The sequence below is a fragment of the Macaca nemestrina genome (genome assembly GCF_043159975.1).
Source record: "Macaca nemestrina isolate mMacNem1 chromosome Y unlocalized genomic scaffold, mMacNem.hap1 SUPER_Y_unloc_1, whole genome shotgun sequence".
Classification (NCBI taxonomy): Eukaryota; Metazoa; Chordata; class Mammalia; order Primates; family Cercopithecidae; genus Macaca; species Macaca nemestrina.
The window spans coordinates 250,635-394,813 of NW_027257582.1; the positions used below are offsets into that span (position 1 = coordinate 250,635).

General features: G+C 38.6%; 1 protein-coding gene and 2 pseudogenes across 3 annotated transcripts; 1 reads left to right on the top strand and 2 right to left on the bottom strand.

Annotated features, from left to right (window-relative positions):
• Positions 1–4,504: 4,504 nt before the first annotated feature.
• On the bottom strand, positions 4,505–59,738 carry LOC139361196 (centriole and centriolar satellite protein OFD1-like; annotated as a pseudogene).
• Positions 59,739–59,822: 84 nt separating this feature from the next.
• LOC139361197 (testis-specific chromodomain protein Y 1-like) lies at positions 59,823–63,316 on the bottom strand (annotated as a pseudogene).
• A 35,371-nt stretch (positions 63,317–98,687) lies between these two features.
• Positions 98,688–116,803, top strand: LOC139361193 (heat shock transcription factor, Y-linked-like). Of its 3 annotated transcripts, XM_071089705.1 has the most exons (3): positions 98,688–99,314; positions 105,247–105,289; positions 116,463–116,803. In XM_071089705.1, exons 1-2 carry the CDS (start codon positions 98,802–98,804, stop codon positions 105,265–105,267), a joined length of 534 nt encoding a protein of 177 aa, XP_070945806.1. In that variant the 5' UTR covers positions 98,688–98,801; the 3' UTR covers positions 105,268–105,289; positions 116,463–116,803. The 3 variants fall into 3 exon arrangements, with proteins under 3 accessions (XP_070945806.1, XP_070945805.1, XP_070945804.1); XM_071089704.1 differs by lacking the exon at positions 105,247–105,289; XM_071089703.1 differs by lacking the exons at positions 105,247–105,289; positions 116,463–116,803 and adding an exon at positions 99,799–100,623 and having other exon boundaries at positions 98,689–99,314.
• Positions 116,804–144,179: the final 27,376 nt, after the last annotated feature.

Here is a 144,179-nt window from a genome sequence, read left to right on the forward strand (position 1 = left end):
TCAGCCCAAAATTTCCTTAAGCTGATAAGCAACATCAACAAAGTCTCAGGATACAAAATTAATGTGCAAAAATCACAAGCATTCTTATACACCAGTAACAGACAAACACAGAGCCAAATCATGAAAGAACTTCCATTCACAATTGCTTCAAAGAGAATAAAATACCTGGGAATCCAACTTACAAGAGATGTAAAGGACCTCTTCAAGGATAACTACAAACCACTGCTAAGTGAAATAAAAGAGGACATAAACAAATGGAAGAACATACCATGCTCATGGACAGGAATAATCAATATCTGAAAATGGCCATATTGCCCAAGGTAATTTATAGATTCAATGCCATCCCCATCAAGCTACCAATGAGTTTCTTCACAGAATTGGAAAAAACTGCTTTAAAGTTCATATGGAACCAAAAAAGAGCCCACATCTCCAAGACAATCCTAAGTCAAAAGAACAAAGCTGGAGGTATCACGCTACCTGACTTCAAACTATACTACAAGGCTACAGTAACCAAAACAGCATGGTACTGGTACCAAAACAGAGATATAGACCAATGGAACAGAACAGAGTCCTCAGAAATAATACCACACATCTACAGCCATCTGATCTTTGACAAACCTGACACAAACAAGAAATGGGGAAAGGATTCCCTATTTAATAAATGGTGTTGGGAAAATTGGCTAGCCATAAGTAGAAAGCTGAAACTGGATCCTTTCCTTACTCCTTATACGAAAATTAATTCAAGATGGATTAGAGACTTAAATGTTAGACCTAATACCATAAAAACCCTAGAGGAAAACCTAGGTAGTACCATTCAGGACATAGGCATCGGCAAAGACTTCATGTCCAAAACACCAAAAGCAACAGCAGCAAAAGCCAAAATTGACAAATGGGATCTGATTAAACTAAAGAGCTTCTGCACAGCAAAAGAAACTACCATCAGAGTGAACAGGCAACCTACAGAATGGGAGAAAATTTTTGCTATCTACTCATCTGACAAAGGGCTAATATCCAGAACCTACAAAGAACTCAAACAAATTTACAAGAAAAAAACAAACAACCCCATGAAAAAGTGGGCAAAGGATAGGAACAGACATTTCTCAAAAGAAGACATTCATACAGCCAACAGACACATGAAAAAATGCTCATCATCACTGGCCATCAGAGAAACGCAAATCAAAACCACAATCAGATACCATCTCACACCAGTTAGAATGGCGACCATTAAAAAGTCAGGAAACAACAGGTGCTGGAGAGGATGTGGAGAAATAGGAAGAGTTTTACACTGTTGGTGGGATTGTAAACTAGTTCAACCATTATGGAAAACAGTATGGCAATTCCTCAAGGATCTAGAACTAGATGTACCATATGACCCAGCCATCCCATTACTGGGTATATACCCAAAGGATTATAAATTATGCTGCTATAAAGACACATGGACACGTATGTTTATTGCGGCACTATTCACAATAGCAAGGACTTGGAATCAACCCAAATGTCCATCAGTGACAGATTGGATTAAGAAAATGTGGCACATATACACCATGGAATACTATGCAGCCATAAAAAAGGATAAGTTTGTGTCCTTTGTAGGGACATGGATGCAGCTGGAAACCATCATTCTTAGCAAACTATCACAAGAACAGAAAACCAAACACCGCATGTTCTCACTCATAGGTGGGCACTGAACAATGAGATCACTTGGACTCAGGAAGGGGAACATCACACACCGGGGCCTATCATGGGGAGGGGGTAAGGGGGAGGGATGGCATTGGGAGTTATACCTGATGTAAATGACGAGTTGATGGGTGCAGCACACCAACATGGCACAAGTATACATATGTAACAAACCTGCACGTTATGCACATGTACCCCAGAACTTAAAGTATAATAATAATAAATAAATTTAAAAAAAAAAAAAAAAGAAAGAAATCATCCTGGCTAACACGGTAAATTCCTGTGTCTACTAAAAAGACAGGAAATTAGCTGGATGTGATGGCAGGTGTCTGCAGTCCCTGCTACTGGAGAGGCTGAGGCCACAGAATGGCATGATCCCAGGAGACGGATCTTGCAGTAAGCCCAGATCGCACCAATGCACTCTGACCTGGATTACACAGCGAGTCTTCTCCCCCTGCCCCCCCAAAAAAAAAATTATAAAAAGATACGGAAAAAAAAAAAAAAAAAGAAAAAGAAAACATTTTCTTTTCTTTTTCTTTTTTTTTTTTTTTTTTTTTTTTGAGACTCTGTCGCCCAAGCTGGAGTGCTGTGGCGCAATCTCGGCTCACTGCAAGCTCCGCCTCCCGGGTTCCCGCCATTCTCCTGCCTCCGCCTCCCGAGTAGCTGGGACTACAGGCGCCCGCCACTGCGCCCTGCTAATTTTTTCTATTTTTAGTAGAGACGGGGTTTCACCATGGTCTCGACCTCCTGACCTTGTGATCCGCCCGCCTCGGCCTTCCAAAGTGCTGGGATTACAGGCGTGAGCCACCGCGCCCGGCCAAAAAAAACATTTTCAATCAGTGCCAAGGACTTCCCAAAGTAATAATCAACTGTTACAAAAAATATTTGTAGATAATAGTCAATAGTTATGCATGCTTACTTTAAAGACCTTTTTAGATGCAAATAGCTGAGGATGTATTAAGACTAATGAAATAAAATTATAGCTTCATTTACTTGCCTTTTTACCATATACAAATCCTATCTTTCTATGTCCTCAGCATGGTGTCACTTCTGAATAATGTGCCTAGTAAAGATTTCACATTGTTATAAAGTTCAAGTCTGTGAATGCTACTTGTTTTGTTTCTGGCCAAAATCTCTTCTGCAATTTAAGAAAATATTATAATCCACTGGTGCTGTATTGGACATAAAATTACCACTAGCACTTCGCAGCTCTCTGTATAAAGTTATAAGTTTTCTGACTTGTTTTGCAACAAATAAAATCCATCTACCTATAAGATAAACAAGGCTTAAACTTGGGCAAAGTACAACAATAAGGACTGCTGTGTGGTTGGTTATTTTTTCAAATCAATGGTACAAAAGTCTGTGAAAATATTTACTCAGGAATACAAAGAAAACTAGTTCTAACAGTTACTCTCTAGAGTAGCAGAGCTAAATATCTTACTAAGGATTTTGTTTAGTAATCTGTTTGAACTCCTTATCTGTCACTGTGATTCTAAATGTGGAATCTCTGCATCTGACGTTTCTTAGTGAGTGCTAGTCTTTGTCACTGTTGACACATGACCATTCCTAATTGAGGTGCTGACACTGGATCATCCCCCTTCATTCATGCATGGCAAGAGAAGAGTCTGCAGTTCAATCGTTGTGCTATTTGTCACACTACTTATTACCTTCTCTTTAGCATGTGGTGCAATTATTTAATTCACACAAATCAACATAGGAAACTGTAAATAATAGCTAAGATCACCAGCGGTCTCTAAATTGTCAAAAGTGATCTTGCTACACAATCTAGGACCCTCTTTAAGTTTGAGTGTAATTGTTTTTTAATCCAGGTCTGCCTTGTAAAACTTGATTTTTAAGGGATGAAAATTAAGGCCATTATAGGGGAGGTATCTTGTATTTATAAATTAATGAAATACCTGAAGCCCATTCATGAAGTAGGAGAACCAAAGTTTCCACAGTACAGATGCTATCTCACTATGTCCCTGCTGATGTAATTACACAATACCTTAGACTCGTTACGTTATCAAACCAGAAATGTCTTTCTTACAGTTTTAGAGGCTGGAAAGTCCAAGATCAAGGCTCTGTCGGGTTTGATGTCTGATGAAAGCCTGATCTCTACTTATAAGATTGCACCTTGTTGCTGTGTTTTCCAGAGAGCGCAAATACAGTTTTCTCAAATGGTTGAAGAGCAAAGGACCTAGTTAGTTCCATTAAGCCCTTTTATAGGGTTGCTAATTACACTCTTAATTGCCCCCAAAAGCTCCCACCTTTTAATTCGATCGCACTGAAGGGTTTAAATTCCAACATATGAATTCTGGAGGGACACAAACATTCACACCATAGATATCAAATGTAAAGACCATTGGCAATATCGTACTATTAATAATGCTTAGGAAAATCTGTGTTTTTATGTTGGTGAGAAAACAGAAAAGTGCTGGGAAGAAATGACCTCCTGTTTCACAGAGGGCATTCTTTCACAGGAGAGGAAAGAAAATAGCTTAACCTTCAAATAGTAGGACTTCAGTTGAACAATATGACAGGTTATACTCATTTAAAAATTTAGGAAAAAATAATAAGGTTAAAAAAATCTCTTTTTACTGTAATGATTATTAAATTCTGTGATTAGAGGAGGTGTCTAACATGGCTAGATTATTCTTGGTTCATACACTATAGTACAAAATAAAATTATGGAAAAAATCACATTGGATTGCACACAGATTTTTTGTTGAGAGTTTTATCTTATGACAGAGAAACATTTACAGAGGAGCTAATGTTACGTAACTTCTCATCACAGGTAGTAAATCTCATCACAGGGCAGTAAATGTGGTTACCAAGAGTCATCTGATTCTTCATGAGAAAAACCTGTGGAATTATTAAGGGAAAGACCACAGATATAGTATTAAAAAATTAAAAATGTGTTCAAGGTTTATTTGGTATCTTCATAATGTTCTCAATTTCTTCCCTGGGGAGTTTCTGCCTTAGCATACAGGTTATACTAAGATCAATTTCACAAGTTTAAAAAACTCAGTTATTTTATAGTCAGCAATTCTTAATGATTCCATAATTTCTTTCCAGCAAATTTATAATCATTTCTCTCGACTGACAAAATGAATGATTAACAGTTTCTTTAGGGGACATAGTATGTTGGGAAAACAGGTGCGTTTTGACTCTGTTACTAGATTGAAGCATGTCCATAGGGAGACTTCTTGGAGCGTCCTTCTTGAGCTGTGATTACATGAGGGAAAGGGAAGAATTTTGAAATTAGGTATGCATTAATTTTATAAAATACTGTGATTTAAGAACCATTATTGTAACATATATGTAATTTAAGAGCCTAAAAATTGTGGTGACTTATAAAAATGAAATTTAGCAAGCACATCAAAATAAACCATCAGGTATGCGTTTAACCCCAGGATACTTCAGACTTACATAAAATATTAATGTCAGTACTCATGTATTTGTTATATGATGATAGATCTTTTCTTTCTTATTCCTAAAAAATGAGCCATCCCAACTGATACAAACTTTGACAAATCAAAATCTCTTATGTATTTTACCTTAAACAAAAAGCTATAGATTTTTCTTAAAAGAGTGAAATGTTTTAAAGACTCAATGATTTATATAAACTTTGGATTTCTAATGCTTTTTACCTTCTTGTCTTCAATTGTGAATAACAATTCCCATTCCAAGAAGTTAAAATAAACCACAGAAGGTCTGGGTGTCTTCTACCCACAGATTCCCCTGTCCGTGGGCATTGGCAACTTATCTCCTGACTCCTGGTCTTGTTTCCACTGGATAATTTTTATATATTTCTCTAAAGGATTTTCACTGTGAGCAGATTTGTCTTTTATTTCTTCATTATGCATTCTTAATTTTTTTAAATCTAATTCATTTTTATTCAATCTTCACTGATTCCTGAATCAGCCTCTTTAAAACAGATGGGCAAAAAAGCAGAAAATACACAAATACATTTATAAAACATTTTAAGTGTTTAAAAATGCAGTTATAGAATCCCATTTCTTCAATTACAGCATGTACGCCAGATAAATAATTTTTAAAATTGAAGTCATTGTTATCATCAGTGCAAGACAAATAGGTCATCTCAATGAAGGAAGTGATTAATTTCCCTCAAGTGTCCTGTGCTTTTGATTTGAATTAACCAGGAATCTAGGGAACATGCATCTGGTGCTGTAATTCAAGCAAGGCTTAGCAGGTGTGTTAATTGGACAGAGAAATTTGTCTGCTAGACCAGACTCAGAGCACAGAAGGGAAGCAGAGAACCAGAGGAAGGATGGAGGCAGTGTAAGCCCCTAGAAGCAAATTTGGACTGGCAGCCACCTCTGCCCTTGGGTTCTTCTACTGCCAGCTAACTGACGTTGACAGCCTCTTATTTAGGCACTGTTTCTTGTTTATTTGTTTTTGTTTTTCTTTTTTTGTTTCTTTGTTTTTTGTTGTGTTTTGTTTGGAAACAGAGTTCTGCAAATTGATGGCAGCCCTTCCTAGGGTTTTAGAGAATACTCAGATGTGGATCCTTTCCATATCTTTTACTCTACTGATCTCTACACCTAGCCTCACATCCACATTTCTGATAGTTTATTTCCATACACATGTAGAAACTCCACAGCAGCAACTTCAACCCAGGCATGATCATTCCAGTTCTTCGATTACGCTCTATCTTCCACCCACCCAGTAACCAGCACTGGCACATTTGAACTCCCTGCCCTGTGGCTACAAGAGAGGTCTTCCTCACCATCTCCTGGAATACTGAAAAACCCTGTGAAGGCTCTCCGTGAGTACAGACTCTGCCTTCCAGAAACCTTTCGTCATCTGCACCAAGCATTCCCTGAGTGGAAGATGTGTATCTCATGTGTAGTGTCTCTGCTCTGGTAGAGTCCACTGCCATGGTATTCTGGGCTCCGATAATTTGCCTTTTTCTTTCCAGACTACTTTCCTTTAACACCACCAACATTGTACTACAAATGTTCCACCTGTACCAACCCACTTGCTGGGGTCTAGCTGCATCTGTATCTTCCTTGTTTGACATTTGCCTTCACTGTCTCCTCAGTCTGTGGCACTCCCATTCCATCAAAAAGGCTGATATGCTGTTGGAAACCCAACCAAAATTCCATCTCCTCCTTATTTCTGACGTGAAAAGTAACAACTCCAGCACCTTACTTGAACAATGTTTTGTACCTGTTTCTTGAAAACATACACATACTTGTTTCTCCTGCTTATATTTTGTTCAAGGCAAGGCTCATATTTCAACAAGTTGTCTGTTGCCTCTGTATTTTGGCATCTGTCCCTATATCTCAAATGTTTAAATAGACCTGATTCTCAGAGACAATTATGCTGACCTTTCTCTTCCAGTTCTCAGCCATAACCTGTTTTTGTTTGTTTGTTTGTTTTATAAGTTAGCAATGCAAATAAGCAGAAAATTTTATAGGTTCACCAGAGGACTCTGAAGCTTTGGTGTCGTGTTCTAAAGTTATCATCAGGGACTTAGTTCCAAAAATAGGAGAAAATCAACACAGTTTTCTTTCTATCTCCAACCGCCATCTCTTCTCAATCCTTCTCAAGAAATTAAAATATCTGAAGAGACAGTTGAGCATTTCTGAAGGGAGAAATGAAATTTCATCTGTACGAGAAGAAGAAGAAAAAAGTTACTGGTAAATGAGATTGCTTTCTTATATGGAATAGTAATTTCAATATAGCAATTTTGTTTAAGTACCTCTTTATTATGAAAGAAAGAGGAAGAAAAACTACTTCTCTGCTCTGGTGTATATTTAGTACCTTCATGGTGGAACACTGAAACCTCTTAGGGCACAACAGAATGAAATGAAGTTGTCCATTAGGCACCTTATATCAGAGGCAGAAAATTTCAGCTGTTTCAATTTCCTTTGAGCCCAGATGAAAAAGTGAAATGATGAATATAAAAATTTCTCAATAACACCAATTTTACTCATATGCTGCTTAATAATTTAATGTTATTATTGTTGTTGTTGTTGTTGTTGTTGTTGAGATGGAATGTCACTCTGTTGCCCAGACTGGAGTGCAGTCGAGCAGTCAGCTCAATGCAACCTCTGCCTCCCAGGTTCAAATGATTCTCCTGCCTCAACTCTCCTGCCCAAATAGCTGTCACTAGAGGCACATGTCACCACACCTGGCTAATTTTGGTATTTTTAGTAGAAATGTTTTCACCATGTTAGCCAGGATGGTCTTGATCTACTGACATTGTGATCCACACATCACAGCCTCCCAAATTGCTGGGATTGCAGACATGAGCGGCTGCACCTGGTCAATAATTTTTAAAGTCAGTATTATAATCTACATTCCTTCTCAGAGGCAGAACACCAAGTTATTCAGTTGAATTCTCTTATCTTTTTATATTATTTTTACTCCCTTTCCCAGGTGTGTGACAAATGGCCGCCTGTCATAAACTCCCTCTTGTGGCCATGACCGCTACTCATCTGCTTCAGCCCTTCCCTGCGGCTGTCCTGGGTAATGGCTTGCTGACCATCTGCCTCAGTGACTAGAATTTCAGAATGATACGAACTTCGTTTAATTCACTGTTGTATGATCAGCCAGAAGGAAACTGCCCAGGCTCTAGATTGTGTTTTACAGACTGCTTTCCAAAGTACATTTACTCTGGAATTAGCAAAATCAAACTTCCCAAAATTCCTTGCCTCTAAGTAATTGTGTATGTTCCTGAAGGCCATGAGTATAACCAAGAAACTGCTAACCAGACATTTTGGAAATGTTTTTAAGATGATGTATTTCCAATGTCTGGGAGGGACCAAGACGTGGCCTTACTTGAGAAAATTTATTTCATGTTTGAGGATTAAACACTATGGTCCCAAAAGAAGAAGGTCTGGCTGTTTGTTCATCCCTAGAACAAAAGACAAAGCTCCCACTTTTGTGGGAATAAAGGGATTGGAGAGACCAATGGGTGGAACGGAGGAGTTTATGGGGTGTGCCTTGACTTAGTGGAATAATATTTAAAGGCTGAGCACTGAACCAACACAAGATTTGAATTTTATACATGCTACTGAAGAGTATTGGCCAACTAGTGGCATGAAATCTGCAGGATGGGCAAACAAGCTTACAGAATCAGAAAAAAGGCAGTTTTTTAAAAAGTGACAGGTGTTGTAACTCAGTATGTCTCCTGATCTTTGCAATAATACATGGATTGGAAAACAGGAACTTAAAAAATTTTTGTGAACTTCCAGATGTAGTTATAAAAATATCTGTGAGAGCAGAATAAAGAATAATAGTATGGGGCGAGAGTTCTAAAAGGTGAAACTGATAAGAAGAACTTGTTTTTCTCATTTCTGCTTCTAGAAACCATTATTTGCAATCCCTGTCTGTGCTGCTCATGCCATCAGAGTCCCATCAGGGTCTGACTTATTGCTGGGTTTTGGATTGAGTCAGCTCACCTTTTTTTTCTTTTTTAACATTCTCTGCTTCTTTGCCACCTTCAATGCTTTTTATAAATGAGATTTACCAGAGAGTGTCATCTCAATTTAATTCTTCAAGCAGGGGATAGTTCCATATTTGGCAGGGGTTGATATTTAGTTAGAACCATTAGTTGAGTGGTCGTGTGTTTGTTCACAAGAGCCTCTATGGCAGCTTGAATCTTTTTTTCAAGAAGGGTAAGAAACAAGGGAGAACAAGGCAAAGTGCTAGTATGGCTAGAACTAGTTTTACTAAAGTCTTACTTTCCTCATGGGATGAAAACCAGTCCCCTAAGAGAAACGCTTCCCATACATACGCTTTCCATGTATGGGCTTTAACATGGGCCAATTTTGGGATTTTGGCAGTTACATTCTGATGACCTTTCAGTTGGTATTAGTTTCTAAGTAGCAGTTACATTGAATTCTCTGCTTACTCTCCTTCCTGGACTAGGAGGTAGTTTTTAAAACCAGGCTATTTTAAGGAGTAGCATTCTTCATTTTTGTGACTTCTTGGGCCAGCAGATGTAGGGCATTTGCAGTATTATTAGTAATTATTTTTGGCACTGCCTGTAACCTTACGATTTGGTAGAGCATGTAAATAGGAGTGCATTATCCCCAAATTCCATTTTCTACCTAGGTGACTGGGCCATTATTTTCACCCCAACACATAGTTTTTCCTAGCGTTTTATTGTAAAATTGTTGTTCTAGGCAAGTTGACTTTCTTACTGGGTGTGTAAAGGATTTTCCCCACTGAGCAATGCAGAATTTTTTTATAATGGAGATCTTTAAGAACCAGGTGCTCTAGCTTGTGGACACAGGTTCAGGTGAAGAGACAGTAAGAGTCAAGTTATCTTGGGGCATTAGCTTTCTTGCCTCCCATGACCATTTGTGCCCCATGTTTGTCCCCAACAGACATTGAATGAGGAGATATGTAGGCTGCTGCTATGCTTTCAGCCAGTTGAGCAAAGAGGATTCTGGTTAAGGGAGATGGCCCAAAGAGTTTCTGGTTGATATTTTTACAGAATGATTTAAAAACTCAGAGTTTTTGGATGGAATGGGTATGAGCTTTCTTGATAATATATAAATAGATTTTTAGTCTGTTTTCTGCCCACTAACTTGTTTTCCTAGTGGAGCCTTTAAACCTGTAGTCCATATGGGCAGATCCAGTTTTAAGGTGGTGAGATTTACAAGATTGCAAGTGCTTGTCTCACGGTTTGTTTTTGCTGGTATTTTGGTAATATGACTAGCCCCAGGGGTTGTAGGTTATAGGACTGAATTATGCAGTTCCATCAAGTTGTTCTCTGAGAAACTGCAAAGCAAGCAAGGAGTGCACATATATATTTGTGGCAACTATTATAGTATTCTTCTGAATTGGAGATTACAGGAAAGGTTGATCCCATGAATGTTAACTGGCACATATTAAAGGATAAGGAGATAACTCCCCCGTGGGAGGGTGAGACCTTGGTTTGTTGTAGCAGGTTTCCTTGTTTTGACACATGAATTTTAAAAGAGGTCGCAGGTAGTAATCTGGGGCTATAATATTCATAACACTGGTCATTTCCTGGGTCACAGACTGTGTGGGGCTATTGACTCCTCAAATTTTAGCTAATCATAGACTGGTCAGCTTTTTGAGTGACCAGAGCAGGGCTGCCATCATTTCTCATGGCAACTTGGCCCTGTTTTAGGATTATTTGGCTCAGATGGTCTGGGTCATGTTGGCTGGTCCACATGTCTTGAGCTGCCACTTTTAGTCACCTTTGGTGGATCCAACACAGAATTTCTGCAACTTTAGCAGAAGTGGAGGTGGACAATGTTACAGTATGGGGCCCATCCCATATGCGTCCTAGAGTGGTTGGATTTTATTTCTGACATACACAGAGTCCCTGGGTCTAAAGTGGTGTGCTGGGTTTGTTAGGTTTATGGGCAACCTTTCCCATACCCAGTCATGTACCTCTTGCATGGCTGTCTTTAAGACCTGCATTTGCCTTCTTAAAGAAAATTTCCCTACTTCTCAAAGGTCATGTGTAATTTGAGCTATGATTTGGGATGGCTGGTGGAAGCCCTCTTAGGACTCTGATACCTTACCTTCTTTTAACTTGTTTGTCTCTCTTAGCTGAGATAGCCAGGCAGACTTCATTTTTGTTTCTTCACTTGCAGCCCCCTTATCCACCCACGTCCATACCTATCTAGTGCAAGGTAACTCCAAGCTCATCCAGGAATGCACTTACTGATAAGATATTGAGACCAGCTGAATCAGCAGTTTCTGGGGATGCACTCGGGGGATGGTACCCAAGCCTCTGCATTTTCTCTTTGTGATAATTTGAACCCCTGTGCCTGGAACTGTTTACTTTTCTGTAACTGTTACCAATTAGTCTTTCTTAATTGGTTTGCTTGTTCTGATTCTCCAAAAATTGCTTTAGCTATACCCCCACTCCCCTATTTAGACCAGAGTATAAAAAGAAATCTAACACCTTCTGGGGGACGAGAGAATTTTGAGCCCTAGCCGTCTCTCAGTAGGCAGCAATAAAAGGGCTACTGAATTAGTCTCAGAGTGTGGCATTTCTCTATAACTTGCTCAGGTACAATAGGACAAATATCCAGTTTATTTTGTGGAGATTTTTACATAAGAGCCCCGGTACTGAGTCATTCTCAGATTTGATAACTAATGGTACCCTGTCTAATCTATTAAAGTTAGAACTGACTGACAAACCCGATGGTCAGTTGTTGTCTTTGAGTCAGTCTTTTAGCTTCTTGTTTCAATAGGGCAGTGGCAGCTAGTGCCCTAAGACAAGGAGGCCACCCTAGCACCACGGAGTTCACTTATATGGATATGTACATCACCAGGTGATGTCACGATTTCATGACTCGAGTCAGGACCACTATAACCAATCCCTTTCATTCTTGGACCTATAGAAAGAAAGGCTTACTTATATTGGCAGTTCTATGGCTGGGGCCTGAGTTAAGGCTTCTTTGGTTCATTTAAACACCTGCCTCTCCTGGAGAGCCTCGACAAGGAGGGGTCCCCTTCCTCTGCTCTTTGTGCCTTTTTATAAAGGCTTGGCCATTAATAAGAAATTTGGGATCCTGATATGGCAGGACCCTGCTTTCCCCAAGAATTTTCTTATTTGGCACTGGGTGGTTTGGGTTGCGAGTGCATAAACATATTGCTTTTGCTCACTGCTGAGCCAGTGTTCCCCCTGGCTTACTATGAAACCTAGATATATGATGTTCTCTTGGCAAATTTGGGCCTTTGTGAATTACCTTATAACTAGTTTTCCATAAAGATGGTGGAGGAAGTCTTGGCTTCCTTGATAGAAGTGCCCGGGGTTAGGGCTGCCAGGAGAAGGTGGTTTATATATTGTAGCAAGGAGCAGTTGTCTTTTGGTGGGGTGTAGGCCTGAGGTCTGATGCCAGTGTGTCTCCAAAGATTGCGGGAGTGTTTTTGAATATTTGTTGAAGTCTAGTTCATGTGAGCTTCTCCTCCGTGCCTGTGACTGAATTGTCCCATTGAAATGCAAAGATGGGATGACTAACTGATACCAGGTGAAGAGAGAACAAATTATTCTTTAAGTCAGGGAAGTAAATTAGGCAGCACTTGCCAGAATGAGTCCTATTAGCGTGTATGGTTCGGTACCACTGTGTGGATGGTTGCAGTTGCCTGGCTCATGTCATGTAACTTTTGCACTGGCTTATATGTACTAGACCCTGGATTTTGTATTGGTAGGAGTGGAATGTTCCAGGGTGACTGGCACCAAACTAAGATTCGCTTTAAATGTTTGTGAATACCCCTTTTGTCTTCACAGGGAAATGTGTATTGGTGAACTTGAACTGGAGTTGTTCCCGGTTTTAGCTATAATTCTGGTGCCTGATTTACAGCCAGCCCCAGTGGGATATTCTTAGACCATACTCCAAAATTTTTACTAAGTAGCCGAATCAGTTTCTCCAGCCCTGGCCAATGGGACAGTTCCAGTGACTGTTTTTGTATATTCTTTATTCCTCAGCCTGTGGAATGATGAGGGTTAACACCATCACCTTTGGATGAGTTAGGCTTAAAGTTATATCCTCATGTGGACCAAAACAATCTGCGCTTGCAGTTTCTGGAGGAATTATCTTCCAAGTAGGGAAACTGGGTAATTTGGGAGGTATTCATGTTGGACTTGTTGTCCCCCTGTGACACACTTCCTTGGCTGGTGAAATGGATTCTTTTCTGGGACCCCTGTTGCCCCAATAATAGCTGTGTCATGTTTAGATAGTGGCCCTATGGGCTGTGTTTAGCGCTGGTGTTAAGCGTAAAGTCTATCTGTTGCTCCTCTACTTCTACTGTGATCGTGGGCTTCTGGGGGCCTTGGGAGATGGAAACTGGTCTTGCAAAATCTGCATATTTTTCAGTCCTCACCAGCCTGATCAAGTTGACACCTAGCTGCCTCAGGGTGTGGTGGTCCTTCGCTGGCCATTTTATAGTTTTATGTCCTCTGCTATTTATTTTACTGCCCTCTAAATACTTATTTTTCCAGCGTCACCTTTTTTTTTGCATTGCCCACATTGATCCCTATCTAGACTCTACTGACTTTTGGGTCTCTCCCCTGCTTCGTCATTCCACAACTGCCTCTGCATCTGCATTCACTTGCCATGATGACTTCTCTTTCCATAAGGGCTGCCACTAGCAAATTGGCCTTCTTCCTGAGTCTCCAATCATCCACCCTTTGTGCCTCCTGGTCACGGTTTACATACAACTTGGTGGCCACTTGTAAAAGCTGGGTAGCATTCATGCCTGAAAAACCATCTAGCTTTTTCAGTTTTCACCTGATGTCTCCCTGGGCTTGCCCTACAAATGTTGCTTTTGCCATCTGCTGATTCTTAGTATCCTCAAGATCAAATGGTGTGTAAAGCCAGAACACCTCACAGAGTTTCTGATAAAACTTGCTAGGGCCCTCATCCATTTCTTGAAGCACTTTTGAGCTTTTACCTATATTGATTGCTGGTTTTCTGCCTTTCTTTAGTCTTTGCAGGAGGGCTTTTCATTACTTCTGCAGATGCTGAAATTGGGTCAAATCACATGGGTTCCAGTGGGAGTCTGCTTCTGGGAACTGGACCTGAGTGTATGCCTGGAAATGTGCCTTCTGGCACATTGGGTTCTAGCCAGTGGAAGGCTGACTGAGCCATCTTTCAGTGCTCTTTGATGTTAAACAGCATCAGGAGAAGCTGTTTACTATTTGGCCAAGTTGGACTATGTGTCTGGATACTGGACTGCACCAGATCTACGAGGGCCTGGGGTTTCTCCATGTGTGACAGAATACGGTGTTTCAAGTTTAGGGGCTCAGTAATTGAAATAGGCTGGTAGGCAAAGGTCCATTGCCCCCCTTGAATATGGCCATGTTCATTATAGTAGGGGGTCCCCAAGTCTCCTTGAGAGGTATTTGCAAAAGCAGGGCATGGCCAGACCAGAGGCAGATCACTTGATTTTTCCAACACTCTTCCTTGACTTCCTGGGGCAGGGCTCTCATTTTTCCCTTTGGGGTGAAACCAAAGATGTGTCATTATCTGGCTTTACTCCTCATGGGCCATTGGTCTTGGAACAGCGGGAAGATTTGAGTATAGGGAGGAAGGATTTCTGTCTCCTCTGGTGGTTTCTGTTAAGCGAGTTTTTCTTTCCCTTCTTGTGGCTTTCCCTTTCCCCCCATAGCTGCTGGTGAAGCTGCTTCCTCTTTTATTTTAGGCTCCGCTTGAGCCACAAGTGTTTGGCAATAAACCATCAGGAAGGACTGTAGCCATGATGGTCGAGGTTGGATGATATTTAGTCATGAGTCAATGTAAGAAAATTGGTCTGGATGTCCTGGCTGTCCTCCAACCCCGGTCACCACTCGATGTACATGGTCAATTGTCTCCCTATCTATTTTTCTTTCAACTGGCCACCTGACACTAAAACAGGGCCCATCTATTTCACAAAGTCTTTTACCTCTGGGGAGTCAACTTGATCCTACAATTCCCAGTATAACCTTTCTTAAAATTTTTAACATACATTATAATGGGGTGTGTTTTGTCAACTTCCCTCCCATTTCCTCCCAGTTATGGCTCTATACACTTATTCTTTTACTTTTGTTTCAGACTGATTAGACAGCCTCCCTTGCAGGAATATTTCAGATGCTGCATAGCTTTAATGGTGGGTTTGTACAAACCCTGAATCCAGACCCCCACAATCATTAAATTATGGGGTGCCTCACTAAGCCATATGTGGTAGTTCTGGAGTATGTTTGCCAGTAGTCCCACATTTCACTCAGGATGTATGACCTATGCTAAGAGGGCTGCAGCACCACACACATCACCCCACTCTTGCACACGCATTCACACACTTTCCCACTCCAAGTTCCTCTTCATAGGTTGGGGTGTAGGTTTTATCTGAATTAGTGAGCAAATTGTGCATCCTGGATCGGATAACTAGATACACCATGGGAGGTGATCAGCCTCCCCTTCTGTCTTTATGGGATGGATCCTTCCTTGGGACCCAAAAATTCCCATGGTTCAGCAAGATGCTGTCCCTGGAATCATCCTGTTGCTTCTTACACTCCATTGTGTTCTCAGGGGGTGTACAAGGTCACTGGACAGCTGATTTCTCTTTTGGGTTGAAGTTCTCAAAATGGTGCATCCAGGGTCATGGGTCTTTCCTAGCCTGGGGCTCCAGTCCAACAGGCAAAAGAGACAGCAAACTTGTGGTCTCCAATCCCAGATGAGCTTCCAAAATGTTGCAGGAATTAAGGAACAGTAGAGACCAGTGGTTGGAAATTAAGATTGTATTGTGTGCACCCTGATTGAGCAGATTAACATTTAAACATTCAGCCCCGATCAAAGACTGGGCTTGACTTTTGAGTAGCTTGGCTATTCCTTCTGGAAGTGTTTTTTGGATTTTTGTGTGGGTAGGTTATCCTTTCCTGGTACTTTGACTGGGAGATAACAGGATTTCCTTGAAGCCCTTTTTATCCTTCCCTATTGGAGATTCTCTATTGGAAGCTTCTACAGTCCATCATCTGAGATACACGGAAGACCTAAACAAACAAACAAACAAAACAGTAAATTTATTATACCATCACTCTCTAAGTCGTGAAGTCCCTAAAGAAACTGTCTTTCTCTTTCTATGTTACAGTCTGTCTTTGTTTTCTGATGTTATGTCAGAAACTTTGGCATGTTGCATTGTAACTGGAAATTCTAAAAAGTAGAAGTTATAGACAGGCTTTTAAGGTACCATGCAAAGCAAATCTCATAATGTGAAACATGGAAATATATTATTATGTAGAATGACATGATTTGATTTCCCTACAATAAAGTGATTGTATCAAATAAAGTCTTGACCAAAATTAAATAATTTCAAAGAAGTCTTTATAATATATGTGAAATAGCAAATTATTTATAGCGTACAAATAATAGAGGTCTATGAAGACAAGATACAATATGTGCCATACACTTGGAGAAATAATATAGTTGGCAATGCTTCCAGAAAATATAAACAAAAATATGCCTTGCCTTAGTTGTATAAGGGATATAATAATAAAACCTTTCTCAGAGGTTGTATTTGTTAAGTAACAAGTGATTTAATGGAAATCAAGCACTTATTTCTAGCTCTTTGGAGCAAACGGAAAATTTGCCAAAGCAAGTCTTATAAAAGCCAGAGATTATTTAAGTGTAAGACAATTTTTTTTTAAAAAAATCAAAGTCCTATCAAGAAAGAAATCATTTCTGAGGTTTGGACACCAATAACATTAGTTTGAGATCAACTTTGGTTGTTTGTTGAAATAGTCAATTGAGGAGTAAAGTTGGCTGTATTCCCTGGAAAGGGACAATTTCTTTGTTCAGTGGGGCTGGACTCCATGCCTAAATAATTGGTGAAAGTAGGTGTTGTTCAGACAATTTAGTAGAAACATTTGAGTCAATACCGAAGACCATGCCCACAGGTACTAGGATCTGACACAACATGAGGCTTTTATTCAAAGACGTGAGAGAAAAGATTCATATTTCAACCTCTATCCTGTGTGATATTCTAGACTGAGGAGAGGATTTTTGTATTACCTAAAAGATGTAACTACCTCAAAATCAGAAACCACTATAAAATATTAGCTTGACCTGTTAAGTTCTTAAAAACCTGGAAATATCAACAAGAAACTGCTGGCCCCCCAAGAAAAACTTTACCTTGAAGAACTTAAGATTGCTTTACCACTTCAAAGACAACTTTGCTAATTCAATGGTGGATGTTCCATGCCCTAAGAGATACTCAAGAAAGACATTTAGGGGTGACACTCAAAAATAAAAGTTCACTCAAAACAGTCTTCATAATAAGTAAGCTTAGGTGTTGTTTGAGATGAAGAAATGGACACTAAAGGCAAAAATTGGTGGGTAGCGGGGCACAAATAAATTTTTTAAATAGACACTTACTCATCATTGAAAAATGAAGCATACACAAAAGGAAGTCAAATAATTTTTTGTTTGTTTCTTATACAATAGATTCAGCATAAATATAGCAAGAATAAGTAATTTTCTCAGTAGATCTGAAAGAATGGTTGCCATATGTAGGGTGAAAATACACAAATTTAAATGTCACATTTTAATTTGATATTTGACAATTTATTGAGAAAAAATAATCATTTTTTCCTATAATTCAAATTTGAGGGTATTACTAAATTGCAAGAAGATTGAGAATTATAGTAAAATGTTGTTTGATGTTTATTTAAATTGAAAAGGTAACTGGGAATCTTTCACTTGATAACCATATATGAAATAGAACTTATGAAACTTCAGCTCAGAGTAGGAAGATTTCATGTACATTTATAAAAAAACACAGAACAAATATGTGCAGAAAGGGCAACAGGCAGAATACAAATATAGTCTTGACACAGAATATTATTCCACATACTTTATTGCTACTTAAAAATACATTTTCTAACTTACAATGATTATGCAAATATCAAAGACTTATCAAAAGACCAAGGAAAAGAAGAAAAATTCCTTCTTTCTATTTTTAGCAAGAAAAATAAATCTCCAAAAGAAAGAGGTATTACGAGAATTTTTTTAAATGGGGCTAATAAATGTCTTACTTTGTTAGAAAAAAAAGTCATCTAACTGGGTCCTACTGATTAACTACAGAAAGTGCAGAAATACCGTGATTAATGTCAAAAGCAGGAAAAGAAATAAATATGAGCAAGAAAATTAAGTCAACACAATTGGGAAAACAGGTGGCATGTGGGGAGAGGGAGAGAAGAACTAAGGCAGATAGAAAGGAGGCAAAGGCAGAGACAAAGAAAATCCTGGGTAGAACAACTGTCTAATCAGATATTAGTTATGTAGTTAAGAGAGTAACTGTATTAGATGTAAACTGTTTAAATTTTTGTGTTAAAATATAAAATACCACAACATTAGATGAGAAAAAATTGTTTTTACCTAGAAATAATCACACTGAAATATTGAAAATATAGGTTTAGAGAAAATTAACAAGGATTTATCAAAAAAGTAAGGTCACTGACATCATATGAGAAGAGGAGAGTTTTCAGAAAAATGCAAGCACTGAGGAATATTAATATATAACTTATAAGGTGAAAGACAAAAAATAAGAAATATCAAAATATGAAAAAAAATTAAAGATAGTATAAGAGTCACAAATTTAAATACCTCAGTAGCATTGTCTCAATATATACCTGAGGCAAATTTTATGACTATTTATGTAGAAAAATCCAATTGTAGTGAGAGGTGTTTAATATATTACTCACCTAGATTGATGAGTATAGACATTTAATAGTTAATAGAAATACTTTACAATGTTTTTGTATTGACTATTCTTCAGTTTTTTCATACGAAGCCAAGTAGTAGAGCACATATTCAGGATTTGGCAGCTCTGATAGTATAGTGAATAGGAATACAGAATAATCGTAGTCCCCTATTTCGTAAAGCCCATCTAATCTAACTAGTACCTAGCTTTGCCTTCTCACATGCTCACTAGACATCATACTCACCCTTCTCTTCCAGATATACTTTCTCATGATACTGTCTTCTAACTGGGCTTACTTGGATGCCAGCAAAATGCAGGCTTACCAGGATATCAAAGCAAAGAAAGAACAGGAACTGCAAGATACCCAGTTTCAGTAAAAGGAGTAGCTCAATTCTTACACATAAATGCTTGCAGGAGTGTTTCATTCAACGCATTTATACTCTGACAAATTATCAGACACCTGCTCTGTGTTACAGATGCATATCCCAGTAAACTAATGTAAATGTTCAAACATCTGACTTTCTGTCTCAAGCTGCTGGGATGTAGCCCCTGGAATACCTTCCAGCAAGTAAATCTTTTTCTATAGAACAAATATTGGAGGTAATACGTTAGCCATTTTGAAAGACAACACTTTGACAAAATGACCTTACACTCTTTGGAAATTTATGGTACGTTCACATTTACTGCTAGAACATTTCTCTCAAGACACTCAGTGAAATATGTGATACTCTTTGATACAGACCTGTGACATGCCAGCATCAAAAGATGAGACCATAACTTCACATATATGCCATCTATTCTCAAATGAGTGTTATCTACATAGGAAATTAAGTGGAACTTCAATTCTGACAGCTGACGTTCATTAAACTTTGGCTCAAAGGTAATGTGATTCATCTGCTTTGAATCACATTTTAAAAGGAAGACTTTTAAAATTAGTTTTCTCTCCCAAGTCCATGTCACTTTAATTTCCTCAATTAATAAGAAAATATTTTTTGATAATGCTAAAATTAGTCACAATTGTGCTCAGTCTAATATTTAAAAAACTGGATTTGTATGAATGTCTTCTTTTGAGAAATGTCTGTTTATATCCTTTGCCCACTTTTTGATGGGGTTGTTTGTTTTTTTCTTGTAAATTTGTTTGAGTTCTTTGTAGGTTCTGGATATTAGCCCTTTGTCAGATGAGTAGATTGCAAAAATTTTCTCCCATTCTGTAGGTTGCCTGTTCACTCTGATGGTAGTTTCTTTTGCTGTGCAGAAGCTCTTTAGTTTACTGAGATCCCATTTGTCAATTTTGGCTTTTGCTGCCGATGCTTTTGGTGTTTTAGACATGAAGTCCTTGCCGATGCCTATGTCCTGAATGGTACTACCTAGGTTTTCCTCTAGAGTTTTTATGGTATTAGGTTTAACATTTAAGTCTCTAATCCATCTTGAATTAATTTTCGTATAAGGAGTAAGGAAAGGATCCAGTTTCAGCTTTCTACTTATGGCTAGCCAGTTTTCCCAACACCATTTATTAAATAGGGAATCCTTTCCCCATTTCTTGTTTGTGTCAGGTTTGTCAAAGATCAGATAGCTGTAGATGTGTGGTATTATTTCTGAGGACTCTGTTCTGTTCCATTGGTCTATATCTCTGTTTTGGTACCAGTACCATGCTGTTTTGGTTACTGTAGCTTTGTAGTATAGTTTGAAGTCAGGTAGCATGATGCCTCCAGCTTTGTTCTTTTGACTTAGGATTGTCTCGGAGATGTGGGCTCTTTTTTGGTTCCATATGAACTTTAAAGCAGATTTTTCCAATTCTGTGAAGAAACTCGTTGGTAGCTTGATGGGGATGGCATTGAATCTGTAAATAACCTTGGGCAGTATGGCCATTTTCATGATATTGATTCTTCCTATCCATGCGCATGGTATGTTCTTCCATTTGTTTGTGTCCTCTTTTATTTCACTTAGCAGTGGTTTGTAGTTCTCTTTGAAGAGGCCCTTTACATCTCTTGTAAGTTGGATTCCTAGGTATTTTATTCTCTTTGAAGAAATTGTGAATGGAAGTTCATTCCTGATTTGGCTCTCTGTTTGTCTGTTACTGGTGTATACGAATGCTTGTGATTTTTGCACATTAATTTTGTATCCTGAGACTTTGTTGAAGTTGCTTATCAGCTTAAAGAGATTTTGGGCTGAGACAATAGGGTTTTCTAAATATACAATCATGTCATCTGCAAAGAGGGACAATGTGACTTCTTCTTTTCCTAACTGAATACCCTTGATTTCTTTCTCTTGCCTGATTGCCCTAGCCAGAACTTCCAACACTATGTTGAATAGGAGTGGTGAGAGAGGGCATCCCTGTCTTGTGCCAGTTTTCAAAGGGAATTTTTCCAGTTTTTGCCCATTCAGTATGATATTGGCTATGGGTTTGTCATAAATAGCTCTTATTATTTTGAGGTATGTTCCATCAATACCGAATTTATTGAGCGTTTTTAGCATGAAGGGCTGTTGAATTTTGTCAAAAGCCTTTTCTACATCTATTGAGATAATCATGTGGTTCTTGTCTTTGGTTCTGTTTATATGCTGGATTATGTTTATTGATTTGCAAATGTTGAACCAGCCTTGCATCCCAGGGATGAAGCCCACTTGATCATGGTGGATAAGCTTTTTGATGTGCTGCTGAATCCGGTTTGCCAGTATTTTATTGAGGATTTTTGCATCGATGTTCATCAGGGATATTGGTCTAAAATTCTCTTTTTTTGTTGTGTCTCTGCCAGGCTTTGGTATCAGGATGATGTTGGCCTCATAAAATGAGTTAGGGAGGATTCCCTCTTTTTCTATTGATTGGACTAGTTTCAGAAGGAATGGTACCAGCTCCTCCTTGTACCTCTGGTAGAATTCAGTTGTGAATCCATCTGGTCCTGGACTTTTTTTGGTTGGTAGGCTATTAATTATTGCCTCAATTTCAGAGCCTGCTATTGTTCTATTCAGGGATTCAACTTCTTCCTGGTTTAGTCTTGGAAGACTGTAAGTGTCCAGGAAATTATCCATTTCTTCTAGATTTTCCAGTTTATTTGCGTAGAGGTGTTTATAGTATTCTCTGATGGCAGTTTGTATTTCTGTGGGGTCGGTGGTGATATCCCCTTTATCATTTATTATTGCGTCGATTTGATTCTTCTCTCTTTTCTTCTTTATTAGTCTTGCTAGCGGTCTGTCAATTTTGTTGATCTTTTCAAAAAACCAACTCCTGGATTCATTGATTTTTTGGAGGTTTTTTTGTGTCTCTATCTCCTTCAGTTCTGCTCTGATCTTAGTTATTTCTTGCCTTCTGCTAGCTTTTGAATGCGTTTGCTCTTGCTTCTCTAGTTCTTTTAATTGTGATGTTAGAGTGTCAATTTTAGATCTTTCCTGCTTTCTCTTGTGGGCATTTAGTGCTATAAATTTCCCTCTACACACTGCTTTAAATGTGTCCCAGAGATTCTGGTATGTTATATCTTTGTTCTCATTGTTTTCAAACAACATCTTTATTTCTGCCTTCATTTCGTTATGTACCCAGTAGTCATTCAGGAGCAGGTTGTTCAGTTTCCATGTAGTTGAGCAGTTTTGATTGAGTATCTTAGTCCTGAGTTCTAGTTTGATTGCGCTGTGGTCTGAGAGACAGTTTGTTACAATTTCTGTTCTTGTACATTTGCTGAGGAGTGCTTTACTTCCAATTATGTGGTCAATTTTGGAATAAGTGCAATGTGGTGCTGAGAAGAATACAGCCAACAGACACATGAAAAAATGCTCATGATCACTGGCCATCAGAGAAATGCAAATCAAAACCACAATGAGATACCATCTCACACCAGTTAGAATGGCGATCATTCAAAAGTCAGGAAACAACAGGTGCTGGAGAGGATGTGGAGAAATAGGAACACTTTTACACTGTTGGTGGGATTGTAAACTAGTTCAACCATTATGGAAAACAGTATGGCGATTCCTCAAGGATCTAGAACTAGATGTACCATATAACCCAGCCATCCCATTCCTGGGTATATACCCAAAGGATTGTAAATCATGCTGGTATAAAGACACATGCACACGTATGTTTATTGTGGCACTATTCACAATAGCAAAGACTTGAAATCAACCCAAATGTCCATCAGTGACAGACTGGATTAAGAAAATGTGGCACATATACACCATGGAATACTATGCAGCCATAAAAACGGATGAGTTTGTGTCCTTTGTAGGGACATGGATGCAGCTGTAAACCATCATTCTTAGCAAACTGTCACAAGAACAGAAAACCAAACACCGCATGTTCTCACTTATAGGTGGGAACTGAACAATGAGATCACTTGGACTCGGGAAGGGGAACATCACATACTGGAGCCTATCATGGGGAGGGGGGAGAGGGGAGGGATTGCAATGGGAGTTATACCTGATGTAAAGGACGAGTTGATGGGTGCTGACGAGTTGATGGGTGCAGCACAACAACATGGCACAAGTATTCATATGTAACGAACCTGCACGTTATGCACATGTACCCTAGAACTTAAAGTATAATAAAAATAAAAAATAAAAATAATAAAAATAAAAATAAAATAATAATAATAAAATAAATAAATAAATAAACTGGATTTGGACTCATTAACAAGAATTACAGAAGCACTCTTATAGTAGGTTTTATTTCAACAAAATAGTGCTCCAGTTTTTATTTCCTTGAGAAATAAATGTCAGCTCTGCCTTAAGGAGTATTTGGTATACATTGCTCAGATTTTATAACATAACCAAACAGCCAAATATCTTTCACAGGATTTTGTGCTATATATGTTTTTTAAAATTAAGAATTTTACCTTACCAAAACGACCACCAGTTTAAACCATTTTTCCATGGTCTGGGTAATCAGTTTCATATTAACTATCTAAAACCTAGTTTCAAATTTTCTGCAGACTTATAACCTCCTACTTTTATAGACTTGAAGATGTAAGTAATTTAAGTTTGGGTTGGTATTTCGTTTTTTTCTTATTTCAATCTTAATTGCTTGGAATAAAAAAATTTGATGTTCCGCAAGAAAACTGCTTGAGCTTAAGCCACTTTTAAGAGAAGTTTGCCTTCTGCATTATTGTGCTCCAGACAATAAGTTACTATAGGTGCTTGGCGTTAGCAATTGTAAACTCTGTGCAGTTCTTTATGAAATAGTCTATATCACTGTGCATCAGTGCTATTCTATTGGGCTGCTTAATTTAGGATCCACTATGTATATTCACGTTAAAAGTTTACTTGTGATTTAGCTGTTTCCTGGATTTTAGAATACCATATGTGCAGAAACATATTCCAAATTAGGAGAGGAAGTACAGTTTTAACTGGATGTGATTAAATTTGAACATCAAGTATCATATATCAAATTTTCCTTTTTTTGGTTAACCCATAAAAATGCCTGTTTGGGATTTATTTTTTTAACTGGGAGAAGCTCTCTTCTGTAAAGAATGACTATTCAAAAACAGCTATGTGTTGTGTTTTCCTGTTGCATGACAGATTTAACCATTTTTTTCCCAGCAATGGTGGTGCATTCAAAGTCCAGTATTCCGGAAGAGGTAGTGTCTCAAGCCTATTTTTACCTTTCTAATTCTGGTACCTATTATCAGAAACTTTTGGAAGTTTTGTTTATGTTGCCTAATATTTTTTATTAAAAGATAGTTAAATTTTACTATATATATAGTTTTTTTGTAACCTAACAGTTAATTGATATTTTCAATCACTGTTAAGAGTTTTTAATTTTATTTTTATTATTATTATTATACTTTAATTTCTAGGGTACATGTGCATAATGTGCAGGTTTGTTACATATGTATACTTGTGCCATGTTGCTGTGCTGCACCCATCAACTCGTCAGCACCCATCAACTCGTCCTTTACATCAGGTATAACTCCCAATGCAATCCCTCTCCCCTCCCCCCTCCCCATGATAGGCTCCAGTATGTGATGTTCCCCTTCCCGAGTCCAAGTGATCTCATTGTTCAGTTCCCACCTATGAGTGAGAACATGCGGTGTTTGGTTTTCTGTTCTTGTGATAGTTTGCTAAGAATGATGGTTTCCAGCTGCATCCATGTCCCTACAAAGGACACAAACTTAAAATATAATAATAATAAAAAATAAATAAATAAATAAATAATTTTAAAAAATACTAAAAAAAAAAAAAAAAAAAAAGAAAGACTGTGGAAAGAACTACACAGTGGAATATTACTCAGCCTTTAGACAAGGAGGAAATTCTGTCATTTGCAATAGCATGGCTGAACCTAGAGGACATTCTGCCAGGTAAAATAAGCCAGGCACAGAAAGATATATACCACACAGTATCACTTCTATGTGAAATCTAAAAAAGTCAAGTTCGTGGAAGTAGAGAGTAGAACGGTGGTTACCACAGGCAGGAGAAGAGAGGAAGAGAATTGCCGGGGGAAAAGGGAGATATATTTGTCAAAGGGTACAGAGAATCGGTCAGAAAGGAGGAACAGGGCCTGGTGACCAGTTGCATAGCATGATAACTACAGTTTGTGTCTTGTATATGTTAAAATAGCAAAAAGAGTGGATTTAAAGTGTTCTCACAACAAAGACATAAGAAACATGTGAGGTGGTAGGTATGTTAATTACCCTGATTTGATCATTTTATGATGTATACGTGTACTGAAACATCAGAGTGTACCTCATATTATGTACAATTATTATTTATCAATTTAAAATAAAAGAAAGCTTAAAAAGAAAAAAGAAAAAAAGAAAAAAAAAAAAAGAGTTTCCTATAGTTCTATTCCAGGGTCAAAATAAATATTTGTACATAATAGTCAATACTTGTGTATGCTTATTTTAAAGACCTATATTGGTGAAAATAGTTGTGGATGTATTAAGAGAAATGAAATAAAAATATGGCTTCATTTACTTTCCTTTTTACCATATATAAATCCTATCTTTATTTGTCCTCACTCTGGTGTTACTTCAGAATAGTGTGCATAGTAAACATTTCACATTGGTATGGAAATCAAGTCCGTGAGTACTCTTGGTTAATTTCAGACAAAAATCTCTTCAGGAGTTTTAAGAAATCATTATAATCTACTGGGCTGTATTGGACATAAAAGTGCCACTAGCACTTCTGTAGTTTTCCGTATAAAGTAAGAACTCTTCTGACTAGTTTTAAAACAAATAAAGGCCACCTACCTATAAGATTAGCAAGGTTTAAACTTGTGCAAATTACAAATGATCAGGGCCCATGTGTACTTGTTTATTTTTCAAATCCAAGGTACAAAAATTCAAAGATTTACTCAGAAATATGTAGAAACTCAGTTCTAACAATTACTTGCTAGAGTTGCAGAGCTAAATATGTTACTCAGAAATTCATTATGTAATCTCTTTGAACTCATTATCTGTCAACGTAATTCTGAATTTGGGCTCTCCCTATCTGACCTTTCTTAGTGAGGCCAAGCCTTTGTCACTATTGACACATGGCCACTCCTAATTGAGGTGCTGACTCTGGATCATCACCCTTTATTCATGTATGACAGAAAACCCATCAGCAGTTCAGTTAGTGTGCTATTTGTCACAATCCTTACTGCCTACTGTTTAAGTAGAGCTTTGTGCAATTATTAAAGTCACATGAATAGACAGAGAAATCTTTCAATAATACATAGTTGAGATCACAAGCAGCCTCTAAATTATCCGCATTGATTCTGTCACAAAACCTAGGACACTCAACAGATTTGAATAGGTTTTTTTTTCCCCCAGTTCTATGTTGTAAAACTTGATTTTTGAAAAAGAAAAATGAAGTCAATTGTAAAGGAGGAACCCTGTGTTTAAGAACTAATGAAATACTTGAAGCCCATTCAGAAACTATAAAGACCAAAGGTTCCACAATAAAGATGCTATTTCAGTATGTTCCTGCTGCTATAACACAATACCTTGGACTCGATAACTTATGAAATCAGAAATAAATTTCTTAAAGTTTTAAATACTGGTAAGTCCAACATCAAGGCACTGAGAGGTTCAATGTCTGATGAAGTCCTGGTCGCTGTATCCAGAATGGCATCTTGTTTCTGTGTTCTTCACAAGGGACTAATACAGTGTCCTCTAATGGCAGAAGGGCTAAAAAGCCTAGTTAGTTCCATTCAGTTTTTTTTAAATGGTTGCTAATTGCACTCTTAATCACCTCCCAAAATCTCCACTTTTTAGGTCTATCACACTGGGGCATTTACATTCCAACATATAAATTTATATGTTGGATTTATAATCCAACATACAAATTCAACATATAAATTCTATATGAAGCAACAGGCATCATATAGAAAGCAGAGAGGCAATGTTGTACTATTTCCAATGCCAGAAAAATCTGTATTTTAATGTTCAGGTGGAAATCAGAAATGTGCTCGGAAAATAACCTCTTCTTTTACAGATGGCAGCCCAACTCTTCAGACGAAAGAAAACAGCTTCACCTTCCAAAATGTAGGCCTAGATTTTACCAGTGAGATAGGTTAGACATATCTAAAAATTTAAGACAAAAATAAGAAGTGTTTTTAAAAAGGACAGCTCCTTTTAGTGTAATGAATTTTATGAATGGAAAAGAGGATTCATTTGATTCAATTTTTTCTTGGTTCATACATTATAGTACCAAATATAATCAGGAAAAAACAAATACCCTGGATTACACACTGCTTTCTATTGAGAGTTTTGACCAATAACAGATAAATGTTTACAAAGGAGTAAATGTTATGTAACTTCTCATCACATTTGAATTAACAGCTCAGGAGCAAACTTGGTTAACAAAAGTCATCTGGTTCTCCATGAATAAACTCTGTTAAATTACCAAAGGCAAGACAAAAGTTAAAATATAAAAATGTTGAAAATTTGTGTCTGATTTATTTGGTATCTTCATAATGTTCTCAATTTATTTCCTGGGGAGTTTCTGGCCTAGCTTATAAATAATATTAAGATCAATTTCACAAGTTAAAAACCTCAAACCATTATTTTTATAATCACTAATTCTTTCTAATTCAGTAATTTCTTACAGGCAACCTCAAATTTCCAACCATTTCTTTTGGCTGACAGCATGAGCACTTAACTGTTCACATATAAAACACAGTGTGTGGGGAAATCAAGTCCGTTTCAACTTTGTCACTAGATTGAAGCATGTCTACAGGGAGCCTTTCTGAACCATCTTTCTTGAGCTCTCATTACATGGGGGAAAGGAAAGAATTTTGAAATTAGGTATGCATTAATTTTATGAAATACTTTTCTCTAAGAACAATTTTTGAAAAATACATGTAATTTAAAAGACTAAATAAGCAGTGACTTACACAAATAAAATTTAGCAAGTGCATCAAAATAAACCATCAGGTATATTTAGCACCATGATAGTTCAGACTTATATTAAATATTAATGTCAGTACTGATGTACTTGTGATGTGATAATAAATTTTTTCTTGCTCCTAAAACAATAAACCACCCTACATTTTCAAACTTTGACAAACCAAAATCTTTAAAATATTTTATCTTAAGAAAACAACAGATAAATTTTCATCAAAAGAGTAATACTTCTAAAAGAGACTCAAGGTTCTGTATGAACTTTGGATTTTGTATGCTTTTCACCTTTTGTCTTTAGTGGAGAAGAAAGATTAATCGGATGTGGATTCCTGTTCCAAGAAGTTAAAATGAACCACAGAAGCCCCGTGTTGTTCCTCCCGCCCACAGAGTATATGCCAGTGAACTATTTTTTTATAATGGAAGTCATTGCTATTATCAATGAAAAACAAATAGGTCATCTCAATGAAGGAAGTGATTAATTTCCCTCAAGTGTCCTGTGCTTTACACTTGAATTAACGAAGAATCCAGGGAGCATTCATATGTTACAGTAATTCAAGCAAGACATAACAAGTGTGTTAAGTAGACAGAGTAATCTATGTGATAGGACAAGAATCAGAACATAGAAGGGCAGAAGAAAACCTCAGGAAAAAGGGAGGCAGGATATGCCACTGGAAGCAAACTGGACTAGCAGCCGTCTCCACCCTTGTGTTCTTCTAGTGTCGGTTAGCCGACATTGACAGCCTCTTCTTTCAACTCTGATTTCAAAGCATCATTCGGAAGCAAAGCACAGGTTACTTTTTTGACAGTCTTATTTAAGGATCAGATAAGAATGCACAAAAATTAACTTCAAAAACAATCATTTACTACTAAACTCCTAAGCTGCATATTCTATGCAGCCTTTCTCACTACTTCTAAGACAAGAAGAAGACAGGGATGCTGTTTAGGGCCCCTGCCACTCCTCTGGATTTCAGACACTAGTTGACTCCCTTCACTCACCCCAATGTACCTATGAAAGGTATACAATTCAGCAACTTGCACAGAGAATTAAGTCATCTTATTACCCTTTCTTGATCCAGTTTTTCTAGTTTCCTTTGTTGCCTTTCTAAAATGTAGGTGACTATGCCTTTTTTCTTCTCTCTGCCTTCGTTCTTTCACTTGCTGTTTCCATATTTTTTTTCTTCTTCCTTTTGTTCTTCAACGTGTTCCTGATCTACACCTAATAGGACAGAAAATAAAGAGTTGCTGCCCATATCAGATTCTTCAAATGAATGTGAGACAAGTCTGCAGGAGTCCTGGCAAAACCCAGGGGAGACCCTGCTTGGCGTTTGCTTGACATCTGACCTGCTTCAAGTTGCTGTTCCATGTTCATTGACTTCAAGCCCCCAATCCGCTCCTTGACACTGCATCCCACTTCACTTGGTTGAGATAAATACAGGTCAGCCTCATCACGACCAACTCCAACTGACATATCCTCCCTCCATGTCGCAGGTTCTCGTCTTTTGCACAGATCTCCTTTCTCTTTTCAAAAACAAAGTCTACATTTCTGCCTCTGCTTTTGATTATGATCCCTCTCTTTAGGACTGTGACCGATCCACCAATCCCTATTTATGTGCAGAGAAGTTTCATAACTCTTACTCACATAAAGATGCTCAAGTCTATTCTGCCCTGAAAAAACAGAACAGACATCACACCCCTTCACTCCCCCAGCTATTCGAGCCATCTCACTGTTCATTTCCTATTTCCTCTGAGTGGATGGCAATCCTTTCTGGGGTTTTTGTGATTACTCGGATGTGGATTTTTTCCATGACTTTACCTCTACTCCTGGTCTCTCTACCTACCCTCCCATCCACAGTTCTGACAGTTTCCTGCCATACACATGTGAAAACTCCACAGCACCAGCTTCCACCCAGACGTGATCATCCCAGCTTTTTTGATCATGCGCTTTCTATCCTCCGTCATCCCAGGAACAAGCTCGGGCACATTCACATTCCCTGTCCTTCAGCTACAGCAGAGGCCTTCCTCACCACCTCCCTGGAATACTTAAACAGCCCAGTCAGGACTCTCCCTGAAGTCAGTCTCTGCCTTCCAGTAACTTGTGGTCATTTGCACCAGGAATTTCCCAAGGGCAAGGTGTGGATCTGCTGTGCAATGTTTCTGCTCTGGTAAAGTTCAACATCATGGTAGTCTGGGCTCCAATACTCTGCCTTTATATTTCCATATTGAGTTCCTGTTACACCACCAACTTTGTACTAGCAATATTTTGTCTGTGTCAATCCACTAACTGGGGCCTGGCTGTGGCTGTGTCTTCCTTGCTTGGCATTTGCCTTTACTGTCTCCTCAGCCTGCAGCACTCCTGCACTGTCATGAAGCCTGATAGGCTATTCAAAACTCAACTGAAATGTCATCTCTTCTTTATTTCTGAAGTGACAGATAACCAAACCACTCCAGCACCTTACTTGCATAATATCTTGCACCTGCTTCTTGAAATCCTACACAGACTTGTTTTGTCCACTTCTATTTTTTCCAGGGAAGGCCCGTATTTTAATAAATTGTCCCTTACCTCTGCATCTTGGCACAGATATCTACATCTCAAATGTTTAATTAGAACTCATTCACAGAAAGAATTATGCTGACCTTTCTGTTCCAATTCTGAACCATAACCTATTTTTTAAAGCTAGTAATGCTAATAAGAAAAAAAATTCATAGGTTTACCGGAGGACTCAGAACCTTTTTGCTCTGCCTTGTTTTAAAGTCATTAGCAGGGACTGAGTTAGTTTCAAGAACAAGACAGAAGCAATACAGTTTTTCCTCTCTCTCCACCCACCATCTCTTCCCAATCCTTTTCATGAAATTAAAATACCAAAAGAGACACTTGATCATTTATGCAGGCAGATATGTAACTTTCTTCTTGTTAGAAGAAACAAAGGTTACTTTAAAATGAGATTGCTTTCTTATGTGGAATAGTAATCTCAAAATGTCAATGTTGTTTAAGCACCTCTATATTGAGAAACAAAGAGGAAGAATAAACTATTTTTCTGCTCAGATATGTATTTTGTATCTGCATGGTGGAATACAGAAACCTCTTTGGAAACAAAGGCAAAGAAATAAAGTGTGTTTATTGTGCACCTCGTATCAGAGACAACAAATTTCAGGCTTTTCAATGCCGTTTGTGCCCAGATGAACAGGTGAAATGAGAAATATAAAAATTTCTTAATAGCTACAATGTTACTCACTATGCTGCTTAATAATTTTAAAGCCAGTATTATAACATACTTTCTCTCTCAGAGGCAGAACACCTCATTACTCAGTTGATTTTCTTTATTATATCACCTTATTTTATTCCCTTGCTCAGGTCTGTGACAAATGGCTGCCTGTCAGAAACTCCCTTTTGTGGCCATGTCCCCTACTCGTCAGCTGCAGCTCATTTCTTCTGCTGTCCTGGGTAATGGCTTGCTGACCATCTGCCTCAGTAACTAGAAATTCAGGAAGACAAGGGCTCGGTTGGTTCACTGTTGTATGTTCAGCCCCAAGGAAAGTGTCCAGCAGAGACAGACTCTATACCAAGTTTCACTGAATGATTTTCAAAGCAGATTTATTCTGCAATCAGCAAAGTCCAACTTCTCAAAATTCCTTGCCCGTTAAGTAATTCTATATGTTCCTGAGTGACATGACTATAAGCAAGAAACTGCTAACAAGAGGTTTTGGAAATGTTTTAAAGATGATGTATTTCCAGTGTTTGGGGGGAACTAAGAGGTGTCTGAACTTGAGAACCTTTCTTTCATATTTGAGGATTAAACAATTTGATCCCAAAAGAAAAGAGCGTGGATGTTTGCTCAGCCCTGGAACAAAGTGAAAAGCTCCTACAGCACTCTTCCCATCTCCCTCCACTTCCAGCAAGTAAAGTAGGTAATCTGAAAGAAGACTGGAGTGAGGAAGTGTGCCAGACAAGAGAAATCTGATGGCCAAGTTTTTCTCCAGTGTTAACTCACTGTCACAGCTTTTCCAGAACTTGAAATACAAAGTGTTTTTCCCTAATTTCTTAAGACATGAAGGAAGCATATAGATAGAAAAAGAAATAATATTTAAATATTTGAATCACATTACAGTTATATAATGGGATTTAACTTTTATTTCAGTGTTTCCTCATGATTTCTCAAGATGATAAGGCCTGCATGAAATAGTTTTTGTAGGAGAGTTTTAAGGAGAAGTCCACATAGTATGCTGGACACTGAATAGTTAATGGAAACACTTTTAAGCAACTGACATGGGAAGCCTAAATAAGAAGTCCTTCATTGCAATGTTTCCTTTCCTCATCAGGGTCTTTACATGTTAACATAGAAATTACTTCAGAAATGTTATTAACCGCATAATGACACTATAACCCCCATGCCAATACTTTGACTAATTTACACCTGCAAAAAGGCTGTCAGTGATACATGAAGTAATTCACAGAGTACACAGATGTGACCCTGTTGACTGTTAGCTATAATAAAGAAGTTACTTGCCTGCTGATATGAGATGGGCACAGCAGCTGCAGCAGCGTCCACATGAGGCATATCTCTACATATGCGCCCACATGAGGCATAATTCCAGAAGTGAACTCATCTGTTTCAATAAGCCAGGCACATTTTCTGCATCTGCATGAGCCAAAAATGGTTTTCCCATGAGCTCGTCCTTAACAATAACAACAAGATAAAGGAGAGCAGGGTCATGTGGGGGCAACTGCCTGAAGCAGGGGAACTGCAGCCAAAGTAGCTAGGTGCCCTTTTTCCTAAGAGGATTTTGTGAAGTTCCAAACACAACTCATTGCCAATGTATTTGCTTGTCAGAGTGTTCTTGTACTTGAAAGAATTAACTTTGTTTACAAAACTGGATTTCCCAACAGGAAAGTCAACTCAGTGACAGTGAAGAATTCAAATGACTTGTTGATAATCATTTGAACTCTATTGAAATGTCAATGATTTAACACAAAGACTTTAACAAACATTCACAAAATCTACTAAGCCCTCTCATTTAACTTTTCAAAATACTATACTTCCTGATTTGAAGATGACTTTTACAAGACTAGCCAATGGGTTACATACAAATATAAAAATTTCTCAAGCTGGAAAGAACATTAGAGATGATAAGCTCTACATACTTATTTTACACTTACAAAGTGACTACAAAGTGAGACAGTCTAGGGCAAGGCCATATTCAGGACATCAGTTTCTGGATTCTTAATATTCTTTTATCTCCACTCTTTCCCTAAAAATGAACTTTTCTAGAACTGAGAAAATAGATATAATCAGTAAATTAAAAGAAAAATAAGATCCTTGTATTCCGTATAAAGGAAGAAATACATTTTTAAAAATCACTTGTTTTAAATCTGATAAGTTAATGATTTATTTATGAGCTTAGCTTAAATTCTGAAATTAGTCATGCAGAAATTTTTAAAATGAAACAGATACAACCATAAAAAGCTTCATGAAAGGAAAAGGAAGTGATATAGCTCTACTTGTAGTTTTATCATAGAATAAAAATATTTCAGTTTGTAACTGCTATATATATATGTATGATATATATGATATATTTATATATATGTATATATCAATAGACATGTTACACCTGAACTAAGCTTTCTAGACCTTCAATTTAAGAAAACTGGTACTTATGTTGAAACTTACATTCAAAAGATGAGTCAGATTACTTACTATCTGTAAAAGTTAGCTTGTCCATATCTGAAAATTCCCTTTTGTCTTGAAGTTCAGTCTATCTCTGGTAAAGACTAGATGGGAAGAATAAAATTCATGAATATGAAGTTTTAATAGTAGAAAACCCAAGAGCATCACATGGCAAAAAAAAAAAAAAAAAAAAAAAAAAAAAAAAAAAGCCTCTGTTACTCAGTAAAATGCTCTGAAATATTCCTTTTCTGTTTTTCTTGCAAAGATTAGCTCCACCTTACCAAGACCATGGGACATTGTTCACAGCAATTAATACCTGTTAACACAGTTACTCCTTGTAACTATGATAGGCTGTGAAGTAGGTAATACAGTTGTTAAAGAAGAATAGTGTTGGACTCTGAATGCTATTCCTGAGTTTAATTTTTCAACAATAATAAAACATTTCCAGAAATATATGCATATTACAGCATGAATCAGACAAACAGGCAATAGCACAAACTTGAGTGAGCAGAGTGCCCTACACAGGATATGTGTGTCTTATCCTTTCTTTTTGCTTATCATAGTTACAAAAAAAAAAAAAAAAAAGACAAACCTGGTCATGTGTGGTGGATCACACCTGTAATCCTAGCATTTTGGGAGGCTGAGGCTGGCAGATCACAAAGTCAGGAGCTTGCGACCATCCTGGCCAACACAGTGAAAACCCATCTCTACTAAAAATATAAAAATTAGCTGAGCATGGTGTTGCATGTCTGTAGTTCCAGCTATTCAGGAGGCTGAGGCAGGAGAATTGTTTGAACCCAGGAGGCAGAGGCTGCAGTAAGGTGAGACTGAACTCCAGCTTGGGCAACAGAGTGAGACTCTGTCTCAAAAAAAGAAAAAAGCATTGGGAACATAACTGGTGTTGCAGGAAACAGAGGATCAGAGAAGCTGATATGAGGAAACAGGAGGATTTATTTAGGTGCACCAGCTCAGTGAACTTATGTCCAAAAAGTTGAGTATTGAGTAAAGACTGAGCAGAGTTTTTATAAGCAAACTTACAGAAGCAGAAGTAAAGCAGCTAATTATACTATGAAGGTTATGTAATTTATAGCATAACTGTTCACTTAGCATAACTTCTTGCCTTGCATAGCTGGGGTTTGCAGCTGTGTTGAAAGAAAAACAAGAACCTACAAATTTTTACTACATACAAGCGTTGGTAAACATAGTCATAATTTATGCTTCAGAGAAGGAGAGAGAGTAAAGTAATTCACTTTCCTTTTCAACTTTACTCGAGTAGGGGGTATTTGCAACCCAATTCCTTGGTCTCAGCTTTTTAGACTGTTATTTTATAGCTCTCCTTGGAGTGAGCTAGCTACACAGAGAAAATTTTACCCCTTGTCTTGCCACATGTTTCTCTCTCTCTCTCTTTTTTTTTTTTGGATGTCTTTTATAGGAGAAATTTAATAGAAGGCATTAGTATTATTTTATTCTTTATGGGAAAACATGTTTTCTTCTTTGGGCAATGGTTGATGTTTAGTTAGAGCTATTACCTGAGTAGCAGTGTGTCTGGTTATATTGTTTTTGGACTATGTAGTATGTGTAAAGGGTTGGCTTCCTTTTGTGGGTAAAGCATTCTTTAACATTAGGACTGTAAATCAGGGAACACTTGCTGGAATGAGATTTATTAAAATATGTGCATTTTGTACCACTGGGAGGATGGTCACTGTGGCCTGGTTTATGGTGCACAAGTCCTGCACTAGCCTATGCTTACTAGAGTCTGGGCCTGACAATGGTTTTCATACTGGCAAAAATGGAGTGTTCTAGAGAGACTGGCATCCAACTAAGATTTCCTGCTGGTAAAGCCAGTTGAAATGCTTACAGACACCTTAAATAGCTTCTTGGGGGACTGGGTACTAATGAACCCAAATCAGAGTTTCTTTTGGTTTTAACATGACTACCACCTGTGCTTGATTTACAGCTAAACCAGATGAATTGTCTTTGGCTCATACTGCAGGAATATTATTAACTAACTGAAAGAATAGCTTTTTTTTTTTTTTTTCATTCCACCTACAAGTCTAATCTGCTGCTTGCACTTTCTTTGTATCAAGTTTCCATTTCTTAGCCTACAGGATGATAAGGGTTAACACCATGGTTTTGGGGTGAATTAGATTTAAAGTTATATATATATATATATATATATATATATATATATATATATATAGCAGCTGAAATGGGTAATTTGTGCTTTCAGTTTTGGGAGTAAATTTTTTATCTTAACAGGGTACTGGACATATTGGCAGGTATAGAAATTTGTGTTTCACTTCTTGTTCTTTTACAATGGACTCCATGACTGATAGAACAGCTTTTTCTCTGAGACTTCCATGGCTTTCATAATAGTTTTGTAGGTTTTGGATAATGGTCCTAAGGGTAGAGTCACTACCGAATGTGTGGCCCTCCTATTTATCATAAGGTCCATTAGCTGGCCTTCAGCTTTTAATGTGACCAAGGGCTCATAGAGATGTAATAAGAAGGAGCCTGCTCTGTCCTAATTCCCACATCCTTTAGTGCTAGCCAGCCTGGTTTCCCACAGTGAGGCAGCCTTTAGCTGTTGAGTTTTTTATACCAAAGTCCTTATTATATTTTTTATTACCTTCTGGACATTTATTTTTTCAGTATTTTTCTTTCCCATCCCACACACTGTTCTCTCTCCAGCCTTGGCTGACTTTTAAATTTTTGACTAATTTGAACTCTTTTACAAGCACATGGACACCCACATCCTTGTATATTGCTAGTCACTTTTTTCCAAGGATGGCTGCTGTGAAGACATTGGCCTCTTCTTCAAGCCTCTCATTATTTTTTCTTTCTTTTTTTTTTTTTTTGATTTTTGGTAACAGTTAACATACATTTTGGTGGCCATTGCTATAAACTGGGTTGTATTCATGCCTTTTAACCAAAACCCTGTAGCTTTGGCAGCTTCTGCTTGATGTCACGCTGGGCCTGTCTTATACATACTGTATTTACTATGCATTGATTTTCAGTAGCCTCAGTGTCATATGAAGTGTAAAGCCAGGATATTTTACAGAGTTTTTATAAAACTGGCTTTGGTTTTTGGTTTTTGTTATCTTTCTGAAGCATTTTGAATTTTTTTTATATTAATTGCTTTTTTTTCCAAACCTTTATCTCTCCCAAGTGTGCCTCCAGGTTCCTCGCAGGTGCTGCTGCTGGCTTGCATTATCTGGATCTCAGTTGGGTCCTGCTTCTTGAAACTTGCCCTGAGTATGTGCCTTAGCATTTTTCTGTGTTTGATGGTGCATGGGCTTTTCTCCAATGAAGGCCTGCCTGAGCTATCCTCTGGCACTCCTCTACGTTAAACAATGTTAAGAGAAGTCACCTGCAATTTAGCCAGGTTGGGTTGTGTGTTAGAAAGTTGGACTGCATTAGATTGATGAGAGTTTGGGGCTTTTCCGTGTAGGAGGTAGATGTGGCACTGGCCATTATAATTGTTGAACCCTTTCATTTCCCTGAGAGGCAATTGCGTAGCTTGAACATGACCAGATTTGAGACAGCCTGACTGCCTATCCTGACTTCCTTCCCTGGCCTCTGAAAGCTCTGATTCTTCCCTCTAAGGTGAAACTTGGGGTGTGCTGGCAATGGAACCTGGCTCCTAGGGGGCTGCTGGCCTCAGCAAAGGGAGCTAGACTGTGATATATGGAGGAGAAAGTTTTTTCTCCTGTGGTTTTGGTAAAACTGGTTTTCCTTGCTGTCCTTGGGACTTTTCCTTTAACTCAGTGTTTGCTAGTAAAGCTGCTTGTATTTTCACATTTGGCTCAGCCTGCACTACAAGTGTTTTGCAGTAAGCTGCTAAACAGGGCTGGATTCACGCTGTTCTTGTCTGTGTTATATTGAATTATGACTTAATTAAAGAAATTGCTCTGGTGCCCTAGCTGTCCTCAGACCCCTGTCATTACCGCAAACCCATAGTCAATTGTTTCCCTGTGTATAGTTTCTTTGGTCATCTATTTAAAACCAGAAGAGGGTCATTTTAGTTTACAGAGAGTTTTTCACCTTTGGGGAGTTAGCTTAATTTTATAGATCCCTGTACAACTTTTCTTAAAGTGTTTTTTTTTTTTTTTTTTTTTAACATGTATTTGAATGGTGTAGGTTTTGATGACTCTTTTCCCATTTCCTCCCAATTATGATGCAGTACACTCAGGCTCACTTTTAATTTCTGTTACAGACCAGCTAGATCATCCCCTCTAATAGGGGTTTTTAGATACTACTTTGTTTTGGAGAGTTTATTAAGCCCACCACATTTTCTGAAGTTGCGAGGTAGCTTCTATTAGCCATATGTGGATTGCCACTAGTCTTGGTTGGCCCCACACTGGACTTGGAGCACAGTCACGGCTAAGAGAATTGTGGTTCCTCACATCATGGCTGATTTGCCTATTTAGGCCTCTCCATTCACACACTTTCACACATCACCCCACTATCAGTTCCTGCATTCCTAGTTGAGGTGGTGAGCCACTTTCACCACCTCCAGGTTCCTTCTGAGCTGAGGTAGCAAGCCACTCTCACATGCTGTGTTGGTTGGGGTGTAAGTTTCTTCTGAACTGGTGAGCCACTCTCACCACCTGCATCCCCTCTCAGTCAGATTACCAATTACATCCTAGGAGTTGATTAGGCTGCCTTTCAGTCCTTATGGGATGTGTCCTGCTTTGAGTCCCAATATGTTACTATGGTTTCTGAAGTGAGTTGTTCCTGGTATCATCCTGTAGCCCCTTAGGTACAATTGTACTGCTAGGTAGGGGCACTGGGTTGCGAAGGCCCTGACCTCTCCTCCAGGCTGAAATTCTCCTGATGATGCTCTTGGGGTCACAGGAATCCTGTGTTCCAGGGCTTAAGTCCCTAAAGGTGAAGGAGACAGTAAATCTGTCATCTCCACTCCTGGCTGGCTGGACAGTAATGTTGTGAGAAGCAGAGGACCAGAGACACTGATATGGGGAAAAAACAGGATTTATTTAGGTGCCCTGGCTCAGTGGAGCTATATCCAAAAAGGCTGAGTATTGAACAAAGACTGAGCAGGGTATTTATAAGTGAAATTACAAAAGCAGAACAAAAGCAACTGAATACACAATGACAGATTACCTGATTTATAGCATAACTGATGACTTAGCATAACTTACATCCTTGCATAACTTGTAGCCTTGCAGCTGCATTGAGAGAAAAAATAGTAACCTTCAAAGCATACTAAATACAAGCATTGGGAAACACAGTCACAATTAATGGTTCAGAGAAGGAGATACAGTGTAGGTCTTCATTTTTCTTTTAAACTTTGCTCTGGAGTTGTGTGTTTGCAACCTTTCCTTTGGCCTCAACTTTCCAAAAGTGTTATCTTATAACCATCCTTGGAGTAAGCTGAATAAGCAGAGGACAACTTGTTTTTCTTTTCTATTTAACCCTAGTCTTGCCACACTGGCACTTGTGGAAGAGAAATATATTAAACGTGCAGACACTGAAGCTCACACCTGGAACTTTGGAATCAGTTCTGTCTGCTGTGGGACCCAGGTATGGGTAGAAGTCTGCTCAAGACTCAAATCACAGCCTGGGTAACCCCATGGTCTAGTTTCTAAAAACATTCACTCATTACTCTTTAAACAATCAGGCTCTAGAGTCCAATGCCACGTATGAATTTATTGCAATGACATGGAATTGAGAACCTTATCCAGGCCAGACACTGTGGCTCGTATCTATAATTTCAGCACTTTAGGAGGCAGAGGTGGGCAGATTAACTGAAATTAGAAGTTTGAGATCAGCCTGGCCAAGAGAGTGAAGCCCCATTTCTACTAAATATACAAAAATTAGCCAAGTGTGGTGGTCCACACCTGTAGTCCAGGCTACGTGGGAGGCTGAGGCAGGAAAAACACTTGAGCTTGGGAGGCAGAGGTTACAGTGAGTAGAGATCATGCCACTGCACTCCAGCCAGGATGGCAGAGTAAGACTCTGCCTTCACTCACCAAAAAGCAAAAACAAAATCTTATCTGTTTATATTTCCATTCCAAAATATTTTTAAATGACATTTTAATGATCTGTATAATTGTTCCAACTTTAGAAATAACCTCCATTTATTTGCTTTCACAGATTTTGTACATTTTTATCTTAATAAATTGATTCTATTCACAGAATAATGAAGATCCTTATTAATGCCATATTGCATGGTCTATGTGTTCATTTTAGCAGATATGCATTATCTACTTATTTGCTAAAAGCCATCCTTTTTTCATCCTCCTAATTTAGATGATTCTGAAAGATGACACATCCTTTTTCAATCTGATTCTAACTTCCATACTGCCATATGGTCTGCAAAATTTATCTCAAAAAAAAAAAAAAAAAAAGAGTAAAATGAGTGAAGGGTGACAGAGCAAGTAACATGATTCATCTGAAGCCAGTCAATCAGAAAGTTGCATTGACAAGAACTTCTGGTCTGGAGGGATGGAGAGGCTGTGCCTTGACTCAGTGGGTGATTGCTGGGCCATTCCTTCAGAACAAAAAATGGGGGAAGCACCATGTGATCTGCCCAGGCCTAAGGTTCAGAAGGAACCAAAGCAAGAATATTACCAATTCCATGAACATACCAAGAGATTTCTAAAGAGCTCTATTGGTTCAAAAATAAATTATCATCATTGCAAATAGCAAAGTACGATGCATAAGATCCACAAAAGTAATGATTCAAGCACCCAAGTTAATTGCAGTGGCAATCATAAAATGTTTAAAAGCAACAGGCAGCAAAGGAAAAGCAACTATTAGTATGTAAACACTAGGACTAGTGATAACACTAGTTATCACTCGCTAATCTGTCCCACTGACCCTCAAAGCAACCCTGTATCATAGGTGGGAACACAGGAGGGTAGCTACCCAACTCCAGTGCAGCACACAAGGCTTTGTCTAGGTGGTAACCTTCTAGATACATTTTACTTTCAAGGCTGCTTTTTGCTTTTGGAAAGGGTATGGAGAAGAGTTATATGGAGGAACTGCCCCTGTGTAGCCTCGAGACTGCACTGCCTGTGGGTGCTTCCAAGGTTCCATTCCTTTATTCTTTAAGTGTTTTCACTTGAGGCGGCTCAGAGACAACTCTGTCCTCTGCAAATATATGTCTTTCTGAAGAACCGGGCGTAATGGAAGTAATGTGTTTGAAAGCTTTCAGCAAGTGCAGAGGTGGTGAGCTCTTTGCAGGTAGTGGGTTTTTGGCAGTGATGTTAATGACTGTCTGATGGCAACTTCTGAGAGTCGTTTCCAAGTGTCTGGCCTCTTGCTTAAGCTCTTTGACTCTCGCTTAAATTTTTTGACCCTTGCTTAGAATTAACCACAAACTCAAGGCCAGACCTCAAAAAACTATCTTCCACACCTCCATTTGGATAGTTTGGGATCCTTGATGTAACCATCCTTCTAGAACACTTTTCTGTTTAAAAGACTTGTTCAAGAAATCCTGATGTATAGCACCATTACAAGGCACCATATTGCCACTTATTAATCCACTGACAGAATGATCGATCAGAGACTGTTTTGGATTGCAGGACAATTTGTTCTCTAGGACTGCACAGTACAAAAAGCTAATTTCAGAAGTGAGTGCACAAGGAAGACTAAAAAATTCATATGCTTGAGAATATTATTTTTTTAAAAATTGAAGACAGCAATAATAAGGACAAACTTGCACATTAAGCAGTTTCTGAAGCCATGGTAGTAATAACCAATAATATTTATTGTGGGCTTATTGTACCAGCTACAGCTTCATATGTATTTTGTTACATGGTACAATTTCAGAATCCATTATGCACAAATTTCACATCCCAAAAGCTCTGAAAAACAAAATTTTATTCCTAAGTTATTTGGTGGAAAAGCCTAGCCAGACTCGAACTCATTTGGTTAAATAGTTTGACTTGAACTGATGTGAACCCATATATTGTCTTTATTTACCCAAGCATGAATATTCATACAGCTGCCAGGAAAATAATGAATGCATTTAACTACAATAGGAGCTTCAGAACTCACGTGCTGTGAATTTCATATGCTGTGACATCCATGGCATATGGCATGAGTTTCAGGCAAGGAAGTAAGAACCTGCATTCATAACAACGCTGTGGTCAAGGAACTATCACAGCTCCCATTTTATAGATGGAGGACTAAAGCTTACTGAGGCTGGATCACACAGTTAGCAGGTCCAAGACCTACTGGACTTCCCTAAGACAAAGTCAGTACATGTGTGCCACTCTCCTGCAATGCCTTCCTACAATGCTGTCAGAAAGAAGCTTGCCCTCAGCAATGCATGCTCTTGCAAAAGTTATATTCTCATTCAATTATTTGTATTAACATAAGACTGTGGTTTCAGTTGTGAGAAGTTTCACAGACAGAACTGAAAAAAATATGAAGAACATAAATAAGTAGAAATGAATAAAGGTATAACAATAAGTCAAGTGTTGGTAGAAGGGAGCAAGGGACTGATAGGGAAAATGTGAAAATGGGAACGAGGAAGGCCCAGAGCAAGTATGAGAAACCAGTTGAACTGGTAACATGTACACACTTTCTTTGAGCTTGAAGGCAACTGAAGAAGAAAGCACCAAAGCTTTCCTCATGGCTCAATAAGTATTAGTTTCCCCATTACAAATGAGGAAACTGAGGCCCAATGAAGTTATGGTAACCTGTCCAAGATCAAACAAGTAACTTTGGAACTGGGATCGAAAAGAAGAGCAGCTCTCTGATTCTGAGGACAATGTACTCTTTGCTAAATCACCCTGCTTCTCCTGTGTATGCATATATCTGTCCATCAAGGAATCCATAAAAGTACTGAACTGGTGTTAACAGTGGGGTAACAAATAGAAAATGAAATTCTAAGATAGATTTGGAGACTTCTCTGTCACCACCATGCCTTTCCCATTTGGGACATGAGGCTCTCCCAAGCCATGAGACACCTATGAAGCAAGTCACTTTTGCTGATTATCCAGATGGTATTACCAAAGTGGATAAGGAGTTTTACTTCTAAGATGACACATATTTCTGTGGCATTTACTCTAACATAATAATTACTTAATATTCAATAAATTAGGATCATTACATTTTCACAAGCTTCAGTTGTAATTTTAAATTGGCCACTTGAATAGTTAACTTTTTTGCCGAAGCTTTCTAATCTAGTATCTGGGCCTTCAGCCATGCAGAATGCTCAATCTGAAAAGATTCAGCAATAGGAAAAGAAATTATTGTAAAACAAATCACAGCTTGCTTCAAAAGGGAAACTTTTCTTATCCTGTTTGTATTCTTTCAGTCAAGAAGATTTATGCCGGTAAACAACAGGGCCCTTATTTTAAAAATGACAAACAGAACAAAAGCAAGATGTGTTTCACAGATTTCCCCATCTTTTTCAGTCACGTCAAAAAATTATGGGGCATGCAGACAGGAGGCAGAGTGAACGTTTTTAATCCTCAGGTTGAGAATAAAAGATAACAGTGAATACAATCAGGCACTCTGAAAATTTATATTTAGGTGTGTTTGCTTTCTTCTCCATGTTATTACTATTATTAATATAAGATTATGTTACCACTAGATACTTTTTGTAGATGACAAATTTTGCAGCATACTTTTATTATATTTGAGGGAGTAATGTTTGATGTTAAAATCAATCTGATTTACACAGGTGTGACTTGGGCCAAGTTTACTTATTGACAAAATATACTGGTATCCATACTGGAACTGGCAAAAAACACAATACTCATTTCATCTTGCAATTGTTTTGCAGAGCTGGCCTCCGTTTTTTGAACTCCTTATGCTCAGCTTTGATAGCATTTCATTTTTTCCACAGTTCTTTCTAAAATAGAACAATTTCATGAGCCAACTGAGCTAGACCGAAGAACATCAAAAGAAATCCTATTCATTATCAATCTTAAGTTTTCTTATTTCATTTAACAAAAATATTTATAGGAGATTTACATAGTTGTTTCTTTTCTTGGTACTCATGCAATAAATATAATATTAATTCTATTTAATGAGCTCAAATTAACCCTGACACTCAAATTTCAGAACAAAAGAATTTAGTGCATTTTAATGCAAATGGTATTGCTCTTGGAGTCCTACTCCAAGTAAAAGAACTGTTTCAAATTCTCAGATTAACCTAAAAGGCTGTTTCTCTCCTCTACCATGCACAGAAGGAGCTCTCTTATCTGATCTACCTGTTGATGACATACCCAAGATCCAATATAATCTGTGCATCTGTCAGCAGCAGTTGGGATTCAGGCAGAAAGCATATGGCTTCCACAGTCAAAGTCATTTAAGGATCCTCTAATAAAGAGGGACTTATGCAGCATGCCCACAAATGATGGTGAAGTTCCCTGAGATAGTAACAGGCCCATTCTGTTAGCACGCTTTGTGCCTGGAGTATCAGAGTAGGGAGATATTCTCAGCACTGGAGACAGAGAGAAGGCACAGAGCACTGGGAAGAAGTCATCACGGGCACTATGACCTGACTTGACTGTGAGGTACAATGACCAGTCTTGGGCCACTGTATGTGGAAGCTGGTATCCTTACTGGACAAACCCAATCAGTTAGCAGAGGGCAAGAGATGCCTTGACACCACCTAGTGCCATGATTGCAGAGTTTAATTCAAGGATCTTAATTTTATAAATCTTTCCAATTTAACCCTCCCCTTACAAGTAGAAATCATAGTTTTAAAATACTGTCTTAATGTAAATTACTAAAACACGGAAATCCAGGAAAAAGATATATGGTTTAGGAAATGCAATTTTTCATTTCTACTCTCTTTTAATTAGTCAATAATCACTCTTCTCTTCAACCTTTTCATTCAGCACAAGGTTTTGTTTTGTTATTGGCCAGACTGGGCTCTGACACACTCTAACTCAAACTAAAATTTAAAAAGGAATGTTTACATTGAGTAATGACTTTACAGTGCTGCAAAACTAAAATCTGGCATGCTCCTGTAGGCATAGTGTCACAATTATTTAAGGTCACTAAAGAGATGTGTGAATCTCTGCAATAAGGCCCAAACTACACTAAAAAAATTATCTTCTGCCCTGGAGTTGAGGAAGAAAGCTTATAGACGATATCCCATGAAGCATATCCTTCTAAGACTATCACACCATTTTCCAGAAACAAGCAAGGATGCAACAACAATCACACATTATAGCAATGTGTATTTTTTCAATATAAAAAGGTAAGGTAAAAATGGCCAGGCATGGTGGCCAATGCCTGTAATCCCAGTGATTTCAGAGTCTGAACTGGGAGAACTGGCTGACTCCAGGAGTTTAGATGAGCCTGGGCAACATGGCAAAGCTGTCTACTCAAAGACAGTCGGGCATGGTGGCTCGTACCTGTAATCCCTGCACTTTGAGAGGCTGAGGCACACAAATCACTTGAGGTCAGAAATTCGAGAGCATCTTGGACAACATGGTGAAATACCATCTCTACTAAAAGTACAAAAATTAGTTGAGCATGCTTCCAGGCACCTGTGGTCTCAGCTACTTGGGAGGCTGAATCAGGAGAATCACTTGAAATCAAGAAGCGGAGTTTGCAGTGAGCTGAGACCAGGACATTACACTCCAGCCTGGGTGACACAATGAGACTTCATCTCTGGGAGGGTGGAGGCAGGAATACAAAAATTACCTGGTGTGGTGACACACTATTGTAATCCACGCTACTTGGGAGAGTGAGGCACAAGAATCACTTGAAGCCAGGATGTGGAGGTTGTAGTGAGTTGAGATCATGCTGGTACACCCTAGCCTGGGTGACAGAATAACACTCTACCTTGTAAGAGAGAAACAAATATTTTGAACATGTGAAATGCCTCCATTTTCTTAATATACCATATCTCATATTTGATTATGAAAGTCTACAAAGTTCTCTCATAAACCAAAGAAGCAAAGATAAATTTTATATGTAAAATATGTTGTAAGTACTTAAAGTTTTAATTTCCAACAACAAGCACATGAATGAAGAGAAGAGCTGCTGATGGAAAGAGTGAACAGACTGAGGTAAGAAATAATAGTGTTGGCCACCTACTATGAATGATGCATGTCAGTTAGCTCACTAAATTCCCTCAACAACCCTATAATGTAGAAAACTTCCTAGACTTACAGTTCAGGAACATGCACTCGCAAACATGCCCCAAAGCACACAAGCAGTTAGACACACAGATAGGTTTGAAGCAGGACTTCAGGACCCAAGCGCTATCTCCATTTTTCTGTGTGACCTTAATTGAAAATAAGTATTACTAAATTTATGTCAGTCATCATCCTCTTAACCATAGAAATAGAAACACAAACGTCTCTAGGGGATGACTTAGAATAAATATTTTATCTCTAAAATTTCATATATTGCTTAAAATCTATTTCAAAAAGCAATAATTAATTCTTCCTTTGCTTTCACCTTCAATTAGTTGATTAGTACTAATGAAGTAGTTATCTTTTAATTCAAGTTGTTACCTGAGAATCAAAATGACTTTCTCAGTTTTCTTTCTAGAGAGCCCATTATCAATGTGGGGACTTTATAAAGCTCAAAAACATAAAATGGACAGTCATGTTATCACAAGGTTAGTGAAATAATCACTTTTCAGTTGGTCTCAATGGACACAAAGAGCAAGAAGAAAATCAAATTTACACAGCATACAATAGACTCAATCGCGAATGATAATTAGATAGTTATTTCCAACCCTCCGTACTATCAGCCCACCCACAACCAACTTAAGAATTTTTGTGCCAAGCGACTAAGAACAATCCTGAGAGGCAAGTGCCAAGAGCATTATATCTGAATTAGCAATACCCAAAGACACATTTTTGCAGTTTCATTTCTCTTTCCAAGACATTACAAACTTTCCTTTTTGTTCCAAAAGGGAAAAGAAACACTCTTGTGGTGAACAGCCTCCAAACTCCAACACTTGCCAAAATCATATGAAGATTCTGCAAGCCAGACAGTCACCATTCAGCCTGTGGAAGATGTCACAACAGAACCAAATAGTTCACTAGCTCCAAAACTATGTAAAATTAACCCACATACTTTATTTATTTCTAAATATTTAGCATCTACAGTAACTTCCATGTCCATTGTTCTAGTATAGGAATCAACATAGAAGATGTGGGTAAAATACATCATTTAAAAATTGATGAAAAAAAAAGCTCTTGTATGTTTTTAAATAGAATTTGTTTAAAGAACAACCTCAAGAAATCTTTGCACCTACTATGTAATGAAGTATCAATGTCAAATCATGAGGAATGCAATAAAAAGAGGCCAAATAAACACCCAAAGGACCCGAGTTGAGTCACTTCCTCATGTACATTTACAAAAAATATTAACTGGGCACTTTTCATGTGCCAGTTCATTTTTCCACCCACTGAAATGTTACCACATGGGCACAATGTCTTAGCCTTGTGACATTTTCCATGGTACAAAACAGTGTACAGAAAAGCCAAAGTAACTGTAGTTGCCCTAATTTTCCTTTCCTTATAACACATTTGCCTCACATAGTTAATTTTAGCTCTTTTCTTTTCATTCCTGCTTTGCAGAATTGTGAAGGAGTAAAAGGCACACGCTCACTGACAAATACTGTGACCACTAATATAATTTCTATATTGTTAGGTATCACCATCTTTGTGGCAGTATGAATGGGGTAGAGGAAAAAACACTAAGTGATTATAATTCCAATTTTACAGCTTATCAACTAGGCCAGCTGAGCAAGTAACAAGGTGCCCTGAAAATTAAAGTAACTGACTGCCCTCAATAAATGTTAGAGAATCCATGCATAAGAAAAGCAGAGGATTTGCATCTCTGCACCTTATGTTTTAAAGCTAACCTAACTCAAATGCAGTAAATTATTGGCTATTGATGAAAATAAGTATTTTTTTCAAACACTACAGTTTGCATAGGATGTGAATCACAGACTACTTCCTCAGTTTTCATTATATTTACATTAACTTAATTTAAACATATTACTTCTTCAAAAGTGTCAAAATTTACATTAGCAGTTCATTTCTAAGATTTTGGTCATAGGTCTCCTCAAGATTCTTTATATTCTGCTCCTGTCTTCTAAGTGCCCGTGTCAATGGTGTTATGTTTTTCTTCCTGAAACTTCTGCTTTCTGAAAATAGCAAAGGGATAAAAAGTAAACAAACTGCAATAGCTGAGGTAACACATTTAGAAAATAAAATGGGTCATTTTTGATTCAACTGACTAAAACTGCTACATGACTATTACTACTGGGAAGCAGATGAAAAGAGTAGAAGAACTCATTGTAGTTTATGAACTGATCTAGTTGCAGTGTATTGAAACTAGCAGAGACAAGACTGTGGTATCTGACTGAGGGGGGTAAGTATGAGCGTCTCAAAAGGGAAGTGATTTCCCATGCAGACCAATTAAAACTTAAACAATAGTTACAGGTGCAAAATGGCCAAAGTAAATTGTGGGATGAAAGAGTGATCCTATTAGTTACAAAGAGACAAATGGGGATTTTTGTATTTGAATTTTATAATGCTGTTTCTAACTGTGAGCTTTAATTAATTATCCCATAGATATTTAAGGTAAAATATTAATTTTTGTCATTTAATAATCTATCAGCGGTAACCAACTGTGGTTGCCAGCACCTATAATCCCAGCTTTTCAGAAGGATGAGGGAGGAGGGTCACTTGAGCCCAAGAGCTTGAGACCAGCCTGGACAACATAGCAAGGCCCTGTGTCTTAAAACAAAGCAAAACAAAACAAGCAAACAACTAAAACCTAGAAAAAACAAAACAAAAAAACTGTTGATTAAATAAGGAAAAAGTACCCAAAGAGAAAGCCAAAGTTGGATGAACCAGTATGGGCTTTCAAATACTTAAGAATAGAATGCTCCTTATAGTAATACTTCAGATCAACCATAACACCAATTTGCAAACCAGGGAGGTGGGTTCACAGGTGCTGAGATCCAGGCATTCTGAGAAGTACTACAAAACACTGACTAGTCTAAGGAAAGTTAAATGCTCTAGGTAATAGATCTCTTTGATGGTATTCTGGAATGCCATCTAGAGGTGAAAACTACATTTATTTTTTTTATACGTGGAGAAAGAGGAAACAGGGTAGAGAAAACTGAGGTAGGGAAGTGATAAACTCTCTCTGACAAAATGTTGTTCTTTATTTTTTTATCTCTCTTGACTAATTTACCTTTTCATTATTGCCAAAAGCAGAGTAAGGTAGGCAGATGTTGGAATCAAACAAATCAAATCTATAGAAGTGAGAAAATAACATTAAAGAAGATGGAGGCACATTCTTTAATGCACTAAGATCCCTGGAGTATCTGCGTGCATTAATTAACAAAACATTCCCAGGTGAAAATAAGACTTATTGCACAAACTATAGACAGATGAGCTGGCTGTTAATCCCAGGAAAGATCTGAAGAATGAAATATTTGTAAGCACTTAGAGAAAGTGAATAACGCAAGAAAAATCGTTTCACCCAGTGCAAGTAAAGTCAGACTGCCATGTGTTCTTCATTGAGCACAGAGCTGGTAAAGCTGCAAGTGTAGAAATATGGAACTCAGTTCTTGTACATAAACACACACAACTATCAGACCTGAAGGACTGAAGTTAACTGCAAAACATATGAACTGTTCAAATATTAATAGTCTCTCCAAAATTTCTGTCTGGTCACCCATGTAAGCTGGTGATAGCATCTCATTCTCTTTTCCATCTTAATGTTTAATATTTCAAAAGCAAAACCCTAGTGTTCATTCCTCTTAATTTGTCCTTTCTAACTCACCTTTATAAGCAACAACTATACTTGGCAGTAAACATTAGAATATTTCGACATATATTTAGTAATTATTTTACTCTCATAATTCTGAATATCAAAAAAAAAAAAGATGTGCATACCTACAATTCAACAGATTCAACCTCTAATTTAGTTCTGCTTCTCTTCCTCTTAGCAAATCCATGGCTTTTACTTAAAGTTGCCTTTGGTCAGAAATTTCTTATTTCCATCTACATAACAGATAATTAATTTTTAGCAAGAAAACTGATGAAAGCCAAACCGCTGTAAATGAATATACTGTTTCCTAAATTCCACAAAGCAAAGTACAGACATTGAGGATAACAATTTCACTTTCAAAAGAGTCCAACTTGGCTGGTCACTGTGGCTCACAACTGTAATCTTAGCACTTTGGAAGTCCATTGTGGTCAAATCACCGGAGATCAGGAGTTTGAGGCCAGCTTGGCTAACACTGCAAAACCACATCTTTAGCAAGATGCAAAAATTAGCCAGGCATCGTGGTAGGAACCTGTAGTTTCTGCTACTTGGTAGGCTGAAGCAGGAGAATCACCTGAACAGGGGAGGCTAAGGTTGCAGTGAGCTGACAATTACCACAGCACTCTAGCCTAGATGACAGAGTGAGACTCCATCTCAAAAACAAACAAACAAACAAAACTCCAGCCTTGAGTTCAAATCTTTTCAATCTGTTGGAAAGCAAAGTTTCAAACTTATTCAACTAGATATTCTAGCTGCAAACAAATTGACTCTCCTAATTACTCTTAAACTATATTTTCATATATTCCTAGTATCCCTTATGTAATATATGCTACTTAGTGCTTTACCATTTCTCAGTCGTTTATCTAAAGTAATTTTTTTTTTTTTGATAGGGTGCTGCCCTATTGCCTAGGTTGTAGTGCACTGGTGAGGTCTCGACTCACTGCAACCTCTGCCTCCTGGGCTGAAGGGATCCTCCTATCTCTCCAATGTAGCTAGGACTACAAGCACACACCACCAAGTCTGGCTAATTTTTTTGTATTTTTTGTAGAGATGGGGTTTTATCATGATGCCCAGACTGCTCTGGAACCTCTGGGTTCCAGTGATATGCCCACCTTGGCCTCTCAAAGTGCTATGATTACAGGCATAAGTCACCATATCTGGCCCCATTAACTAAAATTTGATAAGTTCTTCAGGAAGAACCATTGAACAAAATGTGCATTCAGCAATAAAACTCCAAAAGAATATAATCCCACAGTTTAGTGTTTGTGCTGTCTGAATGTTTCAGTTCATGGGTCATTCTGACTCACAGTTAGCAAGCTCATACGAACTTCCGTTCCCCTGGACTTGCCTTTTAAACACTTATTCTGTTTCTTTCTAACTCCTTGGTCTCCCCCAGACTCAGGGTATCCTCTGGGTGGTGTGGGGCTGGTTTCCCAACAGTCTTTTAAAGTCTTAATGTTAGGTATATAAAACAAATCTAGACATTTTAATAAAAATTGGAGACTCTCTTATTGTGCACACTGTTTTTGTTTCTGTTGACATTTGTTTATGCCTTTTGAGTAACTCCTACAAATACAGTGAGTGAGATAAAACTAAAGATGAAATAAATGTAATATATTTTGCAGTACAGCAGCACTATTTGCAATACGATCTTCCCAGGTTAGCAGCTCTAGCCTTTCAGATCATTTAGTGCCTTGCCTGGGGCAGGGCTTCTTATTAGGTTTAAATTTATTAATCTGGTGATGTGTCATAACATAGCCATGGTCTAATAGTGTCGGAAGATTGAAATGTTCTTCCACTGATTGCATGAATAGACACTTTTGGTTCATTATGTGCAGGGACATAAAACATACAACTTTGTTTATCACAATTTAAACATCCTGGTGCCAGGCCCACACAGATGGGAGGAAAGCAATAACCGATGGAAACATTCATTGACATTCCCTCCTCTTCTGGAAGAGTAGGACCTTGGTTATTTGTTGGTCCAGGCATCCAGGTGCTATCATTAACATAAACCTCCACTGGGGTGTCTAAACATGTAACAGGCTTAATCAGGGGTGGGAATGGAATAGACTCAATAAGTGTAATTTTGATCTGCCTCTCTCTTAATAGGTCTAATTGCTACCTGACATTCTGAATTAGCATTTCATAAGAAAGCAGCAGAACGGTCAATTTCCTGGCATGAGAATCTGAAACAGCCTTTTGATTCGCTTCTTGCAAATGGATGATAAAATCTGGATAAGTCTCCCTTGGACCCTTTCAAACTGAGTTAAAAGAAGGATAAGTAGTACCAGGGTTCTGATTTTTTTTTTTTTAGGCTCCTAGGCATATAGTTCTGAGCTGATCAATAGCCTCATCACCATTACCATCTGTTGATTTACAGTAACCCATGCATGTCTGATTCCAAGCAATTGATCAGATATTAATGGGAGTTTGAACTTGAGCATTTCTGGTGTGCCTGATACTTTGCTTCATCCATCCACCAGGTTATAAATTGGAAAATTGAGAGATGGACAGGGTGGATCGGCCTATTGACTCCTAATCCATGGGTATTAAATGCCAGTTATAAGCCACAGATCGTAACAAGTAATGAACATAAGGCAAATTTGGCCCATATTGTCCAATTGCTTGCTTTAGGTGTTTTAATATTTTAAAAGGAAATGGCTCGCAGCTTGCCTCAGCATGTTCTCTGGGCTCCTCAGCTGGCAAAATCATTACCAGCAACTGCCAAGCATCCAAATTCCCAATCTCTTGTGCATGGTAAATGGATTTCTGAATTGTCTCTGCACCATAATTTGCATGTGGGCTGGCTCGCAGCATTCCTTTACTATCATTAACAGGTGGACAAACCTAGATCATTCCCTCACCGTAGTTGGCTGGTGGGCAAGCCTGAAGCTTCCCTTCACCATAGTTAATGGCAGGGCATGCAACAATGGGAGTGGCAAGCTGAATCTCAGGCTTCTGTATCATGAATTCACAAGGCTGAGGAGCAGGTGGCTGTTTCAGACCTTCCCCTAAATGTGCAGTAGTTGGCACTGTTTCTGCAGTGGGTGGAACTCTTTCTTTCATAAGTTTTTTGGAATTAACATATATACCTTCCTGTTTCTCCCCCTTTTTAAACTAGACTGTGAAGTCTCACTTTGCTGATCATCAGACACCAGATTATTAAAGGTTTCTATGTCATCCTGAAACTCCTCCTCCTCATCCTCAGTGTGGAAGGTCTCAAGTGAAGTTTTAATAGCCAAACACACAGACCAGGTGGAGAAGGGAATATTGTGGACCTCTTGTTGTGCTCGTTTTAAGTCTGATCTGTCCTTATCCCAATCTTTTATGTTCATGGTTCCATGTTCTGGGAACCAAGAAGAAAATTTTTCTATGAGATGGAACGAAGATGAGAGATTTGGGGTACTCACAATTACCCCTCTGCAGCAGAAAAACTGCCGCACCAGGCTTAAGTAACTACCAAACTTACTTTCAGCCTTACCCATATTTTCCTGAGTTTATCCTGGAATTCTCTGAGTGCCCTGCTTACCCTTAGAGCTTGAAGTGAAAACGTACTCGGGTGTCCTCCACTTTCCATCCTCTGGCATTTCTTCACCAGTTTAATTGTAGAGATTGCGGGGAGCACCGTGTTGGGCATCAGATGTGGGGGAAAGCAGCCCAACACCACCCAATGGGTATCCTGAGTCCGGCAGAGACAAAGGAGTTAGAAGGAAAGAGAATAAGTATTTAAAAGGCTTGTCCAGGGGACGGGAGCATCAGAGGCTTGCTCACCAACTACAGTTCTCAGCCTCCACCCAATTCATTGGTTTACAAGCTCTTTGTCCTTAGGGCAGATGCCTGGGGTGGGGGTAGGGAGGGATGAGGAAAAGGACTAATCAGTGCAGGAGAACCCATGAGTCATTCAACAAGACGTATAACAGCAGTAGTTTCTGTGAAATTCCTTGAGCAAAGGACTGTGTCTAAACTACTTAAGATGTTTAATGTGTGGGGACTGAAACAGGTGGGAGCTGGTTCCAGGAGGGGCCAAGATGTTTGATTATACTCCTCTGGGTCAAGGGAATGTTACCTCTCTGAGCAACCTGTGGAATGCCACTGAGTGTTTATGCTCTTGAGGCATAAAGACATGAAGGCAATAAGGAGATTTTTCTCCTCAAACTACGCCCATGGCTGCCCATGGATTTACCACACGGGGAGACCAAATCAACTGGCACCACAGAAACTCTCTTTCCCACAGAAGTCAAACAAAATATCTCATTCATATTTTTTATATTTAATATATGTTGAAATAATATTTTCACAGCATTGGATTAAATATATTATTTAAGCTGATTTTACCTATTTCTTTTAACTGTTTTCAGTGTGGCTGCTAGAAAACTAAGCATTATGTATATGGCTCACCTATTGGACAGTACTGCTTTGATAATTTTCAAGTAATATGTTGCTAATAGAATTAAACCTACATTCAATTAAAGGTGTAATCATATACTACAAATATCCAATTTATCTTCTAAGTTGCTACTATTACTGTTTAAGAATAAGGAAGGTCAAAATATCCATTAAGTACATCATGTTACTCTACTGAGCACAAAAATGAAGGGCAGAATGGCATTGTTGACCGGCTGTATAGTACAAAAAGCTCTAGATCTTGGATGTGAGAATTTGGACTTTACTAATTGCTCTTATGCAGACTAAATGTTTTCAATTTGCTCTCTTTCTGAGGATTTCCATTTCCTAAACTATAAAATGAAGCAATGAGCCAATGACTTCGCTAGTTTTCTGCAAAACTAATAGTCTGTAATATTCTACCTTGGTGGCTGTAAATTTAAGACAAGTCACAAGGAAGGACCTCCCAGTTAAGAGAGGTAAAACTCAAGAAACAGGGATGATTCTGGGCCTTTGAATCCCTGCAGCCTTTGGTCAATGTAGCACTGGCATGCATGACGCCAGGAAATGACATTGGAGAACTCTTCCTGGGCCCACAGAATGATTCCAGAAAAAAGGAATTTCCCTTGTTGCCTGCAGGTTGCATCTATCTAGTTCGAGAAGCAACCACACAATATAGTAAAACAGGTAACTTCATTCAAAATGAAAACAACAGAATTGAAATTAAGAAAGAAGACTATAATTACCTAGAGAATCTCTGACAAATGTTGAAGTTGTCTGCATTTCCATGTTACAAACCTTTTTAGCTTGATGATATTCTGCCAATTCTTTTAATAAATGCATACAAAAACCTAAAAAACACAATGCATACAATTGTTTTCAGAGCTTTCAGTCCCTGCTCAGTCACTGTTTACACAATCTTATTTTTATGATAATATCATTTTATACATCATGTATCTTTCTTTTTTATAGAGGCAGAGACTTCTTCTGTCACAAAGGCTGGAGTGCAGAAGTGTAATCATGGCTCACTAAAGCCTCAAAATTCTGGACTGAAGCAATCCTTGCACCCATTAGAAACTGGGTCCACCCAAACATGGCTTCCTGCCCTCTTCTCCTTGATCTTGCCCCTACACACACTGCATCTGCATATTAAAAGTCAAGGGTGGGAGAGCCAGTTTTTTAGGGGTTACGTGGGTGACATGCCAGGTCAAAGCAATCCCTCAAGCCTATGCAAACCAGGAACCACCTCCTCCACCCTCCTCATGTAACTGTCTGGTTTCTGCCTCCCTTGGGATTTTCTCTCTAGGCTTTGGAGCTCCTCCTTCCCTCTCTCTCCATATAGAGAAGCTTTTTCCTTCTTTCTTCTTCCTTCTTTCTTTCCTATTAAACTCTCTGCTCCTTAAACCACTCCACATGTGTCTATGTTGTTCACACAATTAGCAGAATGCAAAAGCCCTAGTGTTTCTCCACACATCAGAGCTGAATCATTTTGGTACAGTGCCTGAGAATCCAAGGTAGAGTCTTTGTCTGAATGGTGAGTATGCAAGCAAGCTTAAAACCTGTTTTATCATTGTGAGGTGCTCTTAGCCTCTATATCAAAATAATTCCAACAAATCAATAGGAATCCATCATCCTACTACATATGGTTAGTGTTGACTGCCATAATAAAAGCATGGATGTAAGGCTTGCTGGGGAGAACATGGAGAATGCCACATTACACGTGGCTATTGAATTTCTGGCCAGGGCACACCTGGGCGTGTTTCACAGGCCTGTGGTCTGAACACAGCCTCCAACAGTCCATTCAGGGTGTTTGCAGAGAATCCATAACTATCCTTTTGTAAAACTCTTCCTCTCCATCTCCAGCCTCTTACTCCTTCTCTGCATGAAACGGTCAGGGATAGTTACAGTCTAGGAACAGAATTTTCTCCTTTTTTCTCTGTGGTGAGATTACTTGCTACCACTTCTCTGGTGAGCATGTAGCATTTCTAAGCCAGCACCACCACCTATTGAGAAAGGAAATCCTCTAAGAAGCATACATTGTTCCTCTTTTTTCAGTACAACCCCAAAGATTTATTTTACACTGTTAGAAATCAGACTCTAGGTGTCTTCTTGGATGGGCAGTTTCTGCCTGTAGCAATTAGGAGTAAAATATTTTCTGTAGCCAGATTTTAGTCTATAGTGTCCCACTAGCAGGTAAATAATCTGCCTTTTGGTTCCTATAATACTTTAAAGCATCCTTTATCTCTCCCGTTAAGACAATACTAAATTAGTAAGAGGAATTTAAGTCCAGAAGTTAATGGGAATCATTTCAGTATGGGTAAATGCTTTAGTATCTGCCGTAATAGTAGAATATAGAGTTCAATCTAACAGACACTTCAATTAAAGGAGTCTTGCCTAATTGCATGGTTATTCCTGAAATATTTTCTTTAAGAAAGGCATACAGGTCCCACAATCTAAGAAATAAAAGAAAAATAAAAGACAGAGGAATAAGACTGCTTGTGAAGCCATAATTAAGAACCAAAAGTTTAGTTTCTCTGGTGTCATGTTTAAATTAGTGTCAAAATTCAGGGGCAAAGAAAAAAAATATAGTTACAGAGTGCCCTAAGCCAAACCCTAACTTCAGCTAAAACAGGCAGCACTGCAAGGAAAATAAAATTGTGGAGATGAGCAATATTTTTTCCATAGTAGGCTAAAAGGGAAAAGAGAAAATAGGGTAGACAAAGAAATAGGGGAAATACACTTCCCAATAGGAAATGGGGCAACACTTCTTGAAAATCGTAATTTGAACCACTTTGTATAGTGTTTTTCCTTTTTTCAAGATTTAAAATAGCTTCGATCTCTTTTATAATGTTCGTCCAACGGGGGAAATGTTTACTTTCCAAACTTTAAAATGCTTGGCTTAGAGTTGAACTGGAGGAAAGGAAACTTAGAAACGTGATATGCTGGCAAAACGGTAAAAATTTCTTACCACTTGGGCTTTTGACTTCTCTATCCCTACACAAACAGGTAAAAAAGCAAATAAATATTATTTTTATATTCTATGTAAATTTATAAATAAGGAAAAAAGATTTGTGAGGTAGGTCTTAAGTTGTAGACAATTTGTCTGCTTTATGTGTCCTTCTGTATGTTTCTGTCAACAGAAGTGTATCTTAAGTCAGGGTGAAGACCCAGGACCCTATATGCCTGATGTTTAACCCAGAGCAACCAAATGGTGAGTAACAAAGTGAGCTACTGTCCTACATGTTGTTCCTTGTCTTTGGGAAAATAATGTGTAACCATGTGTCAATACTTTGTTTTAGTCTCTGCCACTTTACAAAGGTGACTTTCATCTTCTGTAAGTCAGTTCATGGGTGATGGCCACAAAATCTGATAAGCCAGTTATTCATTCTGGGCGATCCTAGCTGACAAAATCTCTTAAACACTGATCTTGAGACCAGTTTAGGGAAGGTCAAAATCTTGTAGCCTCCAACTCCCTGGCACCTAATCCTAGCTCCTTGCTCTGGTTTCCAGAAAAGAGGAAAGTCTAACTTGGAAGCAGCTGTTACCATCTTTGTTTTAGACTGCAGATTCTAAATCAGGCTCCTCCTATAAAGTTGGTTCAGTCTAAACCGAGCAATAAGCAAAGACAGGTTGGGGGTAGAAAATGAAATAGATTTGTTTACGTCAATTATCTTTCACTGTCTCTCACAATTTTGCAGTGAAAGATTCAAAAGCTGACTAGCATTCCTCTCAAATTACTTGGATACTCACAGTTAAGTCATAACCTAGATTGGTTTTATCTGTGAGGTTTCATTTTGTGAAGTTCAAAACCAAAAGTCTTACCTTGTTGGCATGGCTAAAGTCAGGTAATAAAAAATTTTTAAAGAATTTCCTTAAAAAGTGTTCAATTTAATTACAAGTAGATATTCAAGTGATCAGTATATTTATTTATTTTTTTTCTGGAAAAAAAGCTGCTTTTTTTTTTGCAGTCAAGTGATGTATCTTTCTCCATTTTTTGTCTTAACACTCTTAATGCATGCCTGAGAGGCCCTAAGATAACTTCTGATAATATGGGACTCCTGGGGAAAAATGGAGTAGGTGCCAAATTCCCCATATGAGGAAACACACACACGAACATAACACAAAACAAAACACAAATATTTTCCTCATGATACCCCGAAAATTGAAAGCAGATTGTTCCCTCCCAAAACCAAAGGCTCTGTACTGATGTGTACTGTGTTACTTACCCTTCTAAGTCTTCGGATATCAAGTTATTTCACATTAGAAGAGAGCTTTGGTGTGTAATAACTAGTTAGAAAATTCATTGTATGAAATCGCTAATAGTAGTTATAAATCACATAAGCATGCTCTTGTCTACATAACACACAGAGAAACATCATCACCTCCACAACCACCAGTAGAAACAAGACTCCCAAGGGGGATAGGATAATTGCCTTCAGCTGGGTCTGCTTATTAGTCCCTAAAAATGCATGATAATAACCCTGTTCCTCCAAAGGCTACAACCTGAAGGCAGTAATCCAATTAAGAAACTGGCGTATAAAAATCTTTGAATCTTCTGTTTGTGTTGCTATATATGTGATGTGTGTAGTGTCTATAAAAACAGGCTCTAATTAATTGTCTCAAAGAAAAGTAACAACTTAAATATGTTTTAATTAATGTGAGTTTAAGAAATACATTCTTAAGGATTATTGGTAAAATGCAGCTGTCATCAAAATGGAAATAGGTCATCTAAATCACAAAACTTAGACACGCAGCTTGCTAAAAGTTCCAGGGTTGTTTCCTGCTTGATTTACAGGTTGGTAAAACCTGGAATATGTGGAGATAGATGCTGAAAACTCTGCCTGTATCTGCACTTCTGTCTGAGTTCTATGATCAACACCTTGTATATAAGTAAAATCTCTTATTCGCCAGTGTGTTCACCAAAAATGAAAGTTGCTAAATGTCAACAGTGAACATTAACTAAACTCAAGAGGTATGGTATGGTCTTTTTCTAACTTGAGTATTGAAATAAAAGCACACGAATGAGGTCTTAAGAAACTAATCTGCCCCTTAGTAAAAGGGTTTTAAAAGGTTTGTAAATATTTCAACTCATGGTCAGATTGGTTGAGACTAAATAAAGAGATCTATAAGGTTTCCTTTGAACAAACTGGGGTTAACATTAACAAAGTAATGCAAGGGTAAAGTTATTAACCCTAACATACTCTAAGGTAACATAAATCTGCATATTACAAACATTAGAACATGGATATTTCCACTAAAATGATTCTATAATTCACTAATAGGATGCAACAAGTTTTACTTTGGAGAGATAAACTTTTCTTGTGTTAACTGGGTAAGAACTAGACATTCATAAACGAAAAGAAAATCAAGTTATATCTCAACATAAATTCTAATCATATGTTCAGTTTAGGAGAATGATGATCAGTGAATTTTGTGTCAGAAATATTTATTCTAAAAGATAAGTCTTTTAATTCATAATTTTGTGTCTCTGAAGTTTTTGTGCCACTCTAAAGTCAAGGGCACCATCTCCAATAGTTCTATGTCTGTCTTTGTGGGAGGGAAGCTGGGGCTGCCTCATGCCCCAGTGGACTCTATATTCTAGGATATAAAAATAAGAAAAATAAAAAATTATTATGGAATTCTCTGTCATCCACATCTAATAAAACACAATTCTGGTCTTAAATGTAGTAGTAGCCATAGATACAATTTAGAGCTTGCAAGAACAGTCTAGTACTCACCTGTCTGCTTTTATATTTGGGCTCATCTGTGCATAAAATAATCATATTTGGGCAAAGAATCGTTTTATTAATTATTTTAAAGCCACAATGCTTAAAAATGCCATAATAATTTAAATGCATAGTTTGGACATTTCCAGTTCTGTTTCCAAGCCTTCGCTATGGGTGAAATTGTTTTGGGCTATGAAGATGGATAGGGCATTTTGAAACTCATGATGTATCTGGTTCACCTTAGTTCTTCGGTCCTGAACAGACAGCCTGACAATCAAAAATAAGTCATCAATTTTATTTTCAGCATATTTTAACATGGATTCTCTCCCTTGGGCTGAGCCCCAGATCTTCCTCAGCACCTCACATTCTCTCTCATTGGCCCTTTCCAACTCAGTCTTAATATTACAGCAAACAAGGGCTTTACATTCTTCCAGCACAATTCGATTATATGAGGCAAGCTCCTTAATTTGAATCATAACCTCTTGGTGAAAGTTCCAGTCAAAAACACCTGAGAGACCAGGCCTTTGGCACATGACTCCCGTGCTGTCTGCTTTCGCCCAGTAATTAACATTTCATTGGCAGAGGCTTCACCCATCATTTTCAGAAATGTAACAGTAGAACATCCATCTGGACTCTGTCTAAAGGTCATATAAGGGGTTTGGAATCCAGCTTTTTGAGTATCCTACACGAGATCACAAAGAGGCAATATGGAAGCACCGAGTCGAATGGCAGGGCCATTGACTGATAAAACAATAGGCTTTTTAAATTGAAGAAAAGTATTCACAAGGTTCGTGCTGGTGTCCACCATTTCTAGACTTGCTTGCTTTCTGTCATTCCTTCAATGCTTCACAAAGAACCCAAATCAAGACCACAACAAACGACACTTCCAGCTGCACTGAACAGCACAAGCTTGCTGTCATCTGCAGCACCCTAATTCAGAGCATTCGCCATTTCTTTAATTACTAATGTATTCCTGCATTTTTTTTCGGTCAATCTAGTTGATAGCAATATCTGGGTGAATCCATCCTCTTTCCTCACTACAATGTCTCTGTATGTGCTGGCACTCTCTGTTAACCTTATGGTGAAGTATATCTTCTTGATTAAAGACTGTCTTCAGCCATTGTCAGTATCATTTCTTCACCCAACTTTCATTCTTGGAACTGATGTATGTGTGTCTGTTGTTCCAGTGGCTGCTAATGGGTCTATTAATACCATTATAGCTTTTTGGGCAGCTGAGCCCGTGGCCAAGGAAGCAGTAACTGAGCCAGACATCTGAGACATTAGTGGCTATATCAGGGTCCTGTTCTCTATTCCAGCCTGTTCTGCACTGGGACCTGAGAAAGCATCCCTGACTGGTTTCCCTTCTGTCACCTTGAAAACCACTGTGTCCTGCTGATCTGCTGTAATGGGGTCCAGTTTCTACAGTACCTGAAATCCACTCACAGTTTTCTTGCTGTTAACAGGACTGTGAGGTGCAAGTGTCTTGATAGGTGAATTTACTAGCTCCACATTCTTTTTTTGGGAGAGAAGTGAAGCTGCTTTTCTCCTAACGTTCTTGCTGTCAGCAAATAACTGCCTAGTTTTGGATCTGTCGTGTTTTCCACTCACTAGCATTTTAGGAGAGCTCTTAGAATAATTAGCCTTGGCCGGGCGCGGTGGCTCAAGCCTGTAATCCCAGCACTTTGGGAGGCTGAGACAGGTGGATCACGAGGTCAGGAGATCGAGACCATCCTGGCTAACCCGGTGAAATACCGTCTCTATTAAAAATACAAAAAACTAGCCAGGCGAGATGGCGGGCGTGTGTAGTCCCAGCTACTCAGGAGGCTGAGGAAGGAAAATCGTGTGAACCTGGGAGGTGGAGCTTGCAGTGAGCTGAGATCTGGCCACTGCACTCCAGCATGGGCGACAGAGCGAGATTCTGTCTCAAAAAAAAAAAAAAAAAAAAAAAAAAGAATAATTAGCCTTGGTAGATCTGGAAGTTCTTCCTCTGGCATTGTTTGAAAAATTCTACTTGTTCTAGTCCATGCAAGTTTTTTTTCTTTTTTTTTCAGTCTTCCATCTATTAAAATCATGTATATGTTTTTCACAGTTCATGAAGTGTTGCTGTGGTTCCCAAGTGTTATCCTGTTTGTCGAAACCATTCCACCGAAACAAATACACTGTATTTCCATTTTTGTCTTGTCATTTGTTGACAATAATTTCAACCTCAAACTCCGGAAGCCATGAATTGGAGCAGTTGCTGTGCCAACTTTGTTTTAGTTGTGTCTCCACATAGCCACATCTTTCTGCCTCCAGTGCTTTACCTTAGTTTTCTGCCTCCAGTGCATCCATCGCCCTAGTTTTCTTGGTCATGAGGCAAAAAGCTCTGTGTGACACCTCACAATTAGAGATTGCTACATTCTGGTGCACTAATGAGACTGCAATGTTTGAAGTCTGGGAATTGAGCTCTGGGAGGCATCAGCCTTGTAAGACCTACTAACAAATTGGCACCACACTGTGATATACACCCATGGGGGCAGTCAACCACATAGTGGTCACCAACACAGGCTAGAAAGGTTCAAGGTACCTTTACACAGTCTAGAAACCTGAGGGACACCATCAAGCAGCCACACTTATGCATTTGCACATTCAAAGGAAGCGACAAAGAATCACGGAGACAATTAAACAAAATACTCATAAGGAATGCAACAATTTAAGACAATAACTAAGCACGCAAGAAGTTCAACAAATTCCAAGTAACAGAAACTCAAAGAAAAAATATCAAACTTACCTGATAATTAAACTGTCAAAAAAGAAAAAATACAGAGAGAATTTTGAGGATTTTCAAGGGAAGCAAGAGAATTAAATAATCATGTAAATGGGACCCTCAAAAATAACCAGTGGATATCTTATCTGAATAACCACTGAATAACCAGTGGATTTCTTATTTGAAAACTAAGATGATAGAAAGCACTAGACTAATATATTTCAAGTGATGTCAGAAAAAAACTGTAAAACCTAAAACTTATAAGCAAACAAATTGTTCATCTAATGTGAGAGACGAATTATGACATTCCCAGATAAAAACTGGCACCTTTTACCAGTAGACTACCCTTTAAGAAACGTCTTATGGAGTACTTCATCAGGGTAGAATTAACAGACACTCAAAAGCAGTATGAACAAAGACTAAGGTAAAGATAAATACATGAAAAAAATATAAAAGATAAAAAATTAACAACGTGAACCTCCAAAATTTGTTCTTCACATAACTTAAAACAGTAATACATTTAATTAAAAAACTACCATTAATTTTTGATATACAATGCATAAAGGTATAATTTAGAGAACTCAGTAAGTGAAATAATGGAGTTAAGTAACACAGGAGTAAAGGTTTTGTATGTTACTTAAGGTAAGCTAGTGGAACATTCAAAATGTTATAACAGTGGAATTTTTGAAGCAAAACATTGGAACATTGAAGCAAAACATTTAAGAGTGAAAGTAAAAAACTCTACACAGTGGAAGTGGAATGCCTACTTTGAGGTTTACCTACTGTGGTTTACTTACTGTGAGGCTGAGATTTATGGTTTCTAAAGGCAGAGAAGTAAATGAATGTGCTTAGTGGTGTTTGAGTAAGCATTATTCGGCTTGATCCTGAACCTTGGACTTGGGTTCATCTGGAGCTGAAGTGATGATTTATAGAAGCTGCTAAGCTCAGCCTTGCCACTTGGCCCTGGACCAAGAAGGAACTGAAGTGACAGCTTTGCCTGATAACTTGACCTGGGTCCAATCACAGGCTGAAGTAATGTCTCATGGCCACAATAATTAAGGAGGCTGGATGATGCAAAGTTCAAGTTCAGGTAGGAAGAAAAGGTTAATAAACAAGAGAAGAAAGCTCTCCACAGTAGAGGGGATTTGTGAGAGTTTCCAACTATACAGCTGGGTCAGGGCTTTTTATGAACTGGAACGAATGAAATATTCTGAAGTGTCTGTGGGCTGTCTTGAAGAAAGCACTACTCAGCTAGGTTCAGTACCTGGCCTGGGAAAAATGACAAGCTAAAGTAAAAGCTTTGTCTGGAACACTGGGCTGAGCAAAATCAGAATCTGAAGGGATCATTCATGAATGCTTGGCTCGCATTCGAAAGCATGTCCAAAATAGAAAAGAAAAATATTACATCAGACCTCTATAAAGCAGAAGCAACAGTCGATGAACAAGTCCTTGTGAGATTTGGAGGATAGGGTTCTTTTTGTTTATCATGGCTCTTGTAAGCTGCTCTGGATATACTTGCAAGGCAGCATCCCACAGTTTTGGTTAATAAAGAATAAGTAGCTGCTGTTGATCTGTGCTATATATAATTGATAAACTTTAATTTATGTTTACTCTACAAATCTTTTTAGAAGCTGTAAACCTTCAGATAGACTCTGGAATTCTATAGTAATTGCCTCATACTAATCCTGCCACAGCCCCTATTGTATAGTTGAAGAGGCAGGTATACAGTGCTCTGTAGTACATTGCAGCACTTTCCCAGAATCTACTGTCATTTTGCTTTGGTGTATTTGTCTTTGAACCTAAAGTATGCCTTGAATAGAAGTCACAGAAGTGACTCCTTCGTTGAAAGGTAGATTTGCACCAGTGTATGCCTTTTTAAGCCAGAGCTCACATTTAAAGTTGTTATAAGTACAATATTACATATTCTGGCATTGACATATTTGTTTTCCATAGATTCTTCCTCTGACTTGGTCTTCAATTTCATTTTTGAACATTTAAAATATTTGGTTTTTTTTTAAACTTTTGTTATTTTTTTATATCACAATGAGGTATATTTGAGACTTCAATTATTATTGAAAACTTAAAATAGCCTACTATGAACAATACTAACTTGGGTGAATAATCTAATGTTTAAGGTCATCAATATAAAAATATGCAGCTCTTATAGTTTTCAATCCTTCTCAATTTGTATTATTATCTCTCACTATATCTGTTCACACAGAGTGTTCCCTAATAGTTATGTTTGCCAGGGTTGTAATAGTTATAGCATTTTTCTTTTAGAGAAGCATTAGTCACAATTTCCTTTAGCTTTTCTTTATCTAGATATTTTTGCTTGAGTATCATTTTACCAGTCATAAATTTCAGGTTTGATAGCATTTTTTTCTATTAAAACTTGGATATCTCAGCACCTTCTGACATCTGTGGTTTCTGCTGAACAGTCACCTGTTAATTTTAATCAAGATTTTCTTATACATAACAAGTTCCTGTTCCCTTTCTGTTTCTACAACTTTCTTTGTATCGGCTCTTGACTGACTGATATTTTCTGATGTGGCTATCATTGACTATTGTGGCTAAAGATATTTGTTCTCTTTCAACTTTTAGGTTCAGATTTTTAAGTTCAGGAAATGTTCAGCAATTTTTGCCTTAAATTTTTTTGGTCTCTATTTTTTCTTCATTTATAAGATGCCCATATTGCATGTACTGGTGTACTTCATGGTGTTCTGTTTACTCTTTAATTTCTTTTTTTCACATATTTTCTTTTTAATTTTTCTTCTCAGACTGGGTTATTTCAGCTTTTATTCCTTCAGATGGACTGAATATTTACCTGCTCAAATCTGCTATAAAACTTCTTTATTGTAGAATTTACTTCAATCTTTATCTCAATTTTTTACAGTTTTCTTTTATAATTTGTCTCACTGATGCTCTCATTTTGTTCATTCATCATTTACCGGTCATTTTTCTTTAGCCATACTTAAAACTGTCTTTTACAGTTCTTTGTATATGAAATTTGGGACATTTTTAGTTCCTGCATTTACTTTACATTGGCCAGAATTTTCTCTTGTTTTTGTGTTCTTGCTTTTCAGAAAACTAAATTGTCATAATGTGCTAACACTGAATGCTAACTGTGTATTTGAAATGTCATAATGTGTTAACTCTGAATGCTTTTCTTTATTTCTGAAACGCAATGTGTTTTCTTAGTTCTTAAAAGCTTAGCCTGCATTGCAGTAGCACTTTGAATAAGAGCAATATAAAAACTATCACTTTTAAAAACTGAATATGTAGTAACACTCTCCTTTAACTCTGAAGGGATTGTTTATAATTCTGTTTTAACCTTCACTTTCTTCTCACCTTGAAGCTATAGATAAACTTGAGGGTTAATGCATATTGTTTTACATTTTTTTAGAATATTTCCATTGTAAGCATATGCATGACTTTGTAAGTGTCTCAGTAATTTAAACGGCATTTGAATATTCAGATTTTTGCAAATGCAAATCTCTCCAACTTTTGCTCTTGTGTATAGTTTGCCTATTGTATAAAATTGTGTAATTTTTGTTTTCAGCTCAGCAACTTAAACATTTGTGACTAATTGTTGGCATTTCCATCTGAGAGTGACTTCTGAGTTAGGCAAAAGAGAAAGAAATGTTTATTTTATTGTGCTTCTTTGCTTTATCCAGAAGCAGAACTCAGGTTCTCACTTTGACAATGTGGATTTCAATTCTGAAGGTTTCATCTGTGACTAGAAGGTGATATGGCAATGCACAAAGGAAACAAACATACAAACAAAAAACTTTACCATTTTATAATTGTCTTTCTTGATTAAATGCTTACTTGGTTGATATAAACTACAGGCTGCAGGAGACTGTAGAAGGCGAAAAATTATAGAGGATGAGCTCATATGGCTCATGTGATTGTCTAGCGTTTTTATAGGTCAGTAGATTTTACTTTAGATTTCACTCTAAGCCTGGTTCATGACTGAAAGTGGAATTCATAAGGTTGTTACTAGTGTCTATTGCTGAGAGGTTAGAAATGCTCCTAAATATCCTAAAATCTTGAGTCTCAGGCACCTTTGAGAAATTAACAGTGTTGAACCATCTCTCAAGAAAATTATTTTAAAAAACACAGACTTAGAACTCTTTGGTATTATGTTTTGAAGAATTTCTTAACTCCAACTTTGGTTTCCATAAAGCAGAAAGATTTGAAAAAGCTTATGTAGGTTCAATTGATTCAACTTAGGGTAAGCATTAGTAAAGTAAGATCGGTTCAGTTAATCAATGATTAGAAACAAAACCATATGTTTTCTGTTTCTCTTCTTTTCATTCCCATTACTTTTTAAATATTTTTAATATTTTTGTAAAACATTAATGGCAAAAAGTAAAACCCTTTTCAGCCACTGTTTTGGAAGTACAAAGGAAGAAAACTCAATCAATGGCATTTCAGAATAAGCTACTGTCGACTACAATTGAAAGGCATATGGATGGCCGGGCGCGGTGGCTCAAGCCTGTAATCCCAGCACTTTGGGAGGCCGAGACGGGCGGATCACGAGGTCAGGAGATAGAGACCATCCTGGCTAAGGTGGTGAAACCCCGTCTCTACTAAAAAAAAAAATACAAAAACTAGCCGGGCGCGGTGGCGGGCGCCTGTAGTCCCAGCTACTCCAGAGGCTGAGGCAGGAGAATGGCGTAAACCTGAGAGGCGGAGCTTGCAGTGAGCTGAGATCCGGCCACTGCACTCCAGCCTGGGCGACAGAGCCAGACTCCATCTCAAAAAAAAAAAAAAAGAAAAAAGAAAGGCATGTGAATAATAGACATGCACACATGTGCACTGGCACACCATATTATGGGTACACATCATGCATTCAGAAAGTCTTATGACACCAGTGATCCTAGGATATTACAATAAGTGAGCCAAATGAAAACCAAGTTTTCAAGGGTTGTAGGCTGAGTTAGAGGATTTTCAATTTTGCTAAATTTGTTTAGTAGAAGTAATGCTCAAGTATCTTCTACTTTTTAAAAAACTGTTTGATAGAAGTTTGCATATTGGTCATCTGTGATCAGAATTATTTGTGCTCTGCCTTGTTCCAACATAACAAAAATTGCATTCACAAACATGCATATTAGATAATAAGGGAAAATAAACATCAGCGAATGAGGAAATTGATGTAATAGGAAAAATATATGAAAATGTTAATATGAATTAAAAAGGAGGTGAATTTCTACAATACAAAATCATTTTCATTTGAATCAAAAATTTGTTTCAGAACATTCGCAAATAGCAGCAACATGGTAGTTATACACGTTTAAACTGCTTCTTTAGTTCCCACTTAGCCCCTGAGCTGTGGGCTCTGTTCTTGATGTTACAGCCTTCAGCACAAGGCAGAAGTCGTACCCATATAGGGCTTGCTTTTTGCCAAGATTAATAAAATGCTATTCAACACCTAAAATGAAAAGACAAGTTTTTTTGTTTGTTTGTTTGTTTTGTTTTGTTTTTGTTTTTGTTTTTGTTTTTGTTTTTGCTTTAAGGGAGAGCTCTGCTGTTTAGACACATTCTTGGAACAACGCAGAGAGTGTGAAATCGAGGCATTGGCAGATATTAGTTGTGTACAGAAGCTGGTTTTCTTTGTAGAAGCAAAGTTGTTCAGGTCAAGCTTGTAGTGAAGGAGAAATATTTATTGAAGTCTGTGCCTGATCTCCTGATTTTTCAAAGTGCTGGCACTGTTTTAGTATTATTACTATTACTATTATTACTTGCAAAAGCTTTTTCACTGAGGTAATTAGGCTTTATAGATGACTTAAATTTAAACCTGATTTTAATGGCTACATTTAAACATGAATACAGAATCAATATTTACTAAATCTTTCTGAAATTTAAATTGTCATTTTCTAAGAAGACGTAATACACCTTGCTTTTTAAATAAACGAAGAGAATTTACTAATTGTAACAGTTATTAAGTAACTCCTTTGCTACAGTTTCTAGAGCCTTGCAGTAAGTAAATAGAAAAATAAGTACTTTGAAAGTGTGTTTTTTGCACACATGCATATGGATGACTGAAACACATACACACATGTATATACCCATATATAGGGAATATTTGTGTGTAAATAGTTTACGATATCACCATCAAAAAAGCTGACTTATTAAAAGGTTTACACTTTCAGTATTTATTCAAAGAATGCTTTTTGAGAATACTTACAAAGTGTTTAATTTGCCACCAGTTTATATGTTTATATATACACATATACGTGTATGTATGTCTGTATATATATACACATATACATACATATATACATATATACACATACATATACATATGTACACACACACACACATATATATATATGTAGGGGAGGTTATAATTACTTATGTACATGATCACAATAGGCTGCCTGCAAACTGAGGAAGAAGGAGAGCAAGTCTGAGACCCAAAACTGAAGAACTTGGAATCCGATGCCAGGGAGCAAGAAAGCAAGAAGTATGCAGCATAGGAGACAGATATATGCTTTGGAAACTAGGCCCATCTTGCTTTTTCATGTGTTTCTGTCTCCTTGATATTTGCTAGAAACTTATTAGATTGTGCTCACTGGATTAATGTAGATCTTCCAATTGACTCATATATTAATATTTTTTTGGGAAACCCTCAAGAAACATATCCAGGATTAATATTCTGTATCCCTCAATCCAATGAATTAGACACTCAGTAGTAACGATCAGAAGTCCACCCCTTTTCCACTTGAATCAATAGACACCTCCTTATATAAAACATAATCTTCAAATACACACTAAAATGAGGTCATAATTACACCTAACATAGTACACTCACCCTCTTACAAACAGGAATGCAATAATCCCCAATCCAAACACTATTTAATCAAGTTTACAATACGCAAATGTTGATAAGAACTCAATAAATATTATGTAACATGATAAAGGAAAATTTAAAAAGATATTTTCTTAGTACATGTGTATATGTGCACAAACTTTTTTTTTTTTTTTAACAAAAGGAGGAAATACTTAGAACAATTAACGTCTTCATTTCTGTAGCTGGTCAGGTGTTTATAGCAGATATGGATGACTAACTTCTTCTACTACAAATTATCTGTTCCCTTTGCCCACAATAAGCACTTCAACAGGTTGTGGTTTTTATTGTTTTGTTGTTTTTATTATCCTGGAGAGTGACCCAAACCTGACTACCTGAATGGTCTGATCCAACTGCAGTCCTCTCAGGATTGGGCTGTTGTAGTTTCCCATTGACCTTAATCATATGTCATAGTAATACTAAAACACGTCCTAATGCATCTTCTGTTTTTTATGCTTAGTCTTCCTTCCCTCCATTGTGGAGTAGTAGACTGATTTCACCTTGATAGTTCAGATTAATCACCCCAGTCAACACTGTAACTGCCTTCTTAGAATATTGACATAAGGTAGAAGGAGGCCAAAGTGTTCAGGTGGTAATCTTAAATTCTGGTTTAATGAAATCATTATTGTTTCTTCCAGTGGCAGCATTTTTCCCGGGGGAACAAAGTCCTCTAGGCCAGCAAAGCATAATGTCATAAAAAACCAGAAACAAAAATGTTGATAGAGGAACACCAGGAATGATACTGAGTGGTGAAATGTCTACTTCTGTCACTTGATTCCTGGACCCAAGAATTTTGGCTATGGAGGAAACAATACCATATAGTGGATGCTGATTCAGAGAATACATGATCTTGTGGAGAACTTTGCCACAGACCTGCAAAGTATGGTTACATAGTTGGAATTGCAATTATAATATCAAAAGGCCACGTCACCATTCTATTATTTAACTGCTTCAGGAAAATGAAAAACATGGTAAGACCAGTAGATTTAATTAGTGGGAGCCCACTGCCACATTTTGTTTGCAGTAAAGTGAGTGCACTGGTCAGAGGCAATATTGTGTTCAACACTATATTGGTGATTAGGCATTTTGAGAGTCTGTGAATTGGAAACAAACAAACACTTTGTTCATGAACCCATTGGGCTATGAAGGGGTGACTGAGGCAAGAGGCAGAGTAGTGCCCCAGGACCAGTGTTTCTATCTACTTGATTATTAAACTCTTTATCCACTGAGGTCTCTTGTTGGTGAGCACTCACATGGAATACATATGTTTTCACAGCTTTTGACCACTCACAAATGTCCATCCACCTACCTCTTTCCCAAATTTATTTCTCACCAATATTCTAGTTATGCATCTCATAAGTGCCTGACATCCAGCCAAACCATTGGCTTTGGATCAAGAATCAGTATATAGTCAGAAATCTGACCATTTCTCTTCCAATGCAAGGTGTGCAACCAGGTTCACTGCTCAAAATTCTGCCCACTGGGAAGATTTCTCCTCACGGTTGTCCTCTAGGGGTGTCCTAGAAAGGGGCTCTAGTGCTTCAGCTGTCCAGTTTCAGGTAGGGACTGCATATCGTGCAGAACCATTTGTGAACCAGGACCCTGTCTTCTCTTCCTCTGTCAACTGATCATAGGGAACTTCACATGAGGGCACTGGTACAGGCTGAAGGATCCAAGGTGGGGTGGCTGGAGTAGAGATTCTGGGCATTTGAGCCACTTTCTCATGTAACATAGTTTTGCTTCAGGAACTGCTCAAGCCTGGTCACGTATACACCACATCCATTTGATGATGAAATGCTGCTGTGCACAACCTACTTTATGACTCGATGTGTCAGAAAGCACCAAATTCACGATAGGCAGTGTAGTTCACATGGCGACATGATGACCAATAGTCACATGTTCAGTTTCCAGCTAAGCCCCGCAATGGGCCAATAGTTGTGTCTCCAAAGGACAGAGGTTATCTGCAGAAGATGGTAAGGCCTTGCTTAAAAATCCTAGAGGTGTATGCTGTGATTCACCTGTGGGAGCACTGCAAAGTACTGTTACATGGTTGGCTTTGTCATTGTAACTTTAAAAAGACATTTCTCCATTCTTTTAAATCCAGCTGCTTCAGGATAATGGGAAACATCGTAAGACCGAGAAATTTAATAAGCAGGACATCGCTGCCACAGTTCTTTAACTATGGGCTCCAAACAGCATTACTGTCTGCCACTGAAACCTCAAACACCATTGAATCTGCTTTTTCATGTGGTGCACGTGGTAGAGGGGTTTGTACTGGACCCTGCAACAGTTGCAGAGTATTTTCCAGTCCTGGATGCCCCTGAAAACTGGCAGTCCTTCAGGTCACTCAAATAAGTGGGCCAGGGGGACATATTCAGATGAAAAATGTGTGGCCTCAAAAATTCGAATAGGCCTAGTTGGCATTGTGCCTCTTTCTTGGTTAGAAGAGGGTCTCATACAACAACTTGTTCTTTACACTGGTAAAGATATTTTGACGGGATTCAAAAGACTGGACCCCTAGGAACATTACAGAAGTAGAAGGTCTCTGAATTTTCGTCAGATTTATTTCCCATTCTCTGGTACATAATTGTCTCTCCAATAATTCAAAGTGTGCTTGCTACTTCTTGCTCACTAATCAAATCAGCCTAATTTCATCAATGTGATGGACCAATGTGCTATCTTACAGAAGCGGAAAAAATGAAGGTATCTCTAAATAAGTTTATGACAGAAAGCCAGAGAGTTATAGTACCCCTGAGGGAGAATAATAAATTCATATTGCTGGCCTTGCCAGCTAAAGGCAAATTGCTTCTGGTGATCTTTATAGAAAGGAATAAAGAAAAGGGCATTGTCCAAGTGAATGGCTGCATACTACATACCAGGAGGTGTACTAATTTGCTCAAACAATAAGCCACATCTAGTACATCAGCTGCAAGCTGATTCACAACTTTGTAAAGTTATGATGCTCCAATGTCATACTCCAAGATCCACCTGTCTTCTGCACAGGCCAAATGGGAGAGTAGAATAAGGATGTGCCGGTAATTACCACCCCGGCATCTTTGAAATTTTTGATGGTGGCACCCATCTTCACTATCTTCTCAGGGTTTTGATATTGTTTCTTATTTACTATTTTTCTAGGTAGGGGCAGCTCTAGTGGCTTCCATTTGTCCTTTTGTATTATCACAGCCTTCACGATGTAAGTCAGGGAAATGTGGGATTCTGCTAGTTGCTCAGTATATCTATGTCAGTTATCATTTCAGCACTGGGAAAATGACCACAGGATGACTCCAAGGACTCACTGGACACTCTATAAATCTGACCTCATAAGCTAAAGCTCTATTAATTACCTGACCTCCCTGAGCTCCTACTTTAACTGTAGTACAATGACAGCATTTTGCGTCCCCTGGAACTCACATCGGCACAGAGCTAGTGTCCAGTAGTTTCTGAAAAGTCTCATTATTTCCCTTTCTGTACTGCACAGTTACCTTGGAAAACGCCTGGAGGTCTCCTTGGGGAAAGATGGTGTAAAGATTCACTGCATAAATAGTCAGTTATGTAGTGGGTTTCTTGGTCAGGGTTACCCAGTCTCCCCTTCATTCAATGGGTTCTGGGTCTTTAAACTGGCTCTAGTCTGGAAATTGATAGAGGTGCTGGACTTCTCTGTTTTCATCATTCAGAATAGTCTTTTGTCCTTTTGTCCCAGAGATTTCTGTATGTATAACCTAAGTAAGATTGTAGTTGGCTTTCCATCAATTTCACTTCCATGAACACCAGGATTAATTAACCAATGACAGACTTCTACAGGAGTCACATTATTCTGACTGCCACTATCCCTTAGCTGTGCCCACATTGCCTTGGATGGTTGAGTGCTGCTACTTGGCCCCTGTCACATCAGGAACCAATTTTTCTCATCATATTTAAATGTTGGAGTTGAGTTACTGTGGTTTCCAGAGAAAAGCAATTACAGGGCTATTCAAAGATGCAGATGTTGATCTCCCAAATCTGTTTCACAAGGCATTGGTCAAGGATGTCTTCTGGACCCTACCAGATTGGATGAGTATGTCTAAAGGATAAGTCTACTTCACCATCCCAATCGCCCTAAGCTTTGGATCTCCTCCTTTCCATTAAACTAATGTAACACCCCCCAGGTAGTTCGATCTCTCTCACAGAAGGCCATTTTTTAATCCACATCTCAGTTAACTAAGCAAAAAAACTATTAGAACTTTTTTTTAACTCCCTAGCTGCCTCATTAAACACAAGGTCACTACTTCGTGGGCCCTAATCAGTAAATTCAGCCTGATAAAACTTTATGTTCCTTCCACCATAATCCCATACACATAATATCTATTCCCATGCCTGTTCTCCAGATTGATATTCGTCTAAATGAGGTAACTCGAACTTTTTTTCTTTTTTTTTTTTTTTTGTGGTGGGTGTGTGTAGCACACCACCTCCTGAGTCACACTCCCTACCTCACTTCTAGGAGCCCACCACAGCATTCTAGCCCGGTCTAGAAACAAACAGAGGTGTTCAGGATGGCTTCTGAGAAGAATCAATATTATCTTGCCTGGCAACTGCCTCAGGGAAGGCCGTATCTGTTGCCTCACCCAGTGCAGGGTTTATCTCTTAAGACTGAGTTGGATAGCCTGATGACAGCATGGATCAGAAAGACGATGTTGGCCTTTTCAGAGATGAGAAAGCTGTTGTTTTTGGCAAAAAAAGCTTCATCAGAGTTTAAACACTCAGTATCCTCTGCTTCGTCAGCGTCCTCCTACACATCCTCATTCCAAGTTGCAGGGTCCCATTGTATTTAATCAATGCCCTCACTGTAAGTGTAGACACCTTTTGAGGGTGTGCATGCATCTTTCACTGAAGGTCAGTCACTTCCATGATAAGAGTCTGGAATTTTGGCTCTTTCCCTACAGGTGGTAAGACTATCACTCAGGGCAAAATTAGCAGACTTGGGACTCGGTACCTGCTTCTAAATCTGGGAGACAGAATTTCTGAATTCATCATTACCTCTTATCATTTTGCCCATGGACTTAAGAGCTACAAAGCAGCTTTATTTTGATCCTTAGTTCTCCACCTAGGGTCAGAGGTATTATGAAGAGAGTAACTAAACTCCTTGCCTCTCACAATCGATGACTCAGGAGTCTCAAATGCATTTACTTTGCATAACTCTATACACAGTGTCCACCAAGGATTATCAGTGTTCTCCATATTATTAGGAGTAGAGTCCTTAGCATTGATACATCAAATTAAATTATCAGCCAACCACAGAAACTCCAAAACCAATAAAAAGAACTTCCTTTTTAATATTCTGTTTTTCTAGAACCACTTCTGGTTCCAAAATCTCTATTACTCAGGGTTCTCTTACAGGCACAGTTCTTTAGCACAGTGTATTAAGTACTAAAGTACACCATTGCAATGTCAGATAATAGGCTCTTGGCAAGTTAAAGAGCAACAAGAACCAGTCTGAGTTCTAAAACTGAACAAATAGGAGTCCAACATGTGAGGGCAGGGAACATCTGGCACAGGGCAAAGAGGTAGGATGCGGGGCTAAACCCATCTCACTTAGTCACGTTTTTCTGCCTGTTTTATATTCCCTGGAAGTTAACATATTGCGCCCACCAGATTAGGCGTGCTTCTGCCTTCCCCAGCCCACTGACTCAAGTGTTTATCTCTTTTAGGCAACATTCATACAGACACATGCCAAACTAATACTCTGTATCACTCAATGCGGTTAAGTTGACACTCAGTGTTACCCATCACAGGCTCGTGGCGATAAATTTGCTGGTCCCCACTAAGGCTCCACCTTCAAGCTGGTGACAGCCTGAAGTCTGGGTCTTAGGCTGCTGGTCAAGAATGGAAACCAGTGGTGCTTTTCTGAAAGGCACCTGTTGTTGCCAAATAATCCATTCAGCAAGCACTTTCTTTCCTTTGAAGCACATCATATTCCTGGACTCAACCAGATTTGAGGACTTTTCAGATGACCAGCTGTGGAGAGGAGCTCCCCTCTCAAGGGCCATCTCTCTGCTGTGAGCTGAGGAGACGTCAGGACTATCAGCAGTGGGCTGGAGCTACTCACCACAGCCTCTGTTGAAAGCTGGGGAGGTAACCGTATGGCCAGCAAGAGAGAAGAGCTACCAACATGAGGGTCTTTTCTTTCTGAAGTTTTAGCTGATGTTGGGGCCTCTAGGTGTGAAGAGGACCTACCCTACCCACTCCAGGGTCTTCTCTCTGTGGAGAGCTTAACATCTCAGAAGATGATCAGCTAGATAGAGAAGCTACCAAGTCCAGGATTTCTTTCCTACTGAGAGTTGGACACTAACCCTTGACAGCTTGCCTGTAGAGGAGCTGCCCACTGTAAAGTCATCTCTCTGCTGAGAGCTGGACACTCATCAGAACATCCAGCCTGTGGAGTGCAGAATATCCCCCAATGGGGATCTCATTTGAGTTCTGTCCCTCAGTGAATCTTATCTATACGTTTCTCATTCTCCACTTGTCCGTCTGTCTGCATGTTCCTGGATGGAGAACAGCTATTTGAGAATCACTGAATGTTGGAGCTGAAAGAACTGTGACATCCACAGGGATAAAAAGTTGTCTGTTGCCCATCACATTGTGAAAGCAAAAATAAGAGGATAGCTGTGGCCCATAAGGGTGCACAGACCTAGGGTCTCTGAAAGCCAGGGCTGTGACACCCTCTTTAGGGCTTTGCTATTTCTGGAATCCCCAAACTTCTGGGAACCAGTGCATTCCCCAGTATCAGCTGTGGAAGTTGCTTCCAGTATGCCTGGTCCAATTGCTGCTTCTCAGAGAGATGGCACTTCTGTTGGCACCTAAAATTTCCCGCTTTGCCACAGCTGGAAGGCCTCGCCGTGCACAGCGGCTGGGCCTCACACTTGCTGATGCACCACTTGATACTCTACCTCACGTTTGCCCCTGCTAGGTGTTAAATCCTGGCCCATAAGGCAACCTGAGTGCAGCCTCCCAGGAAGAGTGGGTAGAGCAAGCTTAGCAGGGCTGAGTAAAACTCACGCAAAGGCACCACTGGTCACACATTTTTTCAACTTTCCAGGTGACTCCCCCAAAGTCCCATGACAAAAGGAGCATAGCTAGTTGGGTTTAAATGCTTTTCTTCTATTGGATCTTGAAATACTTATAATTCAGTCTCCTACAATTTGGAAACTTTTAAACCTTATTTGAAAATCATTATATTTCAAAATCTTTTAATAATTAAAGTTGAAAGACTGGTATTTTCATTGAACCACCCTATCTCTCTTAGTTACATAGACATATAGTCTATGAGAATATGCTTCTGTAATTCATGACACTGGGCTTCAAGTTAGCGCTCTTCCAGTAGATTATAAAGCTTACTCATGGAACAGAATTTCTGATCCCTGGATTTTGACATTTTATACTCATATAATTTCTTTTTCTGAGAAGCTTTGACTGGGCATTGTAGGATGATGAGCAGCATTTCAGACCTCTTCCATTAAGTGGAATTGTATCTCCTTTTTACACAGAAGAAATACCCAAATATGTTTGTGTCTTGCGGAAGCAAAATTGATGACTATCTCTATCATATAGATTAAGCCCATAATGCTTTTCCTTTTTGCAGGATAGTGTAAAAACACAGGTGAAATGGGCATTTAAGGGTCGGTATAAAAAGGCCGAATTGGGGTAAGAAAAGAGTTACGGGTCTTCCATCTTCATCTCAAAAAGCTCAACATCACTAAATATGAAGGAAATAGAAATCTGAATTGTAATGAGACACCATCGTGGGCCAGTAAAAATGGTGTTTACGAAAAACCCATGAAACAACAGATGGTAGTGAGGTAGTGAAATTATAGGAATGTTTTTACACTTTTGTTCGCAATGTAAATTAGTACAGGCAATGTGGAAAAGTGCGCGGCAATTCATCAAGTATCTAGAATGAGAAATACCACTGGACTCAGCAATTTCATTACTGGGTGTACAGACCCCCTACCCCCCCCCCCAAAAAAAAAGTCATTCCATTACAAGGACACATGCATGCGTATGTGTATTACGGCTCTAGTCACATGATCAAATACATGGAGTTAACCCAAAGGTCCCTCAGTGACAGACTGGATGAAGAAAGTGTGGTACACAATACACCACAAAATCATATGAAGCCATAAAAAAAACCAAAATCATGTTCCGTGAAGAGACATGAATGAACCTGTTAGCCATCATCCTCAGCAAACTAAAACAGAAACAAAAGAACAAACGCAGCACGTTCACACTCATGAGTGGGAACTGAACATCTAAGACACATGGACGCAGGGAGGGGAACCACGCACATCTGGGTTTATCAGGGGGCAGGGATAAAAACAGCTTCAGGACAAATAGCTAATTTAGACAGGGCTAAATACCAAGGTGATGGGTTGATGGGTTCAGTGAACAACCACGGCACACGTTTCCCTGTGAAGTAAACACGCATGTCCTACATATATATCTTGAAATTAATATGAAATACAGTTAAATAAAGTAAAAATTAAAAACATTCCTTTTTGTAGCGGTTATATTAACTTTGCAAAGTGTGTCACACCTTATTTAAGACATTTTGTAAAATAACTACAAATCAGAGTTTTCACAAACTACTGAAAAGTAAATAAGTAGGATAGTGGTATATTTCAATTTGGGGTTGATTGAATTTCTTTCCTTTCACTTTGAGGATGGAATCTTACATAGTCTCTTCAGCTGGAGTGCAGTGGTGCAATCTTGGCATGTTGCAACCCCCTGCCTCCCAGCTTCAAGGGATTAATCTGCCTTAGCCTTTTGATTAGCTGAGATTGCACCTGTGCACCAACACAGCTGATGGGGTTTCACCATGTTGGCCAGACTAGTCTCAGACTGCTGATGTCAAGTAATCTTCCTGCCACATTATCTGAAAGTCCTGGGATTATAAGTGTGAGCCAGTGTGCCTGGCCCTTGATTGAATTCCTAGCTGAGAAATATATCCATCTTGCAAAGCTTTATTCTCTATGCCGTAGTTTTATGAGTTTCTTCATATGTCTCATAAGTCAAGAAAAATAATATAATTTTAATGCATTGTTTTCATTGGAAATGTTTGTATTTCCATTAGTGTGTAATTAAAAAGTTGTTCTATTTAGAATGTCATTTTTCTTTTGTGTAAAACTCTCAGGTTTTTGAAATTTCTTTAAAAATATAACTTTGGAAACTGATTACATTTTTTGATATAAATGGGTGTTTTCTAAGGGTCTTTCTTGTAAGAAAATTCTATATTCTTTCAGGATACAATGAGATGTTTAATTATGTCAAGTAAATTTAAAGGTATTTTCTTTGAAAAGACAGGTGTTTCTTAACCTAGGTTTTCCACAAATAATATTGTGATTACTTTCTCTCACTTCCTAAAATTAATTGATATTGTCATCTTCCCTGCATCAAAAGTTCACTTGCAATGTATGAGAAGTAAGAACTGCCAGCAGAGCAGGTGGTTCCAATCTATAGCTCACCCAATACAGTGAATCCTGGTGTTGAGCTACTTGTGGCACCAGCTATAGACTGTGTAAAAAATCTAAAAAACAGAGTAGGCGCTTTGACTGTAACATATGACATAGACAAAGCAGTAACTAGTGAGAAGCTTAAATTATAAAGCCACTTGTATTCATTAATATTCATTTAGTTTGGTTTAAAAATGTTTTTTTTTCTTTCTTTCTTTCTTTTCATTTAGAAAAGGAAGTTATTCATGATTTTTTCCTTGGTTTTTGGACAACTAGCCCAACATTTTGTAGCCATCAGGTATGTAATTAGAAGAGTTTTAGTGAGAGAATATAAACTTTTTGAAGAAGATGCATTTCTTTAGTGCTATCCTGTTGTTGTTTTTGGCAGCTTAACACAGTGAGTTGTTTTAATCACACGTGAAAAAAAATACTGAAATGTTACATTAACGAGGAGCCAAATTGAATGCTATAAAAAGTTAATATTTAAAATACATACATTAAAAAGAATTTCATAACCCCCAAATTGAAGTTACTTCATGTTACTTTAGTTAAACTCTAATAAGGATATGGTTTTGAAAATCATGATATAGAAAGGGAAACTTTGAGTGCATTTTATTACTTCTAACTGTCCAGATACGTTCCACAAAAAGGGTAGCAATGTTTCAAGCTTACACGGAACTGAAACTCAAAGTGGGAGGTCATGTAAGCAAATTAACACTTAATAACATAAAATTTAGTGTATTTCAAGAGAAATGTGAGGGTTAAGTATATAAATCACAAACATATTCTGTAGAGACCTTTAATTCATAAATATGAAATTATATTTATATATTTCTTTCTGTGTATTTTTTTCTAGCATATTGTCGGAGTACCCAGATAAACTCACTGCTTAAAGGATCAAGTCTTTATTTGTGTTGTGAGATCTATGTAGAGGGAAAAGTTTGCTTCTTAAATATACTTTTTGGTTAATTTATTTAATGACTGTATTGACATAGTAAATATTATTTGCAAAGAGATTTTTTAAATAGCACTGCTGTTGTTAAACACTTTAGCTAACCGTTTTTCATGGCTAATGTATATTTTCAAATACATAAGAGAATATGACCTAGCAATTATTAACTGACCACTAATTGTATATTCCTGTTCCAGAGTTATCTCTGGCCTTGCAGTAATCCATCCATATAGTATTTGTTTATTTTTACGCAAACGAGTACACACAATAGACTATATTGTTAACTTTGTTTTGTACTTAGTCACATATGTGTCAGTTGATGAAGAATCGCTTAATTCTGTTTGTAGCTACATAACTTGCAGTTCAATGTGCTCTCATTCATGCAATCCACCTCTAAGGTGGATTGATGTGTTAAGTCGTGTTCAGTTTTACACTAACTAAAGAAGAATTTATACTTCTGCCATGATTTTAAACACACCGTCTCATTGACTTCATCTCACACATAACTCTGAGTACAGACAAAGCAATTGTCATTCTTTACTGAGGAAAGAAAGCAGATATTTACGTGAAGGTTATAGTTTTTATGAGTCAGAACAATCTCAATTAAAACTGGGAAATCTCTAATGTTTTGTTTATACAAACTTCTAATGGCAATCAATTGAAACACTCATTTTAAATGCAGAAGTTTTTAATGAGTAAACCCATAATGATTAAAGCTAAGCCTGCGATTAACACATGAAAATTTAATACTATACTATATTCTGTAACTATTTTAAGGAAAGTGGTTTTTCTTTCTTATCTCAGCTTGTGAAACACTTACTGAGTGGGAATTTCTGCCCCTCTTGGACCCCTGTCAAGGAAAAGATTTGTGGGGCTCAAAGACGCTGGTGCTGCTTCTCAAATACATTCGGTGATCCGACACCTATACCTGATCCCTGTCATCAGCAACCGTATTTCTAGCACTGAAAACACAAGTAGTGACATAGATGATGATTGTGGGGCTGGGAAAAGAGGGTTTTCATCCTCCAGACCTCAGAACGATAGATCCACTGACAACTTGAAGGGTGCCCAGAAAATCCCAGAGACACTCAATGTCAGGCTGCTAAAAGCAGTTGGGAGAAAGGCTGTGCCCTGTAAAGTCTCATGAGAGGAGCTGCACAAGACCATGGAAACCCACCTCTTGCATCAGCATGACCTGGATATGAGACATTAAGTTAAAGAAGGTCATCCTGGAGCCTTAGGCTTTTCATGCCTCGTTGGATTTGAGATGTACTTAGGGCCCATAACCCCTTTATTCTGGTCAATTTCTCACAGTTGGAATGCCTATATTTTCCCAATTCCACTACCTACCTGTATCTGGGAAGTAACTAACTTGCTTTATATTTTACAGGTTCATATGCAGAAAAAACTTGCCTTGTCTCACATAAACTATCAGACTATAGACTATCGAGTTAATGCTTGAACGAGCTAAGACATTGAAGTACTATTGGAAAAGCATGACTGGTTTTGAAATGTGAGGATTTGAGATTTTAGAGGGGCCAGGTTGGAATGATATGATTTGACTGTGTCCCCACCCAAATTTTATCTTGAATTTTCACATGTGGTGGTGGGGGGATGAGATAGGGAGTAATCGGATTATGGGGGCAGGTGTTTTGTTTTTTGTGCGTGCTGTTCTTGTGACAGTGAGTAAGTCTCATTACATCTGATGGCTTTAAACATCAGCGTTTCCCTGCACAAGCTCTCTCTTTGCTTGCTGCCAACTGTGTAAGCTGTGACTTGCTCCTCTTTGCCTTGCCGGACATATAAATCTCTAAGTCAATAAACCCCTCTTCCTCTTATAAATTGCCCAGTCTAGCATACATCTTTATAAGTGCATGAAAATGGACTAAAATAGTACAAATATGAGATTGATTAGTACAGCTCTGCGACTTTAGTTTCACAGTCAAGTTAAGAAGTAAGTAAAATGCAAATGTGTGTAGGTCTCTGAAAATTTATATCAAACACTTTTTAGTTCAATAACATTATCTTAACGTATTTTAATATAAGCAATGCTGAAAGAGCTGCGAAGTCAGGTTATTGCAATGTATTCTATGCTTTTACAATTAGTACTAACTTAAGACTAGTCATTTTACTTTTCCTTTTAAGAGACAGACTCTATAACGCTCTAGCCAGAATGAATTCAGTGGTGCCACCATCGCTAACTGCAGCTTCTAACTACTGGACTCATGTCATCCTGCTTCCTCAATCTCCCAATTAGCTGCCTCTAGACCAAAAGCCCAGTAGGCTCAACTGATAACTTATTTATATTTTAACTTTTTCGTAGACACAGAATCTTGCCATGTTACTCAGGCTGGCCTCAAATTCTAGGACTACAGTGATACATCCAACTTGGCCTCATAAAGTGCTACCGCTTTATGGTAGCACTTTAGGATGTTGAGCTACCACATCCTTCTAATTTTTACAAACTTTTTGTTAGGACGGTGTTTCATATTTTGCCAAACTGCGTTCCAAATTCCTGGCCTCAAGTGTTCTTTTTCCCTTGGCCTTCCCAATTATTGGAATTATCAATATGAGAAACAAAATCTGGTGTAAAAAATGATCCAGGTTTTCAATTTTAAGGTAAGATTTTGTTTAGAATAGATAAAGCTTAATGCTGAATGATAAGGTAGAATAATAAAAAAATTATTGGAGTGAGAGCCAATTTTTAAATAATAAATGCATATTTAGATTAGAGAACTTTATGTTTCACCAGAATTTTCACACAATTACTGCCAAAATGTGTTTTGTATATTTGAAATTGAAATAATGTTTTTCCAATTAGGAAAGTATAAAGCAATATAATAGACAACAAACCAGACAGGCACGGTGGCTCATGCCTGTAATCCCAGCACTCTGGGAGGCTGAGGAAGGTGGACCATGAGGTCAGGAGATGGAGATCATCCTGGAGGAAAAAAAAAAAAACAAAAACAAAAAATCTGGGCCTGACAGCAAGCGCCTGTAATCCAAGGTATTGGGGAGGCTGAGACAGGAGACTAGCATGAAACTTGGAGGTAGAGCTGGCAGTGAGCCGAGATCACACCACTACACTCCAGGCTGGGGGACAGAGCAAGACTCGGTCTCAAAAATTAAAAAATCAGGAAATAACAGGTGCTGGAGAGGATATGGAGAAATAGGAACACTTTTACATTGTTGATGGGACTGTAAACTAGTTCACATTGTGGAAAACAGTGTGGTGATTCCTCAAGGATCTAGATCTAGAAATACCATTCGACCCAGCCATCCCATTACTGGGGATGTACCCAAAGAATTATGAATCACGCTGCTATAAAGACACATGCACACGTTTGTTTATTGGGGATGTACCCAAAGAATTATAAATCACGCTGCTATAAAGACACATGCACACGTTTGTTTATTGCAGCACCATTCACAATAGCAAAGACTTGGAATCAACCCAAACGTCCATCACTGACAGACTGGATTCAGAAAATGTGGCATACATACACCATGGAATACTATGCAGCCATAAAAGAGGATGAGTTTGTGTCCTTTGTAGGGACATGGATGCAGCTGGAAACCATCATTCTCAGCAAACTATCACAAGAACAGAAAACCAAACACCGCATGTTCTCACTCATAGGTGGGAACTGAACAATGAGATCACTTGGACACAGGAAGGGGGACATCACACACTGGGTCCTATTGTGGGGAGGGGGGAGGGGGGAGGGAGTGCATTAGGAGATATACCTGATGTAAATGATGAATTAATGGGTGCAGCACACCAACATTGTTCATGTATACATATGTAACAAACCTGCATGTAGTGCACATGTACCCTAGAACTTAAAGTATAATATTAAAAAAAAAAAAAAAAAAAAAGACAACCATATAATTGTAAGTAACTACGAATGAAATCCAAAGCCATTTCCCTGTCACTGGCAGGAACACAGACTTTTTTTTTTTTTGGTGTAAATTCCAGTGGTAATCAGGAATATAGAGGCAATTTGTATACTAATCATAGTAAATTATGTTCTTTCAGGCAGAAAAATAATTCTACTCTTCAAATAGAAATTACATATGCAATCAAAAACATTTTTATTTTCAAGTTCTTAATAAAGTGTACGTCAGTTAAGACTAAATCTTTGTGATTATCTCATCACTTCACTAACTCATATTTCAAACTGCATGAATGAAAAATAATAATTAATATAATAAATAAATGCTCTTCTACATTTCCATATATTAAAAACCATATTCTAAGGTACAGATATCATACATATTTTACCTTGAAATAACTAAACCAAAAAGGCAACACATTCATATAAATTAGAGCTAATGATTTTACAAAAAAAGGAGGAAGACTGAAGAAAGAGGTTAAACACATTTGACACCTTCTAAAAAGAAATCCTACAAGCCAAACACAAATTACTTGTCATAAGAAGCAAATGTAAATGCTTACACTAGGTAGGGTTTCCATTTTGAGAAATCTGTGTTTGCAGAATCTGTGGGTGTAAAAGGTCACTTAATTCTTGTAAATTAGAAAACATTACTGATGCTGACGCTGATGCTCATGTGGTTCCATATAGACACTACTGTCTGACTGTGTTACTGCTCTGATGTTTTCTTTTATACTATTAAGCAGAGTTTGGGGTGGGTAAATTGAAGATATATGATAAGCAATAATAACAGCAGCTGATACTTATTGCACTTAAAGAAGAGTCAATAGACTAAAAGACGCACAGATACTAGTAAGTTTAATTCTCACATGTTTTTATTTCTTTATTTTTTGACATGGAGTTTCATGCCCTTCCCTAAGCTGCAGTGCAATGGCAGGATCTCTGCTCACTGTAACCTATGCCTCCCAGATTCAAGGAATTCAACTGTCTCAGCCTCCCCAGCAGCTAATTTTACAGGCACCTGGCACAAGGCCTGGCTAATTTTTATATTTTTAGTAGAGATCGTGTTTCACCCTTTTGACCAGGCCAGTCTCAGTGTCTTATGAAAAATGTTAAGATCTATGTGTAGTTACTTTAAGAGGTGTGTGTTAAGAGTGAGAGAAAGGGTGAAAAGAAATTATTCCAATTCTGAGAGATGTCAATAGCAGACAGTATGATGTTCTAAATAAACCATAATCTAAATGGCAGCAAGGTGCACAACAATACAGGCAGCTTGAAGGTGAGAAGTTACGAAGGCCAAGGAAGACATCCATGTTAGTTAACATACAACATCTTCAAAGATATTTTATCATTCCATCTCCCAAACAAGTTCCAAAGAGACAAAATAGAATGGTTAGGCCTAAAGAATGAAATCTGTTTGTGAAACTATACATGGTTGTTAAAATGTGTTGTAGCCACAAAAGAGGAAGGCACTTTTTCCTTCAAGAGGTATCTACAGTAGAAAACGTATAAGGTTTTCTTCTATCAACTCTTCAATATTCAATCATTAAATTGAAATTTATTTTAGATGAGAGATGAAAACAATCTGTGAGATATTTTATATCCAGAATTATTCATTTAACAAGAATCATTTTTCTTCAAGTCAGTCACTGTATTTTGTCAATATTATTTTCCTTTAAACCAGTTATCGTCTGGACTACCTGTCTGTTACCACTAAAACGGTAAACAGAAACCAGAAGTTCATTTTGTGGATGAGCACAAACAACTCTAATGTCTTCTGGTTCTGTTCCATGACATCTTTTTTCTCTGAAAACTGAACAAAGCATACATTCTATCACATTTTACAGCAATGTGGATTTGTCCCTTTCATTGGATATACTGTTCCAAAGAACCAAGAAGATTTTGATGCTTGTTAGGGTCCACATTTAAAGTATTAACAGATTTTTCACATTTGTACCGAAAGGGATTATTAAAGAAACAGATTATAAACATATATTCCTTACATTTTTGTTTTGCTTTGTTTTGTTTTCCTGTGAAGACAATAGACAGTTGTCTTTCACAAACATGGTCCCTGGTGCCAATAGTTTGGAAGCAATCACACACAGATGCATGAGCACTTGAATTATTGAGTGAAAGATTCAAAGACAGAAACTCATAGTGTTATAATAATTTGAATGAACACGAACAGAAATGTTGACTAGATTTCAGAAAAAAAAAAAATTGTTTTGAGTAGATCAGGGAAATGAAATTATCTTGTTGACCAAGGTTAAAGGAGCGTTAGTCACCCGTAAGGCTATGGAACTGAAATAGGTAAATAAGAATTACATAAACAAGTTACATTTACAAGCCTAGGTTTACAGTTTAGCTATGGAATCTGGAAACTTGTACTGAGAGATATAATGGGGAGTCACCGCATTACAGGTGCACTACAGACATTTAAAAGAAATCTAAGTGATATGCTAATACAGGGAAGGGAGCTGCTATGAGTGAAACGCAAGGCAGCCCATAAATCAGAAGATCCCTTGTTCCTTCTACCTCTGAGATATCTAAGAAGCACCTTCTTGAAAGAACAGTAAACTCTTCTGAGGGGGTGCAGCTTGTTTTCGGAACTAGAAAGAGTTACATACTACAGTATATAGTAAAAAGTTGTGTGACAGTGTTTTATTTTCATGCATGCCACAAATTAGGCTTTGATAAAATGAATATAACAAAGCTAAAAAATCAAGATGCTATTACCCTTTGTGTGTGTGTGTAAGGGTGGGGAGGGGCAGCGCTTCTCTTCACTGCTAAGGTTGGGGTACAGCAACACAATCACAGCTCAGGAGATGTTTTCACCTCAGTGTCCCAGGTAGCAGGGACTACTGGTGCAGATCATTACACTCAGCTAACTTTGTGTATCTTAATAGATATCACCAAGTTGCTCAGGCTGGTTTTGAACTCCTGAAATCAAGTACTCTGCCTGCCTTGGCTCCCCAAAGTGCTAACACTACCAGTGTGAAGGACATTGCCCGGCCTAACTGAATGTTTCAAATCTAAAGAAAGACCCAGTGTGGCTGGTGACTTTTGTATGAGGCTGAATAGCTATATGATTACAAGTTTGAAAAAGTACAGATATATAAAATATATATATACACACACGTATGTATGCATATGTATACATATACACATATATAAAGTTATACACTATATATGTATCTATGAGTATATCATATATATTTTTTCTTTCAGGGCTAGAAAGGGGTACTTTCTTGTCAGTGATGAAAATGTTCATTTGACAAGAAAAAATGCGTATCTGATGATGAGTAACGCTGATCTTTGCGATGATTATTATACATAATCTCACGGAAAATATTACTCTAGAAACTAAAAGACATCATTGATGCAGTAATCTAATTTGAAAACTCTAATGAAGGAACTTTACGTGAATACCGAAAGTCAGTGAATGAAATGGCATTTTACCTTACCAAGTGGCTGACACTACAGGCTCAAACCACCACACTTGAATATTGTTTTGCATTATTTGTGGAGACATGGTTTTGCCATGTTGCCCAAGCTTATACAGTGATTTTTATTATGTGTGATGACAGCACCATAGTCAACTTTTTAAGGAAAAAGTTTAGAGATGCATTGAAACGTTTATACAAATAAAATGATATGCTTGAGATTTGCTTCATTAGAGAACTGTTAAATCAAAAAGATGACTATATTTTAAAGTTCTGTTTATACAGAGAGTATAAATCTTCTTATAATAAGAAGTTAATTATACCTTAAGAGATGAAAGAATACATGGCCTGTCTTTGCTGGGACAATTTTAACCTCTTTCTATTGGGATAAGAATAGTAGAAATTAACAGGAAAGACCACTATAATATTACTATTGTTTAAATATTTATAATTTATTTGTTCTCGTAGAATTCAGTGTCTTCTTGTCTGTATAATGCATTTTTGCGGTTTACATGATATAATTATGTGATGTATTGAGAATTATTACCAATCAATAAATATGGCTATTAAGAGTAGCTGTTGAAGGATTGAGAGCGTACACAGAAGCTCCACATGTCACAATTTCCTTGTAGCTACAGAGCAAAATATAGTTGTTTTATGCATATGCAATGTGTCTCTATGCTTTGGTTTGCATCTGAGGTTTTTGATACAGAAATAAAAAATATCTGCTTCCTGTCCTGACAAAGTTCACCCATAGAAAAAGTAACTAGGCAGACATGTATGCCACAGTGAACGGCGGAGACAACATAAAGCACAAGCAGCAAAGCATAATGTTGGGGTCTTAATTGGAATGTTATATTCTGTCTTCCTCATTCGCTTCTTGCCAGTACCATCCTCCATCTCTATCTGTTTTAAGTTCCAAACCCTAGGGGAAAAAACAGCTACAGGATGGGGACTTAAATTCTAGCTTTTGGTCTGGTAGTGGCTTTTAACCAAACCACTACTGGACATCCAAGCCAAGAGTGGATATCCCATAAGGAGATTCTAGTAAAAGGAGCTCTACCCAGATTGTAATGCCTGCATAGTGTGATCTACCAGATCTAGAAAGGCAGAAGAAGAAGGAAGAAGAAGAAGGAGGAGGAGGAGGAGGAGGAGGAGGAGGAGGAGGAGGAGGAGGAGGAGGAGAAGAAGAAGAAGAAGAAGAAGAAGAAGAAGAAGAAGAAGAAGAAGAAGAAGAAGAAGAAGAAGAAGAAGAAGAAGAAGAAGAAGAAGAAGAAGAAAGAAGAAGAAGAAGAAGAAGAAGAAGAAGAAGAAGAAGAAGAAGAAGAAGAAGAAGAAGAAGAAGAAGAAGAAGAAGAAGAAGAAGAAGAAGAAAGAAGAAAGAAGAAAGAAGAAAGAAGAAGAAGAAGAAGAAGAAGAAGAAGAAGAAGAAGAAGAAGAAGAAGAAGAAGAAGAAGAAGAAGAAGAAGAGAGGAGAGAGGAGGAGGAGGAGGAGGAGGAGGAGGAGGAGGAGGAGGAGGAGGAGGAGGAGGAGGAGGAGGAGGAGAAGGAGAAGGAAGAAGAAGAAGAAGAGGAGGAGGAGGAGGAGGAGGAAGAGGAAGAGGAGAAGGAAGCAAGAAGGAAGGAAGAAGGAGAAGAAGGGGAGGAGGAGGAGAAAGAGTAGTAGGGAGGAGGAGGAGGAAGAAGAGGAGGAGGAGGGTGGAGGAGGAGGGAGGAGGAGGGAGGAGGAGGAGGAGGAGAAGAAGGAATAGGTCTATATATGATAGGTGCTGAGATGCTGTTTGAAAGCCAAATTATTCCTGACCACTGAGGAAAAGAAATGTAGAAATTTTAGAACTGTTTACTACAATTAAAATATTCTAATTTCTTTCTTTAGTATGTATCAATATCTATGCAAAAAAGTAAAGGAAGGATAAACAGTTTCACTACAAACATTTTGCAAAATTCAAGTTTTCTATATTCACTTACTTAATTGCTACATCTTTAATATGTGATCTGCCAATAAAGCCTAAGATTTTGCTGTCTTATTATCAACCAAACACTTTTTATTTTTGACCAGGTGATTTTATAACTTTAGCAGACTTATTGTAACTGTGAAATAGTGTAGATAACAGGTGCATGTCCCATTATCTGAAAACAATTTTTTTCTTGAACAGAACAATATTAATTTGAGATAAATACCCAGATAATCCTAAAAATAAACACAACTTGTATAACACAGATAGGATAACAGCTAAAAAAAAATAGCATATTTTACATACAAGATGAGAACACACTCATTAAAAATAAATATTTTTTACTCTTGAAATTCTGAATTGCATTTACCATGTCATACAAATGTGATTTTATCAATTGTGCTTTGAAAGCAAAGAAAAAATAGTAAACATTGTCAAGTGAAATTTCAAGTTATTAGATAGTGAGCACGACAAATGTGCCAGTCATAGTATCTCAGACATTCTAACCACATCATCGAAATGCAGTCCTGACAAAATCTCGTGAAAGTACTGTAATGTCAGCAAGAGAAACAGTACCTGGTATCAGAATATTAAAAACAAATAAATAATTAAAAGTTACCTCACACTTTTGTTTCTCATCTTTGAACAATCATGGTCTACCTCACCACGTGTGTTTTCAGTTGTTAGAAATACTGTTTCTGATGACTGAGATTATGTACAGTTGTTCGATCACACAATTTATGTGATTAGTAGTGCCAGCTTCTTTGAGTCCCCAGGTCATTTTTGTGGGCAGAGTCCAACTGGGGGCAGATATTCCTAGTAACTCACTGTTTCTCAACCTGAGCGAAGAAGAAATATACTTATGCTACAAAAATGATGATTCTGTCCATTGTGCTTCTAATCAGGCTGGGAAGTTCATTTTATCAGGCTAACACAGCAATTTTGAAATAACACTTTAAACTTTTATATCATCAGCAACGTGATCCAATATACCAGTCATTAACTAGAGATATCTTAAGTCCGTGTTTTTAATGGCATTGCTTCTGTAACAGTTTTCTTTGAAAAACGTTATATACTATGGTAAAGTATTAAATTTTCATAGGCTAACACACACTTAACTTTAACCATTGTGAGTTTACTGATTAAAAAACCTTTGTACTTAAAATAAGTGTATTCAATACACGGTCATCAGAAATTTACATGAATAGAAGAACATTAGCATTTTCTCAGTGTAAATTGAGCACTTCATAAGAAATATTGTTCTGAAACCTAGTAACTATAATCTTCACATAAATATCTTTTTCTCATTAAATAGTGATGTTTGCTTTATATTTATTTAATTGTGAGATTAAGTCACTTAGGGAGTATATTTAAAATACCTGTGAGAACTGGAAATGCTTCTCTATTTTGTGAAACCGAATACAGCTTACACATCAATCCATCTTATATGTGGATGGCACAAATTACAGCACATCGAACTGTTATGCAGCTGAAAAAAAAACAGAAATGCCAGATCTCCAAAGGAGGAGGAGGAGAGGAGGAGGAGGAGAGGAGGAGGAGGAGGAGGAGGAGGAGGAGGAGAGGAGGAGGAGGAGGAGGAGGAGGAGGAGGAGGAGGAGGGGAAAGATTCAAAAAATATCTCTGGACCAGAAATACAGAGATATTTGGTGGCAAGTTAAAGTCATTTTCTCAGTGCCAGAATACGTTATTGACATAGACACAGGTAGGTCTGGCAGAACTGCACATTTGCTTCCTGACCCGTAGGATGAAGTTACTATAATGGGAAAAGTCAAATGGAAGCCATTTGAGCTGCCTCTACCTGGAAATATAGTAGATCAAAAACAATATCACAGCCCCGGAGAGATTGCAATGATTAGTACCACCGTTAAGGACTTGAAAGACACAGAGTTGGTCATTGCCAGCACATCTGAATGCAACTCTCCTATTTAATCTGTGCAGAAGACAAGTGGATCTTGGAGAATGACAGGAGATTTTCGTAAGCTTGACCGTGTGGTGACTCGAATTGCAGCTGCTGTACCAAATGTGGTTTTATTGCTTGAGCAAATTAATATCTCTCCTGGTATCTGGTATGCAGCCATTGACTTGGCGAATGCCTTTTTCTTCATTCCTGTCCATGAGACCCACCAGAGGCAATTTGCCTTCACCTGACTATACCGGCAATATGCCTTTACTCTCCTACCTCAGGGGTATGCCAACTCTCTACCTTTGTGTGTTAAAATTATTCAGAGAGACCTTGATCGCTTTTGGCTGCTGCAAGATATCACACTTGTCCATTGTCCATTGCATTGATGATATTATGCAGATTTGATCCAGTGAGCAAGAAGCAGGAAACCCACTGGACTTCTTGGTGAGGCACGTTTATACCACATTATAGGAAAGAAATCTGGCTACGATTCAGCGACCTTCTACCTGAGTAAAATTTATTGGGGTTCAGCCTGTTGACATATTCCTTCTAAGGTAAAGAACAATTTGCTGTATTTGGCCCCTCATACAAACAAAAAAGTGGGCAACAACGTCTAGTGGGTTTCTTTGGGTATTGGAGAAAACACAGTCCTTAGGCGGGATTTTTACTCTCCCCCATTTATTGAGTGACTTAAGAGGCTACCAGATTTCAGTAGTGTCCAGAACATGAGAGAGTTCTGCAGCAGGTCCAGGCAAGCTTTTCTGACACTTGGGCCATATGACTCAGAAGATCTAATGGTGATTGAGGTGTCAGTGGTAGATAGGGGTGCTCTTTGGAGTCTAATGCCAGGTTCCCCCAGGTGAATCACAGCATAGCTCTCTAGGATTTTGAAGCAATGCTCTGCCAGCTTCTGCAGATAAGCACTCCCCATTTGAGAGAGGGCTCTTGGCCTGTTACTGGGTTTGGTGTTAACTGAACGCTTGTCTGTAGGTCATCAAGTCACCAAGTGAACTGAAATACCTATCACAAACTGGGTGCTTTCTGACCCACCTAGCCATGAAGTGGGTTGTCCATAGCAGTAGTTCATCATCAAATGGAAGTGGTATGTATGTGTCCAGTCTCAAGCCATTCCTGAAGGCACAAGTACGTTACATGTGTAAGTGGCTCAAGTGCCCATGGTCTCCAGTCCTGCCACCCTGCCTTCTCTCGTCCAACCTGCACAGATGGTCTTTTGGATAGTTCTTTATGATCAGCTGACAGAATAAGAGAAGTCTATGGCCTGGCTGCAGATGGTTCTGCACAATATATGCACCCACCACCCAAAAATGAATGGCTGCAATACTACAGCACCCACCACCCAAAAATGAATGGCTGCAATACTACAGCTTTTTTCTGAGATATCCCTGAAGGACACTGGTGAAGGGACATCTTCTCAGTGGACAGAACTTCAAGGGGAAATGTCAAGACATGCGATGATATACTTGTTCATGGGCCATAGCCAGTGGTTTGGCTGAATGATCAGGAACTCAGAAGAAGCATTATCAGTAAATAGGTGGCAAAGTAGTTTGAGAGAGACTCATATACATGGGTCTCTCTGAGTGGTCAAAAACTGCGAGGATATTTATATTTCCTGGGAGTGCTCAACAATGGTGACCCCAGAAGAGGATAAATTCAATAAGCAAATGGGTAGAATAAACCATCCTCTGGATACCACGCAGTCTCTCTCCCGAGCCACTCCTGTCATCGATGGCCCAGTGGACCCATAATCAAAGTGGCCGCGATGGCAGGGATGCATATTATGCATGACTTCAGTGAAATGGACTTTTACTCACCAAGGCTGACCTGGCTATGCCCACTGCTGAGTGCCCAATTTGCCAGCAACAGAGACCAACACTGATCTATCGTTATGACACCATTTCTCAGGGCGCTTACCCTGGATATGGGTTCACCTATTCTGCATGCAATGCTTCTGCCAAGACTAATCATCTGTGGACTCACTAAATGCCTCATCCACCATCAGAGCATTCCACACAGCATTCCCTCAGACCAAGGCACTCACCTTATGGATACAGAAGTGTGGCAGTGGGCACCTGCTTACGGAATTTACTGGTCTTATCATGTTTCCCATCATCCTAAAGCAGCTGGATTAATAGAATGGTGAAATGGCCTTTTAAAGTTACAATTACAATACCATCTATGTGACAAGACTTTGCCAACCTGGGACAAAGTTCTCCAGAAGGTAACGTATGTTCTGAATCAATGTCCGTCATATAGTGCTTTCTGCCGTAGCCGGAATTAATGGGTACAGAAATCAAGGGGTAGAAGTGAAAATGTCCTCACCCACCATTACCCTAGTGATCCATTAGCAAAATGTTTGCTTCCTGTTTCCATGACATTATGTTCCCCTGGCTTAGAGGTCTTAGTTTCAGAGGGAGAAATGCTGCCACCAGGAGACACAATGACAATTCCATTAAAGTGACAGTGAAGATTGCCCCCTTGGCATTTTGGGGTACTCCTACCATTCAGGCAATAGGCTAAGAAGGGTGTGTGAGTGTTGGCTGTGGTGATTCACCTGGGTTATCAAGATAAAATCAGACTACTACTCCAAAACGGAGGTATGGAAGAGTAAGCATAGAACACAGGAGATCCCTTAGGGTTCCTGACAGTTCTTACATGCCCTGAGATTAAGGTCAGTGGAAAACTATAACAGCCTAATTTGGCAGGACTGTAAATTATCCAGACTCTTCAGGAATTAAGTTTTGGGTTACACCTCCAGAAAAAAAAATGGAGGAAGGAAGGAAAGAAGGAAGGAAGGAAGGAAGGAAGGAAGGAAGGAAGGAAGGAAGGAAGGAAGGAAGGAAGGAGGCAGGGAGGGAGGGAGGGAGAGAAGGAAGGAAAGAGAAAGGGAGAGAGAGATAGAGAAAGAAAGAAAGAAAGGAAGAAGGAAAGAAGGAAAGAAAGAAAGGAAAGAAAGAAAGAAAGAAAGAAAGAAAGAAAGAAAGAAAGAAAGAAAGAAAGAAAGAAAGAAAGAGAAAGGAAGGAAGGAAGGAAGGAAGGAAGGAAGGAAGGAAGGAAGGAAGGAAGGAAGGAAGGAAGGAAGGAAGGAAGGAGGAGGGAGGGAGGAAGGGAGTGGGGAAAGAAAATAACTGAAAGGAAAGAAAAGAAAGGAAAGGAAAGTAGAGAAGAGAAAGGAAAAGAAAAGAGAGAGTGAGGAAGGAAAGAAAAAAGAAAAGAACAGAAAGAAAAGACAAGGAAAGAAAACAGAGGAAGAATAGAAGGAAGAAAGGATAGAAGAAAATGAAAGAACAGAAGTGAGAAGGAAAGAAAAGGAAAGAAAGTAAAAGAGAGAGGAACAAAGGAAGGAAAGAAAAAAAGAAAAGAACAGAATAGAAAGAAAAGAGAAGAAAAAAAAATAAATGAGAGAGGAATAAAGGAAGTAATGAAAGAAGAAAAGAAAAGAGAAATCAAAAGGAAAGAAAGAAAAGAGGAACAAAGGAAAGAAAGAGGAGAAATAAGAATAGAAAGAAAAGAGAAGGAAAGAAAAAAAAAGAAATGAAAAAGAAAGGAATGGAAAGAAAAGAGGAAGGAAGGAAGGAAAGAAGGAAGGAAGGAGGGAAGGAAGGAAAGAGATTAAGGAATCCCTACTGAAGTGCTTGCTGAAAGCAAAGAGAACACATAAAGCTTGGTAGAAGAAGGTAGACATCAACACCAGTTACAACCACGTGACCAGGTACAGAAATGAGGACTTTAATTGTCCTAAGTAGTTCCTACTTTTGTGAAAAAAATAGTTTGTATGTGTATACACATGTAATAATATCTTCATCCTTTCTTTTTCTTTACCATGTGACATAAGATTTGTTGATGACAAATCAGCATTTGAGTATTGTTAACTTCACATAATAGTGTTTGGCTTTCGGATTGGTGAATTACTGATTGTAGTAAAGATAGTTGTATTGTGTTAGGTGTAATTATGATGTTATCATTGTATTTACTTGAGATTAGGTATGATCTTAGGAGATGTGTATGGGTTGAAGTTGTCAAGGGGTGGATTTGTGATGGTTAATACTGAGTGTCGACTTCATTTGATTGAAGTATACATGGAATTAACCGTGGGTGCGTCTGTTGGATGTTTTCCCCAAAACAATTAATCTTTCAAGCAGTGACCTGGGGAAGGCAGATTCACCTTAATCTGGTGGGCACAATCTAATCAGCTTTTAGCAAATATAAATCAGGCAGAAAAGTGCAAATTGGTGAGACGGGCCTAGCCTACAAGCCAATGTTAACTACCATGTAGTTGCTAGCTGCTAAAGTTCACAAATGAATTTTTAAATCAAATATGAAAGATTTTACACTGTATGAATTCCCTCCTTTTTGGATTCATCTTAACATTTCCACATACATTTATTTCTGGTTAATTTAGAACATGACAGAGCATCAGTAATTCTGATCAAAGATTCCCACTATAAAAGTCTTCTATCAAATACAATTTTAAAACAGTAGAAGATACTTGAGTATTAATTCTACTCAAAAAGAAAAGAAAAGAGAGAGTGAGGAAGGAAAGAAAAAAGAAAAGAACAGAAAGAAAAGACAAGGACAGAAAACAGAAAAAAGAAAACTTTAACAAATCAAGACTTCTCTAACACCGACTATATTCCTTGAAATCTTTATTTTCATTTGGCTTGGTTATTAAAATGCCTTAGCAAATTTTATGTCATAAGACACATCTAATATTTGCCTTAGGACAAATATTATGCACAATGTGTATGCATAATGTAGGGCATCAATCTGCATGTGTGCATGTCTTTTCTATATGCCTTCCTGCTGTAGTCAAGCTTAGTTCTATTCCAAAAGCCATTCATTGTGTTTTCTTTATTGGCACCCCGAAAGTAGAGACTGCCTAGGGTTTTATTTTGTTATATTACTGTTTTATGGAAATATTTAAAAAGTAATGAGAAAGAATAGGGGAGAAAAAGAAATGTATGGTTTACTTTCTAATCATAAATTAACTGAACTGACTTCACTTTATTAACACACACCATAACTTTGAATCAACTGAACTTCACAAAATGTTCTTAAAATTCTTCTGATTTACAGAAACCAAAGACTGACTTAAGTAATATTGAAAATATAAAATCACAATAGCAAAGACTTGGAATCAACCCGAATGTCCATCAGTGACAGACTGGATTTAGAAAATGTGGTACATACACACCATGGAATACTATGCAGCCATAAAAAAGGATGAGTCCGTGTCCTTTGTAGGGACGTGGATGCAACTGGAAACCATCATTCTCAGCAAACTATCCCAAGAACAGAAAACCAAACACCGCATGTTCTCACTCATAGGTGGGAATTGAACAATGAGATCACTTGGACTCTGGAAGGGGGACATCACACACCAGTGCCTATTATGGGGAGGGGGGAGAGGGGAGGGGTGGCATTGGGAGTTACACCTGATGTAAATGACGAGTTGATGGGTGCTGACGAGTTGATGGGTGCAGCACACCAACACGGCACAAGTATACATATGTAACAAACCTGCACGTTGTGCACATGTATACTAGAACTTAAAGTATGATAATAACAAAAAAGAAGAAGAAGAAGAAGAAAATATAAAATCAAAGTGTGTGTGTGTTTTTTTTTTTAATTTTTTTCTGGAAAGATGGTTTATCATTGTTAATTTCTCAAAGAGAGGACTGAGACTCTAGATTTTAAGATATTTAGCAGCATTTCTAGCCTCTCCGGGCTAGATGCTAGTAAGAGCCTTACCAATTCCACTTCCAGTCATGAACAAGGCCCAGGGTAAAGTTAGGCAAAATCTACTGACCTACAGAAAGCCTAGCCAGTCACATGGACTGTCTGTTACCTCTATGAACTCATTGTCTACAACTGTTTCCCTTCCCACATTCTGCTCTAGCCACAGTAACCTGGCTGTTTTTCAAACAATTTCAGCAGGCTTCTGGTGGGGGTCATTACACTTGTCGAACTTGATGCATGCTTACATGATTATTCCCGTACTGTTTTATTTAGATATTTACTTCAAAGTCACTTTGGAGACAAATTATTGTATGCTTCTTTCACTTGAAACCAAGATGTACTCACAATAGAGAATTTTGCCTCATGTGTTTTATATGAAATTGACTGTATCAATTAATACAAAGAAAACAAAAAACTTTATGGTATAACCACTAAAGCAAAAAAAATAGTAATGTCTATAAACCGAAATTAAAAATGTAACATTTAATGTCAGCATTTGAAACAACATTTTCATGGGACAAAAATGTAGATCTTGTAAATAAAAGCAAACTCTGAGATTAGAAAAAAAATATTTTTTTTATTTTTTTTTATTTTATTTTATTTTTGGATGATTTATTTTTATTTCTTTATTTTATTTTATTTATTATTATTATTATACTTTAAGTTGTAGGGTACAAATAGCGCTTCACAAATAAAACTGACACCAAAACTGCAGAGCAGGCAGGGTCAAACCATTCAGAGAAACCTCAAGCCAATCAAAAGCTCTCTACAGCCAGGAAAATAATATTTCACATCAACCAAGCAAACACTTAATCAAGAGAGACAACTTTATAATTGCAAATTGTCTGGATTGCCATACTGCCTCCTGGACACAGTATCAATGCCAAGGAGTTAGGATTTTAATACGTCAGCTTTCAACCATGAACACACAAAAAAGTTTACTGTAAATGAGGCGTGGTTATTTTGCTCGATACTAAAATTACTTCATAAATTCAAGTCCTGTTTGATGATGATACCATTATTTGCAGGACAGAAAGATTGCTCCTTACGAAATCTTTTTCTAAAATAGAGATTTGGCCCGTGGAGCCAAATACGTGTAATTTCCTGCTTAGACACACATACATGTTTACTTTTCTTTAAATATTTGCTTGTTGTTACCATTTTTATTTTTATTTTTTATCTTTTTACATCTCTCACTCTTTGGGTTCTCTTTACAAGGAAATCACGTGTGTTTAAAATCTCTTTCATCATTACCTTTTGTCAGATAGTTACAGACATTCCAAATAAAGTCATTATTTATTTTTCTGATATGACTGAAAAAATGTTTTGAAGAGATATGCATATAAATAACTTCTTATTCTGAAACATAATCAGTTAGTTTTATTCAATTTTTTTCCTTAATTTTTCAAGGTAAGTTTCACATAATATAAAATTACATTTCAGTATACAATTCAATGGAAGTTAATCTGTTTATGATGTTGTACAATCATCATCTATCTCTAGTTCCTAAATATTTCTATCACATAACAGGAAACACCGTACCTACTGAAGAGTTCTTTTAATTTCCCAGCCCCTGACAACCGGTGGCCATGACTTTTTACCACATGGGTTTTGCACTGCATCAGTTTTCAATCCAACGTGCCAAAGTGATAGAGGTTTTAAAATCGTTCATTGTTCTTTTTCTTTTTCATTTTGCAATTACCAGGCCTTAATCTCCTCTCATCAGTCTAGTAAGAGTGTGTGTGTGAGGGAGAAAATTACATTTATTTCAGGGATTGAGGATATTATTTTCTTATTTATTTATATGCTGTTGCAGAGATGAGATTTTTGCATCTTACACTGTGTAGGTGAGCAGTCTAGATTTTATTTTCACTGGTTACATTTCTCAGACTGGGAAGGAAACATTTTGGGCCAGATTTTTGTTGGTTGCTAGGAGACCAAAGCCCTCTTGTGATGTCATTGCTACTCAGCTTGGGAACCATGGTGATGGTCTAGATTATTTTACCTGCCTAGGACTCCTGAAGTAGCATTTGAAGCTGCAATCTCAAAAACCATGCAGGCTGGAACAGCGGCTAAAGAAATATTTATTTGAGATGGAACATGGTTCTTCAGAAACTCAAGGTTTTTCTCCCAAAGATGAATTAACTGTTTCAGAAGCCTCCACTAGGTCTCCATTGTGTGAGCACACATTCTCTGGGGACTCAGACTTAAGGTCAATGATTGAAGAAAATGCTTTTCAGGTTTTGTCGCAAGGATTCTTGTTAAAAAGGCCATGTTACACAGTTTGTGTCTCTGAGCCAGATAAAGATAATGATTTTTTTTCTCTGACCTTTCCCAGGAAACTTTGGAAAATAGTTGAAAGTGACCAATTCAAGTCTGTTTCATGGGATGAGAATGGAACTTGCATAATGATTAATGAAGAACTCTTCAAGAAAGAAATTTTGGAAAGAAAGCATCCTTACAGAATATTTCAAACTGACAGTATCAGAAGCTTTGTTCGACAGCTCAACATTTATGGATTTAGTAAAATTCGACAGAATTTTCAAAGATCTGCCTTTCTACCCACCTTTCTGGCCGAAGAGAAAGAATCCTCTGTCTTAACCAAGGTACTTAACATATTTCAGTTACCAATTTACATAGAGTATAATGGTAATTTTACTTTGTACATCAGTAAATACGTTAATACATGCAGTATGACAAGATTTTGAAAATTATGTAAAATATTAAGGTAAAAATTATTTATTTTTTTTGAAATTATTGAGTTTAGCTTGAGCATTAAACTTTCAAGGTTTTAAGAAATGTTGGTAACAATTTTGAATCTTACCACTGAACTCCAAATAAATGTACCAAAGCCACTTAATGAAATGTTGCTATTAATATATAACATGTTTTCCCTTGAGGGCTTAACAACTTGAGTGCTTTTTTCCAAAAAGCACATTTGTAAAAATAGTAAACAATGTTCATGAATTATTTGATGACAGTAAGTTTGTGTGATGAAGCAGAAATCTGAAATTTATTGCGTTACGTTTGTTATTGTCACTTGTCCCTTGGTTTAAAGTGGCACTGAATTACATTTTTCTTTTGTTTTAGTTAAAGTGCTATTATAATCCACATTTCAAACGTGGCTGTCCCCAACTTTTAGTAAGAGTGAAAAGAAGAATTGATGTTAAAAATGCTTCACTTACACCTACTTTATTCCATGAAGATTTCAACCAGAAGCATTTTAGAGCAGGGGCTAACATGGAGAATCATAATCCTGCCTTAGCTGCCGAAGTTAGTGAAGAAAGTTTATTTGCAACCTCTACAAATTTAAATATGTCTCTAACAAGGGAATCTTCTGTCGGAAAGATAATTGCTAGTTCATCTGACCCAATTATAAGTGGTTTCCTTCCTCCTTCACGTTCAACCTCAATTGGACCATCAGAGCAAAGTGCAACAGATCAACGTGCCATTTTAAATCAATTGAGCACTATTCATATGCACTCTCATAGCACATACATGCAAGCAAGGGGCCGCATTGTGAATTTTATTACAACCACAACTTCTCAATACCACATAATATCTCCCTTTCAAAACTGTTTTTTGGGGCTGACACTAGAATCACCTGCTGTTCCAACAAGATATCCTGTGGTATCAGTCAATCAGGCTCCACATCCTAACCTGCTACCAGCAGGCAACCGGTGGTTGCAAATGTCTACGATAGCTGATATATCATCTAGCCCTCTTTCCAGGCCAGCTACTCAACCATCACCACTGGACAAATATCACACTAATTACAACTGATCTTCCATTAAAACTGTACCAAATTATGCGTGACAACAGAGACTAACGTTTACATTGACCAAAAACATAACAATAATAATAAAGATTTCCGCAATTATCTTATTGAGCAATAAAATTGCATGTTTACTTTTATGTTTGCTTTTTTTATTTATGAAAGTATAATTAAGAGTAAAATGGTGTTTTGTTTCAGTGGCAGGCTATTGTATATGGATCATTTGAAAGGAAATGTTTCATGTGTCTTTGTAAGTTCCCTAGTTTAGTTCTCTGAAGAGGAAGAAACAATAGTCTTTGGGTTCATTTGCTGTTGAAACAACACAATACCACTGCCTGGGTAATTTGTCAAAAGACTTATTTTGCTTATGGTTCTGGAGGCAGGGAAGTCCAAAGGGCTGCATCTGATGAGATCTTCTTTGTATGTTACAACATGGCAGGATGGCCCCATACGATGAAGGACATGCAATGAACAGAAATTCGGGGTAAAACTCATCCTTTGACCCAAAGCCCACCCACACAACACCTAACTTATGCTCCAGATAATACTCTCTGTCATGAGGTTGCACCCAAATGGCTAAGCACCTCTTAAAAGTCCCACCTGTCAACACTATCACAATGGACACAGAATTTCAACGTGAAAATTGGAGGGACATACCAAACAATGACAGCAGGCAAGGGAAGAGAAGTAACTGGAGTTGGGAAAAAGGATAAGTGACTTCTCAATTAATCTGGCATAAATAAAATGAAGGCATAAATTTGGATGGCACAAAGGGAATAGACGCTCACATAAACACACAAAGACACATACAGACAGACAGAAAATTTAGAGAAAGGTTAACACACACTATATACTTCAGTATTTTCTCAATTACATTTCACCAGTTATTTTAAAGTCGAATTTTAGTTGGCAAAGATTTTCGTCATTGCAGTTCATATCTAGTGAGCTCAGTGACCACGATCACAATTATTTGTGTCATCACTCAAACAATAAATTTTATATCATATTATGCTCTCGGATTGCATCATTGTCAGCACATGGTGGAATTTCACAGCTGGCAGTAACCGTTAACCTTTCTGATCTTACATTAAAGCATTCCAACATGTTTGTGTCTTTAATTATCTCCTGTTAGAGTCCACCTTTCATGTTTTCTAACACACATTTTCTTGCTGCTGCTGCTGCTGCCTCTCCTTCTCCTTCTCCTTCTCCTTCTCCTTCTCGTTCTCCTTCTCGTTCTCCTTCTCCTTCTCCTTCTCCTTCTCCTTCTCCTTCTCCTTCTTCTTCTTCTTCTTCTTTCTTCTCTGAGAACACCTCACTATGTTACCCTGACTGGAGAGCAGTGACATTATTTCAGTTCACTGCAACCTCAACCTCAGCGTTCAAGGAATTCTTATGCCTCAGCCTTTTGAGTAGGTAAAATTACATATGCCCATCATTCTGGACTAATTTTTATGTTTTTAGTAGAAATGGGGTTTCACCTTGTTGGCAGGATGGTCTTAATTCCTGGCCTCACGTGATCCACCCACCTTGGCCCACAAGAGTGCTGGGATTACAAGCTTGAACTACCAAACCCCACCTCTAATTTTCATCACGTTGTCTGATGCTCCATGCAAAATCAGATTTAATTGCTTTTGTCAGGATTTAATATCTTTTAGATTCTGGGTCCATATCCTCAACATGGCTGAACAAATCCCTTCCAGATCTGATATTTGTTTTCCTTTCATCTTCATCTTTCTGTTTCACCACAGTCAGACATTCAGACAGCTCCACTTTCAGACATGACCTTATCCATCTGGTACCTTTGGTCCTATCATTTTCTTGGAGATAAAAGTCTCTCTCCCTATTTGCCTACTTAAGATTCCTACAGCACAGACATCACTCCTTCCAGGAGGTGTTTCTTATCTATCACATTAGTTTTCTTGTCTGCCTGTCTATCTGTCTTGGATACCCAGCACTGATGTAACACAGTACGTGAAAAATATATATATCTGTGTGTGTGTGTATGTGTGTGTGTATATACATTCCTCTGAATATATGTGTATGTGTACGTGTGTGTGTGTGTGTGTGTGTGTGTGTGTGTGTGTATACACCAGCACTTTGGGAGGCCGAGGCGACTGGATCACCTGAGGTCAGGAGTTTCAGACCAGCCTGACCAACATGGAGAATCCCTTCTCTACTAAAAATACAAAATTAGTCCAGTATGGAGGCACATTCCTGAAATCCAAGTTACTCGGGAGGCTGAGGCGGGGCAATCCCTTCAATCCAAGATGTGAAGCTTGCAGTGAGCTGAGATAGCATAGCATTGCACTCCAGCCTGGGTAACAAAAGAGAAGCTTCATCTCAAAAAAAGAAAAGGAAAAAAAGAAAAGAAAAGGAGAAAGAAGAAGAGATGAGAAGAGAAGAGAAAATAAAATAAAATAAATGATTTTCTGCCTACTTTGGCTTTATGGGGAATCAGAGCATCACTGACCTCTAATAAGAGAAGACTGGCTCCACACATGGCTTCACAGAAGTGGTAACACAAGTTTTTGTTGTTGTTGTTGTTGTTTGTTTGTTTGTTTTTTCTGGTGTGTTTGTGTGGAGTAGCTTGGCTATTACCCCTTGAAGTGTTTTGTGTGATTGTGTGTGGTTAGGTCATCTTCTCTGCGTCCTTTGTCTGAGAGAAAACAATTTTTTCTTGAGGTCCTTTTTATCTGTGCCTATTGGAGATTCTGGATTGGAAACTTCTACAGTCTGTCATTGGCAACATATGGAAGAGAATAAGAAAACTCAGTAAAGTGACCACATTATCACTCTTCAAGTCCTGAAGTCCCTAAAGAAAGTGTCTTCCCTTTCTACCTTTCAGAACCTGTCCTTGTGTTTTGTCATAGTATCTGTGGTGTTTTAGATGTTCACAGGAAACACTGGGTTATTGCATTATAACTGGAAATCCTAGGAAGTGAAAATTTGAGGACAGCTTTAAAAGTACCATGCAAACTAAATCTCATGATGCAAAACATCAGAAGATATGATTACAGAGAATGACATGGTGTGATTTACCTACAATAAAGTGATTTTTATGAAATAAAGTCTTCACCCAAATTAAATAATCTCAAAGAAGTCTTCTGAGACCAGTTCGGTTGTGGAGACCCTAATTCAGTGGCGTTAGAGGAATTAAAGACCTCCACACAGATATATAAAGTGCAGAGTGTTAATCAACGGACCGAAAGCCTTCAGAGATGAGAGCCATGAACACGGTTTTACCCACATATTTGTTGGCAGCAAGCCAGTGATACGCATTGTTTCTATAGGCTGTAGATTCACAAAAGTGTGAGACAAAAGGAAGGATACTCACTAGTTATCTGCAGCAGGTACATGTCCTTGAGGCACAGATCACTCATGATATTGTTTATGGTTCAGGAATGCCTTAAGCAGTTTTCTCCCCTGGGTGGGCCAGTGGTTCCTTGGCCTCATTCCAGTAAACCCACAACCATCAGCCTGGGCATCATAGCCATCACAGGCATGTCAGAGTGCTTCAGAGATTTTGTGTATAGCCGGTTTGGGGGCCTATTGCCAGATTTGGGGGCGGGTTCCCAACATGTTCCCCTATTTTGTTTTTCCAAGGAGATAAAAGCAAAGGTGGCTTTCTTCTTCTTCTTCCTCTTCTTCTTCTTCTTCTTCTTCTGCTTCTGCTTCTGCTTCTGCTTCTGCTTCTGCTTCTTCTGCTTCTGCTTCTGCTTCTGCTTCTGCTTCTGCTTCTGTTTCTCCTCCTCCTCCTCCTCCCCCTCCCCCTCCTCCTCCTCCTCCTCCTCCTCCTCCTCCTCCTCCTCCTCCTCCTCCTCCTCCTCCTCCTCCTCCTCCTCCTCCTCCTCCTTCTTCTTCTTCTTCTTCTTCTTCTTCTTCTTCTTCTTCTTCTTCTTCTTCTTCTTCTTCTTCTTCTTCTTCTTCTTCTTCTTCTTCTTCTTCTTTTTAATACGGTGAGCTACTTCTCACAGGAGTCAGGATCTGTATCTGCAGACTATACAAAGACAAACAACACAGATTAAAAGCACAATCATCATTGAAACCACAGAGCCTCCAAGTGTTTTATCCATGTTAATGGGTTAGTAGCTATTAATCCTTCTGCAGCTCCATCAAGCATCCATGTTCCTGGCATTAAGATCAATTGTGCCTGGGATACTTTAAATATTTGTTCTTTTTAATTTTGTAATATCCAAAGACATGTTTGTAGAGTGTCCATCTAGAGGCTTTTTTATTCTTTCCCAAATTTTGATCTTGTTAAGAGTCATTAATGGTTTCCCAGTTGCTTCTGTTTAGCTCCTAGAGCAGGCCATATCATCTGATGTTGAGGTGCCATTATACCGCCATGCTTCCAGAGGAACTCTTGTCATATTTCTTACCATTTCTAACATCTGAACATTTTGTTCAGACCAGTTGAACATAGTGACTTTGGCAGGCAGACTGTGAGGTGAAATGTCAGCTAAACATCCCCTTAGAGGACAAATCAAACGTGATGCCATAGGAATCGTTGCACAGCACCTCTGCCTGTTCTGCAGTTCAATTTTACCAAACAAGTAAGTTCATTGTTTCTGGCCCTGTCAAATTCTGTTTGCAAATAGGTTTTTGGGGGTGGTGTGCCTCAATTATAGTAGATTTATTATCATAAATACTGAGACGTGTAACTGTGTCATCGCTGCTAGAAGAATACTCATTGCATTAGTGATCACCACTGTCATAGCTCTCATTAAATTACTCATCATGACTGGATGTTCCACTTTCCTCAGGTTTTCTTCCACCATCTGTGACAGCTTCTTGATCTGTCCCCAGGTAGGTGGCCATGTTCAATGGGTGTTGCTCGTGATAATTGCAGTACTCCTCAGCATCAACTTAGACAACCCTGCCACCGATGGTTCTTTGGGATCCTCTCAAAACCTCTTCCTGGGTGTCTCGCTCATAGTGGAGCCTTAGATGTCTCAATGGTGCCCACGTTGGGAGTTGACTCTCTCCTGGAGAAACACAAGCATAACCTCTACCCCATGTTATTATTTTACCTACTTCACAAATTTCTGTCACTGGATCTCTCCACCAAATCAGTTTTTCTGCTTCTGTCTTTGCAACTGGCTTCTGTAAATGCTCTTCAGCTGCTGATAGCACCTGGCCTCTAGACAGGCTCAAAAAATTTAAAGTCAATAATGCTAGATTCAATTGCATATGTGGTGTCCAGTAGTCCCTGTTTTCCCCTTTTGCTTTTGCAACCACTGTTTCAGGGAGAGATTCATTCTTTCCACTATGGCTTGTCCTTGAAAATTATGTGAGATACCAGCAATGGGTTCAATATTCCGTATAGAGAAAAATATAGCTGGGGCCGGGTGCGGTAGCTCAAGCCTGTAATCCCAGCACTTTGGGAGGCCGAGACGGGCGGATCACGAGGTCAGGAGATCGAGACCATCCTGGCTAACCTGGTGAAACCCCGTCTCTACTAAAAAAAAATACAAAATACTAGCCGGGCAAGGTGGCGGGCGCCTGTAGTCCCAGCTCCTCGGGAGGCTGAGGCAGGAGAATGGCGTGAACCCGGGAGGCGGAGCTTGCAGTGAGCTGAGATCCAGCCACTGCACTCCAGCCTGGGCAACAGAACGAGACTCCATCTCAAAAAAAAAAAAAAAAAAAATATATATATATATATATATATATATATATATATATATATATCTGGAGCTTCACTAGTATAGCCTGAGATAATGTCTATTTTGATAGAGGCCAGAATGCCCATGAAGACAAAACACTGCGAAAGGTGACATTTAACACAGGCAGAAGACTCTCCTGATTGGCACGTAGCCCAAAGTGAGAAAAGGTGTTTACACACACATGTACATAAACTAGTCTTCCAAATGAGGGAACATGTGTGACATCCACTTGCCAAAGAGAATTAGGTTCCAATCCTCGAGGGTTAACTCCTCCTGTAGAAGACGAGGAATGCACGATTTGACAAGTTGGGTATCGCTGGATAATAGCTTTAGCTTTTCTCCAGGTAATGTTGTGTCTTTGTTTGAGACGAAAGACATTCACATGGGTTAAATTGTGAAAGTGTTTGGCATTAGATATTGTAGCAGCAACTAGGCGATCAGACATTTGATTCCCCACAGTCAAAGGTCCTAGAAGAGGTGTATGAGCTCTTCTATGAGTAATGTGAAAAGAGTGCATTCTACCCCTAGCTGCTGTTTGTACTTGGGTAAATAAAGTCATCAATTGCTCATCAGTGTGGAATCATAGCTGAGCATTTTCAAGTAACTGTGTAAAGTGAACCACATGTGAAGAATCAGAAGTCACATTTATAGGCATATTAAAAGAAGTTCCTACCTCAATTATAGCTGCAAGCTCCGCCTTTTGAGCTGAAGTATAGGGCATCCAGAAAACTTTACCTTGTGCCAAATAAGAAGCTTTACCATTAGTAGACCCATCTGTGAAGATATTTTTAGCATTTCAATGGGTTTACATTTAGTTATTTTAGGGAGAATCCAAATACTTAATTTCAAAAATTGAAATAATTTTGTTTTTGGAAAATAGTTATCAAGAATACCTATAAAGTCAGCTAAATGGGTTTGTCAAGTAAGACTATTTATAAAAGCCTTCTGTGTTTGTGCCTTTGTAAGGGGGAAAATAATTTTTCCAGGATCATATCCATGTAATTTAACAATCTGAGTTCTCCCATTTCCTATCATAGTAGCAATTTGATCAAAATAAGTAGTCAAAGTCCATGAATTACTATGTGGAGGAAAAATCCATTCTACAAGAGATTTCCCTTGAACAACCAACACCAGTAAGTGAATGCTGAGTTGAAAAAATTAACAAATCTAGAACCAGAGCACACACTTGTCCCATTGTTACCCTGACGCTTCCGAACTCCCCTTCTTACTCACCATGGGGATTGCTTAAGAGCACCCAGGTGTCCTCCAGTGTGGTTCCACATTCTCCAAACATCACTCTGGCGAGCCTTTGAACTGGATTTGAGCCACCTATGTGGTCACCACTTGCCGAGGCGAGCTCGGTCGTGCAGACAGTAACCCAGTGGTGCTAGTTGCCTTAAAGACCCACACACAGAAAGATAGAGTGTGGAGTGGCAATTGGGGACTGAAAGTCTCTAGAGCTGAGAGCCACGAACAGAGTTTTACACACATATTTATTGACAGCAAGCCAGTGATAAGCATTGTTTCTACAGATAAAACAGGAGACAAAGGATGGGCTCTGGCTAGCTGTCTGCAGCAGGAATATGTCCCTGAGGCCACAGATCGCTCATCCTACTGTCGCCCGGAGTGTGCCAGGTGTTCCCTGCCCTCATTCTGGTAAACCAACAACCTTTAGCATGGGCATCATAACAATCACAAGCATGTCACAGTGCTGCAGAGATACTGTTTATAGCCAGTTTTGGGGACAGTCTATAGCCAGATTTTTGGGTCTGTTCCCAACAAAGTCTTTATAATATATGTAAAATAGTCAATGATGTATAGAATATTAATAATATAGGTCAATGGAAAAGTAATAAAACACCTGTCCTACACTTGGAAATAAAATAAAGCTGGCAAGGCTTCCAGAATATAAAAGCAAAAATATGTTCTTCCTCAATTGCAGAAGGGTTATAGTAAAAATACCTATATTAGCGGTTTTATTTGTTAAGTGACAAATATTTAATAGAAGTCAAGCACTTATTTCTAATTCACTGAAGCAAAGTTAAAAGTTGCCAAAGCAACTGTTGTGAAAGCCAGAGATTGTAAGTGTAAGACAAATTTTTAAAAAAATCACACTGACTATCAAGAAAAAAAAAAAAAATCACTGAGGTTTGGGCTCCAACAATATTAGCTTGAGATTAAACTTGGTAGTTCATTGAAACAGTCAACGAGGAGTATATTTAGATATATTCGCAGGAAAGGGACCATTTCTGTGTTCGATGGGGTTGGGCTCCCTGCCTAAATAATTGGTGAAAGAAAGTGTGGTTCAGGCATTTAGGTAAAATATTTAAGTCAGTACAGAAAGTCATGTCCCACAGATATTAGGAACTAACACAGAGTGAGGTTTTTAATGAAATCCAAAGAGAAAAGATTTTTATCTCAACCTCTATTGTGTGGAATATTCAAGACTGAGGATAGATTTTTCCTGTTACCCACAAAATAAAACTACCCCCAAAGCAGAAACTGGCATAAAATACTAGGTTAAACAATTAAGTTCCTAAACATCTGAAAAGAGTAACATAAAACTGCCTCCCTAAGAATCATTTAACACCCAAGAACTAAAGATTGCTTTACCACTCCACAGACAACATTAAGAATTCACTGATGGATGTTCCATGTCCTAAGGGGTAGCCAAGGAAGACTTGGCTTAAGGCTCATACTCAAGCAGAAGAAGTTGAATCAAAATAAGTCTTCATCCACAAGTAGGTTTAGGTGTTCTCTCAGCAGAAGAAATGGAGTCTAAAGGCAAAAACCCGTGGGTAGGAGGACAAAAATAATTGTTTTAAATAGACAATTATACATTTTTGAAAAATGAAACACATACTACAGGAACTAAAATAATTTTTTTTCATTTGTTTGTTTCTTATGCAGTACATTCTGCACAAGTACAGCAAGAATAAATTCTTTCCTAAGTATATCTGTAAGTAAGTTTGCCAGGTGCAGGGGGATAATGATAAAGTTGAAATGCCACATTTCAACTAAAATTTTGGTTACCTGTTGACATACAACAAAAAAATTGGTTTTCAGTATGAGCCTGTCCTATGTGATATTGAAAATATTACTAAATTGATAGAATATTGAGAGTTATACTAAAATGTTATTTGTTGATTATTTAAAAAGAAAATGTAACTGGTAATCCTGTATTACATCTGGTGACCATAGATGAAACAGGAGTTAGGAAAGTTGAACTCTGTGGTGGAAGATTTTATATACATTTGCAAGAAATAACAGAAGACAAAAATACATAGAAAGGGAAACACACAGATTACGAAAATAATCTCTACACAAAATAGGTATCCACATAAGTTATCATTTACTCAAAATACATTTTTTAACTCACAAAGATTATGTCAATATTAAAGACTTATCAAAAGACCAAGGCAAAGAAACACAAGGCTAGTTTATTTTACCAAAGAGGAAAGTAAATCTCAAAATAAAAGAGGTATGCAGGAAGATTTTATGTGTGTGTCTTTTTTGTTTGTTTTCTGAACAGGGCTGGAAATATGTTTTCCTTTATTTAAAAAACGCCAACCAATTGGCTCCTTCTGATTAGCTCAGAAAGTGTAAAAGTATGGTGATTAATGTCCAAAGCAGGAAAGAAAAGATATAAGTAAAAAAAGTAAATGAATACAATTAGAAAAACAGGTGGTGGGTGGGGAGAGGTAGAGAAGAACAAAATCAGATGGGAGGCAAAGGGAGAGACAAAGAAAATCTACGGTAAATAAAAAACTGAGCAGTAATTGGTTATGTAGATAAAAGAGTAAGCATATTAGATGTAAGCTGTTTAATCTCATATGTTAAAACATAAAGTACTCTAACATTAGATTGATAAAAATCTGCTTTCACCTAGGAGTAATCACACTGAAATATTGAAAATAAAGATTCGGAGAAAAGTAACAATTGTGTGTTTAAAAACTTAGGCCACTGTTATTACATAAGGCAAAGATGAAATTTAGAGAAAATGCAAGGAATAAAGAGGGACAACTATAGATAACTTAAAAGGCAACAGACAAAACATGAAATATCAATATATAAAAAATAAAGATAACAGTCACAAATGTGAATTCCTCAGTAGTGTTCCCTCAATATACACCTGAGACAAATTTTATGAATGTCTATTTATGAAGACAAGTCCCAATTGCAGTGAGAGGTGTTATAGATATTACTCATCTAGACAGATGAGTATACAGATATTTAGTACTTAATAGAAATCCTTTCAATGTTTGTGTAGTTACTTTTCTTCAGTTTCTGCAGTACAGATGTGTATTTCACCAAACTAATGTAGATGTTCAAATACCTCACTTTCTGTCTCAAGCTGCTGGGATGTACCTCCAAGGAAAACTTTCCAGTAGTTAAATCTTTTTCTTTAGAACAAATATTGGAGGTATTACCTTAGCACTTTTAAAAGGCAACACTTTGTCAAAATGATTGTTCATACTTTGGAAATTTGTGGCATATTCACATTTATTGCTAGAGTAGTTCTGCCAGCACACTCATTGGAATGTGTGATACTCCTTAATAGGGACCTGTGACATACCACCAGCGGGGGATGTGACCACGAATTCACATATATGCCATCTGTCCTCAAATAACTGCTATCTACATAGGAAATAAAATGGAGTTGGTGTGAAGTTTCCTTTTTTTTTTTTTTTTTTTTTTTTTTGAGACGGAGTCTCGCTCTGTTCCCCGGGCTGGAGTGCAGTGGCCGGATCTCAGCTCACTGCAAGCTCCGCCTCCCGGGTTCCCGCCATTCTCCTGCCTCAGCCTCCCGAGGAGCTGGGACTACAGGCGCCGCCACCTCGCCCGGCTCGTTTTTTGTATTTTTTAGTAGAGACGGGGTTTCACCGGGTTAGCCAGGATGGTCTCGATCTCCTGACCTCGTGATCCACCCGTCTCGGCCTCCCAAAGTGCTGGGATTACAGGCTTGAGCCACCGCGCCTGGCGGAAGTTTCAATTCTTACAGCTGATATTTATTAATCTTTCCTCAAAGATAATGTGATTTGTATGACCGACTTTTCAAATTAACTTTTCTTCCCAAGTCCAGGCCCTATTGATTTCCTCAGCCGAGAAGAAAATATTTTTCAAAAATGCAATAATTAGCTACAATTATGCTGACTCTTCTACTAAGGAATTCGGATTCTGACTCATTGATAAGCTTTCCAGAAGTAATTTTTTAATCTGCTACTAAAAGATCTGGATTCTGACTCATTGACAAACTTTCCAAAAGTTATTTTATAATAAGTTATGGATTTCAACAACACACTCATCCAGTTTTCATTATCCTTGGGAAATAAATGCCAGATCCACCTTAAGGAGTAAGTTTTTTTTTTTCTAAGAATTTATAACACAACCACAGACCCAAGTATCTTTCATGGAATTTTGTTCCTTAAATATTTTTATTGATTAAAAGGGTTACCTTATTAAAATGACCACCATTTTCAACCATTTTTCAGTGGTCTGGGTACACAGTTTCATGACCACTTTCTAAAACCTCATTTCAAGCTGGCCACAGACCACTAATCTCTTACTTTTATGGATTTGAAGACATATTTTAAATTAGGGCTAGTATTTAATATTTTTTACCTAAAACTTTATTTCCTGGAATAATAAAGTTTGATGTTCAGCAAGAAATCTACCTGAGTTAAGCCAATTTCAAAACAAGTTTGTCTTCTGCATTATTGTTGTGTTCCAGACATTCAGTGACTATAGGTACTGGGTATTAGTGATGGTAAACTTTGTGTTCTTCATTATGAAATAATCTATGTAACTGTTGGGTACATCAGTGTTTTTAAACGCACTGCTAAATATAGGATTAACTATGCATATTCATGTTAAGAATTAACTTGTGATTTGGCTGTTTCCTGGATTTTATAATATGCATGTGCAGAAATGTATTCAAAATTGAGGAAGCAAGCATACCATTATCTGAGTACTTATAAACTTGAACATCAAGTATCATATATCTTTTTTTTATTATCATTGAGAGACGTTCCCTTCTGTGTAGAATGGCTGTCTCAGTGTTTTGTTTCCATTTGCAAGACAGATTTAACTATTTTATTTTTCCAGCAGTGCTGGTGCATCAGAGTCCAGTGTTCTAGAAGAGGCAGTGTCTCAACGCTAATTTTACATTCCTCATTCTGGTAGCTACAGGAATTTTTGAAAGTATTGTTTACGTAGTCTGATATTTTTTATATAAAGAGTAATAAATTTTGCTATGTATAAATTTTCATAATCTAAAAGTGAATCAACATTTTCAATCCTTGAATCCCAGGATTTTTGGGAGGCCGAAGTGGGTGGATAAGGAGTTTGGGAGGAGGTTGAGGCCAGAGAATGGTGTGAATCCAGGAGGTGGGGCTTGCAGTGAGCTGAGATTACACCATTGCACCCAGTCTGGGCAACAGAGCACGAATCCGTCTCAAAACAGACAGATAGATAGATAAATAAATAAATAAAAACATTTTCAATCAGTGCCATGGGATTCCTGAAGTTCTAATCAAGGGTTGCAATACATATTTGTAGATAATAGTCAATACTTATACATGCTTCTTTTAAGAATCTATTGGGGTGGAAACAGTTGTGGATGTACTGAGAGTAATGAAATAAAATTATAGCTTCATTTACTTGCCTTTTTACCATGTATAAATCCTATCTTTCTTTGTCCTCAGTATGACGTCACTTTTGAACAATGTGCATGGGAAAGATTTCACATTGTTGTAAATATCAAGTCTGTGAATGCTACTTATTTCTGTCAAAAATCTCCTCAGAAATTTGAGAAAATATTATAAGCCACTGGTACTGTATTGGACATAAAAGTGCAGCTAGCACTTCTGTGTAAAGTTATAAGTTTTCTGACTATTTTTGCAATAAATAAAATCCATCTACCTGTAAGATTAACAAGGCTTAAACTTGGGCAGAGTACAACAGTAAGGGCCCCTCTGTAGTTGGTTATTTCTTCAAATCGATGGTACAAAAGTCTATGGAAAGACTTACTCAGGAATACACAGAAATCTAGTTCTAGTAGTTACTCTCTAGAGTGGCAGAACTAAATGTGCCTCAGGAATGTATTGAAAAATCTGTTTGGACTCCCTATCTGTCACAATGATTCTAAATTTGGATTCTCTGCATCTGACATTTCTTAGTGAAGCCTAGTCTTTGTCACTATTGACACATGGCCATTCCTAAATGAGGTGCTGACTCTGGATCATCCCCCTTCATTCATCCATGGAAGGAAACGAGTCTGCAGTTCAATTGGTGTGCTATTTGCCACACTACTTACTACTTTCTGTCTAAGTAACATTTTGGGCAATTATTGAATTCACATGAATCAACAAAGGAAACTGTAAATAAGACATAAGATCACCAGCAGTCCCTAAATTGTCAAACGTGATCTTGGCACAAAACCTGGGATGCTCTACAGGTTTGAGTATAGTTTTTATTCCAGGTCTGCCTTGTAAAACTTGATTTTTAAGACACGAAAATGAAGTCAATTTTAGGGGAGGAACACTGTATTTATAAACTAATGAAATACGTGAAGCCCATTCATGAAGTAGGATGAGCAAAGTTTCCACAATAAAGATGCTATCCCCATATGTTCCTGCTGCTATAACACAACACCTTAGACTGGGTAAGTCATAAAACCAGAAATGTGTTTCTTACAGTTTTACAGGCTGGGAAGTCCAAGATCAAAGCACTGGCAGGTTCAGTGTCTGGTGAAGGCCTGGTCTCTGCTTCCAAGATGGCACCTTGTTGCTGTGTTCTCGAGAGAGGACAAATAGAGTGTCCTCAAATGGCAGAAGGGCAAAAGTGCCTAGTTTCACTGAGCCCCTTTATAGGGTTGCTAATTGCACTCTTAATTGCCTCCAAAAGCCACCCACCCACTTTAATTCTATCACGCTGGAGGGTTTAAATTCCAACATATGAATTCCGGAAGGACACACACATTCAAATCGCAGGTATCAAATATAAAGACCAGAGGCCGTATCTAACTATTCATAATGCCTAGGAAAATCTGTGCTTGTATGTTTGGGGAGGAAAAAGAAAAGTGCTGGGAGAAAACGACCTCCTGTTTTACAGATGGCAGTGCTTCACTGGAGAGGAAAGAAAATAGCTTAACCTCCAAATAGTAGACCTGGAGTTGATCAATGTGATAGGTTACGCTCGTTTAAAATTTTAGGAAAAATTAAGGTTAAAAAAACAGCTCTTTTTAGTGTAATGAATGAGAAATTCTGTGACTGGAGAAGGTGTCTAACATGACTAGATTATTGTTGGTTCATACACTATAGTACCAAATAAAATTATGGGAGAAAAACACAGTAGACTAAACATAGATTTTTATTGAGAGTTTTATCTGATGACAGAGAAATGTTTACAGAGGAGTAAATATTACGTAACTTCTGGTCATATGTAACTTAGAAGCTGGGCGGTAAACGTGGTTACCAAAAGTCATCTGGTTCTTCATGAGAAAAACCTGTTAAATTATTAAGGGAAAGACCACAGTTATAACATAAAAAAGAAATAAAAAAGTGTCTCAGGTTTATTTGGTATCTTCATAATGTTCTCAATTTCTTCCCTGGGGAGTTTCTGCATTAGATTACAAGTTATATTAGGATCAATTTCACAAGTTAAAAAACTCTATCAGTTGTTTTCACAATCAGTAACTCTTAATGATTCCATAACTTCTTTCAGGCAGATTTCTAATCGTTTCTCTTGACTGACAAAATAAACGGTTAACAGTGTGTGTATGGAACACGGTGTGTTGGGAAACTAGGTACATTTCGACTTCATGACTAGACTGAAGTATGTCCATAGGGAGACTTCTTGGATCATCCTTCTTGAGCTCTGATTACATGGGGGAATGACAAGAATTTTGAAATTAGGTACGCATTAATTTTGTAAAATACTTTGCTGTAAGAACCATTATTGGAACACATAGCTCATTTAAAAACCTAAGAAATGCAGTGACTTATAAAAATGAAATTTAGCAAGTACATCAAAATAAACCATCAGGTATGCGTTTAACCCCAGGATACTTCAGACTCACAAAAAGAATATTAATGTCAGAACTCACGTACTTGTTGTATGATGATAGATCCTTTCTTTCTATTCCTAAAATATGGAGCCATCCCGACCTTTACAAACAAATTGTCTGTTCCCTCTGCATCTTGGCATGAGTACCTACATCTCAAATGTTTAAATAGGCCTCATTCACAGAGACAATTATGCGGACTTTTCTCTTCTGGTTCTAACCTCTAACAATTTTTTTAAATAAGTAAGTTAGCAATGCAAACAAGCAGAAAAATTTATAGGTTCACCTGAGGACCATGAACGTTTTTGCTCCGCCTTGTTCTACATCATCAGCAGGGACTGAGTTACTTGCAAAATTAAGAGAAAAGGAACACAGTTTCTTCTCTATCTCCACCCGCCATCTCTTCACAATCCTTCTCATGAAATTAAAATATCTGAAGAGAGAGTTGATAATTTCTGCAGGCAGAAATGCAACTGCCTCTGTTCTAGAAGAAGAAGAAGAAAAAAGTTACTCATAAAAGAGATTGCTTTCTCATATGGAATAGTAATTTCAAGATAGCAATGTTGTTTAAGCACCTCTTTATCAGGAAAGAAACAGGAAGAATAACTACTTCTCTCCTCTGGTGTATATTTTGTACCTACATGGTGGAATACGCAAACCTCTTTGGACACAATGGAAGGACATGAAGTATGTCCATTGGACACTTTATATCAGAGACAGAAAATTTCAGCTTTTTCCATTTCCTTTGAGCCCAGATGAAGAAGTGAAATGATGAATATAAAAATTTCTCAATAACACCAATGTTACTCACTATGCTGCTTAATAATTTATTATCATTATTATTACTATTATTATTATTACTATTATTTGGGGGATGGAGTCTCCCTCTGTCACCCAGGCTGGAGTGCAGTTGAGTGGTCAGCTCAGTGCAACTTCCACCTCCTGGGTTCAAGTGAATCTCGTGCCTCAGCCTCCCAAGTAGCTGCAGCTGCAGACACATTCCACCACGCCTGGCTAATTTTTGTATTTTTAGCAGATATGGTGTTTCAGCCAGGATGGTCTCGATCTCCTGACCTTGTGATCCACTAGTCTCAGCCTCCCAAAGTGCTGGGATTACAGACATGAGCCACTGCAACTGGTCAGGAATTGGTAAAGCCAGTATTATAATCTGCATTCCACCTCAGAGGCAGAACACCAAGTTATTCAGTTGAATTCCCTTATCTTATTACATTACTTTTGCTCCCTGTCGCAGGTCTGTGACAAATGGCTGCCTGTCAGAAACTTCCTCTTGTGGCCATGGCACCTACTCATCTGCTTCAGCCCTTCCCTGCTCTAGTACTGGGTAGCGGCTTGCTGACCATCTGCCTTAGTGACTAGAAATTCAGGATGTCACAAGCTTGGTTTGATTCACTGTTGTGTGATCAGCCCCAAGGAAACGGCCCAGCAGAGACAGGCTCTATATCAGATGTTACGGAGTGCTTTCCAAAGCATATTGACACTTCAATCAGAAAAATCAAGCTTCTCACAATCCCTTGCCTCTTTAAGTAATTCTGTGTGTTCCTGAATGCCATGACTATAACCAAGAAACTGCTAACCAGACGTTTTGGAAATGTTTTTATGCTGATGTATTTCTAATGTTTGGGAGGGAATAAGAGGTGGCTTCACTTGAGGAAATTTCTTTCATATTTGAGAAGTAATTACTTTGGTCCCAAAAGAAAAGGACCTAGCTGTTTGCTCATCCCCGTCACTGAGGACAAAGCTGCCACTGCGGTGGGAGTTAAGGGACAGGAGAGACCAATGCGGGGAACAGGAGGATTTTGCAAGGTGTACTTTGACTTAGTGGAATAACATTTAAAGAGTGAGCCCTGAACAAAGACAGGGCTTCACTTTTACACATCCAACCAAAGAAGGTTGGCCGGCTAGTGGCATGGAATCTGCAGGACAGACAAGCAAGCTTATAGAAGCAGAACAAATACAGTTTTAAAAAGTGTCAGGTGTTGTAATTCAGCTATGTCTCATGACCTTTGCAATTATATATGGATGGGAAAACAGGAACTTACAAAACATTTATAACTTCTAAAAGTAGTTATAAAAATTGCTCTGAGAGCAGAACAAAGAATAATGGTATGGGGTGAGTCCTAAAGAGGCGAAACTGATAAGAAAATCTTGTTTTTCTCATTCCTGCTTCTGGAACCCACTCTTTACATGCCCCCACGCTTCTGATACTGCTATCAGAACCCCAACAGGGCTTGGCTTATGGCTGGGTTTTGGAGTGAATCAGCTTAGTAGAGAGAACATGTTTTTTGTTTGTTTGTTTGTTTGTTTGTTTGTTTGATTTGAACATTGCCTGCTTCATTTCCCCTTTGATGGTTTTTATAAATGAGGTTTAATAGACAACACCGTCACCATTTAATTCTTCAAATAGGGGCGCAGTTCCCTATTTTTCAGCGGTTGATGTTTAGTTAAAGCCATTGGTTGAGTGGTGGTGTGTTTGTTCACAAGGGCCTCTACGGCTGCTTGAATGATTTTAACAAGGAGTGTAAGAGACAAGTGAGAACAGGGCAGAATCCTCATATGGCAAGAACTATTTTTACTGAGGTCTTAAGTTATTCAAGGGATGAAAACCAGCCCCTGACGAGGGAAACTGGAGGCTACCCTTCCCAGGTCTGGGTTCTAACATGGGCCAATTTTGGGGTTTTGGCAGGTATATTCTTGATGACCTTTCAGTTGGTATTAATTTCTAGGCAGCAGTTAGTTAGATTGAACTTCCCGCACACGCCTCCTTCCTGGACTAGGAGGTAGTGTAACATCAGTCTATTTTGATGATAGCATTCTTTGTTTTTGTGGCTTGTTGGGCCAGCAGATTTAGTGCCTTTTTAGTGTTATTAGTAACGATTTTCAGCACTACCTGTAACCTGATAATGTGGTAGAGCATGTAAATAGGGGTGCAGTATCCCCACATTTCATATTCTGCCCAGGTGGCTGACCCATGGTATTGGATATTTTTAGGGGGCCATTTATTGTTTTATGAACTTCTTATGATTATGTCTTTTGTTTTGTATTTGCTTTATCATAGACCGGGTACCCCAAAGATTTTCCCTGTTCTAAGGGGATTAGAAAGATGACAGCCTAATTGTTCCTAGTACACAGATCCCTGACCATTTAGTCAGCAATGGTCGATATGCCTATGGCCCTGCAGATCCGGGAGAGGCCAGAGGGCACCTGATAGGTATGGGGAGCGTTAAGTTGTTACCAAGAATGTTTTAAAGGAAGGAAATCAGGAGAATGGTCCTGGTTGGGGCGGTTTGGAATTAGTTGTACCCCAACATACCCTTTTTCCTAGCATTTTGTTATAATATTGTTGTTCTAGGCAAGTTGAGTTTCCTACTGTGTCTGTAAAGGTATTTCTTCAACAAGCAATTCAGAATTTTCTGATAATGGAGCTCTTTAAGAATGAGGAGATATGCTGGCTTCTTGCTATGTTTTCAGCCAGTTGAGCAAACAGGATTCTGGTTAAGGGAGAGGGTGCAAACAGTTTCCCATAGATATTTTTATAGAGTGATTTAAAAGCTCCGAATTTTGGGGTGGGATGAATCCAAGTCTGTTTTCTTCCCACCAACTTGTATTCCTGGAGCAGCCTTTAAACTTGTAGTCCATATGGGCAGATACAGTTTTAGGATGGTGAGATTTCCAAGATTGCAAGTTCTTGTTTTAGAATGTGTTTTTGCTGGTATTTTGGTAAGTATGACTGGCCACGATGATTGTAGGTCAGAAGACTCAATTATGCAGCTCCAGGAAGTTGTCTCTGAGAAACTGGAAAAACAAGCACGGGGTGCACATGTATTTTTGTGGCAACAATTATAGTGCTCTTCAGAATTGGAGATTATGGGAAAGGTTGAGACCATGGATGACAACTGGCATGTATTAAAGGAAAAGGACATAACTCCCCCGCAGGAGGGTGAGGTCTCGGTTTGCTGTAGCAGATTTCCTTCTTTTGACCCATGAATTTTAAAAGAAGTCCCAGGTAGGAATTTAGGGTTATAACATGCATAATGCTGGCCATTTCCTGGATCACAGACTGAGTAGGTTGTCTAGTTGTAAGTACAAGTTCCTAGGTGGGTCCCTGTACACATTTAATAAGTGTGGCATCTCAGGGTTTTGGTTATGGTGTTCCCTGACCGAGTATTGTGAGTACAGTGGGGGCACTCTTCAATGGTCTCCTTTTTGGACATGAATAAGGGGAGTATTACAGTTAGGAGGAAAAGAAGTGGGTTTAGTTTTCTTGTGTCTGGAGTAGGAACTAAGTAAAGAGTAACATATTTATACCCAGGTGGAAAGGCAGACATTTTTACCCGGGGGAGGAGGTGGAGCAAAGTGACAGACTGTGCTCGCAGTCTCATAAAACCTGATATGCTATTCAAGACCCAGTTGATGCCATCTCCTCGTTATTTCTGAGGTGACAAGTAAACAAACAACCACTCCAGCACCTTAGTTGCATGATATCTTGCACCTGCTTCTTGAAAACCTACACATACTTGTTTTGTCTGCTTCTACTTTTTTCCGGGAAGGCCCATGTTTTAATAAATGGTCTGTTCCCCCTGCATCTTGGCACAGAAACCTACATCTCAAATGTTTAATTATAACTCATACTCAGAAATAATTATGCTGATGTTTCTCCTCCAATTCTGACCCATAATCTATTTTATTAAAGGTAGCAATGCTAATAGGAAGAAAAATTCATAGGTTTACCACAGGACCCTGAACCTTTTTGCTCTGCCTTGTTTTAATGCCTTGTTGGAAACAGAGGACCAGGTAGGCTGATAGAGGGAAACAGGAGGATTTCTTTAGGTGCAGCAGCTCAGGGAACTTATATCCAAAAATGCTGAGTATTGAATAAAGACTGAGCAGAGTTTTTATAAGTAAACTTACAGAAGCAGAACTGAAGCAGCTAATTATACAATGAAAGGTTATGTAATCTACAGCGTAACTGTTGACTTAGCATAAATTATTTCCTTGTATAGCTGGGTTTTGCAGCTGTGTTGAAAGAAAAACAGGAATCTAAAATTTTACTAAACACGAGCATTGGTAAACATAATCATATCAGATTCTTCAGAGAAGGAGAGAGTAAAGTAATTTGCTTTACTTTTCAACTTTGCTTAACTGGGCTTATTTGCAACCCGTTCCATTGGACTCCACTTTTTAGACAGTGTTATTTTATAACTGTCCTTGGAGTGAGCTAGCTGCACAGAGAAAAACTTGTTTTTCTTTTCTTTTTAACCCCTGTCTTGCCACATTTTCCTCTGTTTTATTTTTTATGCCTTTCATAGGATAAATTTAAGAGAAGGTATTCGTACTACTTTATTCTTTATGGGAAAGCATGTTTTCTTCTTTGGCAAAGGTTGCTATTTAGTTAGAGCTAATAACTGAGTAGCAGTGTGCATGGCTATATTGTTTTTGGACCATGTAGTATGTGTAGAGGGTGGGCATCCTTTTATGAGTGCTTTTTTATATCACGGTTAAGTGGGGAACTAACAGCAAAGCAATGAACAGCATATTTATAGTTAGCATGGTTGGAACTAGAGATTCGCACCTGTGGTGGAGGTTGAGCATAGTGACAGAATAACCATAAAATAATTGGTATTACACTATAAGTTATTAGACTTAAGATTTTTAATTATATTTACTTGCTTGATGAACGTTTAAGTTGTGGCTGTGTATAGACTAGACAGGCATCAGGACCCAAACCATCCAACACAGCTAATCATGCAACAAGACCAAGTTGTCATTGAGAACAATGGCCCTGCTCGGGTCACTCCAAAAGCTGACCAATCTACAGAGACTTCAGCTTAATAAGAGGACAACAAGCCCTGCTCTAGTCACACTCCAGAAAATAACTAGTCTACGCACAATATACGAATACCTTCTCTTAAATTTATCGTAGGGTAAATATTTCAGAGTAAACATCTTCTTAACAAGGGAACTGGACAATTTGGGAGGTAGAGGAATTTATGTTGGACTTCTTGGCCTTTGATAACACACCTCCTTGACTGACAGAACAGTTTTTATTCTGAGACTCCTGTGGCTTTTGTGACAGTTTTATAACTTTTGGATAGTGGCCCTATGGTTTGAGTCACTACTGAGTGTGTATCCCTGGTGGATACCATAAAGTCCATCAGCTGGCCTTCAACTTTCAGTGTGACCATGGGCTCATGGAGGTGTAATAAGGAGGAGCCTGGTCTGTTCTAGTTCCCATATCCTTTAGCGCCAGCTAAAGGGTTTAGGTTAGTATATGGTTTTCTAGTTCCCGTATCCTTTAGCGCCAGCTAAAGGGTTTAGGTTAGTATATGGTTTTCCCACAGTAAGGCAGCCCTTTGAGGGTGACTTAAAAAAAACAGTAAACAACTTAAGCAAGACCACCCGGCTTCCAGTTAAACCTGAAGCTCCCCTCCATAACTGTTTCTAAACAGTGGATGATGTATTTTCTGGACAGGGAGATCTCACAGATCAAATCCTCAAAAACCCAGATGTTGAATACTTCATAAATGAAAATAGTTTTGAGCTAGAAAAAATTCCAACAAGCCGGGTATGCAGCGGTGACATTAAACACAATGACAGAAGCTCAATCTCCGTCTACTGGAGCATGAACCCAAAAGGCAAAACTAATAGCCCTAACAAGAGCCCTTTTGCTACCAAAAGACAAAAAGGTCAATATTCATACACACTGTAAATATACTTTTACCACACTACATGTTCATAGAACTATATTCGAAAAGAAAAATCCCTTAATGGCTGGAGTCAAAGAAATAAAGTACAAAGAAAAATCTCCTAACAGCTGTATAGGCTGTGGAGAAAGTAGCAATAATGCATTACTGGGGACACCAAAAGGCAGGGACGTCAAAAGCCAAAAGAAACAGGAAAGCTAACAGGAAGGAAAAACAAGAAAAAATAATTATGCCACATTAAAAGCAGCAACAACAACAACAACAACAACAACTCTTGTCATTACCTCAAACCCATGGCCAATTGTTTCCATGTGTTTAGTTTTTTGGTCATCTATTTAACACCAAAAGAGGGCCATTTTAGTTGACAGAGAGTTTTTCACCTTTGGGATGTTAGCATACTTTCGTAGTTTCCTGTAAATCCTTTCTTAAAGTTTTCTTTAAGATATATCTTAATGGTGTAGGTTTTGATGACTCTCTTCTCATTTCCTCCCAGTTATGATGCAGCACACTCATGTTCACATTTTACTTTGTTTTGGACCAGCTAGATCATCTCCTACTATGGAGGTTTTTAGATACCACTTAGCTTTCGGGAGTTTCTTAAGCCCACCACAATTTCAGAAGTTGTGGTGTAGCTTCTATTAGCCCTATGTGGATCGCCACTTGTCTTGGTCAGTCCCACACTTGGCCTGAAGCACAGTCTTTGCTAAGAGACTTGTGGTTCCTCGCTTCATGGCTGATTAGCCTAGTTAGGCCTCTCCATTTACACACCACCCCCACTACCAGTTCCCATGCTTTTGATGGGGATGGTGAGCCACTTTAACCACCTCCAGTTTCCTTCTGAGCTGACCGAGTGGCCACTCTTACATGCTGTGTTGGTTGGGGTGTAAGTTTCCTCTGAATTGGTGAGCCACTCTCACCACCTGCATCCCCTCTCAGTCAGATTACCAGTTACACCCTAGGAGGTGATTAGGCTCCCTTTCAGTCCTATAAGGGATGGGTCCTGCCTGGGGTCCCAATACCTTACTGAGGTTTCTGAAGTGAGCTGTTCCTGGAATCATCCTGTAGCCCCTTAGGTACCAGTGCACGGCAGGGTAGGGGCACTGGGTCACAGTGCAATCTGGTTCTCTCCTCCAGGCTGAAGTTCCCCCGATGGTGCCCTGGGGGGTCCCAGGACACCAGAGAACCAGGGCTTAAGCCCCTAGGGGTGAAGAAGACCACAAACCTGTCATCTCCCCTCCTGGCTGGCTGGCCAATAATGTTGTGGGAAGCAGAGGACCGGCGAGACTGATATGGGGAAGCAGGAAGATTAATTGAGATGCCCTGGCTCAGCAGAATCCTATCCAAAAAGGCTGAGCATTGAGCAAAGACTGAGTGGGGTATTTATAAGCAAAATTACCAAACAGAACTAAAACAGCTAATTATAAAATGACAGGTTACATAATTTATAGCATTAAGTGTTGACTTAGCATAACTTGTAGCCTTGAATAGCTTGTGGCCTTGCAGCTGCATTGAAAGAGAAACAGTAATCTTCAAATCTTGCTAAATACAAGCATTGGGAAACACAGTCGTAATTAATGGTTCAGAGAAGGAGAGACAGTATAGGTATTCATTTCTTCTTTTCTTTTCATTGATGATACCGAAGCTCAAGCCCAGAACTATGGAGCCACTTCTGTCTGCTGTGGCACCCAGGTATGGGGAGAAGTCTGCTCGTGACTCAAATCGCAGCCTTGGTAACCCACTGGTATAGTTCCTAAAAACATCCTCTCCTTACTGTTTCAACAATCATGATCTGAACCAACTGCAACGTTTGAATTTACTCCAATGGTATGGAAGTGAGAACCTTATCCAGGCCAGGCCCTGTGGCTCACACCTGTAATCTCAGCAATTTCAGAGGCAGAGCTGAGCAGATTAACTGAGGTCAGAAGTTTGAGACCAGCCTGGCCAACATAGTGAAGCCCCATTTCTACTAAATATACAAAAATTAGCCGAGTGTGGTGGCCCATAACTGTAGTCCAGGCTACTTGGGAGGCTGAGGCAGGAGAAACACTTGAGCTCAGGAGGCAGAGGTTGCAGTGAGTGTAGATCATGCCACTGCATTCCAGGTCGGGTGACAGAGTAAGACTCTGCCCTCACCAAAAAGCAAAAACCAAAACAAAAACTTACCTGTTTATATTTCATTGCCACAATATTTTTAAATGACTTTTTAATGATGTGCATAATTTTTCCAACTTTAGAAATAACCTTTATTTGTTTGCTTTCACAGATTTTGTACATTTGTTTTTTATCTTAATAAATTGAGTCTATTCACAGAACTCTGAAGATGTTCATTAATACCATATTGCATGGTCTATATGTCCAGTTTTGCAAATATGTGTTATCTGCTTATTTACTGGAAGCCCTCCTTTTTTTCTCCTTGTAATTTAGGTGATTCTCAAAGATGACACATCATTTTGCAATCTGGTTCTAACTTCTATATTGCCTCATGGTCTGCAGAATTGATCTAAAAAAAATATTAAAACAACTGAAGGCTGACAGAGTATGTAACATGACTCAGCTGAAGCTGAGATCAGAACGTTGTACTTACAAACACTTCTGGTCTAGAGGGATGGAGAGGCTGTGCCTTGACTCAGTGGGTGATTGCTGGGGCGTTCTGCCAGAAGAAGGACTGAGGGAAGCCCATGTGACCTGCTCAGGCCTAAGGTTCAGAAGGAACCAAGGCAAGAATATTACCAATTGCACGAAGATACCAAGAGGTTTCTAAAGAGCTCTATTAGTTCAAAAATAAATTATTATCCTTGCAAATACAAAATTATGATGCAAAAGATTCACAAAAGTAATGATTCAAGCACCTACGTTAATTGCAGTGCCAATAGTAAAGTGCATGATAGCAAAAGGCAGCAAAGGAAAGGTAACTGTTAGTATTTAAACAACTCTGTGTGTTATGAAAACACTAGAGCTTGCCAGTCTGTCCCACTGACCCTCACAGCATCGCTGTATCATGAGAGGGGTGAGGGGAGGGTAGCTACCCAACTCCAGAGCAGCACACAACGCTTTGTCCAGGTGGCTAACCTTTCAGATACATTTCACTTTTAAGGCTTCTTTTTGCTTTTGGAAAGGGTGTGGAGAAAAGTTGTCCGGAGGAACCGCCCCTGTGTAGCCTCGAGACTGCACTGCCTGTGAGTGCTTCCAAGGTGCCATTCCTTTATTCTTTGTTTTCACTTGAGGCTGCTCAGAGACAACTCTGTCCTCTGCAAATATATGTCTTTCTGGAGAACTGGAAGTAATGTTTCTGAAAGCTTTCAGCAAGTGCAGACATGGTGAGATCTTTGCTGGTAGTTGGCTTTGACAGTGATGTTAATGACTCTCTGATGGCAACTTCTGAGAGCCTTTTCCAAGTGTCTGTTTGTTTAAGTTCTTTGACTCTTGCTTAAGCTCTTTGACCCTTCTTTAGTATTAACCACAAACTCAAGGTCAGAATTGGAAGCACTACCCTCCACACCTTCGTTTGGATAATTTGGGATCGTTGGTGTAACCATACTTGCTAGAAGTATTTTCTGTTTAAAAGAATTGTTCAAGAAATCCTGATGTATAGCACCATTGCAAGGCACCATATTGCCACTTCTTAATCCACTGACAGAATGATTGATCAGAGACGGCCTTGGGTTGCAGTACACTTTATTCTCTAGCATTGCAGAGTATAAAATTTCAGAAGCAAATGGAAAAGGAAGAGAAGAAAATTCAAGTACTGGAGAAATTTTTTTTTTTTTTTTTTTTTTTGTAAAATTGAAGAGAGCAACAATAAGGACAAATTTGCACAATAAACAGTTTCTGAAGCCATGGTAGTAATAACCACTAATATGTATTGAGGGCTTACTGTAACAGCTACAGTTTCATATGTCTTTTGTAACCTGGTATAATTTCAGAATCCATTATGCACAATTTTCACATCCCCAAAGCTCTGAAAACTGAAAATTTATTCATAACTTCTTTGGTGGCAAAGCCTAGCCAGACTTGAACTCATTTGGTTAAATAGTTTGACCTGAACTGATGTGAACCCATTTATTATGTTTATTTATCCCAGCATGAATATTCGTACTGTTGGCTGGGAAATAATTGATGCATTTCACAACAGCAGGTGCTTCAGAACTCGCATGCTGTGGATTACCTATGCTGTCAATTCCACAGCATACGGCACGAGTTTCTGGCAAGGAAGTAAGAATCTGCATTCACAACAACACGGTGTTCAAGGAACGTTCACAGCCCCCATTTTATAGATGAGGGACTAATGCTTATTGAGGCTGGGTCAAACAGTTAGCAGGTCCAATAGCTACTGGAATTTCCTAAGGCAAAGCCAGTTCATGTGTCCCACTCTCCTGCAATGCCTTCCTATGATGCTATGAGAAAGAAGCTTGCCCTCAGCAATGCATGCATGTGCAAAAGTTCTATCTGCATTCAACTATTTTCATTAACATCAGACTATGGTTTCAGCTGTGAGAAGTTTCACAAACAGAACTGCAAAAAAATGAAGAATAGAGAAACGTAGAAATGAGTAAAGAGATAACAATAAGTCAAGTGCTGGTAGAAGAGAGCAAGGGACGGATGAGGAACGAGTGCCAATGGGAGTAAGGCAGGCGCAGAACAAGAGTGAGAAAACAGGTGAACTGGAAACACATATACACATTCTTTGAGCTTGAAAGCAACTGAAGAAGAAAGTATCTAAGCTTCAACATCCTTCTTCTGAAATAGGAAGGGGCAGAGATGTATCCACAGTGAAGACACAGTAATAAAACTATACCAATCACCATTTATTGAGTGTTTTCTTATGTCCCAGGCACCGCATTGAAACCCATCTCATTTCATCATTTTCATTACGGCTCAATAGACATTATTTTCGCCATTATAAATGAGAAAGCTGAGACCGAAGGAAGTTAAGGTAACATGTCCAAGATCAAATAACCAACTTCGAAACTGAGACCAAAAAGAAGAACAGTTCTCTAATTCCGAAGGCAACGTTCTCTTTGCTAAACCACCCTGCTCCTCCTGTGTGTGCATATATCCGTCTGTCAAGGAATCCGTAAAACTACTGAACTGGCATTAACATTGGCGTAACAAACAGAAAAGAAAATTCTAAGATAAACCTGGAGACTTCTATATCACCACCCTCCTTTCCCATTTGGGACATGAGGCTCTCCCAAGCCATGAGGCACCTATGAAGCAAGTCACTTTTGATGATGACCCAGGCGATATTATCAAAGTGGAAAGGGAGTTTTACTTCTAACATGACACACATTTCTTTGGTTTTCCTCTAACATAATAATCACTTAATATTCAGTAAATTAGATCATTACATTTTCTCAGTCATCCGAAGATTTACACACAGAAAAATATTCGTGGCATTAAAATGTCCCTAACCTGTCTGAGTTTGCTTCAGTTTCCATTTTAAATCGACCACCTGAAAAGTTATCTTTCTTACAGAAGCTTTGTAATCTAGTATCTGGGCCCTCAGCCGTGCATAATGTGCAATCTGAAAAGATTCAGAAGAGGAAAGGAAATTATTGTTAAACAAATCACAGCCTGCTTCAAAAGGAAAAGTTTTCTTATCCTGTTTATACTCTTTTAGTGGAGAAGATTTATGCCAATAAACAACAGGGTCCCTATTTTTAAAATGACAAACAGAACACAAACAAGGTGTGTTTCACAGATTTCACCATCCTTTTCAGTCATATCAGAAAATTCTAGCACATGTGAGCAGAAGACACAGTGAATGTCTGTAATCCTCAGAGTGAGAATCAAGAGATAACAATGCATACAATCAGGCACTCTGAAACTTTTACGTTTAGGTGTGTTTGCTTTCTTCTCCATGTTATTACAGTTATGAATATAAGATCATATTATCACTAGAGAATTTTATCAGATGACAAAGGATACCTTTATTGTATTTGGAGGAGTGACGTTTGATGCTAAATTCAATCCGATTTACACAGGTGTGACTTGGGTCAAATTTACATATTGATAAAGTGTACTGGTATCACACTGCAACTGGCAAGGAGCAATACTCACTGCATCTGGCAGTTGTTTTGCAGAGCTGGCCTGTGGTTTTCAAACTCCTCATGCTCAGCTATGATAGCACTTGATGTTTTCTGCAGTTCTTTCTGAAATACCACAATTTCCCGAGCCAGCTGAGCTAGACCTAAGAAGGTCAAATGAAATCCTAGTCATTATGTACCTTAAGTTTTCTTATTTCTTTTAACAAATGCATTGAAAGGGGTTTTACATTGTTGTTTCTTTTCTTGGTACTCAGGCAATAAATACAACGCTAATTATATTTAATGAACTCAGAGTAATCCTGACACTCAAATTTCAGAACAAAAGAATTTAGTGCATTTTAATGCAACTGTTATTACTCTTGGAGTCATTCTCCAACAGAAGAACTCTTTCAAATCCTCAAATTAACCTAAAAGGATGTTTCTCTCCTCTACCATGCACAGAAGGAGCTCTCTATCTGGTGTACCTGTTGATGACATACCCAAGATCCAATATAATCTCTGCCTCTGTCAGCAGCAGTTGGGGTTTGGGATTCATGCAGAAAGCAGATGGTTCCCAGTCAGAGTCATCTAAGAATCCTTTAATGAACGGTGACTTATGCAGCATGCCCACAAATGATGGTGAAGTTCCCTGAGATAGTAACAGGGTCACTCTATTAGCACTCCTTGTGCCTGCAGAATCAGAGGAGGGAGAAATTCTCAGTACTGGAGAGAGAGGGGTGGTGCAGAGCACTGGGAAGTGGTTATCACATGCACCATGACCTCGCTTGGCTGTGAGGTACAATGGCCAATCTTGCCCCAGTGTATGCGGAGGCTGGTGTCCTCACTGGCCAAACCCAATCAGCAAGCAGCAGAGGGCAAGGGATGCCTTAATACCAATAGAGGCATGTTTGCAGAGTTTAATCCCTGGATGTTAATTTTATAAATCTGTCAAATTTAACCCTGCCTTACAAGTACAAAGCATAGCTTTATAGTACTGCCATAATACTAAGTACTAAAACATGCAAATCAGGAAAATGTATAAGGTTTAGGAGACACAAGTTTTCCTTACTACTCTCTTTTAAGTAGTGAATAGTCACTCTTCTCTTTAATGTTTGCATTCAGCATAATATTTCATTTTGTATTGGCAAGATTGGGCTTTGACACACTCTAAGTCAACCTGAAATTTAAAAAGGAATATTTACAATTGAATAATGACTTCACAGTGCTGAAAAACTAAAATCTGGCAAGCTCCTTTAGGCATAGTGACACATTTTAAGGAGGCAACCAATAACCCCCAAACAATCACATATTATACCAGTACGTATTTTTCAAACGTGAAAAGGTAAGGTAAAAATGGCCAGGCATGGTGGCCACGCCTGTAATCCCAATGATTTCAGAGTCTGAAGTGGGAGAATTGGCTGAGCTCAGGAGTTCGAGATGAACCTGGGCAACATGGCAAAGCCCCATCTCTACTGAAAAGGTAGCAGTGTATGGTGGCTGATGCCAGAAATTCCTGCACTTTGAGAGGCTGAGGCAGGAGGATCGCTTGAGGTCAGAAGTTCGAGGGCATCCTGGATGACAAGGTGAAATCCCATCTCTACTAAAAATGCAAAAATTATCTGGGCATGGTTCCAGGCACCAGTGATCTCAGCTACTTGGGAGGGTGAATCAGGAGAATCACTTGAAACCAAAGGGCAGAGTTTGCAGTGAGCTGGGACCACGCAATTACACCCCAGCCTGGGTGACACGATTAAGACTTCATCTCCGTGGTGGGGGAGGGGGAATACAAAAATTACCTGACATGGTGACCCACGATTGTAATCCAAGCTACTTGGGAGGATGAGAGACAAGAATCACTTGAAACCAGGATGTGAACGTTGCAATGAGCTGAGATCACTCATGTACACACTAGCCTGTGTGACAGAATAACACAGGCTACGTTGTAACAGAGAAAAGTAAAATCTGAACATGGGAAGTGCCTCAATTTTCTTAATATGCTACACCTCATGTTTGAGTATGAAAGCCTACAAAGTTCTCATATAGGTCAAAGTTGCAAAAATAAATTTTATATACCAAACATGTTGTAAGTGCCTAAAGTTCTAGCTTCCAACAGCAAGCACACAAATGAAGATAAAAGCAAAGAAGCAATGGTGTGTGAAAAATGCCCCTCATTTTGTTTCAATCTGTAAGACAAAAATATAACAACAGAATTTTTACCTGCTGCTGATGGAAAGAGTAAACAGGCTGATGTAGTAAATAATAGTGTTGGCCACCTGCTACGAACTAGGCATGTCAGTTTGCTCACTAAATTCCCTCAACAACCCTATAGTATGGAAAACTTCCTAGACTTTACAGTTCAGGAGCCTGCAGTCACAGAACCTGCCCAAAAGCACACAAGCACTTAGACACACATAGGTTTGAAGCAGGACTTCAGGACCGGAAGTACTATCTCCATTTTTCTATGTGACATTAATTGAAAATAAATTATACCAAATTTACTTCAGCCATCATCCTCTTAGCTAAACAAATAGAAATCCAAACATGTGGTATTGATGGAACGTATCTCAAAATAATAAGAGCTATTTATGACAAACCCACAGCCAATATCATACTGAATGGGCAAAAACTGGAAGCATTCCCTTTGAAAACTGGCACAAGACAGGGATGCCCTCTCTCACCACTCCTATTCAACACAGTGTTGGAAGTTCTGGCTAGGGCAATCAGGCAAGAGAAAGAAATCAAGGGTATTCAGTTAGGAAAAGAAGAAGTCAAATTGTTCCTGTTTACAGAGGACACGACCATAAATTTAGAAAACCCCATCGTCTCAGCCCCAAATCTCCTTAAGCTGATAAGCAACTTCAGCAAAGTCTCAGGATACAAAATCAATGTGCAAAAATCACAAGCATTCTTATACACCAGTAACAGACAAACAGAGAGCCAAATCATGAACGAACTTCCATTCACAAGTGCTTCAAAGAGAATAAAATACCTAGGAATCCAACTTACAAGGGATGTAAAGGACCTCTTCAAGGAGAACTACAAACCACTGCTCAGTGAAATAAAAGAGGACACAAACAAATGGAAGAACATACCACGCCCATGGATAGGAAGAATCAATATTGTGAAAATGGCCATACTGCCCAAGGTAATTTATAGATTCAATGCCATCCCCATCAGGCTACCAATGACTGTCTTCACAGAATTGGGAAAAACCACTTTAAAGTTCATACGGAACCAAAAAAGAGCCCGCATTGCCAAGGCAATCCTAAGTCAAAAGAACAAAGCTGGAGGCATCACGCTACCTGACTTCAAACTATACTACAAGGCTCCAGTAACCAAAACAGCATGGTCCTGGTACCAAAAGAGAGAGATAGACCAATGGAACGGAACAGAGCCCTCGGAAATAATACCATACATCTACAGCCATCTGATCTTTGACAAACCTGAGAAAAACAAGAAATGGGGAAAAGAGTCCCTATTTAATAAATGGTGCTGGGAAAATTGGCTAGCCATAAGTAGAAAGCTGAAACGGGATCCTTTCCTTACTCCTTATACGAAAATTAATTCAAGATGGATTACAGACGTAAATGTTAGACCTAAAACCATAAAAACCCTACAAGAAAACCTGTGTAATACCATTCAGGACATAGGCACGGGCAAGGACTTCATGTCTAACACACCAAAAGCAATGGCAACAAAAGCCAAAATTGAGAAATGGGATCTCATTAAACTAAAGAGCTTCCGCACAGCAAAAAGAAACTACCATCAGAGTGAACAGGCAACCTACAGAATGGGAGAAAATTTTTGCAATCTACTCATCTGACAAAGGGCTAATATCCAGAACCTACAAAGAACTCAAACAAATTTACCAGAAAAAAACAAACAACCCCATCAAAAAGTGGGCAAAGGATATGAACAGACATTTCTCAGAAGAAGACATTCATACAGCCAACAGACACATGAAAAAATGCTCATGATCACTGGCCATCAGAGAAAGGCAAATCAAAACCACAATGAGATACCATCTCACACCAGTTAGAATGGCGATCATTAAAAAGTCAGGAAACAACAGGTGCTGGAGAGGATGTGGAGAAATAGGAACACTTTTACACTGTTGGTGGGATTGTAAACTCGTTCAACCAATGTGGACAACAGTGTGGCGATTCCTCAAGGATCTAGACCTAGCAATACCATACGACCCAGCCATCCCATTACTGGATATATACCCAAAGGATTATAAGCCATGCTGCTGAAAAGACACACGCACATGTATATTTATTGCGGCACTATTCACAATAGCAAAGACGTGGCATCAACCCAAATGTCCATCAGTGACAAACTGGATTAAGAAAATGTGGCACATATACACCATGGAATACTATGCAGCCATCAAAAAGGATGAGTTTGTGTCCTTTGCAGGGACATGGATGCAGCTGGAAACCATTACTCTCAGCAAACTATCGCAAGAACAGAAAACCAAACACCACATGTTCTCACTCATAGGTGGGAATTGAACAATGAGATCACTTGGACTCGGGAAGGGGAACATCACACACCGGGGCCTATTGTGGGGAGGGGTGAGTGGGGAGGGATGGCATTGGGAGTTATACCTGATGTAAATGACGAGTTGATGGGTGCTGACGAGTTGATGGGTGCAGCACACCAACATGGCACAAGTATACATATGTAACAAACCTGCACGTTATGCACATGGACCCTAGAACTTAAAGTATAATTTAAAAAAAAAAAAAAAAAAAAAAGGAATCCAAACATCTGTAGGGAATGGCTTAGGATAAATTATTTATCACTAAAATTTCGTATATTACTTGAAATATATTTCAAAATTAATTCTTCCTTTCACCTTCAATTAGTTGATCAGTACTAACGATGTCGTCATCCTTTAGTTCAAGTTATCACCTGAGAATCAGAATGAGTTTCTCAGTTATCTTTCTAGAAAGCCCATTATCAATGCAGGAGCTTTTGTATGGAACAGGTGTACCTTAGAACACTTAAACAGACATTGTGTAAACTTCAAAGTCCCTCAGTACTAAAGCCATGGACACAGAGTCCGCTAAAAGACTGCCCCGATCCTACAAAGCTCAAACACACACAATGAACGTTCGTGTTGTCGCAAGGTTACTGAAATAATGACTTTTCAGTTGGTCTCAACTGACACAAAGAGCAAAGAAGAAAATTAAATTTACAGGGTAAACAATAGACTCAATTGCGAATGATAGTTAGACAGTTACTTCCACTTCTCCTATACTATCTTCCCACCTGCAACCAGCATAAGAATTTTTGTGCCAAGGGATGAAGAATGGTCCTGAGAGGCAAGTGCCAAGAGCATTATATCTGAATTAGCAATACCCAAAGACATATTTTTGCCGCTTCCCTTCTCCTTCCCAGCTGTTACAAGCTGCCCGTTTGGTTCCAAAAGGAAAAAAAGAAACAATCTTGTGGTGAACAGCCTCCAAACTTGAACACTTGCCAAAATCATGTGCAGATTCTCGAAGCCAGACAGACACCATGCAGCCCGTGGGAGCTGTCACAAAGGTACCAAATAGTTCACTAGCTCCATAACTACATAAAGTTAGCACACATACTCTAATTTATTTATTTCTAAATATTTAGTAACTACAGAAACTTCCATGTTTGTTGTTCTACTAGAGGAATCAACATTGAAGATGTGGGTAAAATACATTATTTAAAAATTGAATTAAAAAAGCTGCTGTATTTTTAAAAATAGAGTAGCTTTAAAGAACAACCTCAAGAAACCTTTGCACCTACTAGGTAATAAAATATCAACGTTAAATCATGAGGAAGGCAAAAAGAAAAAAAAAAAAAGACGCCAAATACATGCCCAAAGGACATGAGTTGAGTCACTTCCTCATGGCACATTTACAACAAATATTACTTCAGCACTTTTTATGTGCCAGATCATTTTCCACACATTGAAACATTAGCATGTGGACACAGTGTCTTAGCCCTGTGATATTATCCACTGATACACAAAACTTAGAGTACAGAGAAGCCAAACAAAATCATGCTTGCCCTTATTTTTCTTGCCCTATATCACATTTGCCTCACATGGTTAATTTTTGCTTTTTCTTTTCGTTCTGGCTTCGCAGAATGGTGAAGGAATAAAAGGCACATGCTCACTGACAAATACTGAGACCACTAAAATAATTTATATATTGTTAGATATTCCCGTCTTTGTGGCAGTATGAGTGGGGTAGAGAAGAAAAGTCACTAAAATGGTTATAATCCCATTTTTCGGCTTACCAACTAGGCAAGCCGAGCAATAACGAGGTACCCTGAAAATTTAAGCAAAACACAGCACTCAATATATGTTAGAGAAGCCATGCGTAAGAAAAGCAGAGGATTTGCTTCTCTGCACCTTATGTTTTAAAAGCTACCCTAACTCAAATGCAGGAAATTACTGGCTACTGATAAAAATATGTACTTTTTTCAGACACTAAGGTTTGCACAGGATGTGAATCATAGACTACTTCCTCAGTTTTTTGTTGTGTTTATACTAACTTAATTTAAACATATTACTTCTTCAAAAGTGTCAAAAATTTACTTTAGCAGTTCATTTCTAAGATTTTGGTCACAGGTCTCCTCAAGACTCTTTATATTCTACTCCTGTCTTCTAAGTGCCTCAGTCATGCTGTTATGTTTTTCTTCCTGGAGATTCTGGTTCTAAAAACACCAAAGGTATAAAAGGTAAATAAACTACAATAGCAGAGGTAACACATTTAGGAATTAAAAAAAAAAAAAAAAAGAAAGAAAACATCGAGTGGTTTTGATTCAACAGGCTAAAACTGCTACATGACTATTACTACCAGGAAGCAGAAGAAAAGAGCTAGAAGTCCTGCGTGTATTTTATGAACTAATCTGGTAACAATGTATTGAAACAACAGAACCACTGGGCTGTGGTATCTGACTGAGGGGCCTGTGAGCCTCTCAAGCGGGAAGTGATTTCCCATACAAGACAATTAAAACTTAAACAATAGTTGCAGGTGAGTAATGACCAGAGTCAGCTGTGGGGGTGAAAGATTAATCCTATTAGTTACAAAGTGAAAAAAAGTGGATTTATGTACTTGATTTTTATAATAGTGTTTCTAACTGTAGGATTTAATTAATTATCCCACAAATATTTAAGGTAGAATATTTATTTTTGTCATTTAAGAATCTATCAGAGGTAGTCAAATGTGGTTGCCAGCACGTATAATCCCAGCTTTTCAGAAGGCTGTGGCAGGAGGGTCACTTGAGTACAAGAGTTTGAGACCAGCCTGGATAACAGAGCAAGGCCCTGTCTCTTAAAACAAACAAACAACAAAAGCCTAGAAAACAAAAACTGTTGCTTAAATATGGAAAAATTACCCAAAGAGGGGGCAAAAAGATAGATGAATCAATATGGGCTTCCAAATACTTAAGAATAGAACGATCTTCACAGTGAGACTTCACATCAATCACAGCACCAATTCCCAAGCCAGGGAGGTGGGTTCACATGAGCTGAGATCCAGCCTTTCTGAGAAGTGCTACAGAACACTGACTAGTCTGAGGAAAGTTAAAGGCTCTAGTTATTAGTCCCCTCTGCTGGCAATGTGGAAAGCCATGGAGAGGTAGAAACCACATTTATTTTGTTTATATTGTGAGAGAGAGAGGAAACTGGAGTAGAGAAAATTGAGGTAGGGAAGTGGTAAACTCTGTCTGCCAAAATATTGTTCCTTATTGTTTTCTCTCTCTTGATTAATTTACCTTTTCATTATTGCCAAAAGCAGAGGAAGGCAGGCAGAGGTTGCAATCAAACAAACCAAATCTATAGAAGTGAGAAAACAACATTAAAGAAGTTGGAGGCACATTCTTTAATGAACTAAGATTCCTGGAGTATCTATGGGTGTCAATTAACAAAACATTCCCAGTGGAAAATAAGGCTTATGGCACAAACTATAGACAGACGAACTTGCTGTCAATCCCAGGTAATACCTGAAGCATGAAATATTTGTGAGCACTTAGAAAAAGTGAATAACACAAGAGAAATAGTTTCACCCAGTGCAAGTAATGTCAGACAACCATATTTGCTTTGTTGAGCACAGAGCTGGTAAAAGCTGCAGGTGTAGAAATATGGAGCTCAGTTACTGTACATAGACACACAAAACTCTCAGACCTGAAGGACTGAAGTTAACTGCAAAAATTATGATCTGTTCAAGCATTAACAGCCTCTCCAAATTCTCTGTCTAGTCTTACAGTTAGCTGGTGACAGCATCTCATTCTCTTTTTCATCTTAATGTTTAACATTTCAAAAGCAAAACCCCAGTGTTTGTTCCTCTTAATTTGTACTTTCTAATTCTAGGTGATATCACCTTTATAAACAAGAACTCTACTTGGCAATAAACCATAGAATATTTTGACATGTATGTAGTGTTTTTTTTTTTACTGTGATAATTTTGAATATTGAAAATATACATGCATACTTACAATTCAAACGCTTCAACCTCTGCTTCAGCTCTGCTTCTCTTACTCTTAGCAAATCCCTGGCTTTTGCTTAAAGTTGCTTTTGGCCATAAATTTCTTTTATTTCAATCTACATAGCAACTCATTAATTTTTAGCAAGAAAACTGATGAAAGCCAAACTGATGTAAAATAATATACTGTTTCCTAAATCCACACAGCAAAATGTAGACATTGAGGATAACAACTTCACCTTCAAGAGAGTCTAGCTTGGCTGGTTACTGTGGATCACAACTGTAATCTTAGCACTTTGGGAGGCCAAAGCGGTCAGATCACCTGAAATCAGGAGTTCGAGGCCAGTCTGGCTAACGTTGTAAAACCACATCACTAACAAAATGCAAAAATTAGCCTGGCATCATGGTGGGCACCTGTAGTTTCTGATACTCGGGAGGCTCAGACAGGAGAATCACCTGAACCTGGGAGGCAAAGGTTGCAGTGAGTTGATAATTACTATTGCACTCCAGCCTGGGTGACAGACTCCATCTCAAACAAAATAAATAAATAAACAAAAATAAAAAAATTCCAGCCTTGAGTTTGAATCTTTTCAACCTGTCAGAAAGCAAAGTTTCGAATGTAGTCAACTAGATATTCTAGCTGCATACAAATAGACTCTCCTAATTATAGTTAAACTGTATTTTCACATATTCCTAACATCCTTGATGTAATATATGCCAGTTACTGCTTTACCAACTCTCAGTCCTTTATCTAAAAAAGTAATTTTTTTGTTGACAGGGTCCTGCCCTATTGCCTAGGCTGTAATGCACTGGTGTGGTCTCTACTCACTGCAACCTCTGCCTCCTGGGCTCAAGGGATCCGCCTACTTCAGTCTCCCAAGCAGCTGGGACTACAAGCACGCACCACCAAGTCCAGATAATTTTTTGGATTTTGGGTAGAGATGGGGTATTGCCATGCTTCCCATACTGCTCTTGAACCTCTGGGTTCAAATGCTATGCCCACCTCGGCCTCTCAAAGTCCTGGGACTGGAGTCATAAGCCACCACACCTGTCCCCGTTAACTAAAATTTGGTAAGTTCCTCAGGAAGAACCATTGAACAAAATGTGCATGCAGCAATAAAACTCCATAAGGATACAATCCCATAATTTTAGTAGTTGTGCTCCCTGAATGTTTCAGTTCATGGGTCATTCTGACTCAGAGTTAGAAAGCTGGTAAGAACTCCTAAATGAAAGGGCCACCCTTCCATCTATGTTTTCACAGAGCAAGCATTGACTACCTAACATGTATCAAGCAGCATAGTGGGAACTGGATACACAAATGTAGACAGATACTCAAGTCCCCATCTCTAAGACCTCATAATTTAGTCAGGGAGAAACAAACACAATAAGATATGGTAATTTCATAACTGAGGTAAATAAAGATTGCATGCAGGAACGAGATCTACACGATTTACTCAGTTGGAGTCAGGGAAGATATCACCAGGGTGACAGTCCAGCTGTGTCTTGAAAGACGGTATGGTTTTATCAGGGAGAGAAAAGGATTGACATTCCAGGTGAGAAAATACAAGCATGGCGGTTTTCATGAGGATGACAATCTTCCTCAATGCTTTCAGATACTCGCAGTTAAATAAACAGGAATCTAGGCAGTCACCTATCTTGAAGATGAAGTTATTAGTCTCAACACAATCCAAACATCTCAAAGCTCTGCTCCTCCAACACTCATTTTTATAGCTGGAACAAGCCCAATTCCCATGAATGCTATACTCAGTTGTAGAGGGTGTGCACTTAGCATTAAACACTAGGTCTCATTGAGAAGTTCGAAGTAAGGCTTGACGCTAGGGTGAAGCCTTGCCACTTTTAACATTTGGCAGCAGCAGTTCTCGATGTAGGCCAAAAGTACTGCTGTAAATCCAGTGTTGTCTAAGACATACCCTTAGAAACAGAATATGATTTCTTAAACAAATAGATTCAATCCCACTTGCTGACATAGACTCCCTACCACTCCTGATCCTCGTCTTCTCTTGTCCAAGTACTTCCCAGAAGACCAGATGAAATGGCCACATGGATGACTTTTGCAGTCCTGGTGGCTCCTTTACCCCACAGACCTTAAACTTTGGTCATTTCCACGACTCCTTCCAAAGGCAGCACAGTGCATTTGGTTTCTAGTTTCCACCTGAAACCTAATCCTGCAATTCTGTACTCTTGGACAATTGTTGTAATTCCACGTGCCAGTCTCTCTGGATCTAGTCCTTGATCCCTGAGACTCCCACTCAACCCTCACTTTCCGCCTGGATAAGCAGTCACTTGCCCTTTCCTCTGCTTCCCTTCACCATGCAGCATAAGCCCACAAATCTTCATTTAAATTGGCTGCCATTCTCACATCAAATAGGATAGACTCTGCAACGCTTGGTGCAGGAGAGAAAGATGCCTATAATTCCTCCCCAGACCTACCAGAAAACAAAAATAAAAACAGAAAATAAACTCACCTACAAGCACATATTTTGGTCTCTCTTAATTTCGGGCTCCCCCAACTACAGCTGGGTACTTAATACAGGTGATCAGTCCCGTGCGCCTTAAAGAACTCTTCTTCCATTACTCACATAAGGTACTCTGCACTCTATGCTTCCAAGCTCATAATCCAATCTCCCATCCAAATTACTGTTTGATGGAGATCATTAATTTGATTTGACCATTTTTGATCTATTTGGCTTTGGGAATTCCAAAGCTTAGAACAATTTTTCTGCCAACTATCCACAAAGCCCGCATTTTGAATAGAAGTGTGCAAAGGAACACCAGCAGCAGCAGCAGCAGCAGTAGCTGTCACAGCTATAAGGCCCATGATCATAGCTATTAAAGTAAATATGAATCTCTCTGATCTGTTAAGTACTTCTTGTAGTACTTCAGTGATAATATGTACGGAAGGAGAGGCCTCCCTAGGTCTATTGAGTGAAGCAAGTATCCAAACTCCTTCTGGGGCCCTAACCAGTAAAACTGCTATTCTCTTTATTAAAGGTAGAATGAATGCAGGTAAAAGATGGGAGTTGAGGCATAAAATGGTTTGAGAGTCAGGTAGGACATTAACTTTTCCAACTGCCAACAAAAAAGGAGGTTTAACACAACTCTGTAATGGGACCGTCTGATTATAGGTCATGGCTACAACAAATCAAAATGTTTTACTGTGGGTCTCTGCTTTATATTCTCCTTTCCAAATCCAAACCGGGGTTTGAGCCATCATTAATTTCCATGCTCCCAGATGGTCTGAACTTATAATGAGATCAATCACTTTTGGGGTTGGAAGAGCCATACCATTCTCCTCCCACTTAATAGGGTAATTTGTTTCAATTATTCTATATAATTTTGGTGCATTATCTGGGTAGTCTTTTGCAAAACGAGTCTGTCTACAATCTTCATGCTGTCCAGTACAATTTGCTGCAAAGTGTCCCCTAGGGACCCAATCAGTGATGATTTTATAGTAATTATTTTGCAGTACAGCAGCACTGTTTGCAATACAATCTTCCCAGGTTAGCACCTCTAGGTTTTCAGACCATTTAATGGCCTGCCTAGGGCAGGACTTCTTATTAGGTTTACATTTGTTAATCTGGTGATGTGTCATAACATAGCCAGCCATCTGTGATCAAGGTATTTAATAGTGTCCAAAGATTGAAACGTTCTTCCACTGATTGCATGAACAGAGGCTTTTGATCCCTTATGTGTAGGGATGTGAAACATCCAACAACAATGTTTACCATAACTTAAACATCCTGCTGGCGGCCCCAGGCAGATGGGAGGAAAGCAACGACCGATGGAAACATTCATTAACACTTTTGCCTCCCCTGGATGAGTAGGACCTTTGTTATCTGTTGGTCCAGGCATCCAGACACTATCATTAACATAAACCTCCATCAGGGTATCTGACCATGTAACAGGCCTAATCAGTTGTGGGAATGGAATGTAGTCCCAATTGGTGTAATTTTCATCTGTCTGTCCCTTAATAGGTCCAGTTGCTGCCTGAAATTCTGTATTAGCATTTTCACAAGCAAGCAGCTGAACGATCACTTTCCTGGCATGAGAATCTGAAATAGCGTTTTCAGCTGCAGCTTGCAACTGTGCAATAAAATCTGGATAAGGCTCTCTTGGACCCTGTCAAGCTGAGTTAAAAGAAGGATAAGTAGTACCAGGGTCATGAATTGTTTCCCACGTTCTTAGGTATATAGCTCTGAGCTGATCAACACCCTCATCACCCATTGCCATCTGTTGAGTTACAGTACCCCATGCCTGTCCGATTCTAAGCCATTGTATCAGATGTGATAGTAAGGGCAGGTTGGGCTTGAGCTTTTCTGCATGCCTGACTTGTTGCTTCATCCGTTCACCTCCATTTTAAGTTGGAGAAATTCAGAATGGGACAGGGTGGATCGGGCTAATGACTCCCAACCCACAGGTATTAAACACCGGTTATAAGCCACATATTGTAACAAGGAAGGAACATAAGGAGAATTTGGCCCATATTGTCCAATTGCTCACTTTAAGTTTTCTAATATTTTAAAAGTGAATGGCTCCCAGCATACTTAAGCATGTTCTCCGGGTTCCTCAGCTTGCAACTGCCAAGCATTCAAATCCCCCATTTCTCCTGCCTGGCAAATGGAGGCCTGGATTGTCTCTGCCCCATAATTTGTATTTGGGCTGGCTCGCAGCATTCTTTTACTATAATTAACAGGTGGACAAGCCTGAATCATTCCCTCACTGTAACTGGCTGTTGGGCAAGCCTGAAGCTTCCCTTCGCCATAGTTAACGTTGGGGCGTGCAACAAGGAGAGCGGCAAGCCCCGTCTCTGGCTCCCTACCAAAAATTCATAAGGCTGAGGTGGGGGTGGCCGTTTCGGACCTTCCCCTAAAGGCGCAGTAGGTGGCACTGTTTTTGCAGTAGGTGGAACTGTTTCTCTCATAAGTTTCTGGGGGTTAGCATATAAAGCTTCCCGTTTCTGCCCCTTTGTAAAACAAGACTCTGATGGTTCACTTTGCTGATCATCAGACTCCCGGTTACTACACTTTTCTATATCATCCTGAAACTCCTCCTCCTCCTCCTCAGTGTGAAAGGGCTCCAGTGCAGTTTCAATTACGGACCACACAAACCAAGTGGGGAGGGGAATACGGTGGCCCTCTTGTGCTCGTTTTAAAGTCTGATCCGACCTTATCCCAAACTTTTACATTCACAGTTCCATATTCTGGGAGACAAGGAGAAAACTCTTCTATGAGATGGAACAAAGACGTGAGATTTTGGTACTCACAATTACCCCTCTGTGGTGCAATAACTGGCGTGCCAGGCTTAAGTAATTAGCAAACTTACTTTCAGCCTGACCCAAATGTCCTGAGGGTACCTTGGAATTCTCCAAGTGTCCTACTTGCCCATAGAGCTTGAAGTGAAAACATACTCGGGCATCCTCCGTCAGTCGTCATCTACTTTACACTCTCAGGTGTTTCTTCACCGGATGATTTGTAGAGATTACCAGGTACAACGCTTTGGGCAGCAGATGTTTTGGGAAACCAGCCCCACACCACCCAGCGGGTACCCTGAGTCCAGCGGAGACAAAGGAATAAATTGTTGGAAGAAATAGAAGTCCAATAGTTAAGTCAAAAAATACTGGGGTCTCTTCCTATTCTCTAAGTGCTAAGGAGGAGAGCTCTTTATTGGACTTTCGTTAAAGCTGATTTCAGTAACTTTAAAAGAATCAAAGTTCACGTACTTCAATGCCTCCCCTTTGCATCTAAAGAACAAACGCCAAAATAGTTGAATAAGTGACTGTGTAACAGCACAGCCAGGACCAAAATGAGACCTACTGACCCTTTCTTCCATTAGTCAAGTGGGCCTCAAACCAACTATGGTTCAAACTCAACCACACAGCAGAGTGCAAATCTGAACCCAGAGTACAATCTTGACCATGTGTAACTCATACCAAAAACCTATGCCCAGAGAGAAAAAGACTGGCAGAAGTAGACGATGACATTGATAGTGTTTGTCCCTCATAGGCATAACTTTAGACATGTTTTTCCATCAAATTTTCTGTGTTTTTCAAATGCTATCCATTACAGCACCCTCCAGCCACATGGGGCCATTGACATTGGAAAGGGGACCAGTCTGAATTGAGATGTGTCTTAAATGTAAAAACACACACAAGATTTCAAAACTTAGTCGGGGGGGGGGGGTGGAGAAAGAAAGAAAGTGAAATACCTCATTCATATTTTTTATACTGAACACACATTGAAATCATATTAGGGATGTATTGGATTAAGTATATTATTAAAGCTAATTTTGCCTATTTCTTTTTACTGTTTTCAATGTGCTTACTAGAAAACTGAACGGTATGTATGTGGCTCACCTATTGGACAGCACCGCTTGACAATTATCAAGTAATATGTTTCCATTGGAATTAAACCTACACTTAATTAAAGGCGTAGTCATATGACACAAATTTTGTATTTATCTTCTAACAAGTTACCGTTACTATTTAAGAATAAGGAAGGCCAAAACATCCATTAAGCATATCATGTTAAACAGCTGTCTCCCATCTCTACTAAGCACAAAACTGAAGGGCAGGATGGCGCTGTTGACCGGCTGTGTAGTACAAAATACTCTAGATCACGGATGGGAGAATTTGTACTTCACCAGCTGCTCTCAAGCAGGCTGAATATTTTCCATTTGCTCTCCCTCTGAGGACCTCAATTTCCTCAACTATAAAATGATGCAATGAGCCAATGACTTTTCTAGTTCTCTGAAAAAGAAGTAGTCTATGATCTTCTACCTTGGTGGCTGTAAAGTTAAGACAAGACATGAGGAAGGACTTCCCAGTTAAGAGAGGCAAAACTCAACAAACAGGAAAGATTATGAGCCTTCGAATTCCTGCATGCTATGGCCCATGTAGCCTTGGCACGCATGAGGCCAGGAAATGACATTGCAGAGCACTTCCTGGGCTCCCAGGATGATTCCAGAAAAAAGGAATTTCCCTTGTTGCTTGCAGGTTGCATCCTTCTAGCTCAAAAAGCAACCACACAATATGGTAAATCAGGTAACTTCCTTCATTCAAAATGAACGCAACAGAACGGAAATTAAAAAAGAAGACTGTAATTACCTAGAGAATCTCTGATAAATGTTGAAGTTGTCTGCGTTTCCATGTCACAACTCTTTTTACCTTGATGATATTCTGCCAATTCTTTTAATACATGCACATAAAAGCCTAAAAAACACAATGCACACAGTTTTTGTCAGAGCTTTCAGCTACTGCTCAGTCACTGTCTACACAGTCTTACTTTTATGACAATATCATTTTATACATCATACGACTTTCTTTTTTTGTAGAGACAGAGTCTTATTCTGTCACAAAAGCTGGAGTGCAGGGGTGTAATCATGGCTCACTAAAGCCTCCGACCCCTGGGCTCAAGCAATCCTCGCACTTCAGCCTCCCAAGTAGCTGGGACTAGACACACCTACTGCCACCCACCACATGAAGCTAATTTTATTTCTTGCAGAGACAGGGTCTTCTATGTTGCTCAGGCTGGTCTCAAACTCATGACCTCAATCGGTCCTACTGCCTGGACCTCGCAAAGTACTGGGATCACAAGCACGAGTCACTGTGCCCAGTCATAGCTTCTAAGAATAAATCTGAGGATCGGCCTTTCCGAGCATGCTACAAAACGTGACAGGAAAAATGATAAACATTTATCAACTTAACTACAAAAAAGTGGAAAATTTACATACG

Coding starts and splice junctions, on each gene's coding strand:
- LOC139361193 (XM_071089703.1), top strand. CDS start 98,802: ATGGAACATGGTTCTTCAGAAACTCAAGGTTTTTCTCCCAAAGATGAA. Junction 99,315..99,798: donor AATCCTCTGTCTTAACCAAG/GTACTTAACATA, acceptor CTTTTGTTTTAG/TTAAAGTGCTATTATAATCC.